This window comes from Dryas octopetala, chromosome 9, assembly GCF_963921425.1.
Source record: "Dryas octopetala chromosome 9, drDryOcto1.1, whole genome shotgun sequence".
NCBI classification, from domain to species: Eukaryota; Viridiplantae; Streptophyta; class Magnoliopsida; order Rosales; family Rosaceae; genus Dryas; species Dryas octopetala.
Window position 1 is genome coordinate 12,279,204 of NC_141374.1, and position 139,811 is coordinate 12,419,014.

At 36.0% G+C, this 139,811-nt stretch overlaps 16 protein-coding genes and 2 non-coding genes across 24 annotated transcripts in view; 7 read left to right on the forward strand and 11 right to left on the reverse strand.

Annotated features, from left to right (window-relative positions):
* Positions 1 to 133, reverse strand: part of LOC147274185 (cation/H(+) antiporter 18-like) — a 4,363-nt gene extending 4,230 nt beyond the window's left edge. Inside the window, exon 1 of the mRNA XM_086256671.1 lies at positions 1 to 133. This exon is cut by the window's left edge and continues 87 nt beyond it. The gene's annotated coding sequence lies outside the window, so the exon portion shown is untranslated.
* Positions 134 to 3,999: 3,866 nt separating this feature from the next.
* Positions 4,000 to 10,937, reverse strand: LOC147274186 (cation/H(+) antiporter 18-like). Of its 2 annotated transcripts, none has more exons than XM_086227506.1 (4): positions 10,295 to 10,937; positions 7,211 to 7,457; positions 5,930 to 6,931; positions 4,000 to 5,832 (listed from the first exon to the last, which is right to left on the reverse strand). In XM_086227506.1, exons 2-4 carry the CDS (start codon positions 7,409 to 7,411, stop codon positions 4,618 to 4,620), a joined length of 2,418 nt encoding a protein of 805 aa, XP_086083632.1. In that variant the 5' UTR covers positions 7,412 to 7,457; positions 10,295 to 10,937; the 3' UTR covers positions 4,000 to 4,617. The 2 variants fall into 2 exon arrangements, with proteins under 2 accessions (XP_086083632.1, XP_086083633.1); XM_086227507.1 differs by lacking the exon at positions 10,295 to 10,937 and adding an exon at positions 9,781 to 9,933.
* A 13,576-nt stretch (positions 10,938 to 24,513) lies between these two features.
* Positions 24,514 to 28,768, forward strand: LOC147274187 (uncharacterized protein At5g41620-like). Its single transcript, XM_086257191.1, has 3 exons — positions 24,514 to 25,019; positions 26,048 to 26,173; positions 26,783 to 28,768. The coding sequence occupies exons 1-3, from the start codon at positions 24,552 to 24,554 to the stop codon at positions 28,307 to 28,309; spliced, it is 2,121 nt and encodes a 706-aa protein (XP_086113317.1). The 5' UTR covers positions 24,514 to 24,551; the 3' UTR covers positions 28,310 to 28,768.
* A 299-nt stretch (positions 28,769 to 29,067) lies between these two features.
* LOC147274188 (uncharacterized) lies at positions 29,068 to 29,972 on the forward strand. The gene is made up of 2 exons (XM_086256865.1): positions 29,068 to 29,418; positions 29,687 to 29,972. Exons 1-2 carry the CDS (start codon positions 29,255 to 29,257, stop codon positions 29,970 to 29,972), a joined length of 450 nt encoding a protein of 149 aa, XP_086112991.1. The 5' UTR covers positions 29,068 to 29,254.
* On the reverse strand, positions 29,879 to 32,187 carry LOC147274189 (uncharacterized). The gene is made up of 7 exons (XM_086256864.1): positions 31,852 to 32,187; positions 31,445 to 31,614; positions 31,195 to 31,297; positions 30,781 to 30,897; positions 30,527 to 30,697; positions 30,232 to 30,355; positions 29,879 to 30,146 (listed from the first exon to the last, which is right to left on the reverse strand). Exons 1-7 carry the CDS (start codon positions 32,119 to 32,121, stop codon positions 30,010 to 30,012), a joined length of 1,092 nt encoding a protein of 363 aa, XP_086112990.1. The 5' UTR covers positions 32,122 to 32,187; the 3' UTR covers positions 29,879 to 30,009.
* Positions 32,188 to 48,553: 16,366 nt separating this feature from the next.
* LOC147274190 (BTB/POZ domain-containing protein POB1-like) lies at positions 48,554 to 52,156 on the reverse strand. The gene is made up of 6 exons (XM_086256796.1): positions 51,887 to 52,156; positions 50,994 to 51,143; positions 50,508 to 50,620; positions 50,360 to 50,423; positions 49,913 to 50,192; positions 48,554 to 49,571 (listed from the first exon to the last, which is right to left on the reverse strand). The coding sequence occupies exons 1-6, from the start codon at positions 52,143 to 52,145 to the stop codon at positions 48,758 to 48,760; spliced, it is 1,680 nt and encodes a 559-aa protein (XP_086112922.1). The 5' UTR covers positions 52,146 to 52,156; the 3' UTR covers positions 48,554 to 48,757.
* Positions 52,157 to 55,079: 2,923 nt separating this feature from the next.
* Positions 55,080 to 55,991, forward strand: LOC147274191 (transmembrane protein, putative (DUF1191)). The gene has a single exon (XM_086228313.1). The coding sequence runs from the start codon at positions 55,080 to 55,082 to the stop codon at positions 55,989 to 55,991; it is 912 nt and encodes a 303-aa protein (XP_086084439.1).
* Positions 55,992 to 57,903: 1,912 nt separating this feature from the next.
* LOC147274192 (6-phosphogluconate dehydrogenase, decarboxylating 3, chloroplastic) lies at positions 57,904 to 59,844 on the reverse strand. Its single transcript, XM_086227903.1, has one exon. It carries the CDS (start codon positions 59,560 to 59,562, stop codon positions 58,078 to 58,080), a length of 1,485 nt encoding a protein of 494 aa, XP_086084029.1. The 5' UTR covers positions 59,563 to 59,844; the 3' UTR covers positions 57,904 to 58,077.
* Positions 59,845 to 61,424: 1,580 nt separating this feature from the next.
* Positions 61,425 to 68,161, reverse strand: LOC147274193 (ABC transporter C family member 10-like). The gene is made up of 12 exons (XM_086256239.1): positions 68,091 to 68,161; positions 65,423 to 67,502; positions 65,008 to 65,328; positions 64,834 to 64,920; positions 64,058 to 64,645; positions 63,795 to 63,959; positions 63,282 to 63,576; positions 62,812 to 63,026; positions 62,419 to 62,724; positions 62,110 to 62,173; positions 61,801 to 62,040; positions 61,425 to 61,704 (listed from the first exon to the last, which is right to left on the reverse strand). Exons 2-12 carry the CDS (start codon positions 67,475 to 67,477, stop codon positions 61,583 to 61,585), a joined length of 4,458 nt encoding a protein of 1,485 aa, XP_086112365.1. The 5' UTR covers positions 67,478 to 67,502; positions 68,091 to 68,161; the 3' UTR covers positions 61,425 to 61,582.
* Positions 68,162 to 73,887: 5,726 nt separating this feature from the next.
* Positions 73,888 to 80,358, reverse strand: LOC147274194 (ABC transporter C family member 10-like). Its single transcript, XM_086228314.1, has 12 exons — positions 80,345 to 80,358; positions 77,926 to 80,014; positions 77,492 to 77,812; positions 77,326 to 77,412; positions 76,466 to 77,068; positions 76,202 to 76,366; positions 75,791 to 76,085; positions 75,417 to 75,631; positions 74,997 to 75,302; positions 74,417 to 74,480; positions 74,102 to 74,341; positions 73,888 to 74,012 (listed from the first exon to the last, which is right to left on the reverse strand). The coding sequence occupies exons 1-12, from the start codon at positions 80,356 to 80,358 to the stop codon at positions 73,888 to 73,890; spliced, it is 4,524 nt and encodes a 1,507-aa protein (XP_086084440.1).
* Positions 80,359 to 97,488: 17,130 nt separating this feature from the next.
* LOC147274195 (ABC transporter C family member 10-like) lies at positions 97,489 to 104,117 on the reverse strand. 3 transcript variants are annotated; one of them, XM_086257140.1, is made up of 12 exons: positions 104,002 to 104,117; positions 101,503 to 103,582; positions 101,078 to 101,398; positions 100,903 to 100,989; positions 100,569 to 100,751; positions 99,907 to 100,071; positions 99,520 to 99,814; positions 99,082 to 99,296; positions 98,677 to 98,982; positions 98,140 to 98,203; positions 97,825 to 98,064; positions 97,489 to 97,732 (listed from the first exon to the last, which is right to left on the reverse strand). In XM_086257140.1, the coding sequence occupies exons 2-12, from the start codon at positions 103,555 to 103,557 to the stop codon at positions 97,608 to 97,610; spliced, it is 4,056 nt and encodes a 1,351-aa protein (XP_086113266.1). In that variant the 5' UTR covers positions 103,558 to 103,582; positions 104,002 to 104,117; the 3' UTR covers positions 97,489 to 97,607. The 3 variants fall into 3 exon arrangements, 2 of the variants coding, with proteins under 2 accessions (XP_086113266.1, XP_086113265.1); XM_086257139.1 differs by having other exon boundaries at positions 100,164 to 100,751; XR_015124234.1 differs by lacking the exons at positions 97,489 to 97,732; positions 97,825 to 98,064; positions 98,140 to 98,203 and having other exon boundaries at positions 98,844 to 98,982; positions 99,082 to 99,231; positions 100,164 to 100,751.
* A 2,118-nt stretch (positions 104,118 to 106,235) lies between these two features.
* On the reverse strand, positions 106,236 to 111,259 carry LOC147274196 (Translation initiation factor 2, small GTP-binding protein). The gene is made up of 8 exons (XM_086256566.1): positions 111,149 to 111,259; positions 110,650 to 110,777; positions 110,017 to 110,143; positions 109,609 to 109,678; positions 109,111 to 109,441; positions 107,498 to 108,541; positions 107,131 to 107,280; positions 106,236 to 106,925 (listed from the first exon to the last, which is right to left on the reverse strand). Exons 2-8 carry the CDS (start codon positions 110,674 to 110,676, stop codon positions 106,491 to 106,493), a joined length of 2,184 nt encoding a protein of 727 aa, XP_086112692.1. The 5' UTR covers positions 110,677 to 110,777; positions 111,149 to 111,259; the 3' UTR covers positions 106,236 to 106,490.
* A 1,521-nt stretch (positions 111,260 to 112,780) lies between these two features.
* TUF (vacuolar ATP synthase subunit E1) lies at positions 112,781 to 115,197 on the reverse strand. The gene is made up of 6 exons (XM_086256567.1): positions 115,014 to 115,197; positions 114,738 to 114,838; positions 114,098 to 114,254; positions 113,516 to 113,712; positions 113,176 to 113,275; positions 112,781 to 112,986 (listed from the first exon to the last, which is right to left on the reverse strand). The coding sequence occupies exons 1-6, from the start codon at positions 115,113 to 115,115 to the stop codon at positions 112,951 to 112,953; spliced, it is 693 nt and encodes a 230-aa protein (XP_086112693.1). The 5' UTR covers positions 115,116 to 115,197; the 3' UTR covers positions 112,781 to 112,950.
* A 2,142-nt stretch (positions 115,198 to 117,339) lies between these two features.
* Positions 117,340 to 123,331, forward strand: LOC147274198 (hydroxyproline O-galactosyltransferase HPGT1-like). Its single transcript, XM_086256714.1, has 12 exons — positions 117,340 to 117,650; positions 117,778 to 117,841; positions 118,028 to 118,077; positions 118,163 to 118,356; positions 119,079 to 119,142; positions 119,222 to 119,294; positions 119,919 to 120,042; positions 120,627 to 120,714; positions 120,818 to 120,868; positions 121,972 to 122,043; positions 122,142 to 122,254; positions 122,834 to 123,331. The coding sequence occupies exons 1-12, from the start codon at positions 117,538 to 117,540 to the stop codon at positions 122,854 to 122,856; spliced, it is 1,029 nt and encodes a 342-aa protein (XP_086112840.1). The 5' UTR covers positions 117,340 to 117,537; the 3' UTR covers positions 122,857 to 123,331.
* A 2,485-nt stretch (positions 123,332 to 125,816) lies between these two features.
* Positions 125,817 to 129,677, forward strand: LOC147274199 (common plant regulatory factor 1-like). Of its 4 annotated transcripts, none has more exons than XM_086256045.1 (8): positions 125,817 to 126,103; positions 126,674 to 126,903; positions 127,125 to 127,176; positions 127,299 to 127,350; positions 127,616 to 127,818; positions 128,233 to 128,436; positions 128,654 to 128,683; positions 129,148 to 129,677. In XM_086256045.1, the coding sequence occupies exons 2-8, from the start codon at positions 126,791 to 126,793 to the stop codon at positions 129,361 to 129,363; spliced, it is 870 nt and encodes a 289-aa protein (XP_086112171.1). In that variant the 5' UTR covers positions 125,817 to 126,103; positions 126,674 to 126,790; the 3' UTR covers positions 129,364 to 129,677. The 4 variants fall into 4 exon arrangements, with proteins under 4 accessions (XP_086112171.1, XP_086112169.1, XP_086112170.1 ...); XM_086256043.1 differs by having other exon boundaries at positions 125,818 to 126,103; positions 126,695 to 126,903; XM_086256044.1 differs by having other exon boundaries at positions 125,818 to 126,103; positions 126,749 to 126,903.
* A 1,303-nt stretch (positions 129,678 to 130,980) lies between these two features.
* Positions 130,981 to 131,053, forward strand: TRNAF-GAA (transfer RNA phenylalanine (anticodon GAA)). The gene has a single exon. It is a non-coding gene; the product is annotated as a tRNA-Phe (tRNA).
* A 557-nt stretch (positions 131,054 to 131,610) lies between these two features.
* LOC147274201 (putative glucose-6-phosphate 1-epimerase) lies at positions 131,611 to 135,066 on the forward strand. The gene is made up of 8 exons (XM_086256042.1): positions 131,611 to 132,256; positions 132,463 to 132,537; positions 132,828 to 132,884; positions 132,969 to 133,129; positions 133,261 to 133,395; positions 133,809 to 133,911; positions 133,992 to 134,091; positions 134,648 to 135,066. Exons 1-8 carry the CDS (start codon positions 132,146 to 132,148, stop codon positions 134,815 to 134,817), a joined length of 912 nt encoding a protein of 303 aa, XP_086112168.1. The 5' UTR covers positions 131,611 to 132,145; the 3' UTR covers positions 134,818 to 135,066.
* A 498-nt stretch (positions 135,067 to 135,564) lies between these two features.
* Positions 135,565 to 135,636, reverse strand: TRNAM-CAU (transfer RNA methionine (anticodon CAU)). The gene has a single exon. It is a non-coding gene; the product is annotated as a tRNA-Met (tRNA).
* Positions 135,637 to 139,811: the final 4,175 nt, after the last annotated feature.

The following is a 139,811-nucleotide window of genomic DNA, read 5'->3' on the forward strand; positions in this document are numbered from 1 at the left end:
TGACAGCAGTGGCTGAGTTGTGACAGCAGCAAGAACCTGAGAAGCAAGTGAAGGGTGAGAGAGAGAGAGAGAGAGAGAGAGAGAGAGAGAGAGAGAGAGAGAGAGAAAAGACAGGTGGGGTTGACAAGATTTGGGTAACCTTTTGCTTTTCTTTTTTTTCTAAGATGTTGGATGGTTCGTAGCATTTGTTCGTGCTTAAAATATGACGAGAGCCATCGAGTACAGAGTTGAGTTGTCAAGTGGGCAATGGGAAATTTAGGGTGGCAAAGCAAATAAGGCAACGACTTTTTGCCACTTTTATTTTTTTCTTTAAGGGCTCGGAAAGAGAAAGAGAAACCTTGTATGACATTACATCTACACACCTACTTGGATTGGGAGGCTAGATCATGAGATCATGATCATGATCATGTGATGTGGTGCCTTCTACTGTTTTGGTTTCAGTTCTGGAATCTGGTGGTATATCTTCCACAGGTTTCTACTACTTTTGCTTGCAATGTTGGGTCCCATTTTATTAAAAAGTCAAACTAACTGACTTGTCCCTTTTTTGTCTTTTCCTTACATTTGTTTTTCTTGAGTCGATGTCATCTATGTGGGTGTTTGTGCCATCCGGATAGCCCCAAAAATTAAAATTTAAAATGGAAAAGAAAATGGACGTATGGTGTATTTATATAGTAAAAATAAAAATAGTTGTTAATATAAAAATAAATCAAAAGCAGGTGTGAAAAAGATAAAATGCAGGAATTGGAGTTTATCAGTTTATGGTTTGTGTATTACAAGCATGGCGTGTGTGCATGTATTTTGCCAATTTTATGGAAAATAGAATATATGTATATATGTAATATGTGCCACCAAGTTTTCTAAATTTGGGTTTTCAAATTCATGTGACAGTTGAAATGTTTTGTGTCATACGTAATACACACTTCATCCATTGTGTGATGATGGCTCATGTTTTTACTGAGATTAAAGATCTGTCATGCTAACATATTAAGAATAAACCAAATCTCCAAGGAAGCTTTGGATGCTAATGCAGGATATAAGAAGCCTTCTTAAGAAATTCAAATCTGGTGCAATTAATTGAACGGCCACAGCTGCATTAGTAATTTGAGATCATATTGTAAAGTTGGTAGCTCGGAACCAGAGTGTTAAATTTCGATTTTTTGGAGTGTCGAAATCGAAACTCATATTTGTTAAATTTTCAACATAATTTTGCCGAAATTGTCGAAATTATCAAAATTTCGCCGAAATCCTCAAAATTTCGGCAAAATTTTCGGTGGTGAATCTGGTTTTGGGTTTTTGGAGAACAATGGAGCGGTGGCAGGGGCGCAGGGGGAGATCGAGGGAGAAAGAGGGGTGGCGGCTAGCGGCGGCAGGGGGGAGAGAGAAGCGACTGCAGGGGGCGATGGCAGGGGGCGACGGCAGGGGAGGTGAGGGAGAAAGAGAGGAGGGTGGATTGTTGTCTGGTGATGGATTGGAGATGCACACACAGAGAGAGGGTGGGTTGTTGTCTGGATTGGAGATGCAGAGAGAGAGAGAGAGAGGATGAAGAAAGGAAAGGAAGAAAAACAGTGCAGTGGATGAGTGTTGCGCTGGAGCATCGGGGGAAAAGAAAAGAAAGGAAAAGAAGGAAAGAAAAAGAAGAAAAAAAAAAGGAAGGAAAGAAAGAAAAAGAAGAATAAAAAAAAAAGGAAGGAAAAAAAAATAAAAAGAAAAGGAAAAAAAATTAAAAGGTTTAGGGTTGATTGGGGTTTGGGGCTTTCGGGCAATTGTAAAGAAAAATAATAATTTGGGGTTTCGTTTGGCCGTTTTGGAGTTTCGTTTAATTATTTTTAAACCCTAAACTAGTAAACTCTAATATATTTTTATATAAAAAATAATTTAAAATACTCTAAAGGGCCTAAATCCTAATATCATATACCATATCCTAAACAATATAGAATATAGATTATAAAATATATAGAGTTTAGTGTACAGATTATAGAGTATAAATAATATACTAATTTCATATATTTACTACACTAATTTTATTTAACAGTATTTGTCTCCAGCGTACATTATATTCATCTTATATTACATGAAACCTACTATATAATTTGGTTTCTTCAATATTTTTTATCAATTTAGTAGATAATATGTTAAATAAACATATGGTAAAGTTTCATTCAAAATTTCCGTATTTTGATAACAATTTCCGTCATTTCCATCTAATTTTTGTCGAAATTTAAAAATCTTCGAAATTTCCGTCGAAATTTCCATCGAAATTTCCATCGAAATTTCCTCGAAATCCGAAATTTTATTCCTTGCTCGAAACAAACAATTTATATGCCAATTTACAATATTAATTAGGTCCGTGTTTAAGGTGCAAGGTGAACATGTTAAAGCTTTAGGCTTAATAGTCATTTTGTCCCCTCAACTAGAACATGAATGTTAAATTACCTGTAAACTAAAGGCTAAAGCATTGGTTAAATTACCCTCAAACTTTTAAAAATGGAGCAATGTGGCCCATTTTATCAATTTCTGAAAAAATTTTGGCATTCATCCTAAAATCAATTGACAATAGAGAAGTAGCCCAAAACCCATATAAGCTAATATGCAAGCCCTCACATTTTTTATGTGAATCTTTCTCTCAACACGCCCCCGCATATATAGCGTCACTCAAGCCTAATACTATTCATATTGGGTGACATGGGAACACGTGTGGCCATTTGGCACAACACGTGAAAAGGCTGCTCTGATACTATGAAGAAATCTAGGCATTCATTCTAAAACCAATTGACAATATAAAGAGTAGTCCAAGACCCTTATAAGCCAATTTGTAAGGATGGAATAGTCCAAGATCCTTATAAGCCAATATGCAAAGGCCTCACATTTTCGATGTGAAATCTTTCTCTCAATAATCCATATTTCAGTCAAAATATATGTCACGTGACATGCGCGTGAGGGTAAAATGAACAATTCATGCCTACTCTTAGGGTAAAATAGCTATTATACCTAAAACAATAAAAAATAAAATAGCTTTTTTTTTTTTATGTTAGGTATATAATAGTCATTTTACCCCAACATTGGGCATGAATTGTCTATTTACATTCACTCACATGGTACATAACTTATGTTTGGACATAAATATGGATGAAGTCTTAAGAATTTGATAGAATGGGCCATATTGGCTTATTTTTATAGTTTGAGGGGGTAAATTAACTAAATTTTTTATTTCGAGGGCAATTTGACACTAAGGTCATAATTGATAGGGTAAAATAACTATTAAACCAAAGCTTTATTGAGTTTGTTTCCTCTGTTTTCTCTCAATTTCAACCAACAGTCTCTAAGCATGCTGGTTAGCTATAAAAGTATTGTCCATTTCAGAGAACTTAGTCTAGTTCGAAGAGGAGCACCTTGTCTCTCTTCCATTCTAATTTTTATCTTTTAATTCGGGGAGGAGGGATTCAAATTTAAGACCTCCATAATCTTGGCTCTCTTCTTATTAAAAAATAAAAAAATAAAAAAAGCCCATTTGGATTTTATTCATAGTAGACTTTGAATTTTCTATGGAAGACCAAACTAAAATAAGTATAGTTGTCCATTTTTGGCAATGGAAGTCTAATCTCAACAACTCAATATTGAAGTATGAATTATTATTATAACAGGAATAGGAAAAGTAGTGATTTTATTAAATAACAGTGGGCATGCAATCCAGGTTTGTTTTATGCAATTGCATGTGGTCATGATTAAGTTGATTCCTTATGATGGGTGAAGCTTCACTCAAAGTGGTTGATTTAATTAACTCAATTGAAAAAAAAAAAAAAAAAAAAAGTGGTTTATTTAATTGATCGAAAATAATTAAGCACTTGAAACTTGAAAGTAATGTGGCAGATTCCTTTGTACCAAAAGCAGTAATGTAGCAGATTAAAGTGTAGGCCAAATATCTGAGTTTGCTTGTGAGTAAAGTGTAGGCCAAATGGCCAATCATTGGCATTCTAATATTATTCTAAACCCAAAGAGAGTCAACTCACAGCAGAGACAATTCTTATACTCTAATCTGCATAACATACTTTCTTGAACACATCCCAAAGGCTGCAACTTAATGCACAATCAATCCTTGTCCTAATTGAACACTTTGTGTGATGGGATATTGGCTAGTCCTTCTTTGGTTACAAGAATACCATTATGTGTTTATACCCTTTAAATGAAAATAACAACTAAAAAAACAGAAACAAACCAAACCAAACCAGCTGGTTTAATCGATCAAATCAGTTCCTTTGCTTACCCTTTACTTATCAACATGGTCATCAACCATTGTGTGTATGTACCATGCTAATGACTGCCGTGCAGGTTTCGAAAAAGAGGACATGCATTGTGCAGATTGTATGCATATCTTGTAATCAACTATTAGGTAGGTGCATCTTTTAGGTACTGATCTTGTTAAGAAATCGGTGACAATTGGTACTGATCAACCATTGTATATATGATCATTTAGAGATTCTTAAGTAAGAGATGTGGTGCAACTGATAACTTGTGACCTTACAGAAACAACAATCACAATGGAAGTAGGGATCTACAATCCAACTACTTAAATTTCTTCATCATCTGTACAATGAGTCCAAACCCACGGAACGCTGATCATCAGCTAAATTCTGAATCTTCCTCGGGCAACACAACTACCTTCGACAAAGAAGCTGAACTTGGTCGTGTCTGGCCATGATGTTGCTGCACTACCAAGACTGATGCTGAAGTTGTGAAATCCGGAGAAGTCAACAAGCTTCCAACAGGCCCCAGTTCAGGGCAGTCACTCTTCACATTCAAAGTAGCAGCTACTTGACCCTCAGGCCTTCGACCAACCAAAAACAGATTACACCGGCTAAGCTCACGAATCAAATCCGTAGTTTCTGCAGCATTCCTCACTACCCTCTCTTCGTATTTGATTGAGCTGGAATTGGAAATGTTCTGCTTCAATCCAGCAATCAACTTCTCATCCACTGGCCCTGCTGAAGCGTTGGAGCCATCGTTTATATCAACTCTGACTATCTCCCCCTGAAGCTCAGGGCTTGCTATGAAGTGAATGACAGTTAAATTGATTCCCGGATGCTCAGCCATTCGCATCCCATAAGCAAGAGCTTCACTGTCATCACCACCCCCAAAGAACAGGACACTTATGATTGAGGACACATTGCTGGCAGATATATGGGTGGTTCCACCAAGGGTTCGGTCCACCATGATCCCAACTGAGCATGGTGCATGCTCAAGAACCCTCCGGTTGACCCATCTGTATTCATTTCGAGTTGTCTCCAATGCCCCATCCAACCTCTGGTGCTTGTGAAACGGGAGAATTATCATTGCTGCCCTTTCCCTTTCGGCACTTTCGCAGATGTCCTCATGCAAGGTAGACATGGCAGAGATTGCTGTCATTGGACGGATAGACACTCGACTCAGCTGCTTAAAAGTTTCAAAAGCCACAACAATTTGATTACTATCTGACTGCTGCCCCTTATTCCAGAAGGGTAGTCCATTTCTTCGTGCCTTGTGAACCATCAGAATTGCAGAAGATCTCTCATCAAGCTCCATAAGGTGCATTGCATAGACACAAAGCCGTTCCTTCTTTTCAATCCCACGGGAAGCCTCAATGAGATTAATCATCGTGGGGATGTTCCTTGTACCGTGGAAACAGGCCAAAACTCGGAGCTGAGTATTTGGGTCTTGCCTCTCAATAGTTCTGTACTTGTAGTCAGATTTACTCATTCTTTTAGCTGGCTTGTATACTGCCATTACTAAAGGCGTCGTCATGAAGGTTGTGAAGATAGCCATGAGAACCATGATAGCAAATGTTTCATCATTCAAAACCTGCAATAACAGAAAGCACATTAAGTTATATGCATGTACAAATATTGGAGAGAAAGCCTTGAGAGTCCCATCAATAATGGAAAAAGATTAATTTTACCTTTCTGTCTTTACCAATGTTAAGGACAATGAGTTCCACCAACCCTTTAGTATTCATGAGGAACCCCAGAGCCAGAGCCTCACGAAAGGGCACTTTGCAGAGGAGGGAAACAACTATAGTGCCAATGATCTTCCCAAAACAGGCTGTTAGAATGACCAAAACTAGGAGGCCCCATGACTGAGCTCCACTAATTGTAGCTATATCGGTCTTCAGTCCACTTGAGACAAAGTACAGTGGGAGGAATAGACCAGACACAAGATCCTCAACTTTTTCTACAAGAGCGCTTGCAAATGGCCCTTCCTTTGGAACAAGAACTCCAAGCACGAATGCACCAAATAGAGCATGAATTCCAATAGTATCAGTGACAAACCCAGCTGCCAAAACTGCAACTAAAGTGGCACATACAAACAATTCGTCAACTGGTTCACCCTCAGGACAGCGCTGTGCCATCCATTTAAAGATAGGTCGAACAAGAAATGCACAGCATAGAACAAAACCACACCCACACAAGAAAACCCATAGTGCAACCAGAGGAGAACGGCCGGTTCCAGAGAGGGCAACGGCAAGAGCAAGAAAAATCCATGCAGCCACATCATTGACTGCTGCTGCTGACATGGCCATTCGGCCAACATCAGTGGTTAAAAGCTTGAGCTCAGCCAAAATACGGGCCAAAACAGGGAAGGCAGTTATAGAAAGAGCCACCCCCATGAAAACAAGAAATGGGGGTCCATCTACACCTTTAGAAATAGTTGCTTTGAGGACAAATGATGTACCAATTCCTAATACAAAAGGTAGGCTAATTCCTGCAATAGCTATGCAGAGAGCTTTCTTTCCAGTCCGGCGGATGGACTTGGGATCTAACTCCAATCCCACTAGGAATAGAAAGAAGAGCAGACCAAGATTAGCTATAGTATCTAACACTGTTAGACTTTTTGATGGAAAAATTGTATTCAGATAGCTTTTGTTGCGACCAAGAGCTGAAGGGCCAAGTAATATTCCTCCCTGCAGAAAAAGCAATATTAAGTTAAACTTTCTCCTATACATGAGGATGTGAACATATATTTTCCCACTTACAAGAAATATCAATGGAACCACATATTAAAGCAAGATCTATTTCCTTCTTTCTGGAAATGAGAGTAGCTATTGTTTAAATGGCATATATGCTTTTAATGCAAATGCCAACAAAAACACCTGTCTTTCAGACAACAGAAATTGCTACTGGGGATGACAGTTTTTTAAACATGAACACCTGTCTACGCAGATTGCATACTATTTACTTACAACAATCTCTGCAATGACACGAGGCTGTCGTAGAGGCCGGAAAAGATAAGCAAGAATGCGTGTAAGTGCAACCACAAGACATATCTGCAAGATGGCAAGAGGGAGCGCAAAATCAAGAGGATTATCACCCTGGAAGACCCCATTAGATGTTGCTTTCATGGGGGTTGGACATGAACTTGCAACTGTAGCATTTGTGGCCATTTTGCACCAATACAAAGGAAGCAACTAAAGATTCTGAATTGAATTCCTGCATAATGTGATACACATATATCAGCACAGTTAAAACTATAATAGGTTCCAGACTCAATAACACCCCAAAAAACAAAAATAAATGAAGGTACAGAATGAGAGAGAGTGCACTTCATGTGTATATGATTCATGGAAGAGTGTGCACATGGCATATCTTTTTCATTACAAAAAATCAGGAAATCCTTACCGTGAAATTTTCAAAATTCAAATTCATGACCATTGGTCCATTGATGCTTATTGACTATAGAATTCCAATAACTATGCTGACAACTCGGCTGTGCAATTTAAGACTTTATGTAATCAACTAAAAATATAATAAAACAAATCCAAAGCATGAACTATTGAACTAACTAGGATTAAGGATCACAATTAACTAACCCCATTGAAAAGGAATAGAATATTTATTTGGACACGTTGGACAATCAAGGATATATGGTGTGAAAGGTATTAGTCTCTCACATTCAGTAAAACCTACATATATGAATATGATGACAAATTGACACAATGAGTTAATTAACTTGAAGAACTTGTACATGAATATAGACTAAATTCCAAGTTCTAACCAATTGTGATATGTGCCATTGACCAAAAAAAATTGTAATATGTTGCACGTAAGAGAACTACAAATCTAGTCCGAAATGGTTAGCTTGAATGTGGGCCCATCACCAAACGCACTATATTGTTTTCCTATTGTTTCATGGCCACCCATAATGAACTAATTAAATTCTCCCTGTGCTTCTGGGAAAAAAGGATTACGTTTTTTAGTTGAGAAGAAAATTTAGAGATATTGTGAAACGTGTCTGTCTGACCCATATGTGTAAAAAGGTCAAAGACTCAAAACTGACCAACAAGACATCAGATATTTGATAGATATTTATTTCCACGTACTTCGGTCACCTATATTTTAAGGTCACCCACCTTTTTTTCTGATTTCGACAATATCAATGTATAATTGAAATTCTTTATTTTTTAGATAATTTATTAAAAATTATTTTTTTAAAAAATTAAATTAATTAAATATTATTTGATTATATAAATATTATTAATTAAATAAAAAAATTGATAATTTCTAATAAAAAATAATTTTTATTAACAACAGTTATAAAACCAAACAATTTTTTATTCAGTTAATCTTTTACAAAAATAATTTATAATAAGTAATTTAAAAAATAAACAATTTTGATCATATATCGATATTATTGAAATTGCGATTTTGGAGTGGGGTGTCCAATTTATTTATGTCAATTTGAGCTACACACATTCAAACAATATACGTTGAAATATTGGAAAAAAAATTATAAATATAGAATTTAGTATAGGAAATATTTAAAACCGAAAACACAGAATCATGAATCATGAAGTCATGAGTCATGACCACTCTACAAAATAGCATATAAAATATTCAAATGTGGGACCCAGATTGTAATGAGCATCTAAAATAAGTTCAATTCAATACAAATTATAGGATCTAGTACCTAGTAGCAACTCCCCCATTTGTTAGCTGAATTAAGAAAAAAAAATAATAACACACAAATAAAAATATATAAGAAGCTAGCTAGTAGCTACTACGTAAAGGCCTCCTATTTTGAACGCCTAAGATCTGACTGGCTTGACTCGCTTGAGGCTTCAAGGAAACCACCGCAACCGCAAGCTATGCTGAGACAGCATGTTAGGGGTTCCAAAAGACCATAATGCCCCTATGGCACACCGCACACATCAAATTTACACTCGTCTAGACTCTACCATTTATTATTTATCTGTAATAATGGGAGAAATTTTTCCATGTAAAAACGTTACCTTTTACAGAACTTGCCTAATACTCTGCACCGTTTTCCAAATAATGTTGGTTTCTCTCTGTAATCACCAAACAGTTGCCAAATTCATTGCCTTACTACTCTTTGAAGCATTTTAGTGAATACTAGTATTTCATATTAGAGCAGTTTTGCTCTCCTTAAAGAATTCATCTCTAATCTAAGATACTGTAACGTGTTTAAAAAGTTAACATAAGTTAATCTATAAATATTTTATTATTATTATTATTTTCCCAAAAAACCCAGTTCCCCTTTCTCTGTTTTTTTTTTCTTATTCTCCTTTCTCTCCATCCCCATGCTTCTCTCTCTCTCTCTCTCTTATCAGCCCAGCCGAACACCTGCAACCATGAGTTAACCCAGAACATCTAGAAGCCAACCATCCCAAGAAGAAAATGAACCAAAATATCTCACCAGCAAAGAGAGAAAGTAGAGAAAAACAAATCAATAGGAAAACAAAAAACTCAAATGGAAAAATATAGCTGCAAGCTAGACATAGAGATAAGAAGAGACCCGGATCAGAAAATTGAGAAGACCACCACGCGTCAAAAAAGAGCAAGGGATGCTACAAAATCCCAAGCCAACCTCAAGCCTTAACCCCTTTTGGACCAAAAAAGTCTTCAACCTAATAACAGATTTTAAATGGTGGAACTGTGGAAGTCATTGTTTATAGTTAAAAAAAAATTAAAAAAAAAAAAGAGAGAAAGTGGGGAACGGGTTTTGGGGAAAAAAAGAAAAAGAATAATATATAATAAAATATTTATGAGTTAAATCAATTTTAGATGAGAAATATTGATATATATGAATACATACATAATTATACACTCATAAATCATAATAAATTAACAAGTATTTCCTGACATACCCCACAAGAAAAGAAAAAGTTTATGAGTTATGGAAATCTAAGATCAAGTCATAGACTCATATGTACAGCGATTTACTTGGGATAAAAAAAATTATAAAAAAAAACAATAAAATAGTCATTCCAACAAGAAATGAAAACTAGCCTCCGGACATGTTTACTTACACTTTGTGATCTTGCACTCCTTTTTCTATTTCCCTTTGATTCTTGGCAACCAAACAGATATGAGCAAGAGAGGGATAGAGAAAAAAAAAAAAAAAAAACTGGGCCACCAGAAATTTTTCTGTAAATTCTGAGAAGATAAGACTGTTAATTTGTGGACAGGTAGCTAGACTATCACCCACATTTTCTCTTCATTTCTATCCAGAAAAGCATGGACTTTTCTGGGTAATTTGCTAGGTGTGTTCAAGAAAAGACCAGAAATGGAGGTGTTTGTGTGCTGAGAAAATTTGCAGAGATATTGTTTTTTTTTTTGGTCAAAGAAAATTTGCAGAGATTGGTCAAAAGAGGAAACCAACATTCAAAGCGTGATGGCAATTGGTTGGCAGGTACCCTCCTATTTATATAGAACCGCGAGGAGTTCTGTGTAGGCCTGGGCATCGGGCGGGTGGGTCGGCTTGGAGCCCAACCCATCTTCGACTAAACGGGTCGGTGAGAGTCGGCTCGGGTCTTTGTCGGGGACGGGTCGGAAGCAGTCGGAAACGGCTTGGCCGAGAAAGAGAAGGAGAAGACTGAGGAGAAGAGAGGAGAGAAGAGATAAGAGAGGAGAGAGAGGTTTCCTAAGTTCAAACCTCCTGCAACTCTCTCTCTCTCATCTGCAACTCTAGTTCTGTGGAGAACTTCGATTTTGCCATTGGTTTTTTAAATTATTGTTTAAGGGCCTTATGGTAAAACTGTAAAAGCCCAAAAACCCAGCAGTCTGATTTTTCTTTTTTGAAATAAAGATTCCAAGCAAACGGATTGCTTAGTGTGTATTAAAAATGTATAGAGAGAGCAGCGTAATTGCCACGACTCTCTCTCAAAATTACTATTTGCCTTAATGCTGAGAAAATCTTTGCTAACATATATTTCTAATGAAATTTCATAAGAATGATAGGATTTATTATTTTGTAAATATTAAATCATGATTATTAACAACAGTTTATTTGATGGCTTAATAGTTATTTTGTCCTCTCAAATATGGCCTGTGTTAAACTGTATCCCAAATTAAAAATTTGGTAAATTAAACAATAGAATTTTTAAAAATAATAGGTAAGCCCTTGGGTTAACCCAAGTGAAGCAACTTTGAATTTTTTGCCCTAACTTAATTTTGGTCACTCTAATTTTAGGATATTTATATTGAGCTATCATAATTCTTGGTATTTATTTGAGGTTATTATAATTTTTATCTAATTTATTTTGGTAAAGATTAGAATTTATTCCATGAGTTTTGGCATTTATTACAATTTATCGAGGTCAAATTGTCAAAGTGGGACGATAGTTGGAAAGTACTTGTTGATACGAATCCTACAAACTTTAGTAAGTCTGGATTGGGGTTCGGGAGGAAATGATGTGATTTTTTAAAGTTGGACAAGCATTTGAAATTATTTTGATTTTTCTGAAATTTAATTTGAGGAGTTCGAATTTTTGGAAAAATTATGAAATTTGAATAATCTTTTTTTTTAGGTTATACAAGAATAGTAGGTATTCAGTGAAACAAGTCCGTAAGATTTTTCAGAAAATTTGTATATAGATTGGTTGTGACTTAGGGGGGTCAATTTGGAAGGAAGTAAATGTGTTATGTTAAACTATGTTTTTTTTTTTTTTTTATGCCTATTCTTTTATGCTAGTTTGACTGAATGTATTTTTTGTACAACTAATCACACTTATGAAACCTATCATGTAATGTAATATTACTTATATTTATGAAATATCTTTTGGTTTAATTTTGAGTATGAGTATGCATTGGTATACTATAATTAAGTGTTGTATTGCATTGGTTTTCAATAAAAACCAATGTACCAAAGCATTATATACATTAAAATCAAATTGAAATATTATCTTACACAATGGTTATATGGTTAAAACCAGTTGTACTAAGTGTCGTCCTACAATGGTTTTCAACAGAAACCGTTGTACCAAAACATTATATACATCAAAATCAAATTGAAATTATTATTTTGCACAACGTTTATATGGTTAAAACCAGGGAGTAAAATTTCGTTTTTTAAGGGTATGGAAATTTTAACCCCATACCAAAATTATTTCAAAAAATTTCGAAAAATTTCGCCGAAATTTCGGCGAAATTTTCGATGTCGAGACCGGAGAGAGAGAGGGGAGGCAGAGATCGGAGGCAGAGACCGTCGCTGGAGAGGGAGCTGCAGATCGAGGCGCGCCGTCGTCGGGGGGAGAGAAAAGATTCGGGGAGGGAGAAGGAAGAAAGAGTTAGGAAGGGAGGAGGGAGAGGGAAGAGAGAGATTATAAAGGGAGGAGAAAAAATGGTGAAGGGAGAAGAAAAAAAAGAGGAAGGCTGAACTGGGAAGAAGACGAGGCGCAGGGGAAGAGGAAGACCACTGGGGGAAGAGGAGGAAAAGTAAAGAAAAAGAAGAGGAAGTCACGTGGGAAGAAGAGGAAAAGGAAAGAAAAAAAAGAAGAGAAAAGAAAGAAAAAAAGAAAAGAAAAGGAAAGAAAAAAAAAAGAGAAAAGAAAAAAAAAAGAAAAGGAAAGAAAAAAAAAAAAGAGAAATTTTTTTTTTTTTTTTTAAGGTAGATTGAGATTTGGAGTCTTTAGACAATTGAAAAGAAAAAAAAGGTTTGAGATTTTATTTGGGGTTTGATTTGGTCATTTTGGTGTTTCGTTTAGTTGTAAACATAAATTATGAAAAACAAATTTATCCCCTTATCATGAAGTTTCATTTCCTTAATATTTGGTTTTCCAATTACGATAATTTGTAAAATTAAAATTTTAGGTAAACCGTTGTCGCCGCTACTGCTATTGGATTAGTTCTATTTTAACCCAATTCGGCTTAATTTAACTATCGAAGACCATTTCCAAGTCCCTTTGAGTAAGCTTGCTACTTTCCGTTGCCACATTGGTGATTTATTCATGTAATTTTATTATGTAATTATTAATTAGTGAAGTATTTTTTTAACAGTATTGTCTCCGGCGCGCATTATATTCATCACATATCACATGAAATCTACTATATTATTTGATTTCTTCAATGTTTTTTATCAATGTAGTAGATAATATGTTAAATAAACATATGGTCAAGTTTCATTCAAAATTTCCATATTTTGATAGCAATTTTCGTCGTTTTTATCCAATTTTATCGAAATCGAAATTTTAATCGAAATTTCCGCGAAAATTTCCATCGAAATTTCCATCGAAAATTTCCTCGAAACCGAAATTTTACTCCTTGGTTAAAACCGTTGTTTAAAGTATCGTCCTACAATTGTTTTCAATAGAAACCGATGTACCAAAGCATTATATACATCAAAAGCAAATTGAAAATGTTATTTTACACAACGGTTATTATACATAAATCGTTGTCTTAATGACTATGTCATCTTGTGTTTATACTTAAAACAGTTGTAAAATACATGCATTAGGGTATAGAAATCGTTATCTCGCCTATTAGTACACATCGGTCTTTAAATAAAAATCGATGTCTAGATAAGTACGCAACAACGGTATCTCCTAAATCATTGGTTTTTGAGGGTGTATATACAACGGTTTTAAATTAAAACAATTATATTAATGTTTACAAGACAACAGATATTACCCGTTGTCTATTGGTACCCTAATAGACGTCGGTCGATTAGACGACGATATTTTGGCAACTTACACAACGGATAAAATCCGTTGTATATTACGTTTTTTGTAGTAGTGTATGTTGCAGAGACCGAAATCTTCATCAAAGAAACTGAGTACCAATGGTCCCTCCAATTAATTGAACTGGTTCATATCTCTGCAATTTCAGCTTTTTTTTTTCGTCAACCTCTACAATTTCAGCTAAAAGTTCCAAATCATAAACCAAAAAACATTTATTTCAAGTTTTTTTTTTCTTTAGTTTTTTTTTTTAACATTCTTCTGAGCCACTTAACATAAGTGGAACTAGAGTTTCAAAAAATACTTATATCAAGTGTTCTGCATCATTGAAACTTAGTTGCAGTTTCAAAAACTAAGCTAAACAAAAAAAATCAAAAACTCATATCAAATGTTCTACACTACTAAAACTGCAGTTTCAGAAACTGAACTAAATAAAAAAAATTAAGAACCTGCTACTAATAAGGAAGACATGCGGTTGGAGCTGACTTCCTTGATAACTCTCTGGGCGTTGTTATAGTGAGGAACTTGGCATGTTCTTTGGCTTTGGATGGTGGGACAGAATGAAACCAAGCCAACTGACTTAAATGTTACAATAAAATGACCTAATTGTTAAATATTATAAATATATATATTACATGTTATAAACAATAAGTAAAGTGTAGCTCAAATAATTAATTCTAATTTACCGGGGGTGTACACCATTATAAGAAAGTTTTACTTACCCTAATAATCGAACTAATTAAACATATCTTAAAGCAATATATGACCCCAAAAAGAAATAGCAAATGACTTTTTTTTTTTTCTCTTACCAAAAACAAGAGATGTCATCCTACACGTGCTTCGTCCACAACTTGTTGTGGACTCGCATTTCTCTCTTCAAGCTCCACGCAAAGTCAACCCCGCGATAAAAAATTGGTTCCCTACAGTTAAAAGTTAAAATTTGGTTTATGATATTGAGAGGTTGGTCATTGTATTTGTACTCTACTGCCAAAATGTACGTCTTTATAATTTTAAACACCAACTTATGTATTTACACAAACAAATATCAATTTTAAAAGTCAAAATTTGGTTTATGATGTTGAGACTTGAGAGGTCGGTCATTGTTTAAAATTTTCTCATATTTTCCCTACGCTTACTACGTCTTTATAACTTTAAACACCAACTTATGTATCGAATAATTCGTGTTTCATTTATTATAAGCAAATAAAATTCCTGGCAAAAAAAAAAAAAGCAAATAAAATTAACCTACATAAAAAAAGGCACCAATTGTGAACAGAAAAATCGTTTAAATTAGTATCCAAAATTCAAAAAAATTACATTTTTCCTTAAAGAAAAATAAATATTACATTTCCTTTGTACGTGTCACCGGGGGTGTTAGAGTTAATTAACATATTTGCATATCATGTTGTGCAAAATAAAAGAATAAAATTATTTTTGCTATGTATAATATTTATAGTGTTCACATGTAATCTACTCATATGAGTATTTTTCATATATGTGAAAGATGTAGTAGTAATGTGATTAGTAAATGTTCATATCGCAATACTCAAGCTAAAGACAATACTTTTTTATAATTATAGATATGTATCAGTAGAGGTGTTAAATGGGCAGGACCAGCCTGAGCACAACACGATTAAAATAGGCATGACATAAGTAAATGGGTTGGGCCGGACCAACATTTTTAGCCCATTAGGCACGGCACGGTACGACACGAGCCAAGCACGACACAAGTACGAGCACGAAATGAGCCCAAATTATGCACGACTCTTTAACCTTGTTTTTTTATTTTTTGAGAACTTTTCAACAAAAATATTTAATTTCCATGCAAAAAAATTGTTAATAGTTAAATTATAAAGAAGAAAAAATATCATAATATTAGTTTTCTCACCCTAAACAATAAAAAGAAAAAAAGACCCATAGGCCGACCCGTTTAAGACATAGCACAAGAACGAATGGTCCGTGGGCCGTGAGCCGTGCTGGGCCTAGGTCTTAACTATATAGGCCATGCTGAGCACGACACGAAAGCACGATGAGCTCAACTTAAAAGGGTCTGACCAGGCCGGCCCGTTTGACAGCTCTAGGTATTCATTTGGTGTTAGTTATAATTACATGATAATGCATGTAAACTATATATGTAACATACTTGTCTTAGGATATGTTATAACATAATTCTTTTTTATAGTACTTAGTTTATATTCATGTATATGTTTATTTGACATATTTGTGCCAAGTCTAATTAACTCCATAATCAGGGATCGATACAGAGTGTGAGGTTTGGATCAAGTTTTGTCCATGATGTATATCAAAAATTATAATATTAAAGTTATTAACTATTATCTTAATTCTTCTTTTTTTTTTTCCAAAAACTATTATCTTAATTCTTAAATACCAAGTGATGTGGTATATGACATATTGACATGTCAATTTTTTACTTGTTAAATAAATGAAGTCCGGAATAAACCTAAAAATTGATTAATGAAAAACTTAACACATCGGATGAGATTTATTAAGTTGGAGTAATAATTGATGGCTTAATACTACTCTACCAAATATATGAGATTTATTAGTTTTTAGTTTCATATTACATCAAAAACATAATTTTACATCAAAAACACTAATCCTAATCCATCCAAGATTAATAATCTTGTTTGATCAATCTTGTACGGCAGGCCAATTATATCTTATATTATTACTGTTTGCGGAAGATTAAAAAAAATTAGCCACTAATGGTATGTGATTGCGTCATCTAAGATCAAGTGGAATATATATTCTATTTAAAAAAACAAAGAGAATCAAGTGGAATATTCTAGTAATTTGTCTAAATCCCCAATCATTAAAAATATAACTATCTAACTTAATTATCCAGGTAGGCCGTAGGCCCTAGCTGATTCGCCTAGCTTCTGATTGGATACTGAGAAAAATAATTATAAATAAACTCCGACCAGGCGACCACCAATGATACATTTTTTTTTTGGGTCGAACACCAATGATACATTGATTCATCGTTTTGCACTCTCTAACCCTTTTTGTCTGTCTCCTTCAGAATAGATTTTGATTCCTTATTCTTATGATCTTATCTAATTAATCTTTTACCAATAACCTGTGAAAGTCGCTTCCGCATGTAAAAATATGATTTTTTATATCAAATAATTTTCACAATAGAGTTTATACTTTATATATATAACAACTATATATTGAAAATCACTGACGTACACGGCTGTAGGTAAACTGTTTCAACATTTTGATCCTCTTATAAATGATTTTACAAATAAATTGAATTTTAGAAGAAAGTCACATATCACCAGTACATAATTTTTTTTTTTAGATTCATGTACTTTTTGGATACCACACAGTTCACCATTTGGCTTTTGTTGACTAGCCCGGCTTAATTGATGTCGTCTGTACACCAGAGTGTGAGTCACTGTGACAAATTAATGTTAAAATTTGTTGGAGCATTGACTGGTTTGCAATTCGCATATCATTTTTGTTGTCTTTTTTTTTTTAATAAATAATTCAATTTGCATGTCATTAACTTAATAAACTTCAACATCATATGCGTGGTTGCATATTATCATATTATGTATTAAGCAACAAGATTAGTATGAGATGCTTGTTCATAGAGATTAGACTAGATTATCATCTCATTTTCTGATTACTTTTCTAATAAATGTGTGAGTCACCTATATGCATGAAGGGATCTACATTTATTAAAAATAAGATCAATAAATGTGATTTCAATTTCTGCGGTCTATATAGATCGATCGATGTAAAGAAGAGTAGAAAAAAAAAAAATAATAAAGATTTAATGGTAGGGGTTTATGTTGTGTGTGTGATCTATATTGCCATTAACCTCTGTCTAAGACTTAATATAGCTAGTTGAGCCTAGTTCTATCAAAATTAATGAAAAGAAATGTGAAAAATCATATATGGATATATATCTACATGGACCATTATTATCCAGTATATGACTTTCAAATACATGCCAACCATGCATGCATGTTGACACGTACACTAGCTGACCCGTTCGCTTAAACTTAAAGGTTTTGGTGCATTGGATCTGAAATTTGCTAATGACCTAATAATTTTTTGGTCAATAATGACCTACTCATTATTAGCGTAAAATTCGGGCAAAGAAAAACTGAATATTAGCTAAAAGAGCACCTCATGTGCATTCTCCCATGCGTATTTAACACAAAGTGTCTATAAAGATAGAAAACTTCTCTTATAAACATAAAAATTGTGAGTTATTAAATTACAAAACACTTGTTAAAATCTTACAATCAAATAACCCATATTTAATTCATATATTTATGTAAATTCGCTTCTCCCATAATTATAATTAATGTGTCTGACTAAAAAGAAATAAAATTTAGTGTTAGTCGCGGACACTCTTCAAAAACCTTAATATTGCTAGTATATATATGTAGAATGATGGAGGTCCATATCGTTGATGACTTGTATACACACATTTTCACATTTCACAAATTGAGAAGTGGTCAATACTGCTTAGCCGCATTTTTCAGGGCACTATGGCCTTATCTTAGGCCACGTACAACATGATCGTCTTTTAAAAAAAAAAAAACATGATTGTCGACTAATTACTCATAGGAAGGTTTAGCTAATTAATTAGTTTGACTTTGTAATTAAAGAAATGGAAAATGTAGTTAGCAAGTCTAGCTACTATGCATGTCTTATGCCAAAATAACAAATCTAGCTATTTTTTTATAAAAAAAAATTATAAGAAAGTGGATCAGGATATGAGAAATTAATTTTAATTTTTTTAAATGTTAACTAGTAACCCACACACGCATCAACAGGGACAGAACTATAAAGTTCGATCTACTTGAAAGGTTCCCAAGATTTCAAATCTGATAATAGAAAAGAGTTCAATATTTTAGAAGGTCAAAATACTTTAAGTAGGGGGCCAAAATATTTATTTTTTTCAATCGATCAGCATATGGATTGAGTTGGTTGAACTTGAAAAAATTATTAGGTGTACGTGAGGAAGAAATACTTTTATATGACTGTAACACTATTTACGGATAGGCATGCCGCATGCATGCTGAGTTGCTGACATAGTGTTATATATTAATCTACTCAAATTTATAATATTCTAAAAATTTATATGTGTTATTAATTTGAGTAAATTGATAACATCAAGTCAATATATTATATAGTGTTATGAGTACACACATAACTATTTCAGATTTGAGAAAGAAATTATAGATATTTAATAAATCTTTTACATAAATTTTTAAGTGAAATTTATAATTTTTTGTGACTTTTTTGTTAATTTATTTATTATTATTTTAGTTTGTAGTCAACTTTTATATATATATAAAAGACAATTGCAGATGATCGATGATCAAAGGTTTAACACGTGCGCTGCTTATCATGAAACACGATCTTGCCCATTTTCTTTGGTACGCAGGCATGATTGCACAAGAGAAATTTGTTAAGCTTTCTAAATTCTAATGATCATAGTTATTGGACTTCCACAAAGCAATATGCAAAGTGTTTGAAATTAAAGTAGTAATTAAAATTTTTGGCCAAAAAAAAAGTAGTAACTATACTAACTAGCTAGCTAAATTATGATTTATACCCTATATTTTTATTCACAATATTGAAGTATTGGAAATTATCATAAATTCGAATTCCTCCACCCAAGATAAGAAAAATTAAAATGGTAACCTTTTTTTTTCTTTTTCAATTTCTTATAGGAAACATAGATGCTACCTACCTACCTAGCTAGCTAGGTTACACAACTCATAAACAGTCAGAAGGTGGTGGTGTATACATATAACAATTTCTCGATGAAGAGTGACAACAATTGTGTGGTGTATCTAATACATACAATAATTACAATAATTTATCATGATGAAGAGCCACGACAATTTGAAGCTACGAAACTCCTAAAACAGTTATATTTATAATTAATTTATTGCAAGTTCATACATATTTAACAAGATGTCACATGCATATATATATATGAAACTGAGGTATTTCTAGCAAGTTCATAAAAATGAGTCATTAATTAGCAAGCTATTGCTGGAAAAAAAGTGTGCAATGCAGATAATATTGGGTGTTACATGCACCCTCCCTCCTATATGCATGGGTCGGTGTTCTAGGAATAATGGTTTGCCTTGGCCTCCTCCGGTGGTGGAGGAGGTCTGATGTATTTTATTTGGTTGTTTTGTTTTGGCCGGCTAGATGTTGCTTATGTCTAGTGCCAGATATATATATATATATATATATATACAAGAATGCTCTAAAACTAACTAGTTAGTAAGTTAATACAAATCTAATCACCATGTTGGGCCCACCACACAATGTAATCTCAAAATCCGAACCGTCTATTTTTTAGGCCCCACTTCAAAGATCATCCCTGTAAAAAATCTTCAAATTCGGAAATCATTTAGTCATTTGATTATAACAACAATTATTTATATGTTTTTATCGAAAACACTGATCGTCTATTTATTTGATCTCAATTAGATGACTAAATGATTTCCGATTTAGTTGATTTTTTGTAATGATGATCTTTGAAGTATGACCTAAATAATTGATGGTTCGCATTATAAAATTATTTATGTGGTGGTCCCAAAAGTATGATTAGTTTCGTATTAACTTACTAACTAGTTAGTTTTAGAACACTCCTCTATATATATATATATGATTAGTTAATTTGGACATGTGTGTATACTCATTTTATCTATAAAGCTTGTTTTTCTGATACGATAAAAAAAAAAGAACGCATACAATATATGTGTATAATTTATCTCTACAGTAGTAACTGCACTAATAAATCATGTTGTCTCTATAATCGATGATAGATATTAATGGACGGACAAGTACGAACTTTATGTATTTTTAGACCCAGATTGATCGGCTCTTGTCTACGTTTTTTATGGTAAGTTTTAGCTCTCTTGAGTTACCACCCTAAATATGAGAGTTCAAACAAAAATTTACACCCAAAGTAAATAATCCTGTCGAGAATGACTAAGAAAATTGACAAACTAAAGTTGTTGTTCAATCCCATCAGGTAAAATTGTGCAAAATTATAACCCAATGGGCATGATTATCTACATTGGGGTTAACCACTTAAGAGATCATTTTTATTTGTATGTCAATATATTTGTATGTATATATAAATTAAGCAACATTATCTTGTAAAATTTATAATTTTATATTATTAATTAGGTGAATTTATAATTGAATGTATAGTCTAAATTGATAATATGACAAGACGACAAGAAAACATTCTCGTAAGAATGTTCGAATGTTTGAGTATTATAGTAAACCAAGATAAATGTTGACATCCAACATGTGAAGATTGTTAATGTATATGTGAACATTAATTATTATTAATCTGTCTGAAGATGTGGGTTAAATTTCAATTAGCCAACTCTTTTCCATATATGCCTTGCTTTCTTTACTCTCATCATGCATAGTCTGATGATCAAAGTACGTAAAGTCGGAGAAAGAGCGTTGAAAGCATAAAATAATACTTATTCTAGTCATCTAGTGTGAACTGAAGACATTGAAGCCTTTAGCCTTGTTTGCCCGCGCTTAACACGGTGCATGTGGTGCACTTGGTGCCATCATTAAACACGGCTTAATCATCACTTTTGCAATAATACAATTATTGAAAAACTAGTCATGCCTATATATATACACACTAACACACACACAAGTGACAGAATGTACGTGGAAAATACTATACTATTTATGGATTTTCATGATGAGTGCTATAACAACAAAGGTGTTTCCTGCATTTAAATGCGCCATTACTGTTCTGCGCCAACACAGAAGGTGGGCACAGTCTTGAGACAGATGATCGTCATTAGTTTGTATAACCTGAAAATGGTAATTAATTGTGAAATCCGTCTCTTCGAATCAAATCGCTCCTATAGTCCTATTCCATAAGAGTCACATCTAGTGTAAATAAGCGCAGCTTTTTTGATTTTTTTAGAGAGAATAATTCTAGACATATCCTAGTCTTAATCCCAAGAACTAACTAGTCCAATTTTATTTATAGGAGTTTGGGTCTCTTTTCTTTTTTCTGGTTTTTGATAGGGAACAATAAAGACTTACATGTAACTTTAATTAAATGAAAATATTACATGATAAAGTACATATACAGTGTATTTTTATGATCATTATAGTTTATTTTTTAGATAATTATTTGCATATTATCTCTGTAAAAAATTAATTAAACTAGAAATCGTTTAGTTATATAATCGTTATCAAATAAACAAACAGTGAATCAAATTGTTACTAAAATCGTATGTTTATTTTATCATAGTTATATAATCAAATAATTTTAGATTTAGTTGATTTTTTGCAGAGATAATTTTTATAGTTAAATTTTAAAAAATAAACGATTTCGATCATAAATTTACACTATAGAATAAGAATAATAAAAAATAAAATTGATAAAGAAGGTAAATTGAGGAAAGTGAATAGCATTTTTTCGTACAATTATACATCAACTATCAAGTAAGGCCACTACAAGTCTACAACTCATCATAGAAAAAGAAAAATGATTTGGCGTTGTTCTTTTTGTTAGCTAAGTAAAGATGCATCGATAGAAGAAAAATGCAACGATTTGCGGCCCAAGACCAGAGTCCGGGACCAGCCCAAAAATTACGCAGAAACAACCAAAAGGGCTTCAGTTGATTGCGTTTTAGTGGACTAAGTGAGCTGAGCGATTCTAAAGCCCATAGTAACTGTATCATCCTCTTAAGCAAGATATTTTCTTAAAGTGCATCAAAATAAAATTTTATATGCAAATAGGTATATTTATTGAACTTATCTTTATTCATGTTAAACCTAAATAATTAAGTCAAGATTCAAGAATCATTTCAATGTAATTTGGAGGTATTAAAAATTGTGCCCGAATTTTATTTTATTTTTTTAAAATTTGCATGTAATAGATGTATAATATACACCTAATATGTAATGAGATGTTTGTGAGATACACTCGTTGCATCTCTAAGTTTTGTGTATGCAAATCAGCATCAAACTCGTGGACCCATTTCCATCATCATGTTATGTCGACGAGAATTAATTGAGTCCCCTTTGAATTTAAACTTGCTTGTAGAAGCCAGAATAAATAAGTAGAGAGAAAGCAGTCAAATCAAGCCTGAATTCGATCTAGTTCATAGGGTATGTAGGTGTACTTTAAAGCTAGTGAAACCTACTCCAACACGCCACGGAATGACATGGCATGCATGCATGACCATAATATTAATGTATGTACGCAACATATCTTGTCTCTGCATGCCACTCTGCACCATGAGAAATCGATTGGACCTTTTTTTACTGTTGATCTGCAGAATGTTCACACTTAATTTGCTGCAGATCGATGCTCTACAAGCTTGTGTTTTCAGACACAGAATGAAAAAGAAAAACAAAAAAAGATAGCAACAGTTATCAAGACCCATTTAACCAAAAAGAATGAGGGTCAGTAACTACTAGTGTAACCAAGTATAATATCACTGTATACCATGCATCCACGTTTAATGGTAAACGATTTTTATATTTACTAGGATAAAATCATAAAACTATAAAAGCGAATCCATTTGATATTTAGAAATAAAAAATGTGGTTATATGACCTGTATTGTTAACTTTTCAAAAATGTCCTCTGTTGGCCTATGAAGAGGAACCAACCATTAAGATGTGGAGGACTGGAGGGAGAGTCATATCCCAAAAAGAAAATATTTAAGTATTTTGTTAGCAAGAATTTGAGTTGTAAATCTTGTATAAATCATGCACAAAATTGGTATAAGCATTTTCTTTTGTCAAATCTAATTATTGCATATGTACTTTTCTCCTAAAATTATTTTAGTGTAATGTTGTTCTCATTCCTCCATAACCTCTTTTCCACTTTGTTATGAATATTTTGAAATATAGAATACTAATTTTAAAGAGCATGAGGACAAATTGAGATTTTATTATTTAGAGATAAGTCGACAACAACTCCTTTCACAAATCCGTACAATCAAAGCGGGTGTCTTCACTCTTCACTAAATGCTCAACAGCCTCAGGCACTCAGGCCCTCGATCAACAGGTTCTACAACCACTTTCAAGTTTCAATGAACTTTTTGGTCATGAGAGAACACAGATCTACTTGACTTTGGTGGAGGAGAAATACACATGGAAAATGCTAACATGCCCACGTCATATGTGACACAGACCCATTTTTTATAATTAAATCCAACAAATTCAGTTATTGTATAATTTAAATATATATTTTAAGTTATTAAATCTGGATGCATATATTATGGTGTATGCACACTAATCGCTCTTAGTAAACCCATAAAATTAACATAATAACAATACTAGGTTCCCTTCTCAAATTCTTTTTAGTATTTTCATTCAATTATATGAGTTAATTTTTTGTTTATTTAAAATGAAAAAAAAAATGACATGCTTATGTGACATGGGATTGAAGCTCCTTTATCAATAAATGGAGCCCAAGTATTGTTCATTTGTTCTTATCAAAATTCAAAAACCACACAGACATTCTGAACATTTTACAAACATCACTGTGTGCAGCTGTAGTTCCAAACCCAAAAAAGAGAATATTTTTATTACAAAGAAGAGAGATGAGAGAGAAAGGCCCATTGGGGAAAGCGAAGCCTAGAGAGAGAGAGATGAAAAGGGAAGGAGAAGAAAGTGGGGGAGGGGGAGCAGAAAAGGAGGAAAATTTGGGAGAAAAGTTGAGGAGAGTCGGCAAAAGCACAGGTGGCCCAACTACTCCAGTGGTGTCCTCATGGAGACCTTGCCCTTTTGGCCATGAACCCATCATTAAAGACCCTCACTTTACCATAACTACTACTTCCACTACCACCACCACCACCTCTGTCTCAGCTAGAAAACTAGCTGCTGCTCTTTGGGAGTTTCAGCACTACCTCCCCCTCTCAAATATGCACAGGGCTCCTCACAATAATGGTGGTGCTGCTGCTGCTGGTCCACCCCCTAGGCAGCGCCACCTCCACCACCACCTCAACAAGGACAAGGGTCTTGACCTCTCTAACTTTTTGGGTGATAATTGTCCCAGTTCTCCTGACCAGGTACACTTCTGAATTTTTTGTTTTTTTGGAGATTTTGGTGCTCTTTGATTGGCTTTTTGGGGTTGTGCAATTTTGTTCCTTTTTATCTGATTGGTTGTGAAAGTGGGTTTGTTTTTTTGTTCTGTATTTGTTTCTTGTTGAGTTGTTGTTATTTGTTTTACCCTATATTTTAAAGAGGCAAGATCATGTAAATGAATGTATTTATGTTGATGGGTACATCCTGTCTATTTTCTGCTCTTGTTAGTTTATGGATGTTTCTTTGAGATTTATGGAGCTTTCAGGGGTATGTGAGATATAGTTGGTTAATATTTATTCATCTTTTCTTCCTTTATTTATTCCCAAAGAGATGTAATTTCAAGCACTTGTTTACTTGCTCTAAGCTTAGTGCTTCAGTGGACTGTTATCATTTATAGATTAGTTCGTTTATATAGCATGAAATCTGCAAGAGGCTCCTTTTTTCCCTCACTCAGTCACCACCATTACTGGGTAGATGCTATATATTGTTGCTCTTTCTGTTTTCTGGGAACTCATTCTTATCAGTTATCACAAATTGCCAAGAAGCAAAGGGTTCCATTTTAAGTTGCATTGTTAAAATTTCCATTTTTGTTTGGTGGGGAACTCCTATATTTTAGGACCACATGGTTTTTGCTAACTCTCATGCCTTGTACTTCTAATTACTTCAACCCCTTGAATGTGTTCAAAACTACCATAGGACTTCTGGAGCTTTGATTGTGCCGCCTTTTCTTCTTTAATACTAAACACAATTAACTAGACGTTATATAAAGAAGTATGCACTTGGTAGACACTGCTGACAATGAGAATTGAGAGGTGTTTAGGGAGCTGTGAGCATTACATTTAAACTATATCTCTGCAAATGATCAACTAAATCCATTGAACACTGTGCATAGATATTATTGAGGCTGCAATACCTTCATGTGTGATCCATCTTCTGAAACAATGGGTTCTGGAGTTGCCTAGTTGGAAAATATCTCCTATGAAACTGATTTTTCTCTGATTACCTATGCCAGCCAGAAAGTGCAAGCAGTTTAAGGAGGCATATTGCTGCATCATTGATGCAGCATCATCGATCAATTGAAAGGAACAATCACTTCTTGCAGCCCGTATCTCCTGCAAGCTATGGTAGTTCCATGGAGGTAAGCATCAGTTTCCACTTAGTCAAATGCTTTTTTGTCCTTTATTTTAAAGGAGATATAAATTGAGAACACTAGCAAAAATGATTACAAAATGATTACTGCTACACAAGAAAAAGAAATGGTTTTTCTGGAAATGATACTGCTACAGAATTTCATTTGAGTAGAAATAAGGCAGAAATTTATTTGACTCATACAAACTGATAAGGCATGGGACCAAACGGACTAATTTGTGCCCTCAAATACTACATGGAAGACAATAGTTCTATTATTTTCCTGAAATTTTAAGAAATTGCATCCTAGTCTTGTGTTGGTCGAGAAACACAATATTATGTAAGCACAAGCTGTTATTATGGCTGATGGGCATTGTGTTATAGACTAATAGCCACTCACGATTATCATGAGCAAACCATAACACATGTATTTTCTATCAATCATTTGTCTATAAAGTTTGTACTATGATGGAACCCCTGATATCATGTGTGAAGCATGTGCTTTCTTATTAAGCTGCAGTCTTAGGCTCATTTACAAATTTTGTTGTCCACTGCCCCGTATAACAAATCTTTCCATGCTATCGAACCTTTTGCATAGTTTCATTGCCTTTCTTTTCAGGTAGCGCCTTATAACCCTGCAGTCACTCCTACCAGTTCTTTAGACTTTAAGGGGGGAAGGATTGGTGAATCACATTATAACCTTAAAACATCTACAGAACTGCTAAAAGTCTTGAACCGGATTTGGAGCTTGGAGGAACAGCATACATCCAATATAGCATTGATAAAAGCATTGAAATCAGAGTTGGATCATGCCCGTGTCAAGATCAAAGAGTTGCTTCGGATTAGGCAAGCTGATCGACGTGAGCTAGATGATTTGATGAAGCAAATTGCAGAAGATAAACTAGTTAGGAAGAGCAAAGAACAAGATCGAATCCATGCTGCAGTTCAGTCTATGAGGGATGAGCTAGAAGATGAGAGGAAGTTAAGAAAACGATCAGAAAGCCTGCACAGGAAGTTAGCGCGGGAGCTTTCTGAGGTGAAATCTTCTCATTCCAATTCTCTGAAAGAGCTTGAAAGAGAGAGAAAATCGAGAAAGTTGTTGGAAGGCCTATGCGATGAATTTGCCAAAGGAATAAAAGAATATGAACAAGAGGTGCATTCTTTGAAACAGAAATCTGACAAGGATTGGACTGGAAGATCTGATCGTGATCGATTGATTCTCCATGTATCTGAATCATGGCTGGATGAACGGATGCAAATGCAGCTAGAAGAAGCCAAGTGTGGTGTTCCAGAAAAGAACTCAATGGTGGACAAATTAAGCCTTGAAATTGAGACTTTCCTTCGAGCTAAACATACGAACACTCTTAAGAATACTGAAAATCTGTTGCCAAGGGATCGTAGGAATTCACTGGAATCTGTCCCTCTGAATGAGGTTGTGAGTGCGCCTCAAGACGTGGGTGACGAAGAAGATTCTTTAGGCAGTGATTCACATTGTTTTGAGCTTAATAAACCAAACAACAATGACTTCAAATTGCATGGGGATGAAGCTGTGGATAATCAAATTGATGAAAAAGTGAAATCAGACCCCTCAAAGAAAAAACCTGCTTCTTCTGAAAGGGTTAGAAGCCGAACTCCCTCCAGCTTGCAAGTTAAGTTTGAAGAACAGATGGCTTGGGCCATGTCATGTGGTGAAAATAAGAAGTCCCAGATAGACAATACAGAGCAGGGGATAACTGAAGAAGGGAAGGCAACTGAAATAAGCATATCCCAAAAATCCGAACATTGTGAAGCCACGGAAGATGAAACATATAAGAAAGGAAATAAACAAGATGAAACCCTTGGCTCGAATTACATGGCTGAAAGCCATATAAGAAGTCAACTTTTGATGTCAGATGGTGTGCATATACATTCTGAAAATAAATACAATGAGGCTTCCTGCAGTAATACCGGATGGAGGAATCAGCCAAGTCCGGTTAGACAGTGGATGGCAAAACTCACGTCCCCAGCTCATGACATATCCGAGTCATCTTCTAAGTTCCCTCCACGGGCAAAGGAGAACACCTTGAAGGCAAAGCTTCTTGAAGCAAGGTCGAAGGGAGTCAAGGGACAACGGTCACGGTCAAAGGCTTCCAAAGGCACCTCTTAACCTTCTTGGGACATGTTGGTTTTAACTCTCTGAAATGTTCCCATTAGGTTAAATGGGTATGCTGATCCTGCATCACCTGCTGGTTGGGATTTTCTTGTTGTGAATATTGCCATGGCACTCTCTGAATATGAAATATTCCCTAGAGTTTTCACTCTGGTAATTCTTAAAAAGAGAAGTCTGTATATGAGTGTAATGTTGCAATGTTACATAAGCCTACACAAACTATAAAGAGTTGGAGACCAACAACAATTTTGGGTTGTCATTTCTGGGTACATCTGAGGACTGAGGTTCCACTTATATTTGTTAAAATCCACATTTAAACTAGGTCTCTCCATCTTTTTTTGTCATTTTAAAGATATTGGGTTCACATTCACACTAGCTTTAATTCCATCATGATTCATGGCCAACTCCTATAAGGGGGTGCATACAATGGACAAGTGGGAGTCTAGTGTTGAATCAAAAAATATCATTTTCTTGTTTGTATAACGGGATTCAAGTGTTATTCATGGTTTGTGATATATTGATATGACATTGTATGTTAAATTGGCTAATTTTTGGTTTGATTAATTAACTATTGTTCATGAGATAAGCTCATAACAACTCCGACAAAGGGAAACTTGATGCCACTGACCAAATCGTTGGCTTTAAATTGGCTAAGTAGCTGACTATAGTTCATTCAGCTTTGCCAATCAATATGGTAAAATAATAAATATATAAGTCTGAATTAATTTCAAAAAATTAACAAACTAAAATAATGGTAAATTATTGAATTAAGATAAGATTGCATATGATTTAAAAATCTCATAACTATAAAATGTGTAGAAAATGAAACAAAGAATATTTATTATATCCCAAATGTTAATTTATCAGACCAAAAAAAAAAATTTATCAAAATAGCTTTGCTACTGGCAGCAGCCCAGCACAAACAACTAGAGAGAGATAGAAATGGCAGCGGCGTCGTTTAGGTGGATACTGCAGCTGCACAAGGACGTGCCAAAAGCTGCTCGGTTCTACTCAGAAGGCTTGGACTTCACCGTCGATGTCTGTACTCTTCGGTGGGCCGAGCTTCAGTCCGGCCCACTCAAACTGGCCCTCATGCAATCCCCCAAGTAATTCTCTTTATCCGAGACTGAATGCTCAATGCATATCATGTGTTTGATTATATGTCTACGAAAGCTGTTTACACAATTAAAAAGACCCACATTCTACTTTTCTGAGTAACACAAAACTTTTAAGGCATTGGTTATTGGGTTTGGTCCTATGAACATGGTGTCAATAAAAAAAGGATATGTTTTTTATTTCTTAATTTAGTAATAATTATTATTTGGGGTTTGCCTCTAATTGAAAATGCCAGATGCTAATCCAGTTTTTTTACAGTGACCATGTCATGCAGAAGGGACACTCTTCACTTATGTCTTTCACAGTGAGAGACATTAATCAAGCAATGACAAAACTAATGGCATTAGGAGCTGAACTAGATGGTCCTATCAAATATGAAATCCATGGGAAGGTGATGACTAAATTTCTAAGAACAGCTTTCATGCAACTTATATTTCTATTACTGCTATGGTGGATGCAAAGGTGTAACAATGTTGATTGTGACCAGGTTGCTGCCATGCGCTGTATTGATGGGCACATGTTAGGCCTCTGTGAACCAGCTTGATGGGCAACTAGATGAAGTGGGTTGCTTGGAGCTTTTGTTATGGCATCTTGAAATCTTCTGAACACATAGAGAAGATGTGAGAGATTTCTCCTTTTCTTGGGTTGCCTTCAATAATTGACAGTGTTTGTTCATCCATGTCTATCAGAGCTGTGCATAGTGTGTAAAGCGTTGGGCCTGGAAACACAACAAACAGTGTTACCGGGAAACATAGCAGACAGTTTTGTAGAGGGGAAAAGGTTTAGTTTATTTTCTAAATCACCTATCATGTAGATGGGGTATTTTGGGTCATCTGTATCTCCTAGAAGTGACAGGAAGTCTTTTTTTGATCTTTTGGGTAGCACAGCTGCTTTTCTTTGCCTTGTTTCTGAGTTCTCATCTTGTACCTTCACAGAAAACCCATGATTTTAACTTTGTAGAAATTGAAGATACCTATTTGTCTTATTGGAACTATCAGTTTGAAACTTTGTCTACTGCATTGCACCACCAATCCATGTAAATGAGATGAGATTCACACCATAGCTTCATGCAGTGTTCTTAAGACTAAATAACTTTACCTGATTAACCTGGAGATGGAGATACATGTTTGCATGGAAGAATGGTATCGCTCCAACCTCATAAACCGAAACCCGGTTTCTTGATGCAGTTTCTACATTCAAAATTCTACGTGTCCTTGTCTCGATCAGATTGTAACTATGTCCCACAGAAACTTGGGATGATTCAATTCTCTGAAGATGCAATTCATGCTATTAAAGCCATCAATAATCAACCAAACTCGGATATTTAAAAAACTGAGATTACAGGATCTTACACATAATGCATCATCAATGCTTGCTGCTTCAAGGAGGTCTCGTGAAATAAAATTCCGCCCAATGCCTCCAGCAACAATCTCATTTTCAGATGGGGGTACTGAATTCAGCGTAAAAGCCTGCAGGTTATGTATTGGAAAACTCTTATAACAAATTTGGTTTAACTGATGTTTGGAGCTATATCATTCCAACTCAATGACATGCAAGAATCTGATCAAATATTCTATCAGATTCAGCTTCATCCCCTAAATTGTTTCTGTCATTTGATTTATTTACTGTTAATTGGTGCGCTCCTTAACAGTTTAATTTTTGGGGTTTAGTGGTTGTTTAATATGGTATCAGAACTCTGGTTTTAGGGGGTTCTATATGCATACTTGATGGAGAATCATCAAGCACTGCATTGAAGAAAAAAATACCAGTCCATGACTGTTGAGCCCAAATGCACAGCTAGGGAGCTCTCCTGCATACGTATAAGCAATGAATGATAGTCCATTTGGTAGAGTTCCCTTTATCAAATAGCTGCAAAACAGTCATTAAAACGTGACTTGCTACAATTGATTTAAAAAATCTCATTAGTTTTTACTAATGTAATTAATTCCCTTTGTTTTTTTGGATGAATAGCTCTTCTGAGTTTATAAGAAATGAAATGCAAGCGAGCATACGTACGTGTGGCCAACCAGAGCAACATTTGCATCCTCATTGTGTGCCACAATTGCCATGGATTTACTAACAACAAGAACATCAGAGCAGTCATCCGGGGTATCATCTATATTGGGATTTATCACTGTCTTTGGAAGAAAAGCAAGAATCTCCTTCCTGAAGTTGATTAGTATTATCTGCACATAATTAAACAACTAGAATGTGACAAATGGAATGACATATTTATTACCCTTTATTGTTAGGCAACCACCAATCCCGAAAACTTAATTAAGCTACTAGAGAAGGGGGTTAAAAATGTAAATGAAGCTAATAAGTGGACTCTCATCCTGCAAGTAATAATTGAACCTCAAAAACTTAAGCTATCATCATTCATCACAAAAGTTAATAATGTAGATGAAGCTAACAATCGTTACATCAAGAACTGGGACGCCACTTCCTTCTGCAGTCCCTATCAGCTCATCCCAATATCTTGGGAACTTCCTCTGGTTATTATCAGTGAGGGATTGGATAAGTGGCTGTGACTCTGGGGTTTGAGCAAATGGGAGGAGTTGGTGTTGAAGAATGAGGTCTGTGGCCAACCTGCTCCTTATCTTGTTTGAGAACCTCTGGCCTATCAGGAAGCCCATTCTGTATGCATCTTCACAGGGCCCAACTTCATATATCTCCAACACTTTTGCTTCCATACTAGACCTCCCTACTTCAGCTTGACCCTATCTTCACAGGGCCTATGTGATGAATTCATGCAAGTCAAAACAAGGAAGGAGAAGGAGAACCTTATCTTCTTTTAAAGTTTTAAGCCCCCACGCATTATTTACATAATGTAGGTTAATTTTGTCTTAAACATGAAGTTAACTAGAATCTTTCTCCTTTTTTTTTTGGCATAAATTCAATTTAGACACGTAACTATATATGTCATTTCAACAGGGTGCACGAACTTTAAAATGTTTCAAATATACACCCGATCTACTATTTAAATTGATAAATGAACTTCCGTCCATTAATTCGTTGAGAGATCAGTTGAATGTCAACTTGGCTTTTTCTGACCGGGATTACTTGGCAACGTGGCACAATCTCAGCAAACATTTCTCGCCAAATGAGCGATACGGTGACACTTGTCCACCTAACCCCTGACACGGGCCCACAAACTCATCATCTCTTTCTCGCTCGTCGAACACAGGTGAGAGATTTATATTCGAATTTGGGGGAAAGCGTGATGTTTTTGAGAGTCTAAATGGTCAGGAGAGCGTTCGACGAGTGGAAAAAAGGTGATGGGTGTGTGCGCTCGTGTCAGGTGAACATATGTCGCTCATTTAGCGGGAATGGTGCGCTGAGTTGGCGTCACATCGCCAATTAATCCCCATCAGCAAAAGTCAAACTGACATTTAACTGATCTCTTAACAAATCGATGGACGGAAGTCCATTTTTCAATTTAAATAATAAATCAGGTGTATATTTGAAATATTTTAAAATTCATGGACCCCGTTGAAATGGCATATATAGTTATGTGTCTAAATTAAATTTATGTCTTTTTTTTTTCTCGTTTATAAGCCACAAACGACATCCCTGTTCCATGGTTTGATTTGTCTTATTTGTCGGTCTCTTAACCAATGTTTGAATACGACAATCAGAATTGTGGGTTCATAGTCGTTTATTGGTTTTGCAGTCCCATTGTTGTATACATCCGTTACAGATTTCTTGTAGTCTACCTCTTCCTTCAGTTAAAAATAACCTCAATTAGTTGAATCAATATTGGTCTTGTTCTGAGTTTTTGTCATAGCATTGAGAGAAAGGGTTGAATTTGGCTTTGTATGTTGGTAATCCATTGAGAATTGATCTTTAGCAAGAAGCATCACATGAAGGTCTTCTTCAAGTTCCAAAGGCTTTGATGTTGTTCTCGTATGTATATTGATTCATTGAAGTTCCAAATTAATGAAGGCATTGTATTCCAATGAAAATCCATTAATTTAGTTTACATGTGTACGTACATGAATGATTGTATATTTGTATTTATGTTCTTGGGAGCAAAGATCAAGAAAGCTATTGGAAAGCATGTTGGTCCATACATATATGTGGCTTTAATTTGATACCATGAAAGATATGAAAGAAAAACGTAAAGAACTAAAGGCAAGAGAATAATAGAGAGAACTGAATGAAGATTTCATTATGCTTGACTAATCAGAATACAATGAGAGGCTAGCTAGCTCTTGCTACCCATAATTAAAACACATCTAGCTCTTGATTAACTACATCCAGAGTCCAGACTATATATTAATTAATTCTAACAAGATCCTAATCAGCCTTGCTAGATTTGAAAACTAATGCTGACTAGATTTGATTCCATCCAAAGCTGCTGACTAAACTATTTGTTAAGATCTAATATTTGCAGACTAATCAAAGAAAAAACAAGTTAACAAAGCTATATATACACATAATACATGCATTCATTATATTGATTTTTGAGTTGCATGTGTGTATCTTTTCTAGCAAGTTTTATAATGAAATCTTGAGCTGGATGTGGTGTGTATTCATAGTCCTCATCAATCATCATACATATTTAACGGGGAAAAAATACATTTTTAGTCCATGTTTTTTATTTTGCAATCAATTTTAGTTATTGTGTTTTTAAAATTATTAATTTGGTCTTTGTGTTTATATTTGCAAGCAATTTTAGTCCACCACTAACAATTGTGGCGACGGATTTGTGGTGAATTTCACCTATTATGCCCAATAGAAAAAGAGAGAAAAAAAAAAACTGATGGGTTAGAGAGGAATGGAGGGAGGGTGAGGATGGTGGTGGTGTGTTGTTGTCGGTGGTGGAAGGGAATAGAGGAATGATTTTGTTAGTGGTCGACTAAATTGCTTGCAAACATAAACACATAGACCAAATTTATAATTTAAAAAACACAAAAATTAAAATTGATTACAAAGTAAAATACAAGAACTAAAAATTAATTTTTCCCTATATAATGGCCATCCATCCCATCATGTTCGTAACAAAGACAAAAGCATCAATCACTATCTCATTGTTTTCCAAAATGATTGCTTGCAAATCTTAAGAGATGCTGGGGCAAGAAATGGTGATTAAGAAATAAATCCAGTTCACCAACACTAAACCTTTCCAAATGGGTTGGAACATCCAGGACCCAGAGAATAAAGGAAGATTGTACTTTACAATACTTGGTATTAGTTAATTAAATAACTTAAGGCATATTATGCAAGATTAATTCGTCCACGCCAATTCCAACTATGAAGCACTAAATTGAATCCCTTTGGAGACAGTATATATCAGTGGGAAATGGACACGTGGAAAATTGCCCATAACTCGATCTATCAAATATTTACATACCAATGGTGACAAAAAACAATGTCACTCATGTTTGTTAAAGATGGTGCAATAATCAATCAAAGCACGAGAAAGAACCGTTGGATTTTGGAAAAGTGGGAAAGAGAGATACGGGTAAAGTTTGTATCCAAAACTGGTATACTGTTTGTATGCTTAGAGAGGTATGAAACTAAACACCATAAAAATATTAAAAAAAATATATAAAAAAATTAGCAGAAACAAAAACAAAAATGAAGACAAGTCTTGTACTTGTATAAATTAGCTTAGCTAGAAACCTCTGTGGACTGTGGTAGTGTACGTGGTTGGGACTTGGATGTGTATTTTCAATTCTGAGATTCGTTTTTGGGAAGGTGAGTATAATAAGGGCAGGTGAGGTATGCAGTTCCTGTCACTTCTTGGCATACCTAGTGCCAGGCCCTGCTGGTTTGCACTATTATGAAATTAAGACCCAACCTTTGGACTTTGAATTTGAAGTTCATATATTGGAAATTATCAAATTCACTTAGTTATAAGTTATAACTTATAAGTTATAAGACGGTAAAAATTAGCAAATATATGTGATTTTTGTACATTATGATTTAGTAATACATCAGAAATAATGGCAACAATAATCGCCACCGACCAATCATTGTGAGGGGAACGAGGGCTGATTATAGGACTAGTTAGTGTTGATCACGTGATTAGTTAATAATATTATTATAATTATTATGAGAAACATGTAGCCATGTAGGATTGTTAAGTAATTGGGTCTCTTTACTTTCTTCATTTGAGTATTTGGTGCTGTTACATGAATCAAATACTACCACATGCAGTAACATTACACTGCTACAAATCAAAGGTCAATCTCACATTCCAGACAGAGAGAACAGTAGCTAGTACTGTAAAATACGTATATTTACACCGACCTTAAAGGTTACAAATAAATATAGATACATATACAATACACAAAACCGCCAAGAATTAAATGGAACAATATTTAATTAAAACCATATAATTTCTGGTTCAATTTGGCTGAAACATTTACATATATATGCGAGGATGTTTTGGTAATTGAGCTAGCTAGCTAGCAGAGCCACATGTCCTGGGAACTTGTTGCTGTGGGAGAGCAAGAACCAAGAAGCTAATGTTGTGAAGCGTGTGACCGCCTGAGAAAGCTTGTAGGCGCGCTTCTTCAATTTCTCTAGCGTTGCCTTTAATATATATATGCTTTATTATCCCCTAACTGTACATGATTAGCAACTTGACAAAACCCTACTGCAAAACAATATATTCACAGATATTACTGGATATACACACTTCACACACACCTACCAAGCACCAAGCAAATTACTAAGTGCTGCTAGTATATCAATCAAATCAGACTTTTCAGCTTTTTGCATATATAGCTCAACCCTACTTGAAACTGCAGGCAATGATTATTGTATGCACAAAAGCTAAGCTAAGCAACAAGAGATATACAGATAGTAGATACATATGTGCCTAGCTAACTTAATTAATTTATATAAGACAGTAATTATATATATAGATATAGCTCCTTTGTAGAGGTTAGCCGACAAGATAAATATAAGAAAAAGTAAGCTAATCTAGATATGGCCGGCTAAGCTAAACATCCTTAATAATTAAGTGGATAAGTTCAAGGTCATCACCTGATTAGCCCAGCTTTAAAGTATAAGTAATATTGGTGCTCTACTACTCATCAGCTGAATATATCTTCCATGGAATATATAATCATATACAAATTAAAATATGGAACAGAAATAAATAAAATTTGGAAAATAAATAATTAAAGAAGAATATTTAATTGAGGGAGCTCCCTTCAGTCCAAGTACAGGAAGCTTAAGATCCAATTTGTCTCCCGCTTCATTCACACATTTACTGGGTGTCCTCTCCAAGCTATGAACCCAGTATTTGGATGAATGAGTCGGCAGCTAATTAAATCCTACTGCTACCCATGAGTGGACTGAAGAAAGCTCTCTTCACCACCTCACCACTACTACTACTTTTCATCATTAACGCACTTCAAATTATTAGCATGTACAAAATTAACATATAAAGAGGTACAAATTTACATATGCATATATGCTTCAATGCTTCCACAGATCTATGCAATTTTCACATGCGCTGAATAAAAGATCATCAAGATTGCCCATTTCCCATGATAACCCTAATTAGCTAGCTCTCACCCCACTACTACTCAACTCCATAGAGAGAGATAGACAGAGAGAGTGTGTGTGTGTGTGTGTTCCATAGTAAACAAGAGAAAGGAGAGAGTGTTCCATAGTAAACAAGAGAAATCAGTGAAGCTAGCTTCTACTGAGGGAGCTTCAAAGGGGCTGTTGGACTGAGGGAGCTTCTACTATGAGTAGTTGAGTAGAGTACTCTAGCTATGACTATGAGTGTGCCAACTCAACTCAGCTCGACTCAACCCAAGAAAGTCATGGATCTCCAAATGGAGGCAATGGCTTTATATAAGCTAAAAGAAAGGCTGATATCATGTACACCACACGTATTTTATTAATATTATATATTTAATTGGACATCTTGTATTTAAACAATTGATGAAAAGAAGTTATTCATATTCTTTCTTCCTTTCATGTTGCCATGTATAAACACTTCTACCAATCCCAGCTACCTTGCATCATGAAAAGCTCATCACTAGTTAATTACCTTTTGTATATGCCCTAGATTTTTTTATTTAATTCAATAATGTGCTGTATTCCTAACCTTATAACTAGGATGCCGTACGTACATTGCATTTTAATGAGTTGATTGAGTATTAATTAAACAAGCTAACTTGACAGCAAAGGTGCAAATAACCTTGTAAAAGTACTTGTTAGAAAACATGCATCAAATACAAATTGTCCCATAATAGATAAGTAACTATTATTTTAAAGTAAAATATTTCCTTAAATTATATTTGAAGGATTTTTAAATAAAATTCACATTTGAATGTGTTTAGTGGGCTTGTCTTCACCCTATATTTAATTTAAGTAATTAAGTTAAAAATAATATCAATATAACTGTAACATGATGCAAAAAGAGGTGGCCCCCAACAGTTCTTTTGTCCTTGTTTAGAAGAATAGTAGAGCATGTAGTTAATGTGGCACCTATTGATTTGATAGGGGAGCATATTTCTTAGCAATTGACAAAAGAGCTATTCAATTAGAGTGTCAAATTCAAAGGAAAAATTTATTTTTGAAATAGAAAGCAATTAGGTATAGAAATTAGAAAAAATATTTTATAAGCAACTTTTAGATCTTTTTAATTTATTTTTTCTTAAGAAGAAAAGGGTGTAACAGTGTCTTTAATTAAGGCTATTAAGCATCCGTAAACCTATGTTGTTTGTTTACAAAGAAAGTTGGTACATGGAGTGGACTGTCAAACTAAATATAGAAAAATATATATCTTGATTTATTAAATCCTAGCTAGGTAGCTAGAGATTCCACTAAAAACCTATATCTTGCTAGTTAGGGTTTCATGGATACCAAACCTAATTTGACAAAATCCTAGTAGCCTTTTTGTATGCTACATATATACTAATCTATATATCGATCCGTCCGACTTGGTGGCACACATATTATTGGTCTTTAGGGTTTTTGTTTTTTTTGGTAAGAACATAATAACATATGGTCTTTTAAGTCTTTACATGATAACTACAACTCTGCAACCCCTAACTGATTGACACGTATACTTTTGAGCATTGACGTTGACAGATTTCGATCATTCTTCTCCTCTCAAGATATAATTTAAAGAATTAATTATCTCCTACTACATTACTACACGACAACTTCTATATTTACCCCCAACTATACATATTGTTTAAACTTAACAATAAAGTACTTTTCGTATTTTGGGGGTCAGCTGTCCTTTACTAACCCACATTTTTTTTTTTGGCCACTCCTTTACTAACCCACATTAAATAACCATTTTTCCATTTTTTTATTTTTTTATAGAATATTTAATATTTATCTTTTTCTTTTCCAGTATAGTTTGTATGTTGTTTGACTCTGTTTTAGAGTCTCTGTATTTCCAAATCTCACAAATTCCAGATCTCTCTCTCTCTCTCTCTCTCTCTCTCTCTCTCTCTCTGTCTCTCTCTCTCTCTGTGTGCTTGATCAAAGCCTTCTAATGGATCTAGTCCGAGTTTGATCGAAGCCTTCTAGATCTGCTCTGACCACTCCGACTTCTCCTCGATTGGGGATGATCACAGCTTGTGGTACGTAGACTCCTACTTTGATTTCTTATCAGTAGAAGGTTCTTGATTAAGCTTAATTTCTGAAACTGCAATTTCTGGAACATTACAAGTGAACTGAAACTGCAGTTTATTGGAGTTGCAGTTACTAACTGCAGTTTCTGAAACTGCAGTTTATTTGAGTTGCAAGCTTGCAGTTGCAGTGTAAGTGAAACTGCAGTTTATTGGAGCTGCAGGCTTGCAGTTGCAGTTACTAACTGCAAGTGAAACTGTAGTTTCTGAAACTGCAAAGTGAACTGAAATTGCAGTTTGTGAACTGAAACTGCAGTTTTTTTGGAGTTGCAAGCTTGCAGTTGCAGAACGATGCTTGTGAGTGAAGATGAACAATTGTCGATTTGGTGAAGTTGAAGGAAGATATCGATTTGGCAAAGAAAAGAAGAAGATCAGTTTTGGGCTGTTTGTGTAGTTGGTTTGGTTGTGATGCGTTTCTTTTGGAAGGTGTCCGCATGTTACATTTTGGGCTGATAAATAGTGTATGCAAGTTAATAAAAATAGATTGAGTGGTTTTGGTTAATATTTTGCTTTATTAGTACCTTATAATTAATGGACTCTAATTTAAATTTATGTATATTATAAAATATTTGTACCATAAATCTTGGAGTGATCATATTTTACATCAAGCTGTGCATAATTAAATATACATTATACAAAATTATGTTCATATCAGTAATGTCACATCTTAATATTGCATCTATAGTTCTATACAAATTAATTGTATATATTTTTGAGTAGTCTTTCTCTATGTAGAATGTAGGTTATTTAATTAAATAATAAATGTATATATTTAGGGTTTTTTGGTTTTTAAGTTTATTTGAAAAATAAAGCTGATAACTCAGCCCATGTACTATAGTAAATTTTAATTTTGTCCACTTTAATGAAATATACGGAATCCACCGAGCGCTAATGCACTGTTCACCGAATGCTCGACAATTGTCACTATGTGATAATAATTATTTGTTATAAATTGTTTAACTTTCATTCTCTCATGATTTTAAGCAAAATTAGAGAGTTAAAACCTAAAATTTAACATCAAGAATAATTCTATACACTAAAATATATGATCTTATACTCTAACATGTTGACCCTTGTTAAAAATAAAATAAAAATCATAAAAATACCAGCATCCATTCTTTAGCTCTTACACATAACTTTTATATTCTTAAGCACTTAAAATTATATATATACAACTAAAATAAGCTCAAACCTATCAAGCAGACAAGTACATCCCAAATTGATATGGTTCACTATAGTGTAAATCATTTCATTTGCCGGCGAAAAGACATGTAGGGAACATGTTTGTCGTGGTAATTACTAATATCAATAATGGGTTTTGAATTATTATTAATTTTTTAAGGGTTTTTTGGATCAAGACCCCAGTATACAATCCGGCTCGATTGTAAAAAATCGTTATCAAGTCAGTCCTAGTGCAGGAACGACGCAGTGATTTCCATGGCCATCCATGGCCGGATGCTGAAGAGAGAGGTCGCAAGCGAGGAATAAGAGAAAGAGAGAAGAGAGAAAGAAAGAAAAGATCGAGAAAGTCACGGGGAGAGGAGAGAGAAATGAGAGAAAAGAGAAGAAAAACTTGGGAGAAGATAAAGTCACGTGGGAGAAGAGAGAAATGAGAGAAAAAAGAGTTTGTGCCACGTACACTCTTCGGTCGACTGTAGTTAGCATTCCTCAATTATTAATTGTTACTATTTAGTGGTGATAATTATTGTTATTAACTTATTATGATTTAGTAATTATTTAAATTATAAAAATATTTTATTAATTTTTACTATTTATCGGTGACAATCATTGTTATTGTGAGACCGTAATTATTTAAATTGCTAAAATACTATATTAATTGTTATTATTTGGTACTAGCAATCATTATTACAGTGAGACAGTAACTATTTAAATTATAAAAATACTCTATTAATTGTTACTGTTTAGCAATAGCAATAATTTACTATCGCATAGTGGCAATCATTACCGGCCGCATAGTCGGACAGTACACAGTGATAATTTACTTATTATTTTTTTTTTCAAATGAAAAAAAAATATAACATAGACTTTATTTGTACAAAATTAACCTATTTATCATTCTAACTTTTAGGTAAATTTTTTTTTGTACAAAAGGCTCTAAAATGAATTTTTTGGTAATTTACTATTTTTTTTAAAAGGAGAATTATTATTGAAAAGATTTACACTTTAGAGTATACACCTAAGTTAAAGTTCAGTAATTGTAAGGAAAAAATAGTCTGCACTATAAATTATTTTTAAACCAACCCTGAAAGAATTAGCAGAGGATTCACATACAAGGAACAAAGGATTCATCGTGAAAATAGCATTTCTGCTCCCAAAAAAAAATGTGTTCTTCTTTAAGCATTTGCCTATATACCACGTCATGTGGAAAGTCATTCGGGAGGTCTTGCTTAATGTGGAAGTTTGTACATTTTGTTGTGGCCTTGAAATTCTGCCCATGTATCCTTTTAATTTTATTTTTTGGTGAATCAATATTCAAATAACATATAGAAGATCTCTCCTTTTCAGATTTTAAAAAAAAAACTCTCTCTCTCTCTCTCTATATATATTTTAAAAAAAATATATAAAAAGACTTAAAATTCAGTCAATTTTAAGAATCTTTCTTAGATTAAGACCGATAGTGATAAAATAGAAAATACACTTCAAATCAGTGGAATACTTTATATGAATTAAAAATTTTTTTTTTATAAATTTAAAAAATTTTATTATAAATTAAAATAATTTTATTATAAATTAAAATAACTTCATAATGAATTAAAAAAAAATTTATAAATTTTAAAACATCCTCAATCTCTATCTAGAAATTATTTTTCTAAATAACCAAATTCTAATTATCTCTAAAATATATAATAAGCTCTCAAATTCTATTAATTACGACCTCCTTTCTATATGGAAGCCATAGTTTATATGCCAGTTTTTTATTTATTATTATTTGAGTTTATATGCCGGTTTGATGTGAATAAATACTAATTGGGAAATTTGACTAGTGAACCTAATAATGGAGTAACATGACAACATCTCATCAATACTTTTTTTTGCTAAGATCTTATCAATACTTTACTAGTTTACTTATTATTATTTTTTTTTTGGCCAAGGCTAGTTTACTTATTATTTATACATAAGAATAAGAGAGTTTAAGATCACGTACTCGAGGCAGGACAACGCTAATGAATTATGAGATTTGAGAGGACCTTTTCATATCATATGATTTATAATTATTAATTGGTAAGAGAATAATTATTGAACTTATGTCACTTCATGTACATATACTTTTCAGTATGCTTTTTTTTTTTTTTTTTAATATAAATACTTTTTATTATGCTTCAGGCAGTGAATCAAATTGTACGTTTAGGTCTAGCTCGTTTTTTATTTTACATAGTGACCTAAAAAATTTTACAACGTACACTATAAAGTTAAATTAGTTTTTTAATTTTGTCCTCAATAATGCTACACATACCACATTTTTATATCACAATTTCATATTATCATATATGACATTCATATATTGGACACTAAAAATTAAAAAATAAAACTTAAAAAAGAAAAAAGAAATACCCTTCCAGTAAAATAATGACACATTAAATATGATAAAAATGTAGAAAAAAAATATGAGACAATTAACATTATTAATTTTCTTATGTTGTATTTGACAAAGCATTTACCTTGGTTTTCTTATACCTCTTTATTGCCTAAATTGTATCTGCCATCTGACATAGAATATGTCCAATAATGTCCAGAATGATTGGCTTATTGCTTGCCACATAAGAAAATGTTGATTTCATAACGTAAACAAATATTACTTAAAAAAAAGTCAAGCCGATGGAGAACATAAATTAAAAATGTGCTTAATGTTATCAGTGTATAAATTGTAGAGTTTTAAAAGTTGTGATACAAAGTGAAAACAATTCAAATTGAAGGGTATAGATTGTAATTAACTAATTATATATTATACATATTTTTTCAAAGCCAAGATAATTATGAAGGAGAGGTGGTATGACTTATGAGGAACCACCCAAGAGCCAAGGGGAATATGATGGAAATGTGGAAATTAATAATTAAAATCAGGATAATGTTTAGGTATTTACATTTAAGTACTAATTTTTTTTAATAGACTTGATTATGGACTCATTTAATTTAATTGATATCGAGTATAAAATTGATACTCAAAGCATTTTCGTTAAAATAATTGTGATCACATCAGATTCTGATTTCTGAATTCTGAATTCTGAATTCTGAGTGGCACACACACAAGACACAACATTTGCTGAAATGGGTGTCTTATCAAACCAAAAAGGCTGCTACGAAATGAGGGAAGGGTACCACTACCACCTGCATTCATGCCTAGCTTCCCTCTTTCTTTCTTTCACCATTTCTTACTACCATTTCATTTCCATTCGTCCAATCACTACTTTCTCCACTCTTGTCCTCTGTCCATCCATCTTTCTTTCTATCAAATCCCCTTTATTGCTTACACCTAATAATTATATTTTATTTATTTACTTTTTTCTTAATCCAATCAATAATTGAATACATAGTGTTGGATTCCTTTTTTATTCTGGACTTTAGTTTGCTTCAACTGTGAAAAGCCGAGAAAGAGAGAGAATAGTGATCATACATTATCAACCGTTGGATCTTACCATGGATAATCTTTTGTAATGGATATGGCAACCATATATGGTACAAACTCCCAATATCATACATTTAGATTTAGCAGTGAAAAATTATGTCTTTTATCTCTCTTATCAGTTATTATGTAATTTTTCATAGAAAAGAGAGATAAATATTATACACCTGTAATAGGTAATTTTTTTTTTTATATATCACATGATTCACATGCAATGTTTGTATGATAGATTTTTTCATTGGTATAATCTTTTTGTGCAGCTAAATAATTTAACGCAAACAATTGAAACATTCAATTTAAAATTAAGTAGTAATAAATAAAGAGGTAAAAAATCCTTATAAACACTTAAGCAACACTCCACATCACAATACAATGCCCATAAATAAAGGAAGACAACCTTAGAAGACCAAGATTGTCAGATCAGAGTCCAAATAAAACCCTATATTTGCCATATCATAAAATTCCAAAAGTTATGTGCCTTATAAAACATACAATCTTTTCCTCAGCGGCCCTTGGCAAAATAGTGAAATGCCATAAAAAATAATTTTCTTTGTTGACGAAGAAAACCTTCATGCCCCGCCGTTTCATTGGATAAGAATCATATGATGTTTTAAAGTAAATCTCAAATACATAAAATTGCTCCCAAATATATCATACATGTTAAGTAAATCTGAATATACAAAAGCTTTTATAGTTAACCCTATGATTCATAGTCGTATCTCATAATGGTCTTCTAATTTTCACTACAAAGAAATTGAACATGCATTAGCGGCAAGACATTTTACACAAGATTAAAACGGAAATGAACTCTTGTCATGACTTTTGCGAAAAATGCTCTACCACTGGAGGCTTTGGAGCTAGGAGCATATGGGAGGGTCGAATTGAATATTGATAGGTGCTAAAACAAATATTGGATAGTGTTAGGTTCTCTTTTGTTTTCTAAATTTTCTATAACCATATAAATGATTAATCATTAATACTAGCTGTTAGATTAATTACACGAGGTGACTACATAAACACAAGAGAGATTATTGATTCTTAAACTTAATTTACTTCCAATATCACTTAGGTCAATGAACTTATTTTTTGAATTATATCTATGAACTTTCACTTTTGTATTACTTGAGTTCATTCCATAAATTTATCTATATGTTTTTGTTAATTTTAATCACGTATATCATATTAGAGAAATAAAAGAAATGTGAGTTACCATTTTTACATTTCAAAATGAGTTCACATAAATAACCAACAAAATGAATTAAATTGATAGGATGAACTTAAATGATATACGGATACAAAAAAATTATTGACTATAAAAATTTATAAAACAAGTTTGTTAATCAAAATAATACTAAAATAAAGTTCAAAAATCATTATTTAAATTTGCTTTAAACGCAAACACAAACTCCAGAACATTATATATATATATATATAGGCAATTGCATGAATATGCTGCAATTGCATGTGTTACTACTTACTAATTTAAATATTATACATGTTAACTCCAATTAAATATTATACATATATTTTTTTTTGTGAATTATTAATCTATACATATATAATGGATTTGGACATATGGGTTGTTCCATAATTCCATTCTATGCATGCGTAGCCTCCTCCACAGCTGTTTGTTTCTGTTTTTTTTTTTTTTTTTGTTATACCTGTGTGTCATGCAAATTTTTAATTAAATATATGATTGTTTTAGTGATATAATGGGGGTTGCCAGAATGATTCATGTTCATACCGGCCCGCTGTCTTCTCATGATCTGCACTAGCTACTTGTGCTTTGGGTTTCGCGGTTTGGATTGTTTTCTCTCTCTCGAAACTCGATTCTAGCTCTTTCTTGTGTTTGCTTCTCGTCTTATAACCTTCTCTCCAAACTCGATTCTATTTCGACCAAAAAAAGAAAAAAAGAAACTCGATTCTAGCTCTTTCGAGAATCATTATATAAAGTTACACAGGAATTCTCTATCCACACGTTTACATTTAATTTAAACGGAATCGTTTAAGAAATTTTTTTATGTCAATTTTATACAATTATAAAGACTTTAAAATTTTCGTAATTTATAATTTGAGAGGTCAAAATTTTAAAACTCAAAGTGAAGTGGGCTGTGGGCCACTATTATCTTAATCACAAAATTTATAGGTAACATAACATAACATGTGTCATATTAGAGCGAGTTAGGAAAAGAGTTGGGGGGGTCATGGCTACTTCAGGCCTAGCTGTGGCTCCGTCCCTGCACATAGGATCGTATCCGGGCAGGGCAAACCTTCAGTATGAGATTGACATAAAATTTTTTTTATAAGATATCGTTTTGGACCAAATGCAATGATTCAAATGCAAATGCGAGAATCACCCTGTAAAAATAATATAATGTAGGAGAGTTTATAATTTTAATAGTTAAAAAACATTTGGTATTGTATTAAAAACCCTGAATTTAAATTTTGATGGTATAAGTTATTGACAAGGAGGTCATTTAGAAATATGAACCTTCAACTTGAGTTTTTAGTTTGCAAGATATTTTTGTCAACTCAAGCTAGTACAAAATGTATAATTGATAATATAATAAGTAGTTGGATTAATATTTAAGGTTCGTTTGACACTGTTTTTAGAATTGGTAAAAGCGTTTAGATTAGTAAAATCACTTTTGATTGTATTTGGTATAAATAAATAAAAATGCTTATGAGTTATAAAAGTTTTTTTAAGTGATTTTTTGAAAAAGCATTTTCAAGTGCTTTTGCATGAAGTACTTGAAATTTTTATAAAAATTTGTATGTGCTTATAAACATAAGCACTTCTAGTAAAAACACTACTCATTATAAGCGCTTCTAAAAAACAGTGCCAAACGGAACTAGTCATGATAAATTCAATAATTCGAGCAAAAATGAATTAATACTAGACACACAAATCCAAAATTATGCAATCATGACACAATACAACTAGATTACCAACCCTAATATTATAGTACTATATATTCACATTAACTGTTAAAACCTTAGGAATGATCAATATGGAGATCAACTCTTTTTTTTTTTTTTGTTAAAGATAAAACAAAAGAAAAAGATCATCGGAGAAAAAGTAGCAATTGTAATAAGAAATAGTGGCTTGCCCTTAAGAAGTAAATGCCTGTTAGCTAGGGAAAGTGATATTCACGATGCCTTTTCCTCCTGAAAATGCATATTCATAAATTATAGCCAGACACAATACTCTTCAAAGCTTGGCTTTGTTGATATGACTGAACAGGCAGAGATATTCATGTGTAATGCTGAGATGCCTTCCTTGGCTTCTTACAATGCCTAAGCCAAAAATATATATAAATAAAAGTTTTGGTATTACGTACGCATGGTTTCAATTCCTCATGCCGGGGTCGGCAATAAAGCAAAGATTTTCCTAATATAAACAAGTTGATTCCGTTAATGTGTTTGCTACTTTGTAATTGTTTAACAACAAGTAAAGGAGACAGAATTTTAACTTTGAGCTGTTCAAAGCGCCCATATTCCATTAATTAAGCATAATACTAATCGATTTTAGTTAATGACGATTTAAGAAAGCAAAGATTCACTCGTTATTCACATGAACAAAGCCCAATTAAAGGTGTTAAGTACTCGCCTATTTAGCAATATTTAAGCTTGTCAACCTGTTACCTGTGTCACAATTAAACTTGTACTTAGAGACTTGGAGTGAGGAAGCAACAAGAACATAATCTTCTTCTTCTTTATTTTCTTTTAGAGGTTAAATCAGAATCAAGAATCTAATAATTCAATGAGTTATATTCCATTTTAAAAAACTTATGCTATAGTAATTACAAATTATATGTTTGTTTAATTTTGATGAGACTATATGATATATATAGTGGTTCTCATATTTAGATGTTAAATTACACTAAAGATTCAGGTATCGATCGATCAATTGACAGAAAAAATGTTTCTTTTCCGAACAATTAACATACTTATTTAAGATTTAACTTTAAAATTTTCCTATCATCAAAATTAGTTATATATATACACATAATTTTGAGCCAAAACTAAAAAATAAATAAAAACTTTAAATAAATAAGAAAAATCCTCCATATATTACTTGCAAGTACATGGATTATATACATTCCAATATTCCACCAAAATGTTAAAACAGCATATCCCAAATTCGGATGTTCGAACGAGGAACCAAACTTGCTGTTTGATTTGGCTTGTGCTTCAAGAAATAGTATCTGAAATTTACAATTTCATCATTCCGTGCTATTATGAGGTGGTGGACTCGTAAATAGCACATATGGCAAGGTTTACTTTACTGTGCCAAATAGCCCCACAAGTACAATACTGTTCAGTGATTGATTTGCCTAGTTATCTTTTCACCATAAAGTAAACGAAAAAGCAAAGAAAAGAAAGGTTACATCGTTTTTGATCGTTTGGTTTGTTTTGTTACTTTTGTATGCCTCCTAGTTCCTAGTTGGTGTACCTGTACAAGAAAGACTGAAGAATAATGACTCTGGATCCACTCCAAGCTCAAGGCCATTTTGTTATTGTCTTATTGGATTGGGCCGAGTTCAAATTTGGTCTAAAATGTCAACTATTTCAATTTTCAACCGAGTCATAGATTCCCATAGTTTTGTACATTACTAACCGGCCTGGTCCATCAAGATTTATACCAAACCCTAATAGGCCTAATGTTTTCATGAAAGGCCATCCTGTTTAATTCAAATGGATGGTTACCATCTTCTACTTTTGTTTTCTGGTTCAGTAAGTCACTCAATTAAGAGTCATCATAATGCAAGCACCAGGTCCGATTAGGCAGTCATGCACAGTACAAAACTTCTTAGATCCACACCACATAAAACAACTAAATGAAAAGATGGTTTAAACTTTAAAGAACAAAATACTAAATGAGAAAATACTTTTTCATTAAACACTACGTTTTTCATTTCTTTGGAACTTGGCAGTTAAACATATGAGATCAACTTGACCGGGGGATTATCTAAACAATGTACCTAAGCCTGCCAAACATCTAAAAATTACAAGGGGGTGTTAGACAAGGCTTTGAAAGCTCTTCCAAAAACTAGTCCTAAAAGGGACTCATTGCCTGATGGTCAGCTCAGCCCTAAGATGGAGGACACAGTTTATGAAATAGATGCTGTCATCCGCCATGAATGCCGTCCAGGGTATACCAAACAAGTTCCGATACCCAACAGCCTTCCCTCCGGTGAAAGTATAATTTCCTTTGTATTTACTCAAATACTCCTCCCCCGGCTTTGACCTTGCTGAGAACTCATAGTCAACTGTAAAACTAACTGATCCCTTCTCTTGCATCCCCAAAAACAGCCCAAAGCAATGAAAGGAGTTTTGTTGGTCCATGTTGCAATGGGCAGATAAGAAAAATCCCTGCCCACCAAGGTGAAAGGCCTGCGAGTACACCCGACCAGCTGGAAACAATCGTGCACACTCTTCGCGCTTTAGGTCAAGGTACACAATACACTGTTGACAGGGTAGTTCAAATTCCAACAGTTTGACTGGTCGGTACTTGTAAGACCGCTCCACAAAGCGGCGATGGGTGGAGTTAGCATCCTCTACAGCAAGGGAGTGTTGCCTGCATGGTGCCTCTGCTTTAAAAAACAAAGCCTCAAGCACTATCTTTGATGCCAGTGCAGGATCAAAGTCACTGCAGCTTAGAACCTTTCTAAGCTTTCGGCCGGACATATATGGAAAACGAATGAGACGAACAAGGCGTGAACCAAGGACTTTTCGTCGTTCTTCCAGTTTTGGGTAATGGGTCCGAGCCCACTTTAGCACAAAATCATAAATACCATCCTCTGAAGCCACCTGGAGATCATCACTAGACAGTACAGCCTCAATACCAGCTAGGGGCAAGTTCAACACTTCATCCTGGAACCTGATAAGAAATGTAGCAAATCAACAATTGTACTCTTGAATATGTAATTCAGGCCATAAATATCACAAATATATCAAATTAGCCCGACTCATTTAATCAAGAAAAATGGAGGAAATGAATGCTTTATAAGAATTCAGGCAATCTAAGTAAATGTTAATATTGGAAAACAGGAAAAACAAAGGTGTAAAGCCATGTTCTGAAAATAAAAATCCTCTGACAACTTGTTAAACAAAACAAGAGGAGCCTTCATAAATGGGTGAAAACAGAAAAGGATTAGGAGCACTTGAAAACTTCATTAAGAATCATTCAAAAGAGACTACAGTTGTGTGAAAGAAGCTCACTTGGTTATCTCTTTGTAGCGTGCAGCAAGGAACTGTTTTGCTGCATCTGTCAGTGGCTGAACTGCATCAGCCATCAAAACACTAGATGGAAGGTCCAAATAAAGCAAGGCTGACTCGCAAGTCATAGGCATACACCGCAATAACCTACTGCAATATCTCATGCATGAGGCAACCTCAAATTTGTCAGCAACCTTGAAGACATCCAACAAAGCAGGGGCTGTTTTCGTGGACAAAGTATTACTATACATAAAATTAAGAAGGTCCATGAGGGCTGCTTCTTCTGAAGTTGCATTCAAGAAAGAAAATACAGTACTAGTTAGAAAAGGTTAGACAAAATTAAAATATTTTCTTTGTTTGAAGAAATAGTAAAATTATAGGTTGCCAAATTGTTTACAAGGATAGATCAACAATATTAAATAGCTGATAATACAATTTGGGAGCTACTACCAGATGCATGAATTCTTAGAGTTACTTGTTGTTGCTCCGACTCTCTCATCCCATTCGAAAACAACTATACGAGACACAAAATGAGCAAGTGAGCGACTGGAGATAGACACTGAACAAAAGTAGCAATCACCAGGCCAGGATCCCTCACCTTATAAAAAAATAGACTCTTTACAGCCAAAATTGGAGAACTGATATGTATTGTTTTGACCTTATTTACTGTAGAACAGTCCATGCTCCAGGATGGGTCATTACTACACACAGCTTCATCACAAAAAAAAAAAAGAATTCTAGTGAATCGTCAGACCACAACCATACAATAATTTGATATTAAAATACGAAACACAATGGTGACCAAAAAATAAGACAAGCCACAGAAGTAATCCATATACAATGATGATACATAAATGTGTGTTATTTCACAGTTGACAAAGTATATTTGAATATGAAAACACAAAAGCAGTCTACTAGTGGTAATGAAAAAGCAAAAATTTGATATTCTCTGTATCTAAGGAGGGTATGCTTTCTGTAGAAACAATAAAATTCACACAATAGTTAGGCAGATTGGGGAGTTCATACGTCATGCTAGATTAAAAAAAAAAAAAAACTAACAATGAGAGAGACCAAAAGAATATACCTAAATTTATTCCAACACCTGACGCTGAAGGTGACTCCTCCATCATTGCCACAGCTTCCTCGTCTCGATTTTCAAATGCCACAGTATTCTCTGTATCTGGCACGTTACAGTTTAAGACCTGCACCTCACGGTGGACAAGAATGTCCTCAGCTAAGAGCAAAAAAGCAATTATACTCCAAATCAGTAACCCGCAAATTCACATGATTCTGAAAACAAAGTACGCATAAAGGTGTGCTAAGGCAAGAATATATGCCAACTACAAACTCAAAATTTTAAAGAAATGTGACAAGAAAAGAAACTACAAATAGAAAGAATCCTTGTTAAACAGAGACAACCATCAAAGTAAGTATTATACATCAACCAATAAGATATTGCAAAACCTACACGCTATCACATACCACTAATTCTTCAACAATATGACCTTCTTAGCTGAAATTGAACTTGTCAATAATCGTGTAACTACACAGTGATATAAATGTAGCTTTCTTTACCATACACTTGCTTACCCCACAAAGAAAACAAAAAACTAAAACTTCCTGCAAAAGTCTAGCTTTTTGAATTACAAAACTCCAAATTCACAAAACCTATCAGTTACAGCCTTACAGGGAGAAAAATAACAAGAAAATATAAAATTATGCCTTATATGGCTGTGCAGAAACTAAAAAATTCTTCCCATTTTCAAACCCCAAACTCTATCCACTTAGATTAAGCCAAATGTACATGCACCCACTGGAGGTATATCACTTCCACTCACAAAGCCATAAAGAAAACATTAGAGACCCAAACTTTCCTTCCAATTCCCTCATTTTCTCAGCAAACAAACAAAACCCAAATGCATCAGACCATCAACAACCAACCCAAAATTCAAAAAAACAAAAAGATCAAACATTTACCACTATCTTTCTTAATCTCCGCCCTTCGTCTCTTTCGATTACGCACCCAATCAGAGGTGCTGGAGCATGCGTCACCGTCCGATTTGGGTTCGGGCAAATCGGGTATGATTTCGATCCTCAAAACCCGATCGGAGAAATTGATGTCATTGAATGCAAAGGTGAAGTCTTGGTCGGAGCGCGATGGGCCCGACCCACCAGGGAATGAGTTCGAGTCCATGATCGTCCGCAAATGGAAGAGATCGACGTTCGCTTCCCTCATGTCCAAAACCCTTTTCCCAAATCGAAATAAACAAATAAAGAGAAAATAAACAAAATAAGAGAATGGGCTTTCTAAATTTTTTAGAAATGGAAAAAAATTAATAATATATTTATTATATTTTTATATCATCTTACGTGTCATTATTTTATTAATTTTAATTTTTTATTTAAATTTTTTAATATTCAATATATAAATACCATATAAATTGTCAAATAAAATTGTGGTATAAAAATATGAGATATCTATCACTACTTATGAAAAAAAGCTTCGGTTTGATTTTTAAGAATCCTATCGGTTCAAGAGCTCTCTCTCTAACTAGAAATCTTAACTGTTTGGCAAACCGTCACATTGTTTTTGTTTTGTGGCTTTAGAGTTTAATATACCCTTTCAAGTTGTACTAACAACTTTTTTTTTTTTTCAAATTAATACATTAATTAACAAAAACTTATAATATAACACAAAAGCTTTGTTCAAAAAAATATTAAATGTTATGCTAGACATAATTGACGTGGCATTTTTGGTGGGTGAGAAAAGAATTTATTTTAACGAATATGTCATATTGTAAGTTTTTATTAATTAATATATAAATTGAAAATATATTTTTTATTCGTGGATCAACTTAAAATTTCTCCTATAATTCATGAATGTATTAATTTGTATTTTAGCCTTGCTTTATTTATTCAACTATAAACTTTTGTGAATCTAATTTATTTATGACAAGTAAAATAGTGATTCATTATTCAAGATTAACATATTATTGTTACTAGGTCTGGTCGATGGCCTGCTAGGTGGTCTTTTGGGGTGACTCAATTTTTTTTTTTTTTCGGGCCACTGGGGTGACTCAACTTGTTCATACTGGAAACAAGGCAAGTTGTAGGGCTTGGGTTTTGAAACACAATTCCCAATCTATTTGATGATTTGGAATCCAATTTTAATGACAAAGTATTGAGCATTGGATTTCAAATCCAATACTAGATCAGTACCAGATATTAGATTATTAGGCTAAGAACATTTATTTCTCTTTGACTAAATAACATTGATGGTTAACTTTTTCCCGTTATATTCTTATAAGGATAAATTATCTTAAAGAACTTATTTTTATGTTTACAAACAAGGACATATCATGAGTTAGATGCCAAGTATTTGGATTTTAATAATAAAGCTACATTAATTAGGAAATCCCATAAAAATACTAAATACAATGCATAAAATAAACTAGATATAATGTTTGAATTTGAATTCAAGTATCTTTTTTTTTTTTTTTTTTTTTTTTTCATTTTATACAAATATTTATATATTTTATTCAAACAATTCACTATAAATAATAATGCTACACTTATCATATTTTTATACCACAATTTTATACTATCTTATATGACATTTATATATTGGACACTAAAAAAAAAAAAAAACCGTATTTAGTAAAATAATAACACATAAAATGGAATACAAATGTTGAAAAAAAAAAATGTAGGACAATTAGCATTATTACACTACCGAACATAAACTAAACCCTAAATCAAAAATCTCATATTCTACCTACACTAATGTTGAAATTTATGAAAACTTTATGGGAAATATAAGATTTAAAATGAGATTTGATCTTAAAATGAGAGATGCCAAACCATTGGATTCGAATCTAAAATCTACTCGTTCCGTATCCACTTCAATGCCACGTGAACTAATTTAGATCCTCTATTAATTCCTTATGTGTTAATTTCATACTAATTAATTAAACTGCTCCGTTTTACAATGTAAGTTCATAATCGGAACTGTTTATTTTTTAAATTACCCTTTAAAGATCATCTCTATAAAATATCAACCAAATTATAAATTTTTTGGTCATGTAACTATTATAAAATAAACATACGGTTTTGGAAACAGTTAAACTCACTATCTTTTTGTTTAATAGCAATTACATAACTAAACGATTTTTGATTTGATTGATTTTTTGAAGAGTTGATCTTTAAAGAGTGATTTAAAAAATGAACGGTTATGATCATGCGCCTACATTGTACACTGTAAAACGACGTAATTTAATTAATTAGTATGAGATTACTACACAAGGAATTAACAAAGAATCTAAATCCGAACTCTCTTAGACCTTTTTCTTTTCGAGTAATTTACACGTAAATAAAAGAACATTTTAAACACATAACACATGTTTCATTAATGGCTCAGAACTCTATAAAGTCAAATTACTAACACATTGCATACCAAAATAAAGTGTTTAGCATTTTTGCAGTCAAATGCATGACAAAACAAGATTCTTCTATACTTTTCGGCCGGTATCAATACGTAACGAATCTATTTATATTGTATCCGCACACACATCTTCGTACAATAAAATCCCGATACACTAGGGTTACAAAAACATCATTAACATAATCAATTACAGGGTCCAATTCATCATTCCATAGCTTATAAATTGCCCACCATTTTCATGACCTAAAAAATATTGCCACCATTTGGCAGAGTAATCAACGCTTCTATCACCCGCATTCTATTGTCTTTTTAATTTCCACATACAGTAATCCACAATCAATTCGTTGCAACATAAAGTATATTCAATGAATTGCATCTTCCTGTGGTAGGCTCTGTAACGCTGGTATCCAATCCAACTGACTTCAAATCCGGACTGGATCTCACTGTCCAAATTAGTCCACAGTCTAATAAAGTGCACTCTTCCGTTGTTGTTTAGTCTGACAAAAGTCAAGAAGCAAAGGTGTTCTAACTCCTTTCCTTCAAGGACCCACCTGGCATGCTGACCACCTTTGCAGAAACATATCATCTTACAACCACCAAACACTCACACACTTTCACAAAACACTTTCACCAAAAGGGCAAATTGCAATCCCCTTTACCATAATCCTTTTTCAAACTGCATTGTTTCGCAAATCTGACTTCTGGGTTATAGTCTTATTTGGACCCAAAATGAGTATAAACTTGATCTGGTTTTTCTTGATTACCTTTCTTTTCTCCTCATGTGTTTACACATTGAGCAACTCTACTACTGACTCTCTAGATGGGTTTACTAGAGATTTGGCCTTCAAGGCAATTGCAGAGCACCGGGCTCGTACCGGTGCTCTGTGCAGGGCTATTGTCCCTGCAAGTTTATCCGGTATCCATGTCTCTATCCTCAGGCTTCGAAGCAGGAGCTTGTGGAAGAGTGGTGCTGTGAATTTTAGCCGTTTTGGCATCCCATCAAGAACCAGGCCCATGCCTCATGTGAAAAGACTGGCTCTGGTCTATCAAGACTTGGGCAATTGGTCATCTCACTACTACAGTCTTCCAGGCTACTCATTGCTCACTTCTGTTGTCGGTTTTATGGTTTATGATGCATCAGATACAAGTTCCAAAAGCACCACAAGGCTCAGCCTCAACACAATGGGGAAGCCCATATTGATTCAATTTCACAATTTGACATTGGATCAAGGCATGAAATCCAAGGCAAGATGTGTAGCATTTGCTGCCAATGGGACAGTTTCCCTCACTGAAATGAGATCTCCTAGTGTGTGTTACACTGCAGATCAAGGCCATTTTTCAATTGTTGTTCCTTTGAAGAAGAAACAAAGCCTTATAAGCCTTATTATAAGGTATTTGTGGGTGATAGGATTGGTGCTTGGATTAATTGGGATTGTTTTGGTGGGTTATGTTGGGAAGGTAACTGCTACGCATTTGAAGGCAAAAAAGATTCAAGAAATGGAAAAACAAGCTGAGGAGGATTTGATGCTTGAAAATAGATGGGTTAGAGGTAGCAAATTGCCTTCTGCTGCAGTAATAAGAACAACACCATCCCTTGAGAATGGTTTTCCATGCCAAGATTCATCAGATCATTTCAGATGAAGTTACACATCAAGGTACGTACCTTTTGTTTTTTGCCAACACCAAAGTATTTGTTTGACCAAAAAATCTTGAATGGAATTGTAAATTTGTGAAGCATTAAGATTTAACTGCATCAAGTCTGCTTCACATTATTCTCATATGGTCATTAATAATCGGAGGAAGTTTGTTTCACATTATTTGTGTTTGTGTGTGGTTTTGCCTGTGATTGCACGTATTCAAAATTTAACTTGTAATTTTGCGTGCAAAGTGTGATTTTGCATGCGATTGCACATAACTAAAATTTAATTTAAAACATACGTATTTAATAAATGAGCCGTTGAAGTTTTCCTCGTTACCCAAATAATTAAATCTTGATTGATTGGAATTTTCATTTTTATTCAAAAGTACGTGTCACAAATTTTTTAAAAGTTAAAGGAATTGATTTTCCTCGCTACGATTCCTCGAGAATCGTGTTTGTCTGGCCAATCGATTGGCTTGTGTTAAATACCATAAATTATAGAAAACACAAAAAAAAAAAAAAAACAAAACAAAAAAGTGATGTATTGAACTCTTTCATGAGAAACATGATCAGTGAGTTTGAGATTCAAGGTAGGTAATGAACAATGTAATTTCATATTTGCCGTGAGTTTGACAAATTACTAGCTATTTGAGTACTCAGACAACAAATACCTTACTTACCTCCACGCGATTAATTAGAATTAGTTCTATGGTGAGGTTTAGATCAGCAAAACAGCAAGCTGTTTCATCATCTTCAATTTCAGCGAAACTAAAAAGTTTAGATAACAGTTGACCAAGATGAGAGAGCAGTGTGTTCCAAACTCGTAAAATACTTTCAGACTGAAAATTGAAAAGAAGCCAAGATGATGAGAGCAGAAGATTTCCTGAAATAACAGGATTGAAATGTCCACCATTGAAAACACCATTACAAAAACAAAATGAAAATCACCACTGTTCTACAGCGGCCTCAAGCCCGAAACGATGTTAGTTCACAGCTGAACACAAATTGTGAATTCACAATCGACCACAATGCAAAGGCAAGATCAGGTTCTGAGAGGGACTAGAATATGTTACTATGTTAGTCTAACCCAACCAAGTTTCTGTGACAAAAAGAGCAGATTTTCAACTAAGCATGCTTTGATGCCAACACCAAGCCTTTGTTCTCCGAGGAAAATGCTTGTTGAACAAAAACTACTTGTAGAACATAAAAACTACTTATTGAACTCCTTTACACTACATATATGCTAAAAAAATGCTTTAACATTGTTGAATTACTAAGATTAATTTCTTAATTCAATTCATTAAAGAGACAGAAGGGGAAGCAAACACACTATTGCCAATTTGCCATCCCGAAAAACCTAATGAGATGAGAGAAATAGTTAAGCTCTTACCACATAAATTACAAACTCAACTATCCACTAGTCATCAGTTCAAGCAGCAGATTACATATACACAAGAAAGTGACTACATGGAAGCCTAAAGAAGGCTTCTTTTTGGCCTATAAACATGAATTCTACCTGCCCTTCTTATTGTTAAACATCTAGTTCCATTTCTCAAACATGCAAGCCCCAAACATGACAAAATAAACAGAAACTTGCCTCCAAAAGAGAGAAAAAGAAGTCTTCCGATGACACTGTCCTAAAAATTTCTTTTCAGAATAGTTATGTGCCAAGATCAATTTTCCAATCATAACACAAAAGAACAATATGGGAACAATATGGTGACTACTCTGCAGAAAGGCAACCAGAACCCATATCTGGGCTATGCCAATAACCTCTTAAACTAATCACCAAATTCCCAGAACGCCTTTTCCCATTACATCTAACATGCCAAAGTATTTACAAAGGAACAGAGAGTAAACATTTCAAAATGCAGAAGGGAACAATGGAAATAAATCATAAGAAAGCAATTTAGCTCACCGAACTCAAAAAGGCATATGCACTTCTGATTAACAAGAGTAAGCAATGATCGCTATGCCTAAGCAAAGAAGCCTCAAAGAGACATAAAATTCCAATTCAACTATCAAAACAACCAACATTCAATCAACATCCAATCGAAATCAACAACTAACTAAGCTAGTAAAAACAGCTCAATTGAGAGCACCAACACCAGAATTACTCTTTTGAGCACGTTTTGTCCACTCAGTATGAAACGAGCCAGGGCGATCAACCCGCTCATAAGTATGAGCTCCAAACAAGTCCCTTTGAGCCTGAACAAGATTGGCAGGGAGCCTAGCCCGCCTGTACGTATCGAAGTAAGACAAACTCGCACACATCCCGGGAGTGCTAATCCCGGCCGACACAGCCAACCCCACAACTCTCCTCCACCCCGCCTGCCTTTGCACCATCTCTTTCGCAAAGTCAGGGTCCACAACCAAGTTGGCCAAATGTTGATTCCTCTGATAAGCATTCTTAATCCTATCCAAGAACACCGCCCTTATAATACACCCTCCTTTCCAAATCCTAGCCAACTCCCCCAAATTCAAATTCCAACCCTTCTCCACACTCTTGGCCCTCAACAAGTTCATCCCTTGAGCATAGCTACAAATCTTGGAGGCATACAAAGCCTGCCTCACATCATCAATCAACCTCTTCTTATCAACCCCACTCATCACATTCCCTATCTCCTCCTTAAACCCAGCTTGCCTCAAAGCCTCAGCAGCACTCTCCCTCTCCTCCTTCAACCCACTCAAGAACCGACAGTCCAACGATGCCGCGATGGTCGGCGCCGCCACGGACAGCTCCGCCGCCTGCTGTACGGTCCATTTCCCAGTCCCCTTCATCCCAGTCTTGTCCAAAAGCTTATCCACCAAAAACCCATCTCCCAAATCATCCTTAACCTTGAAAATATCAGCCGTAATCTCAATCAGAAAGCTTTCAAGCTCACCTCTATTCCACTCAGCAAAAATATCAGACAATTCGGAATTCGACAACCCACCAATGTTCTTCAACACATCATAGGCCTCCGAAATCAGCTGCATATCCCCATATTCGATTCCGTTGTGCACCATTTTCACGAAATTACCCGACCCGCCTTCGCCGATGTAGGTGACGCAGGGCCCGTCCTCGACCTGGGCCGCGACCTTGTGGAGAATATCCTGGACGTTCGTGTAAGCCTGGTGGGACCCACCGGGCATGAGGCTGGGCCCGAACCGCGCGCCCTCCTCGCCGCCGGAGACCCCCATGCCGAGATACAGAAGCCCTCTTCCGGAGACCTCTCCGATGCGGCGCTCAGTGTTCTCGTACCACTCATTGCCGCCGTCGATGATGGTATCTCCGGCCTCCATATGCTCCGATAGGGCTGCGATGGTCTGGTCCACCGGAGCACCCGCTTTGACGAGGATGATGACGGATCTGGGCCGTTGGATCGAGAGCACGAAGTCGCGGGGGTTGTACTGGCCGATTAGAGGGAGGTTGCCTTCGTTGTGGGCCCGGTCGACGGTCTCGTCGACTTTGGAGGTGGTGCGGTTGTAGACGGAGATCGGGAAGCCTTTTTCGGCAATGTTGAGGGCCAGGTTCTGGCCCATTACGGCGAGCCCAGCTAGGCCTATGCGGGATAGAGCTGAGGCCTCCATTGATATTATCGGAGAGAGAGAGAGAGGGGTTTGTGGGGAGGGAGAGAGAGAGAGAGAGAGAGAGAGAGAGAGAGAGAGAGAGAGATGGAGAGAAGATATATGGGGCGTTTTGGAGTGTTGTTGGCAAGTGGGAGTGACGGACTCGTCGAGGAGCTGAAGGGACAGTGACCTAAACCACCAACGAGAGGGTGCCGTAGGCGTCGATGACTACGAAGCGACTGAAACGCAGCGTTTTGACTTTGACAAACGAGCCTGCTAAGTGCTAGTAGTACTGTAGTAGTACACTAGTACCTGTGGTTGATAATCTGAGAGACTGAGAAGCCCATAGCGTTACTACTACTATCAATTTTACAAAGCTAGCACCTAGAACAGTTCTTTTCAAGTTTCTATCTTTTTGTTCATTTCTTCAAGGACTCCTTTGTAGAGTGTAGGGATTGGAATCATTGGATGATTATTCCATGTTTGACCAATTAAAATGAGGTGGATGTTGACTAGTCCAATGCTCTCTATTCCACATGCTAACTTGTCCTTTTTTTTGCCAAGGGGTAAGTTGGTCCAACCAAAGAGTTTTGATAGCTCGGAGAAATTAAATCATGTATATCAAAATTTGTGATTGAGAATTTGGTGTTAGGGTTTGGGTTCGGGTTCTAAGATTCGAGCTCGACATTAGGGGTCAACGGTCTAGTGGCCAGATCCTAGAGGCCAACAATTAGATCCGACGTCATATGCTCATGATCCAATTTTTGGGGTTTGGTTGGGACTGGAGTCCAAGGTTTGGGTTCCAAAGCTTGCAGTCCAAGCCTAGGATTTGGAGTTTGTTCTTGGGATTCAAAGTTCGAGCATGGTGCTCGAGGTTGAAATTTAGCGTCCAAGGTCTAGGGTCTATGGTTGAGAATGGGGTTAGGGTTCAAGTCCACGGTCCAAAATTTAGGGCTTGAGACTTAGGTTTTATGGTCTAGGGTTTATATTTGTGGTCCGATATCCAATGTGGAGAGTTCGAGTCCTAGGTCTAGAGTCCATGACTCCATGGTCAAGGGTTTAGGCCCGAGGCCTAGGTTTAAGGTTAGATTTTTTAGGACCGAAGTTCAAGGTTTTTAGTCTCATCCCACTCAAGATATCATTATAATCCGGCTTTTTTAATCTCATGTTAAGCTAAACATAAAAAAAAAAAACTAAAATACTAAAATGATCAAATGTGATCCAATCTAATATAATCCTGACTATTAATGTAACCCGATCATGCAAGCTAATGAGGCTAGATTTCAAGAACAAAAATAATACCACCCGACATAACTTCACCATTCACCAGAAATACATAAAAAAAAAAAATCAAAAGACAGTTCAGGATACAACTCAGAAGCTCTATTAGAAATGCAAACAAAAAAATTTATCTGTAAGAATTGGAATAGGACTAAGTTTCTGTGTTCAATTCATCTCTCAAGGAGGAAATTATATAGATACAAAGTGTTAAAACCAATGACAGACAGATGCTGCTCCAATCTCAGCTCCTTGATTCATACAAAGACGCATACAAGGATGCTACCTTTGTTAATTGTGAGATGGGAAAACACCTAGCATTTGAAACCTTAAAGTGGAAGTTATACCACCTCTACTGACAAAACAGTAAAGCTTTAGATACTTCCTTGAGTTTTCAGCATTCTTATGGTCAATATTATTGTTAGTATATTATTAGCTGCTTTTATAATCAAGGCATCAAACTGTTGAAGTTTTGTTGTTCATATTCTAAGGTTTCATTGTTTCATATATTGGTTCATAAAAATGACAATAAGCTTGAAGAAACTACATTTCCAGGGGAAAAAAGGCTTTTGGACTTTTTTTTTTTGTAGATCCAAATGCTGCAATAGCTCATTAAATTCTAACTCAGTGACATCTCAAGAATTTAAAGCCCGATGGCGCCAACCAGACAGAGCTGTACTACATAATCAAGAACGTACGTACACCAATACCTTCCTAAAGTTTCCTCAAAAAATTTTACACATAGAATACCTTAATTTCCCTATCAATCTTCTGAGTGGTTGCTGGCATTGTCAGCGCGAGACCAGTATTCTTTGACAAGCTTCCCAAATAGTGACCCCTCATTATTCATCAGCTTGATTGGCTCATCATACTCTACTAATCTCCCTGTCAATAAAAATTTGGCAAATTAACAACTAATTAACATCACCTGAATTAGACAACACAAAATTTGGTACAAGAGCATTGGGATATAATGCTTACCATCACTAATAGCAAGCACCTTAGTGCAGTCCATCACGGTTGGTATCCTATGGGCTACTGTTATTACAGTGCAGTCTGCAAATTCTGTTCTTATAGTTTTCTGGAGAATAGAGTCTGTTGTATTGTCCATTGATGCAGTGGCCTCATCAAGCACAAGTATCCGGCTCTTCTTCAATAAAGCACGTCCCAAACAAAAGAGTTGTCGCTGTCCCATGCTCCAGTTTGTTCCATCTTGTACAACTGCAATCCAGGTTGTTAGCTGTTGCTTTATTGACACTGAAACACACTCCTAAATACACAAGTTCTTACCTAAAGAATCCAGACCCTCTTCTTTTTCTTGGATGGCGTCTCGTAACTGACATTTCTCAAGGACCTTTGACACATTGATGGAAGATAATTTAAGTTAGAAAAAGAAAGTTATAGGTATGAATATATTTACTCATTAGCTTGTTCTGATAAAAACTTAATGTTGACACATCTTAAATGTTTTGCAAAGCTAATTATAGCTACACATATTGAGATTCAGTCAGTATAATATCATCTTACTAGTGATAAGGGACTCGAACGCTAAAATTCATCCTAATATTCACAACCATCACACATAAGCAAAAACTTTACCTCCCATATTTCATGATCAGTATGCTCTGATAAGGGGTCTAGATTGAATCTCACTGACCCACTAAACAGTGTTGGATCTTGTGGGATGATCCCAAAACGTGATCTTAAATCATGAAGCCCAATTTTACATATGTCATAGTCATCAACAATGACCTTTCCTTCTGTAGGCTCTACCAGACGAAACAAAACGCTGATAAGAGTTGTCTTTCCACTTCCAGTCCGGCCAACAATCCCAATTTTGTACCCTCCTTCAATTATGCAACTTATCCCGCGAAGAACTAGTGGAGCATTTGGCCTATATCTTACCTGCATAACGTCATTCAATATCATATACAAGTCCCATTGTTCGTAGAGTAATACTCTTTAGTATATCTTTATCATACTCATACTAACCTTTAAATCACAAATTTCCACTCTACCAACAGTAGGCCAATTGTGTGCAGGTCGGTTTTCTTTTATTACTTCAGGAGCTTCACTAGGAATATGCATGTATTGTTCTACCCTTTCTACAGAAATGATTGAATTTGCTAGCATGCACTGAAATTGGACAGAAATGACAAGGAATACATTCAATGAGAGACCATACGATAGTGTCATCCCAATAAATCCTGTCAAAAAGAAAGCAAAATGTTAGAGAATGTATCATATGGATGATAACAGTCTTCTTTCCACCTTCAAACATCAGTTATATGGCATAACATGCCAAAGAAAATCAATCTAGGATTTTTCTGATCCCTGATTATGTAAAACCCAAAATGGTTCAAGTAGGGGGAGGAACATGAAATGCAAATGATGCACCGCAGGTGACAAACTCAAATGTGAAAAGTCATGAGGAGCAATTGTAGAAGATAATGTTTACTAACCAGAGGAAGAAGCACCAAACTGAAATAAAGTAATGGCAAGTGCTGAGGCTGAGAGAACAATAGCGCATAGCAGTTCCAGACGTTCGATCAACCACTCATTTGCTGAAAAACTATTGAAGTCAGCGCTAGAATTTGCATCAATAAAGTCCAAGTTTTTTGAGAAGAATCGATCCTCCTCTCCGAAAGCTCTGATTGTCAGGGCTCCAGTAATAGATTCAGCAAGGTGGCTTGCAAGCACAGACTTAGTTGTGCCATTCATTCGCATTAACTCTTTTGCAGAAGCAAAGTAGTAATTCTGTATGAAGAAGAGAAAACCAAGTAGAAGATTTGTTTCTTAGTAAAGGAAAAAATGTAGGGAAATCATTAAAGTGAGACAACTTGTCTATGTGTGTATATGTTGTGATAAGAGAAAAGGCAGAGAAAATTGGGTTGTTCCCTTCCAATTAAAACTATTCTTTGGGGGTGGAGATGGGATCAAAGCACTAAACAAGCAGGTTGGTTTTAGTATAGTACCTGAAAGAGTACAGTAAGATAAATTGTGGGTATAATCAGAAACACCATTGGCCAAGTAAGAAAAGCCAATACTATAAATATGCTGTATGTGTTCAGAGTTCCCCCAACAGCAATTATCAACTTGAAAGGTACTTCAAGGTCGATGATATTCATATCAGTAGATACCTAAAAAAATAGTCAATGCAAATGTAAGTTTTATTAGGTTCCTGTAAAGCATGCAGATCATTTTAGTTATCCTTTTGAAACTCACAAGTCTTACTTACCCGACTAAGTATCCTTCCCACGGGTGTTGAGTCATAAAACAGCATTGGTGCTCGGAAAAGAGAGTTAAGTAGTGTAGAAAAAATGGATTTTGATGCCCCACATCCTAATTTGACTACAGAAAAAGATCGAAGGAGCAAAGAGAATGACATGATACACATGATCACAGAATAAACTACGAAGAGTTTGACTCTGGATACACTATAATCCTGAAGATTTAAAGCCAACCAATAAAATTGAATTAATTGCCCAACTATGAATAGCACATGGAAAAAAATTGCCAAGGAGAAGTGCAAATATCCTTTGTTCTGCTTCAAATACTGAACGTATGGCTTGAAACCAGTGTCTCCTATTTCTTTCTCTTCTTGCTTAATCAATTGATCGCCTGAAGATTCTTTTAGCTGTACCTCAGTGTTAACTTTCTCAATCTCCTCCCTGGACGATTTATGTTTTCTGGAAGAAGCGTATTCAACTTGCCTCTCAGAACCAGTAGTGTCATTGTGTGCATTGACAAGGTCTTGGAACTCTTGACAAGAAGCCAGCAACTCCTCATAAGGAGCTGCTCTTAAAATTTGCCCTGAAGACATCAACTGTCAAGAAAAAAATATGTTACATAAACTGATTGCTTAAAATATGAAAAATAGAATAGATTAAGAAAAATGATATCAGCAAACCATGTGAAAGGGTCCTAAACTAGAAGGGATTGCAGCTATTCTATCAAAGTCATATAACAAATGTTAAATAGAACAATGGGAAATTATCAGTGTTTATAAATTACCAAGATTGAATTAAAAGTTGGAAGGAAGTCGACTTGGTGTGTGACAAGCAAAACTGTCTTCTCTGACAGAGCACCCATGACATATTCCTGGCAAATTTTCATATTAGCTTTCACTGGAGATGAAAAAACTAAAAAAGACTTTTGTTACAAGTTTGAGAGGCAACTATGAATTACATTGAATAGGCTGGTAGCAGTATGGGCATCAACTGCACTGAATGGGTCATCCAAGAGGTAGACGTCAGCATTTTGATAGAGTGCACGTGCAAGTTGAATGCGCTGCTTCTGCCCACCACTTAGATTGACACCTCTTTCTCCTATCTGAGTGAGGTCGCGGAATGGAAGCATCTCAAGGTCTTTTGTTAGGGAACACTTCTCAAGCGTTTCGTGGTATCTAACATGATCCATGGCGGACCCAAACAGTATATTTTCTTGTATTGTACCTGTTTGGATCCATGCAGACTGAGAAACATATGCTATCTTCCCATACACTTGTACCTGTAAATTTAGGCATGCGCAGTCAGAAACATCACTATGGCATTCCAATATATAATAATTTAATAAATTGTATAGAAGTGAAATGATTACTCACAATGCCATTGATGTGTGGAACTTCTCCAAGAATTGCAGCTAAAAGGGTTGATTTACCTGAGCCAACCTCTCCGCAAATAGCTACCTTTTCTCCTGGCTTAACCACCAAATTAATGTTCCTTAATGTCGCCTTTGCAGCACTAGTATCCCATGAAATTTCAGAGGATTTAAAGAAAATGGAATGCTCAACATCTTTGCCACTGATCTCCTTCCTTGTATTCCTGTTCTCCAACTCTGGTGCATCAAGGAACTTCACAATCCGAGCTAATGAAACCTTTGCTTCAATAAATGCTCCAAAAACATCCGGGATCAGCCTAATTGGCTCCTGAACAATACGCAAAGTTGCTAGAAATGTGAAAACATTACTAGCAGACAGAGTATATCCAAGGAAGTAGCATGTCCAAAAAGTAACAGCTGCTACCAAAAGAGGAGATGACCAGAACAGAACATTATAATACCCCTTTTGTGACAATACGTGAGATATCCATTTGAGTTCTTCTGTTCTCAACCCTTCTATGACTTTCTTGAAATTTGTCTCCCAAGAATATAGCTTCAAGATCTTCATATTTGAGAGTGCTTCTGTAATGGCCTTCAGCCTCCTATTTTGTGCTACCATGAACTTTGTTTGGTACTCATGCTGCAACTTGGCCAATGGAGAGCTTGCCAAGACAGTCAATATGAGTACAATTAGAGCTGCAACAGTTGCCAGCCCCACCGAGAAGTAAACAATAAGTAATGACAGACACAGCTGAAGGGTAGTGGACCATATCTGATGAAACCAGTAAGGAAATTCACCAATTCTGTAAGCATCCACTGTTACATAATTCACTATCTCACCAGGAGAATGAGTCATCTTGGCAGAATTTGAGAGTCGTAGTTGCTTCTGATATATTGCTGCAGATATCAATGATCTTACTTGGAGCCCAATCAGTCTAACTTTGAAGTACCATTGCCTCTCTGACAGAGACTCCAAGATTTTAACGATGAAGAGACCAAGAGTTAGTGCATAACCCTCATATTTAAAAGCTGCATTGCCTTCAACAACCTTAATGAAGGCCATGAGAAACAGTGGGCCGCTGGTCAGTGCGAGAATCTTGACCAGTGCAAAGAACCCAGAAATCAAAATAGCTTTCCTCTGGCAGTAAAAAAGTATGGACAAAATAGAAGGGTTATCCGATGGACCTATTTCCTTCCTTTTGTTCAATTGCTCCATAAATATTAAGTACCATGTTCGTGCTCGATCAGCCTGTTGCAATTTTGGAATATCTTCATTCTCAAGAATCTTTTCTTTACCTCTCTTCATTAATGGATTCAACCACCAAAATGACATTCTACTAAATATCCCAGCTTTTGCAAAAGGAGTAACATTGTCATTTGAACTGATATCAGATTCCGCACCTTGCAAAGGTGTGTAGAAAGCATCATCATGGATTTCTGGATCGCTGTTTGCATAATTGCTTCCCTGAAATGCACTGAAGGGCAATAGAATTGATCCGGGGAAATAAAGAATGTTTAAGACAATCTTAACTGATACTGCCTCATCCAAAATAGCTTCCCAAATTGATGAACTGCTAATAAAAGCTGCAATCAAGAAGGCAAGAATTGAACAAAATTTTGTTATCATAATATGTGGAGAGTGTGGCTTCTTTAGACTTATGGTTAAACCCAGAAGCAACCACGTGAACCCTTGAGATAACAATACCAACCATCCATGTAGAGGTAAAACAGTCTGATCTGTATTTACTTTCTCAACGATTGTCCATATCCCGAAACCCAAGTAGGCCAAAGCCAAGACAGCATTAGAAGTGGCCGAGACAATTGACAATGCAGAGAAGGTGTGAGACTGTGATGGTGCTGTAATCTTCTTTGATGATATTTTATATATGCAGATGCATAACAAGATGAATAGGAGCAAGATATCAGCTGCAATGACAAAAATATTGTTGATACATGAATCTGGATTGAAAATGGCTATAAAGCCCAAACTGCATTCATTTCCAGACTCAGTTGAACACTCAGAACTACTGCAGAATAAGGCCCATAAACCCTCCCCCATGTTGTGCCTCAGTGATTTGGAAAGTCTGCACAATTACAAGGGAAAATAATTTGAAAGCAGAAAAAGGAACTGTATCTCAAATTCATAATTTTAAGCAGATCAATGGTAGTATAGTCAATATAAACTGAAATTTAACAAGGGGAAAATTTTTCTGTGCTTAAGATAGGACGCAGAAACATGAAATTGCAATTCATATTGTTCAAATAATTAGGCAACATTTCTAGATCCAATAAGCCAAGTTCTATTCTACTCAAAAGCATCTAGAAGTTGAAGTCACAACTTCTAGTGTTTTTCATGAGTTCATTTGTATGTTTACTTCCATTAGAATCTACAAGTATAAACAAACTGACCAACGACAAATTAATCATCGATCTCTTTTCTAAATCTGGGGATCTACTGAAATGTATCATGCTTTACATTAAAGTTTCTTACACGTGAAGCTATCATCATCATGTTAGAAAAAGAATACTATTCAAAAACCAAACATCAGCCAAAACCAACAGCATCAAAAACACATAATAATATAAGATTGCAGTCTTCTATACCACTCAAAAAAAAAAAAAAAAAAAAAACATGCATATCAGGACTTTGGAAGAAACCCAGAAAATCTTACTCAAGCTCAGTATCAAATCAGCCCTCCTGGTTTAACTTGCTCTTGAGGTCTCTCCTGCTTGTCATGCACAAAACCCGTCTCTAAAATACTATTTCTATTGTCACCAAAGGCACGTGGATGATCTTCAAGACCATGAACGAACAGGACAGCTTTGTCTTCCTCCTTTCAGTCCTTTTCAGTGAGGTATGCACATTACCCCCACCAATTCATAATTATACCCACAACTGTTTACAAATCTTGTCCTTTATTTAATTAATATTTGACCTCATCGATCTAGTTCATGTATTGAAGTGAGATACGGTAAATAATGAATAAAAGAACAAAACCCAGATGGGTATTGATATAAAACCAATTGACTAATGCAATTTGGTTGACTAATGCAATTTGGTTGATATATATACATGCATCATGCCATCATGCATGATACATGATACAATCATATATACAAGTTCAGCTTACTAAACGATAAAAATTAGGCAGCCCCTGTGGCCGTCTTTTCTTATATACGAATAATATATTTAGACTTTTCAGCATTCCATACTTTTCTAGCTAATCAAATCATCTACCAGAAGTATTGTGAATCTGTGATCAATTATATATGCATATATATAGATACAAGAAGAAGTTGACAAGTAAATGGAAATAATGAAGTAGCTCATTTTTCAATTAACTTTCAACGTGGAAAATGCATTTGGTCAGACATGGGTGCAATGACCCGAGATCTGGGAAACAAAATGGATCGAGATCTCATGTGCCCAAACGAACGATTAAAATACATCATTTTCTTAATGGTCTTTTTCTTTTTAATTTTTTTATTTGGCTAATGATAAAATATATTTGAGTATCCTATACGGCTATACGTGAGATTAATTAATTATTAATTTGACACCAGTTGGAAAATTCTGCAAAAGGTCTATCAAGGATCTAAAACAATTTTTCTATCCTGTCCCATCCAGTATGATCATGTGGTTGGTGTGGAGAATTAAGATAGGCAGTTGATCATTTTTTAATGAAATAAAAAACAGAAAAACAAATTAATGTTGAATATTCATCCTACAATTAATTTGATACCAACTAGTTATATATTATAGAATTAATTACTCTAGGATACATGACAAACATTTTATTTAATCTCTACTATACCTATTGTTCAAATTTAACAATAAGGTCACATTTGTAAGTTATGATATTAAAAAAATATGTTATTCTCTCTTTCTCTCTCTTTCTCTCTCTTTCTCTCGCGATCCACACTGCTCCACACCGAAGCTTCTTGCTCCGGCCTTCCCCCAACGAATGGCGACCACCGGTGTGCTCCCTACACCGGCGCCGACTCAACCCACCCTCCCCGCTGCTGGCTGGCCGCCAACTGCAGCAAATCGATGCAAGAAAGGGGAGTAATGCCGCCGGCTTCCTCTCTCTCTCTCTCTCTGTGCTTGATCGAAGCCTTCTAATGGATATGCTCCGAGCTTGATCGAAGCCTTCTAGATCTGCTTTGACCACTCCGACTTCTCTTCGATTGGGCATGATCACAGCTTGTGGTACGTAGACTCTTACTTTGATTTCTTATCTGTAGAAGGTTATTGATTTTTTTTTAAGCTCAATTTCTAAAACTGCAATTTATGGAACATTGCAAGTGAACTGCAACTGCAGTTTATTGGAGTTCAGTTACTAACTGCAGTTTCAGAAACTGCAGTTTATTTGAGTTGCAACTGCAGTTTCAGACACTGCAAATGAACTGAAACTGTAGTTTATTTGAGTTGCAAGCTTGCAGTTGCAGTGTAAGTGAAACTGCAGTTTATTGGAGCTGCAGGCTTGCAGTTGCAGTTGCAGTTACTAACTGCAAGTGAAATTGCAGTTTTTGAAACTGCAAAGTGAATTGAAACTGCAGTTTTTTTGGAGTTGCAGGCTTGCAGTTGCAGAACGATTCTTGTGAATAAAGATGAACAATTGTCGATTTGGTAAAGTTGAAGAAAGAGATCGATTTGGCCAAAAAGAAGAAGAAGATCAGTTTTGGGCTGTTTATGTAGTTGGTTTGGTTGGATGCATTTCTTTTGGAAGGTGTCCGCATGTTATATTTTGGGGGGCTGGTAGATAGTGTCCGCAAGTTAATAAAAATAGATTGAGTGGTTTTGGTTAATATTTTTATTTGTTAGTACCTTATAATTAATGGACTCTATATTATAACTATACTTCTTTGACTTTATTGGAGATATCCCAAATTTGAATCTTTATTCTTCCAAATTTAAAATTTAAAAACTAAGTAGAGAAAAACAAATGGTTAACGCGCCCCTCATGTAGAACCTCTTTTTATGTAGTCTTCTACATGAGAAAATGCTCCACCTTTAGAGTTACTTGAAAGTTTTTATATGCGGTTCTACTTGAAAGTTCTTATGTGTGATTTCTGTTAGAGCTAACTTACACTTGGTGACTCTAATACCATGTTGAATGTCCACATTCAAAAATGCAAAACATTACCTTACAATATATTAGGGGTGTGATTTGGATTGGAAAATCCGAATCCGACCGCCGATTTCAATCCGAAAATTTCCAATTTTGGAACGTCCGAATCAAATTCAAATTCTGAAAATTCTGAAAAAAATTGGATTGGAATGGGAATGTATCTGTAAATTCCGATCCGAAATTTTTCAAAGGCATTCTGATTCGATATTTTGAAATTATGCCAATTTATTCCGTATTTATATTAATATTATATCATTTATTGAGTTTTTTTTACTATATGTTTCATTAATTTATTATTTGTTTCAAACATACACATACATACATATTAAAAAAAAACTAATACTATTAATATAAACATAGGTCCATTGACTTTAGGTACCAAATTATAATATTTTTTCATTTTAACTACTAAAACATTTATGTCATTTCACTTTAGGTACTAAATTTCAGTTTAGGTACCAACTTTAAAAAACATGATTATATCGAACTGTGACTGTCTAACAGTCATAACTCTTTTATTGATTTATTGTTTTTTCAATATTTACAAGGCTTAAACTTTAATATTTAGTCTTTGGGTTATAGGACTTCATCCCCCAAACCTAAATCAAAAGTATGAAACCCTTAAAAATTTTGATTTTTTATAAATTTTAAATAGTCACAACTGTGACTGTTCGACAATTACAACTGTTCGACAGTCACAACTGTATAACAAACTGATTTGTGACCTAATCCAAAATGTTTTTCTCTAGGTTAGTACCTAAACTAAAAGAAATTAGTATCTTGCTGCTTTATTAAAAAACTATTGATATTTGGTATTAAATCCTAATTTTCTATATAAACATATGTATATTATAAATATATGTATATTATAATAACATAAATGCTAACAAAAGCACCCACATTTTTTGTACTTGTAATTACTAATTTTTGTTTTGTTTTTACTAATAATAAAAAGTAACATGAAAATTCTGATTTTTTATTTGAAAAATTTCAAATTTTTATCTGAAAGTTCTAAAAATGTGATATTCCGAGAAATTCAAAAATTCCTAATTGGAATGAAATGTTGAAATTCCGATTTTTTGGAATAGAAATTAGAATAGAAATTTCATTTCGCAATTTTTTGGATTGGAATTAAAACATCCTATTTCCGATCTCATCCGTCCGAAACACACCCCTACAATATATAATGTTTTGAACTTCTCTATTCATTATCAATTAATTTTATGTTGAATGCTTAAATTTTTACATATATATTTCAGGATAGACAATTCATGTGTTAGGCCCATCGGGTAAACATATTCCTACATAGCCACATAAGTTGTTTATATATATGGCCAAGTGGCGTCGGCCGTGTTTAGAGAATACTTCACATCATTGTTTATAAATCTTGGAAGTAAAATATATAATATCACGAGCCTCTTCATTTATTCTCAATTAATTTAAATCTCAATGCTCAAACTTTTATGAAAAGGTCTATTGTTGAGTATACTGCATGACTTGCTGAGAAGGCCATTTTTATACACCATAAAAGTAAACACATGCTTCAGCAAGACAGCAAATAACGGACGCCTAGACATCGGAGAATAACTTCCCTGTTACGGGAATGCCACGTCAGCTATCATAACCCAATAAAAATGAGATACTTGGTGTTAATATATTGTGTCACAACTCAATAAATTACTAATTTAATTAATTTTTGGGGTGTGACAGGTAAGATCTTCTCAAAACATCATAATCGTACATTAATGGCATATCTACTGCCAGGCCAATTGTGGTTGAGGAGAATAGGGACTTCAAGTTGTTCACTCCCCACATTAAGTTCTTCCGGTAAATTAAAAGAATTGTGTTTCTCTTTCTGTGGTCATTATTTTTAGGATCAATCATGCCCTTACAAACTTTATGCATATGTTCTTATAATACGAAATATTTTCTTCTCAAATAGTGGATAAGTGGAGCATGCTATGTCGTCGTCAAACTCTATTCATAAGTTTTGGTAAGTAAATTAATTAAAGTTTGATAACTCTTTTGCAAGTCTGTGAGTATTGTTTGTAGGCTAGGTTACTAGCTTTGCTTTTCCAAGTGGAAATGTTTAATATGTGTTTCAATATCTTTTCATCAATCTCATTTCTGTCATTTTGAAGAGACAAATGTGTGACATGGTTAAAACAATCATATACTCAAGTGACCGCTTATAAGTTATTGAGGGAGTTAAGATTCCAATTATGAAATTCAGAGACAAAAATTGTGAAATTCTTAGACAAATGTGCAACACAGGCTAACGTTCTAGCTTGTGTTTGTTTTTTAGAAAAATTCTGAACAAAATATTTTCATTTCATTTCCAATCTTTTTAAAGTGAAAAATATATTTGGCAATCAATGAATCATGATCATGGACAGTGGTTTCTTTCGGCCTGGCGCGCATGATTACAATGGGGGATGTTGCACAATAAAGGCTCAAATTAAAAATTGTTCAGTGCTCTTGAAAGCTCTGATTTTTTCTTGTAAAGGTTGTTGAAAGCGATTAAAAAACTTGGTTCTTCACTTTCCTAATAAAGAAGTCAGCAAAAATAATATACTAAAAGAACTTGACCTTTTCACTGGAGTTGTTGAACTTTAATACATCAGGCAGATTGAATTTGCAACTATAGCTAGGATTATGTATTAGGGGAGCTTAAGCTAATTTGGTACTCTTGTGGGGATCTTGAAGAATACATGCAAGAATTGATACATGAATTGTGCGCGGGTATAGAAACGGTGAATTTATAATACTTTTTTGGATGTGTGTAAGATTGAGAGGAAATAAAGACCTGCTATCAATATAGGTCCTGTATTGTAGAACAATCCATGCCAGAAATTATGATATCATGCCCAGTAGGCCAAAGTGTCCATGAAAAGTAAACTTCTGCTGCCACTGCCTTCTTTATTTCTGGTTGGATTCCTTTGGGGTACCTTCCCCAGTCAAAGAGGTGCATTTACCATATTCAAACCTTAAAGTGGAGATTTTCAAGTTAACCACCTCTATTGCCATTTGCCAAAGGCCCAAACAGTAAAGCTCTAAATGCTTCCTTTTGAGTTTTCAGAATCTTTATGTGTCAATATCATTGGTTACATTGTTAGTTGCTTTGAAATTTAGGCATCAAAGTTTTTAAGTTTTGTTGTTCATAATCTAAGGTTTCATTGTTTCATAGATTCATAAGAGTGACAATAGGCTCTAAGAAACTATATTTCCAGGAAAAAAAAGAGCTCCTGGACATTTTTATTCATAGCTTTAATTAGATGCTGCAATAGCTTATTGAATTCTAACTCAATGACATTTTAATGAATTTAATGGCGAATAATCAAGACTCTTCCGAGTGGATGCTGGCATTGGCAGCTCGAGACCAGTATTCCTTGACAAGCTGCCCAAAGAGTGACCCTTCATTATTCATCAGCTTCGTTGGCTCATCATACTCTACTAATTTCCCTGTCAATGTAAATTTGGCAAATCAACAACGAACATCACATGAATAAGACACAATTTTTGGTACAAGAGCTTTGGGATATAATGCTTACCATCACTAATAGCAAGCACCTTTGTGCAGTCCATTACTGTTGGTATTCTATGGGCCACTGTTATTACAGTGCAGTCTGCAAATTCTGTTCTTATAGTTTTCTGGAGAATAGAGTCTGTTGCATTGTCCATTGATGCAGTGGCTTCATCGAGCACTAGTATCCGGCTCCTCTTCAATAAAGCACGTCCCAAACAGAACAGCTGCCGCTGTCCCATGCTCCAATTTGTTCCATCTTGTACAACTGCAATCCAGGGTGTGTTAATTAGTTGCTGCTTTATTGACACTGAAAAGCACTCCTAGATATACCATTTCTTACCTAAAGAATCCAGGCCTTCTTCTTTTTCTTGAATGGCCTCTCGTAACTGACATTTCTCAAGAACCTTGAAAACATTGATGGAAATCATTCAAGTTGGAAAAAGAAAGTTAATTATAGAACATGAAGAATTTTTCTCTAGAGAGATAGACTGCACACTTAAAATTTGCGGATACTTGATATTTTATGTTTGAATCAAGTTATCCTATATGCTGTAAAGGTTATCAAGTCATTCTATATGCACGTCAAATACGGGAATCAGGTCTTCCTATACATATCTGCAAATTTAAAGTTTGCATTCATCTTCTCTAAAGGACTGAGAGTATGAATACATTACTTGGTGGCTTGTTCTGATGGAAAACTTTCATGATAAATACTTAAATGTTGACAGTTGACAGTTGACAGTTGACACAACACATCATTTTTAATTTTTAAATGGTTGTTTTGAAAAGCAGTAGCTATTGGTATTAAGATTCAGTCAGCGTAGTTCTATCATTCTACAAGTGATAAGGGACTTCAACACTACAATTCATCCTATTCCTCAATTTATATAAAAACCATCAGACATGAGCAAAAACCTTACCTCCCATATTTCATGATCAGAATACTCCGATAAGGGGTCTAGATTGAATCTCACTGTCCCACTGAATAGTGTTGGATCTTGAGGGATGATCCCAAACCGCGATCTTAGATCATGAAGCCCAATTGTACAAATGTCATAGCCGTCTACAATGACCTTTCCCTCTGTAGGCTCTACCAGACGAAACAAAACGCTGATAAGAGTTGTCTTTCCACTTCCAGTCCGGCCAACAATCCCAACTTTGTACCCTCCTTCAATTATGCAATTTATCCCGCGAAGAACTAGTGGAGCATTTGGCCTATATCTTACCTGCATATATAATGTCATTTCTATCATATACAAGTCCCATATATTGTTCTTACAGTTCCAAATTGTTAGACTAATAGTCATTAATTAGTATATCTGTTGTCATACTATGTGTACCTTCAAATCATGTATTTCCACTCTACCAAGGGTAGGCCAATTGTGTGCAGGTCGGTTGTCTTCAATTACTTCTGGAGCCTCACTGGGAATATGCATGTACTGTTCTACCCTTTCTACAGAAATCATTGAATTTGCTAGCGTGCACTGAAACTGGACAGAAATTACAAGGAATACGTTCAATGAGATACCATATGATAGTGTCATCCCAATAAATCCTGTCAAAAGATTAAGCAAAATGTTAGAAGATGTACCAAATGTTTCAAGTAGGGGAAGGAAGGACACATGAAATGTATATGATATGATGGTGACAAAATGAATATTGTAAAGTTGTGAGGACCGGAACAATGGGATGGCGGCAGCTAATGTTTACTAACCAGAGGAAGAAGCCTCAAACTGAGTCAAAGTAATGGCAAGTGCTGTGGCTGAGAGAACAATGGCGCAAAGAAATTCTAGACGTTCGATCAACCACTCAATTGCTGAAAAACTATGGAAGTCAGCGCTAGCATTTTCATCAATAAAGTCCAAGTTTTTTGAGAAGAATCGGTCCTCCTCTCCAAAAGCTCTGATTGTCAGGGCTCCAGCAATAGATTCGGCAAGGTGGCTTGCAAGTGCAGACTTAGTTGTGCCATTCATTCGCATCAACTCTTTTGCAGAAGCAAGGTAGTAGTTCTATTTGTAGAAATTAAAGAAAATCAAATATAGAATTTGTTGGAATTCAAAGAACTAAACAAGAAGGTTGGTTTTAGAGTAGTACTTTTTTTGGTGAGATTAGAGTAGTACTTTACCTGAAAGAGTACAGTAACATAAATTGTAGGTACAATCAGAAACACAAGTGGCCAAGTAAGAAAAACCAATACGAAAAATATGCTGTATGTGTTCATAGTTCCCCCAATAGCAATCATCAACTTGAAAGCTACTTCAAGGTCGATGATATTCATATCAGTTGATACCTAAACAAAATACACAATTTTATCAAATGTAAGTTTTGTAAATTAATTAAGCAGACAATATTTCATCAACTCTCAAGTAAGTCTTACATATGTACTTACCCGACTAAGTATCCTTCCCACAGGTGTTGAGTCATAAAACAGCATCGGTGCTCGAAAAAGAGAGTTGAGCAGTGTAGAAAAAATAGATTTGGATGCCCCAACTCCTAAACTGACTACAACAAAAGAGCGAAGAAGCAAAGCGAATGACATGATACACGTGACCACTGAATAAACTGTGAAGAGTTTGACTCTTGATACGCTAGAATCCTGAAGGTTCAAAGCTAACCAATAAAACTGAAGTAATTGCCCAATTATGAATATCAAGTGAAAAAAAATGGTCAGGGAGTAGAGCAAAAATCCATTGCCCTGCTTCAAATACTGAATGTATGGCTTGAAACCAGTGTCTCCTATTTCTTTCTCTTCTTGCTTAATCAATTGATCTCCATTTGAAGATTCTTTTAGCTCTGCCTTTGCCTCAGTTTTAACTTTCTCATGAATCTCCTCCTTGAACGATTTGTGTTTTCTGGTAGCAGCATATTCAACTTGGCTCTCAGAATGTGTAGTAGTGTCCTTGTGTGCATTGACAAGGTCTTGGAACTCTTGACAAGAAGCCAGCAACTCTTCATAAGGAGCTGCTCTTAAAATCTTCCCTGAAGACATCAACTGTGCATGGACAGAGAAAAAGAAGACATTAATCAAATGTTCATATTGGGTGACGTGAGAGCATGTGTGGCCGTTAGGCCTGTCACATATATAACCTAATCTAATACCATGAAGAAAATTAGAACATCTAACCCAAATTCAATTGGTAATGGGTGGAGATGCCCAACACCTTATAAGCCACTATCCAAGGTTATCTTTTTCCAGATCTTCTCTCAACAAAATAAAACAAAGGAAAATTAGCATTGTTTATAAATTACCAAGACTGAATTAAAAGTTGGAAGGAAGTCAACTTGGTGAGTCACAAGCAAAACAGTCTTCTCCGACAAAGCTCCCATGACATATTCCTGGCAAGCATAATTTCATATTAGCTGCTATTTCAAGTACAAACAACTAAAATATGCAAAGTAGGAAACTAGGAATTACATTGAATAGGCTGGTAGCAGTATGGGCATCAACTGCACTGAATGGGTCATCCAAGAGGTAGACATCAGCATTTTGATAGAGTGCACGCGCAAGTTGAATGCGTTGCTTCTGCCCACCACTTAGATTGACACCTCTTTCTCCTATCTGAGTGAGATCGCGGAATGGAAGCATCTCAAGGTCCTTTACTAAGGAACATTTCTCCAGCGTTTCGTGGTATCTAAAATCATCCATGGCAGACCCGAAAAGAATATTTTCTTGTATAGTACCTGTTTGGATCCATGCAGACTGAGAAACATATGCTATCTTCCCATACACTTGAACCTGTAAATATAATTAGGTAGTCAGAACACAAGCTTTAATTAATAATGCTTTCCCATCCATAAATATAATGACTCAATAAAAATTGTTTAGGATCGAATGAAATCATTACTTACAATGCCATTGATGTGTGGAACTTCTCCAAGAATTGCAGCTAAAAGGGTTGATTTGCCTGAGCCAACCTCTCCACAAATAGCTACTTTTTCTCCTGGCTTCACCACCAAATTAATGTTCCTCAATGTTGCCTTTGTAGCAGCATTACTATCCCATGAAATTTCAGAGGATCTAAAGAAAATGGAATATTGCTGAACAACGTCTTTGCCTCTCCTCTCTTTCCTTGTATGCCTGTTCTCCAACTCGGGTGCATCAAGGAACTTCACAATCCGAGCTAATGAAATCTTTGCTTCAATAAATGCTGCAAAAACATCTGGGATAAGCTTAATTGGCTCCTGAACATTACGCAAAGTCGCTAGAAATGTGAAAACATTGCCAGCTGAGAGTGTATATCCAAGGAAGTAGCATGTCCAAAAAGTAGCAGCCGCTACAAAAACAGGAGTTGACCAGTACATACAATTATAATACCCCCTTTGTGACAATACTAAAGATATCCATCCAAGTTCTTCTCTTCTTAACCCTTCTATGACTTTCTTGAATCTTGTCTCCCAAGAATATAGCTTCAAGATCTTCATATTTGAAAGCCCTTCTGCAATGGCCTTCAGCCGCCTATTTTGCGCTACCATGAACTTTGTTTGATACTCATGCTGCAACTTGGCCAATGGAGAGCTTGCCACCACAGTCAATATGAGTATAGATAGGGTTGCAACAGTTGCCAGCCCCACAGAGAAGTAAACAATAACTAATGAAAGACACAGCTGAAGGCTCGTGGACCATATTCTATGAAACCAGAATGGAAATTCACCAAGTTTGTTAGCATCCACTGTTACATAGTTCACTATCTCACCAGGAGAATGTGTCATCTTGGCAGAATTTGAGAGTCGTAGTTGCTTCTGATATATTGCTGCAGATATTAATGATCTTACTTGGAGCCCAATCAGCCTAGTTCTGAAGAACCATTGCCTCTCGGACAGTGACTCCAAGATTTTCACGACCAAGAGACCAAGAGTCAGAGCATAACCCTCATATTTAAAAGCTGCATTGCCTTCAACAACCTTAATGAAGGCCATGAGAAACAGTGGGCCGCTGGTCAGTGCGAGAATCTTGACCAGTGCAAAGAACCCAGAAATCAAAATAGCTTTCCTCTGGCAGTAAAAAAGTAAGGACAAAATAGAAGGGTTATCCGATGGACCTATTTCCTTCCTTTTGTTCAATTGCTCCATAAATATTAAGTACCATGTTCGTGCTCGATCAGCCTGTTGCAATTTTGGAATATCTTCATTCTCAAGAATCTTTTCTTTACCTCTCTTCATTAATGGATTCAACCACCAAAATGACATTCTACTAAATATCCCAGCTTTTGCAAAAGGAGTAACATTGTCATTTGAACTGATATCAGATTCCGCACCTTGCAAAGGTGTGTAGAAAGCATCATCATGGATTTCTGGATCACTGTTTGCATAATTGCTTCCCTGAAATGCACTGAAGAGCAATAGAATTGATCCGGGGAAATAAAGAATGTTTAAGACAATCTTAACTGATACTGCCTCATCCAAAATAACTTCCCAAATTGATGAACTGCTAATAAAAGCTGCAATCAAGAAGGCAAGAATTGAACAAAATTTTGTTATCATAATATGTGGAGAGTGTGGCTTCTTTAGACTTATGGTTAAACCCAGAAGCAACCACGTGAACCCCTGAGATAACAATACCAACCATCCATGTAGAGGTAAAACAGTCTGATCTGTATTTACTTTCTCAACGATTGTCCATATCCCGAAACCCAAGTAGGCCAAAGCCAAGACAGCATTAGAAGTGGCCGAGACAATTGACAATGCAGAGAAGGTGTGAGACTGTGATGGTGCTGTAATCTTCTTTGATGATATTTTATATATGCAGATGCATAACAAGATGAATAGGAGCAAGATATCAGCTGCAATGACAACAATATTGTTGATACATGAATCTGGATTGAAAATGGCTAAAAAGCCCAAACTGCATTTATTTCCAGACTCAGTTGAACACTCAGAACTACTGCAGAATAAGGCCCATAAACCCTCCCCCATGTTGTGCCTCAGTGATTTGGAAAGTCTGCACAATTACAAGGGAAAATAATTTGAAAGCAGAAAAAGGAACTGTATCTCAAATTCATAATTTTAAGCAGATCAATGGTAGTATAGTCAATATAAACTGAAATTTAACAAGGGGAAAATTTTGCTGTGCTTAAGATAGGACGCAGAAACATGAAATTGCAATTCATATTGTTCAAATAATTAGGCAACATTTCTAGATCCAATAAGCCAAGTTCTATTCTACTCAAAAAGCATCTAGAAGTTGAAGTCACAACTTCTAGTGTTTTTCATGAGTTCATTTGTATGTTTACTTCCATTAGAATCTACAAGTATAAACAAACTGACCAACGACAAATTAATCATCTCTTTTCTAAATCTGGGGATCTACTGAAAGGTATCATGCTTTACATTAAAGTTTCTTACACGTGACATGCTTTGTGGCTTTGGAGACTATCAGACCAAGAAGACCATATATACAGTACAAATATGAACTGATATATACTTACAAACGTAACTTTATATATTTCTATGAAGTAAGAACCTTCCTCTTCACACATTAATTTAAAGAAAGATTGTCTGAAAGGTCGGTGCAAATGAAGCTATCATGCATCATCAAGTTAGAAAAAGAATACTATTCAAAAACCAAACATCAGCCAAAACCACCAGCATCAAAAACACATAATAATATAAGATTGCAGTCTTCTATACGACTCAAAAAAAAAAAAACATGCATATCAGGACTTGGAAGAAACCCAGAAAATCTTACTCAAGCTCAGTAGCAAATCAGCCCGGCCTCCTGGTCTAACTTGCTCTTGAGGTCTCTCCTGCTTGTCATGCACAAAACCCGTCTCTAAAATACTATTTCTATTGTCACCAAAGGCACGTGCATGATCCTCAAGACCATGAACGAACAGGACAGCTTAGTCTTCCTCCTTTCAGTCCTTTTCAGCGAGGTATGCACATTACCCCCACCAATTTATAATTATACCCACAACTGTTTACGAATCTTGTCCTTTATTTAATTAATATTTGACCTCATCGATCTAGTCCGTGTACTGAAGTGAGATACAGTAAATAAAGAATAAAAGAACAAAACCCAGATGGGTATTGATATAAAAGTTAGTACTTAGTAGCAGGACTAAAATTTCGGATTTTAAGAATTTTAAATTTCGACCAAAATTAAATGGAAATGACGAAAATTGCTATTAAAATATGAAAATTTTGAATGAAACTTTATTATATGTTTATTTAACATATTATTTATTATATTGATAAAAAACATTAAAGAAACCAAATTATCTAGTAAGTTTTATGTGATATAAAATGAATATAATGCGCGCTGGAGGTAAATACTGTTAAAAAATAGTTCACTAATTAATAATTATATAAATAATACCTCAATTTTATTTATACTACAATATTATAATTAAAAGATAAACATATTGATTAATTAATTGAAAGAGCTTAATAATTACAATTAAAAGAGTGATTAAACATATTGATTAACTTAGTTAAAAAAATAATATAAGATAAATATATTGATTAATTAATTGAAGGAGCTTAATAATTGTAATTAAAAGAGTGATTAAATTGTGTAATTGTTGATGCCCAAAAATGGTAGAGCAGTCAACGTCGAGTCGAACCACGTAGGCCCGTTGACCCACCACTGAGCGGATGACACGTCGAAGTGGGGCAGGAACGGGTAGCTGGGTCCGACTGGTGTGTAATGAGAGAGTATGATATCTAAAGCACCCTGCGCAAGTACACAAAAGTGAGCGGGAAGGGCACCGGTGTGGTGCCGGCCAAAGCTCCTCCGACGCTCAAGTCAGTGTTCAGAGAGATCTGAGAGCAGAGTGAGTGAATAGTATAATAATGATTTCAGTTGTCCTTTTGTGACAAGAAGGTACCTCTTTTATAGTACCTTTGGAAGAGTGTCAACCAATCCGGTGACGACACGTGTCCTTTGTGGTGACTTGCACTGTAGGAGCGCCACGTGGCACCGGTCTCGAGGATCCGAGTGAGTTGACACGGGCCGGGGGCCCGGGAGGTTTGAGCTTGGGAGGCCGGAGCCTAAGAGGCCGGAGCCCAGGGAGCCGGAGCCCATGAGGCCGGAGCCTAGTAGATCATGGGCTAGGAGCCCAGGAAGGGCTTAGTCTTTTGGGGTCTAGGCCCAAACAGCATGGTGTTAGGCCTTGTGTGACTTGTCGTTATGCCGAGATGATTAGTCATACGAACAGAAGTCCCCCAAGTTTCCGAGCAAAAGATACTTCTTGATTGGGAACTTTGTACACAAAAGAGTCCGAGCAGAACGACAAGTAACCACACACTTGTTCCTGCTTAAGCTATTGTCTAGAAGTCCCCCAAGTTCCTTAGCAAGAAAAGCTGTACTGCAGGAAAGCTTGGGGGTTACATATGAAAGATCCCTTTGTTTTTGTTTTTTTTTTTGTTTTTTGTTTTTTTTGTTTTATGTTAGGAGAGAGAGAGTTACCTCTTTTTTTTATTTTTTTTTTTGAAGTACCGAATATAGGCTGCCCCCCTCTTATTTTTTTTAGATAGCCAACAGGGGTGCTGGAAAAGGGGCAGTGCAGAAAAAGGGTGCTCGGGTCGGACGAGCAGGAGAGGTCGGGTCTGGCTGACCGGCGGCGCGGAGCGGAGGAGCAGGAGAGGCCTGGTCCGCTCTGGTCGGCGGCGCGAAGCAGAGAAGCTCGGATCGAGGGGGTCGGAGCTGTGGTGTGCGCGGGGTGGTCTGCTCGTCGGGCTCGGGTCGGAGAGAGGGGGTCGGGTCGGCGAAGGAGCAAGGTGGCCTGGGTTCTTGCTCGGGCCGGTGGAAGGGCTCGGGCCGGAGTGTTTGAGCGCGAATCGGGTTGAAGGGCCGGATTTGGGAGGGTGAGCTCGGGTCGGACTGAAGGGCTCGGGCCGGAGGGTACTCGGGGCGGAGGCGTGCGGCAGAGGCGCTGCTCGGGGCGGTTGTGTGCAGCCGCGTTGTGCAGGGGGCTCGAGTGGAGATTGTGCGGATCCGGGCAGTCCGAGCAGTAGTGCGTGCTCGGGTCGGATCTTGTGAGTGCTTGCACGGCTCGGGTGTGTCTGGAGGGGCGGCTGCTCTGCCTTGGCGCGATGGTGATGGGCTCGGGCCGGACCTGAACACGGGCTCGGGTGGAGGTGCTCGGCTTGGTTTGCTGCTCGGGGTAGTGGCTGGTCAGCGCGGGCAGCAGCACCAGGGGGGCTGTTTTGTGCCCGGATTGGTGGTGTACGCGGGGGCGCGTGGGGCTGCTCGGGTGCTTGGACTACGCGGGGGCCGCAGCGCAAAAACCACAGCTTGGTTTTGAGCTGTTCGAAGCACTAGAGGTAAAAAATGTTTGGAATCCTGTCAAGCTTTGTGTTTGTGAAAATTGTTGTTTGCCTTGGAAAATTGAGAAATGTGAGCAACTGTGGTCGTCCAGCCTGAGGCGGACCTTGGAATTCTGTTTGTGAATTTTGTGGATGATGTGAGTAGGGGCAGGTAGAGGTGCAGGTGGATATGAACCTTGCTGAGCACTGGGTAGGCCACACGCCTGCATTTTGGACTTTGTAATTTATTGGGTATTGTTGTGTTTTTGGCCAGGTACATAGGAAACAAGATTAGTGGGTCGGAACCCGTCTGAGCTGTTGAGGCCGCGGAAGACTGGTAAGGCATGGGTTATCATGGCTCTTCCCCTTGAATTGATTTTTTGAATATTGGCTTTGATAAATGGTTGGTGGCTGAGCATGTGAAAAGTGATAGGGTGAATGTTGTAAATTTGGGGGTGGAAGAGCACATATGAGGGGTGGGAAACCAGTAGCGATCTTGATATGTCCATGGTGTTGTCTTGGTATTCCGAGTACTTCCCATCTTGATTTTTGTTGTTTTTTTTTTTTTTTTTTTTTTGATGGGCAGGTGTACGGGGCGGAAGCCTGGGCTCGGGCCGGGGCTGGTGGTGCACTGGGCGGAAGCTCGGAGAGCGCTGGCGTCAGCAGCGCGGAATCCTGGGTGGGTGCGCGGCGCGGAAGCCTGGGTGGTGAGCAGGGCGGAAGCCTGGGTTCGAGCCGGGGCAGGAAGCCTAATCAATGCATTGCAGGCCGAGCTACTGCAGGCCAGGAAGGAGGCAGACCAGGCTAGGCAAGAGTTGGAGCAGTGCGAGGAGAAGCTGAGCCAAGCCAAGCAGGTGGTCTGCTAGGGGCTGACAGTAATGATGGGCATGTCAACGTCCCAGAGGGAGGTACCCAGGGGAGAGAGCCCGAGGATGGAGCATCCACAGGTGGGAAGCATGACATGGGAGAGGATCCCAAATAAATGTTTTGAAGCAAACAAGGCCCGGGGGCAGGGGTGGGCGGACCATCGCCCTATTTTTGTTTGGATTATATGGTCGGGTCGGATGTAGCCCGTGCCAAATTACAAACTCTTTCGATTATTCCCTTTGTACTTTATGATATTTGGATGATTTGGAGGGTGTCCAACCCGTTTATGGGGTAGGATGCCCTTCCCTTTAATACATGGTATTGTGGGATTTTCTCGAATGCATGGTACTTAGTTTCCCTTGAATGCATGATATTGATTTTTCTCTGAATGCATGGTACTTAGTTTCCCTTGAATGCATGAGATTGATTTTCCCTTGAATGCATAGTACTTAAGTTCCCTTGAATGCATGTGCCATAGCCGCGCCCTGAATGCATGGTACTTAGCTTCCCTTGAATGCATGGGCGGATATGGGCAGGGTCGGATGTCTGATGGCCCGGGGGTCCATACAGCCAATTAAGACTTTGAATAAAAATGAAGAAAAAAGTGTCCGTGGTAAGACTTCCGTGAATGCATGGTACTTAGTTTCCCTTGAATGCATTTGCCATAGCCGCGCCCTGAATGCATGGTACTTGGCTTCCCTTGAATGCATGGGGCGGATATGGGTAGGGTCGGATGTCTGATGGCCCGGGGGTCCATACAGCCAATTAACACTTTGAATAAAAATGAAGAAAAATCTGTCCGTGGTAGGACTCTCATTTATGAAAGCGATAACATAGATGAAATTGAAAAAAGTCCCCGGGGGGTACAACATGTGTCTACTTGTAAAAGTAGCGGAGGTGCTCGGCGCGCCAAGGGCGGCCGAGTTCCTTGCCGGTTGTGGCGCGGAGCCTGTATGTGCCTGGACGGACGACCTCAATGGTTTTGTAGGGCGTCTGGGGTAGGGCAGGTGTTGGAGACACAAACAGCCATAGAGGGCTTGACCTCTTTCTTCTTCTTGACTGAAGTTATATAGCAGGACCTGGCTGACACTTGATTGCCTTTGACTACCCCCGTTCCACATGGGGTCGGGAACTTGATCAAAAGTAAGTGAGTGGAGATCATAACCCTCAATTGGTTAAGGGCCGGTCGTCCCAGGATGACGTTATAAGCTGTGGGGCAGTCGACCACCAAAAACTGAGTAGTTGTGGTAGCGGACGAAGGATACCTCCCGAGGGTGAGGGGAAGGTAGATCCCACCAAGAGGGGTGACCATGTCGCCCGAAAAGCTGAGCAAAGGAGCGATCGACCGGTCAAGCCTCTCCTGGTCGATTCCAAGAGCGGTGAAGGCTGGGGCGAAGAGGATGTTGACGGAGCTACCACAGTCGATAAGGATCCGAGCCACATCAAAATTAGCTATGGTGGCTTCGATGACCAAGGGGTCATCGTGTGGGAAGATCAAATCACGTTCCTCTTCCTCAGCAAAGGAAATGGGCGACCACCCGAGCTTAGGAGTCTTTTTGCTACGGTGGAAGTCTACAGCCATAACGCCGGAGCATGGTTGAGCACTTCGGGCGTATTCCTTCCTAGCTCTGTTGGAGTTGCCAGCGAGGGTCGGGCCCCCACAGATGGTATTGACCCGCCCCCGGCGTTGTCCGTCGGTCTTGGCCTTCTCGGTGGCCTCCTTGTCTATAAAACCATCCAACTTTCCTTCCTGTACCAAAGTTTCTATTGCCTCCTTAAAAGCTCTGCATGCCTCGGTGTCATGGCCATGGTCGTCATGGTAAAGGCAAAAGAAATTCTTGTTAGCCCGGTATCGTGTTTGTGGTGGGCGGGGTGGGAGCTTAGGAAGTATGTCCTTGATCTGGGGATACAACTCTGTATAAGTAACAGTGAGAATTGTATAGACTTTGAACCTGGAGGCATAGGATGTCTGATAGGTTTCCTCCCTTCGTTGTCCTCCACCTCTACCATCACCAAATTGTTTCTTGGTGAACTTATTGAACTCTTTCCCGGACCCCCCATGCTGGTTACCCGAGTAGGGCTTGGGCTGGGGTGGCACTATGATGGCCTGGTCGGTACTTGGGCGATCCATGGTAGGCGGCTTCTTCCCATATGTTTTGAATTCGGCCGTGGCATAGGCAATGGCCTCGTGCATGAGTTCCTTGTAGGTGCGCGGATTGCGGCGGTTGATTTCAAACAGGAAGTCCCTCTCTAGGAGACCACCCTTGAAAGCAGCGAAGGCTACCTTCTCATCACAATCGCGACACCGAGATCGTTCTAGCTGAAATCGAGTGATGTATTCCCGGAGGGATTCCCTGCTGCCCTGTCAGACTCGAGTCAGGTCATCCGTGGTGTAGATTCTATCGGTCTGGATGATATATTGGCCTAGGAAGAGCTCTCGGAGCTCGTTGAAGCAATCAACCGAGCTCGGAGGAAGTTGGTAGAACCAGTCCCTTGCACTGCCAGAGAGGGTGGAAGGGAAGATTCGACACTTCGTAATGTCATCAGCACCTTTAGATTCCAGAGCGGATCTGAAACTCATGAGGTGGTCATATGGGTCTTCCTTCCCTGTGTATGGAGTGATTTTGGGAGGTCGGACGTCGCCAACCGGAGGAGTGGATAGGATGCGAGCTGTGAAAGGTCCAGGCAGCTCCCTTGTGTCTAAAGATGGGTGCCCACCACGACTTCCCTCCTCCACTCTCCTCAGGCGTTCGCTGATGTCCATGAGGAGTTGTTGGAGTTGGTCTGGTGGAAGGGATCCGCTGTTACTGGAGTCAGCGACTTGCTCACTTGTGAAAGTGTCATCTTCTGCGCGGCGCCCAGCCGAGAAAACCTGCTCTTCTCCCCGTCGTTGCTTGGGACGAGGAGCCTGCTCTTCCTCCAAGTCATGGGGACGCGGATTGGATTCGTCCCGGTTTGTCCGCTGCTCTTCTCGCCGAGAGCGGTTGTCATCGAGCAGATGACGACAGTCTCGATAAATGTGGAACTCCTCAGAGAGGGTAGGATGCTCGCCAGATCGAGCCCGGCTGACCGGGTGGATAAGTCTCTTTTGGAAACCTGGGGGCGGATGGCTACCTTGCCCTACATCCAATTGGCGGGGAACATTTTGGTCCCTTCGGGGGGGATCCCTCATCTCACCACTCCGGAGAGTGGTGTGTTCGTCCCTGTCATGGGGGTTCCTCCTCTCACCACTCCGGGGAGTGGTATGTCCTTCCCTGTCGCGAAGGAGTCGCTCATAAAGCTGCATTGCACCTTTTTGGAGGTCGAGCTGCTCCTGGGTTCGTTGGAGCTGAGCCTCCAATCGCTGGATGTACTCCTCCTGATCAGATTCGGCAGTCTTCTTACCTCGCTTGTCAACCAGCGGGGTGTTGTCGACTTGATCGAGGATAGGACCTCCGTCAGACATTGTGAGGGTCGGTAGCTCGGAAGCTAGGGAGCTCGGAAGCTAGGGAGCTCGGAAGCTCGGGAGCTCGGAAGCTCGGAAGGTTGGAAGCTCGGAAGCTCGGAAGCTAGGAAGCTCGGAAGCTCGGAAGCTTGGAAGCTAGGAAGCTCGGAAGCCCGGGAGCTCGGAAGCTCAGAAGGTTTTTGCACCTCAACTGAGGGTAGAGAATTCAATGGGGAAAAGTTGTAACGTTCCCACAGACGGCGCCAAACTGTTGATGCCCAAAAATGGTAGAGCAGTCAACGTCGAGTCGAACCACGTAGGCCCGTTGACCCACCACTGAGCGGATGACACGTCGAAGTGGGGCAGGAACGGGTAGCTGGGTCCGACTGGTGTGTAATGAGAGAGTATGATATCCAAAGCACCCTGCGCAAGTACACAAAAGTGAGCGGGAAGGGCACCGGTGTGGTGCCGGCCAAAGCTCCTCCGACGCTCAAGTCAGTGTTCAGAGAGATCTGAGAGCAGAGTGAGTGAATAGTATAATAATGATTTCAGTTGTCCTTTTGTGACAAGAAGGTACCTCTTTTATAGTACCTTTGGAAGAGTGTCAACCAATCCGGTGACGACACGTGTCCTTTGTGGTGACTTGCACTGTAGGAGCGCCACGTGGCACCGGTCTCGAGGATCCGAGTGAGTTGACACGGGCCGGGGGCCCGGGAGGTTTGAGCTTGGGAGGCCGGAGCCTAAGAGGCCGGAGCCCAGGGGGCCGGAGCCCATGAGGCCGGAGCCTAGTAGATCATGGGCTAGGAGCCCAGGAAGGGCTTAGTCTTTTGGGGTCTAGGCCCAAACAGCATGGTGTTAGGCCTTGTGTGACTTGTCGTTATGCCGAGATGATTAGTCATACGAACAGTAATTAAAACAATAAAAAGCATTGATTGTTTTGGTAATATACTAATGTGTACAACTGTACAAAGAAAAGATAAATGAAGATGATAAGAATTACTAAATATGGAAAATAGTCCAAAGCCACTGCCACCTAGACTAATCTGGGCGACCCACTCTGCCTACCTCTCTTACCCTATCTTCTCCAAACATACATTTTCATTTCTCTTTCAGACCCACCCAGCCCAACTCTGCTACTCTTTCTCGCAAACTATTCAATCTATTTGTATAGAAAGTTAGAAACCTCCCCAGAAGCTAAAAATTCTCAAACCCACTTGAATTCTCAAACCCCTTTCTTTCTTTCCTTCTCTGACACGTACAAACAAAACAAAACACAGAGACATTAACTGGCTCTCAAAGATTTCTCAGCACCAGCACCAGCGGCAGCGACGCCGCCTGAGGCGGTCACTTTGGACTCAGACTTCGTCGTCATACTCGCGGCGCGGCTCTGCGCCGTCATATGCGTGGTGGGTCTTCTAGTCGTGGCGCGCTGCGGGTTTGCAGTGAGCAAAATTTTGTTGAATTTCAATAATTTTCGATAATTTCGGCGAAATTTAGAACATTTCGGTGAAATTCTCCCGAAAAATTGATGGATGTGTGATAAAATTTCGTTACCCTCAAAAATCAAAATTTAACTCCTTTAATAAAACCAATTGACTAATGCAATTTGGATGATATATATATATATATATATAAATGCATCATGCATCATGCATGATACATGATACAATCATATATACAAGTTCAGCTTACTAAACGATAAAAATTAGGCAGTCCCTGTGGCCCTGTCTTTTCATTTATTCGAATAATATATTTAGACTTTTCAGCTATACTTTTCTAGCTAATCAAATCATCTACCAGAAGTATTGTGAATTATAAATATAGATACAAGAAGAAGTTGCCAAGTAAATGGAAAATAATGAAGTAGCTCAAAGCTGAACTTTCAACTTTCAACGTGGAAAATGCATTTGGTCGGACATGGGTGCAATGACCCGCGGTTGCAAGTGTTCTCATTGGAAACAAAATGGATCGAGATCTCATGCCCAAACGAACGATTAAAATTTAAAATACATCATATTCATAATGGTCTTTTTTTTATTTTTTTATTTGGCTAATGATAAAATATATTTGAGTACACTATACGTGAGATTAATTATTTGACACCAGTTGGAAAATTGTGCAAATCTAAAACCATTTTTCTATCCTGTCCCATCCAGTATGATCATGTGGTTGGTGTGGAGAATCAAGATCGGCAGTTGATAATTTTTAAAAGAAATAAAAAAACAGAAAAACGAATATTGAATATTCATCCTACAATTTGATACCAACTAGCTATTTATGTAATAATATTTCTCTTCATTTTTTAGAGAGGTTTTAAATTTAAATCTCTCATCTCAAAATAAAAAATTTAAGGTATTAAGTATAGAGAAACATATGGTTAACGCACCTACTCATGTGAAACCTCTTTTTTATGTGGTTGTATACATGATTTGGAGTGACTTTAAAGTTTTCATGTGTGTGGTTCTAGTTAGGGCTAGCTTACGTTTGGTGAGTCTAATACCATGTTGAATGTCCACATTCAAAAATGCAAATTTTACTTTACAGTATATATTATTTTGAATCTTTTTATTTATTGTCAATTTAATTTTGAGTTGAATATTCAAATTTCTACATATATATAGTTCAGGATAGACAATCCATGTGTTAGTCTCATCGGCTATACGTGTTCCCACATAGCCACATAAGTTGTTTATGTATTTGGCCAAGTAACACTACATATAAGGGGCGTATTAAGAGAATACCTCACATCAAGTTTATACATCTTGTGGTATAATGTCATGAGATTCTTCATTTATTCTCAATGCTCAAACTTTTACGGAAAGGTCTACCGTTGAGTAACTAACAATGGCAATAGAATATAGACTAACTGTATGCTGCATGACTTGTTGAGAAGGGCATTTTTATACACCTAAATTCTTACACCATAAAAGTAAGCACACACTTCAGCAAGACAGCAAATAATGGACACCAAGACAAAACATTGTAATGATAAATTAACGCCATATCTACTGCCAGGCTATTGTGGCTGAGGAGAATCGATCGGGACTTCAAGTTGTTCACGCCCCACATTAAATTCTTCCTGTAAATTAACAGAATTGTTTTTCTCTTTTTGTGGTCATTATTTTGAGGATCAATCATGCCCTTACAAACTTTATGCATATGTTCTAATACGAAATATTTTCTTCTCAAATAGTGAAGCATGCTATGTCGTCAAACTCTATGCATAAGTTTTGGTAAGTAAATTAAAGTTTGATAACTCTTTTGCAAGTGTGAGTATTGTTTGTAGGTTACTAGCTTTGCTTTTCCAAGTGGAAATGTTCAATATGTGTTTCAATCTTTTTATCAATCTTATTTCTGTCATTTTGAAGAATTTAATAGATAAATGTGTGACATGTTTAAAACGATCATATACTCATGTGACCACTTATAAGTTATTGAGGGAGTTAAGATTCCAAATATGAAATTCAGAGACGTACAAATGTGCAAATGGGCTAAAGTCATGTGACATTAGTGAAATTTCTCCATCTTGTGTTTGTTTTTAAAACAATTCTGAACTTTTATTTTCATTTCATTTCCAAGCTTTTTAAAGTGAAAAATATATTTGTCAATCAATCATGATCATGGTGGTCTTTTTATTTATATTTTTGGCTGCTAAGGACATGATCACAGTACGTGGTTTCTTTCAGCCTGATATGATTACAGGAGGGGTGTTGTGTAAGAACTGAAACATAAATTATATAGCATACACAAATCAACAGATACAAGTATAACTCGACATCAATATGATTCTACTGAAAAGCATATAACCGTAATATATAATTAACTATTAACCTGATAAAGACATACTGCTAGCAAATTAAATACCTCAAGTCAAGATGCTCAAGTCTTCTAGCCATCACAGCAATGAATTAACCTCTCACACAATGTGACAGAGCTTATTGATTCTAAGTGTTAGCTGTGTGACCAAGGATTTGTGCTTATATAGAGTACTCATAGATTCCTAGTTCCTCCCATCAAGGACTCCAGAATCCAATCCTAATAGGACTCTATATAGACTTTGCTGGATCATTTCTTTATAACATAAGGTCTTTAGGTAACTAAGTCTTCCTAGTCCAACTCAGATAAGTAATCTATTTAAGATGAACTTGCTGATTTATGTCTTATTAATAAACCTATTACTTGTATCTTAAGTATTAGTATAATATTGACTCCGAATAGAACAATGTATTAATCCATTTAATTCTTACATGTTGCACAATAAGGCTCAAATTAAAAATTGTTCAGTGCTCTTGAAAGCTCTGATTTTTCTTCTAATGTTACTTGAAAGCGATTAAAAAACTTCGTTCCTCACTTTCCTAATAAAGAAGTCACCAAAAATAATATACTAAAAGAGCTTGACCATTTCATTAGAGTTGTTGAACTTTAAAATTCATCAGGCAGATTGAAATTGAACTATAGCTTGGATATATATTTTCGGATTGAGCCTAAGCAAATTTAGTACTCTTGTTGGGGTCTTTAAGAATACATACAAGAAGAGTCGTTCTAGCGTAGAGAGTATGTATTGATACACGAACGGACCTCTAGAAAAAAATTTGAAAAATCGGACAATTTCGGGTACCTTAATTTGGGGCCGATTATCTGGATTTGTAAAGATCCGATTTGGGTGATCTTTATATGGTTGTAAAGAGAAAATACATATCTTTAAACTCAGTATAATTTTTTTGAATTTGGTGGAGTTTTGATGGGTCCAACGTCGGGCCAAAATTGAAATAAAAACTGAAAAAAAACATAGTTCTTAATTGACACAAAATGAAAATATGTATCCTTTATTAACACAAAGTAAAATTAATATCCTGAAATGAAACAACTATCAAAGTATATGTCATGTTTATAAATTTTTCTCAACAATAAATCAAGATCTCCTGCTAAAAATAATTAAAATACATCATAATTAATAAATAAATAAATATATTTATATATATGAGTGTACTATATGTGAGCTCTTATTTTTTGGCCAGACACTATATGTGAGCTTAATTATATTATATGAGGGTAGTTGGAAAAATGTGCAAAATCTACAAAGGATCTACAACATTTCTATCCTGTTCGATCAAGTATAGACCATGTGGTTGGTGTAGACTGTGGATAATTAATACGTGGGCAGAGCCTTAGCGACAAAAAAAAAAAACATTTGGGCAGCGGTCAATAATATCTTAAAGAGCCTTAGCGACAAAAAAAAAACCATTTGGTCAGCGGTCAATAATATCTTAAAGAAGTAAAGAACTATATCATCCTATATATGGGCAAAGGAAGACGGATTTAAACATGCACCTTGTTGCCGTATAGGATGACACATTTCTAGTATAGGGTGCATATAAAATTGTCGTATATAGGATTTCATATGGATTATATGTGGATGGCTTGTATGTAGATATGAGAATTCATATTTATAACAATAGAAAAAGAATTCGGATTCTCTATTCATCTTTTTAGTGTTGATATTATGTTTATGTTTACAATTATGTCGTGTTAGACTTTCATTTAGTTATATTTCTAATATAAATCCTAAACGTTAAATCTTAAATCTCAAAACAATATAATTTTAAATATAAATACGAGATCATCAATTAGCTATTAATTTAGTGATATTTTCTTTCTTTTCGATAAAAAAAATAGGATATTTTACCCTAATGACACTCCAACTAATTTCCTTACTCAAAAGAATAACATGCTGCATTATTACGTTCTAAGACCAAAATTACCACCAACTGTTTCTGCAGTTACAACATTATAGCTGCATTATATATCTACATTCTAATACGTAGATACGAAATATGTACGTTCTAATACGAAATATGTTCTTCTCAAATAGTGAAGCATGCTATGTCGTCAAACTCTATGCATAAGTTTTGGTAAGTAAATTAAAGTTTGATAACTCTTTTGCAAGTGTGTGAGTATTGTTTGTAGGTTACTAGCTTTGATTTTCCAAGTGGAAATGTTCAATATGTGTTTCAATATCTTTTTATCAATCTTATTTCTGTCATTTTGAAGAATTTAATAGATAAATGTGTGACATGTTTAAAACGATCATATACTCATGTGACCACTTATAAGTTATTGAGGGAGTTAAGATTCCAATTATGAAATTCAGAGACAAATGTGCAAATGGGCTAAAGTCATATATTTTTGGATTGAGCCTGTTCACTCGTTTTTAGCCAAGGTTGGCCAAAAGCAACACTTTGGTCCGTTTTTGTGTAAGTGCGGGGCGTGCCACCGTCAAGCCAAGTTTTGGCTCAATCAGAATGTGATAGTGATTGGGTTGAGTAACTGCGCCTAAATTGATTCTTATCAAGCGATTGATCGGCCAAGCTAGGAACCACTCTTGGCCTAGGTTCTTTTCTAGCCTCGGGGACAAGGCTCTTAAAGGCCTAGTCGGAATCGGAATCCGACCCACTAGTTGGCCTCCTTAAAATTACGTGATCGAACTCGTGCACAAAGTGGTGCAAGTGCCCAAGCAAAACAAAGAAACTATGGATAACAAAAATATAATGAAACTCAATATGATCTTGACCAACCAAGTTAACTTCAAGATTCAAAGAAACAATAAAAATAGCAGGCATTAGATTGAGGGTGAATGAAAGAAAAATTGCATTAAAGTTGAAATCAAGACAAGCAAAGTTGCATGAAAAGTAAAGAACAAAACTAAATCGATACCACAAGCCTTTGGGAAAGATGATGGCAGAGCTACAAACCTAGTGAACTAGAACTATTGAGAACCTAAAAGTGCCTTGAACGGTAGCAACTAAGTAAAATCGAAAGCAAAGGAACTTTGAGAGATTCTTGAAAGCTTGAGAAATTTGTGAGTTGATTGCTGTGTGTTGAATGTCCCTTTCTCTCTTCTGAATGCGTCTATATATAAGGGTTAGGATAGCAATGGGCCATTACTTGGCCCGGAATTCCCCCTAGACTCCTTGTACAGATGAGATTTGAACTCTCATGAAATTAGGATTCGACCGGATTCTTCTTTGATATCCACGTGATCTTGAGTATTGATGGTCGATGAGAATCCTTTCCAAATTTGAACTCTTCACTTGGACGGAATTCTAGCTTAAGTAGAACTTCTTGGTGGATGAGAAATCCTTACGTGACTTGGGCAGAGCCATTATTGGCTAAGAAATTTCATCAAGAAGCTTTCGGGCTCGATCAAACTCTTTGAGGTTTTAAGCTTAATAAAAATTCGGCCCAAATATTGAGACCCAAACTTAATTAAAAAATTAAAATAAAATGAAACGACTCAGCCTCAATAACTAGGCTGGAACTACCTCTTTTTATTTTTATACTCAATAATAAAACTGCCCAGCCCATTTTTATCTTCAATTGGACCGATTTCGTTATTTCAAATACATAACCCGGCCTCAAACTAGGCCGAAATTATTTCTCTTTGCTTGAAATTATACATGGCCTAGCAAACTGCATTTAGTTGGGCCAACTCATCTTATAAAAACATGAGAAAGAGATGACCCGGCCTCTCAATAGGCCGGAATTACTCTCTTATTTGATACGACATAATGGATTGAGTCACTCAATAAAATATTTTGGCCTTTCACCCACACAAGTCGAGCCACTTTCATGATCCCTCGCCAAAATCCGGCCTCTTCTAGGCCTTTGAAGCTACTTCACAAAATATTTTCGCCCAGCCTCTTGTAGGCATTTTCTCTCGGCCTCCTATAGTGGGCGAACAACACTTTTGAAACCAAGGGCGAGGTAGCCCGGGTAGATTTTAATTGATCACTTTCATCATGCTCACAAGGTTGGGTGATCAACATAGTTGATATTTGGGCGAAATAATCAAGAAAAGAGATTGGGTGATCAAATCATAAAAAATAGGGAAATAAAGTTACCCGGGCTATGTAGAAGGTATTTGGGTGTGAAAAATGATAGAGTAATTGGATGGATGGAAATAATGGGAAAAAAGCAATCCAGGCTAATCATAGGATATTTTGTGGGTAGAAGTAGCCTGGATAGCCTAGAAGAAATTTTAGTAGAAAAGGAGAGGAGAGAGGCTGGACAAAATAGGGAGAAGGAGGCCGGACAAAACAAGAAGAATGAGGCTGGACAAAACAAGAAGAATGAGGCTGGACAGAATATTTAGAGGCTTTGGGTGGCCAACTTCCATGTCTCTTTTTCAAAAATAGTTTGGGCCCACTTAAAAATAAAACCACTTTTTGGTCTTTAAAAATATGTATTTGGCTAGGCATATATAAATATACATATATTTATTTTTAAGCCAAATATCTAATAAAATAATATATATATATGTATATACATATATATTAGGCCATGCCACTTAGTGTAGGTTTTCAATTGCATGTATATATATATACATATATATATACCCATACACTTGTGCAATTAACGCCACTTACTGCCATCTCTTTCAATTGCATGTGTATACTAGCTAATATATATATGGCCAACTAGACATGTATGATATCTACTTTACTTTGTATATATATATATATATATATTAGTACAAAAGGCCACACCACTTTTACTGCCATCTTTCTTTTGCATTGTACATACACATATATATATGTATATATATATATGTGCATTCAACACACACGGGTAGCCTTTTCCAATTGGCTTTGGCACTTACTTGGTTAACCATTCCTCCCTCTCTCCTCAATTCATGAAGTACCATGTACTGCAGCCATTCTTTCCTTTACTTCACGCAGGTATTACTGCAGCCCCCATTTCTTCAATGATCTCTCTATATCAAATCAACAACAAAGCTCATCTCTCCACTAAAGCCACTTGATTAACCAAATATATATATATATATTATTTGCTGGCCTTGGATATATTGAGACAAACTCAGCCATAAAAACTCATCATATTATCTCATTTATGCCAAGCAAACCAACCACCTACATGTTCTTTATGCAGCAGCCCATGCTTTAGTCATTTTTGCTCACATCCCCCTAGCAACACAATCATGCTAGAAACATATTTTCTCTATTGAAACTTGTGATTTTGGTACCCCATAGCAGCCCCTTTGAGCTTTCTTAGTTCAAAGACAACAACGCCCGCCAAGTGTTTGATTTTATTCCTCATCTAGGCCTCCTTGCCGAAAACTCAATTAAAAGATGTAGGCCGGCTTCTCTATTTTACCCATTCTCTTTTCCGATCGTCTTGCCATGGTAAATGCCAATTTATGGCCCAAACAGAGCCTAAGCAAATTTAGTACTCTTGTTCTGGCATAGAGAGCATGTATTGATACACGAATTCTGTGTGGATAAAGAAACGGTGAATTTATAATACTTTTTTGGATATGTGTAAGATTGGGCGGAAATAAAGACCTGGTATCAATATAGGTCCTGTACTGTATACAATCCTTGCCAGAAATTATGATATCATTCCCAGTAGGCCAAAGTGTCCATGAAAAGTACACTCCCCCATACGTTCCTCCTATAATTTTCCTTCCTTTCTGCTGCCTCTTTCCCTTCTTTTCACCTTATCTTCTGCTACTTTTCTTGTGTGACACCCAAAAGCTAGCTTCTATCACTGTCTTCTTTATTTCTGGTTGGATTCCTTTGGGGGTACCTTCCCCAGTCAAAGAGGTGCATTTACCATATTCAAACCTTAAAGTGGAGATTTTCAAGTTAACCACCTCTATTGCCATTTGCCAAAGGCCCAAACAGTAAAGCTCTAAATGCTTCCTTTTGAGTTTTCAGAATCTTTATGTGTCAATATCATTGGTTACATTGTTAGTTGCTTTGAAATTTAGGCATCAAAGTTTTAAAGTTTTGTTGTTCATAATATAAGGTTTCATTGTTTCATAGATTCATAAGAGTGACAATAGGCTCTAAGAAACTATATTTCCAGGAAAAAAAGAGCTCCTGGACATTTTTATTCATAGCTTTAATTAGATGCTGCAATAGCTTATTGAATTCTAACTCAATGACATTTTAATGAATTTAATGGCGGATAATCAAGACTCTTCCGAGTGGATGCTGACATTGGCAGCTCGAGACCAGTATTCCTTGACAAGCTGCCCAAAGAGTGACCCTTCATTATTCATCAGCTTCATTGGCTCATCATACTCTACTAATTTCCCTGTCAATGTAAATTTGGAAAATCAACAACTAACATTACATGAATAAGACAACACAATTTTGGGTACAAGAGCTTTGGGATATAATGCATACCATCACTAATACCAAGCACCTTTGTGCAGTCCATTACTGTTGGTATTCTATGGGCCACTGTTATCACAGTGCAGTCTGCAAATTCTGTTCTTATAGTTTTCTGGAGAATAGAGTCTGTTGCATTGTCCATTGATGCAGTGGCTTCATCGAGCACTAGTATCCGGCTCCTCTTCAATAAAGCACGTCCCAAACAGAACAGCTGCCGCTGTCCCATGCTCCAATTTGTTCCATCTTGTACAACTGAAATCCAGGGTGTGTTAATTAGTTGCTGCTTTATTGACACTGAAAAGCACTCCTAGATATACCATTTCTTACCTAAAGAATCCAGGCCTTCTTCTTTTTCTTGAATGGCCTCTCGTAACTGACATTTCTCAAGAACCTTGAAAACATTGATGGAAGATAATTCAAGTTAGAAAAAGAAAGTTATAGAGTATGCAGAATTTTTCTCAAGAGAGATAGACTGCAAACTTAAAATTTGTGGATACTTGATATTTTATGTTTGAATCAAGTTATCCTATACGCTGTAAAAGTTATCAAGTCATTCTATATGCACGTCATATACAGAAAATTTAAAGTTTGCATTCATCTTCTCTAAAGGACTGAGAGTATGAATACATTACTTGGTGGCTTGTTCTGATGGAAAACTTTCATGATAAATACTTAAATGTTGACAGTTGACACAACACATCAATTTTAATTTTTAAAGGGTTGTTTTGAAAAGCAGTAGCTATTGGTATTAAGATTCAGTCAGCATCGTTCTATCATTCTACAAGTGATAAGGGACTTCAACACTACAATTCATCCTAATCCTCAATATATATAAAAACCATCAGACATGAGCAAAAACCTAACCTCCCATATTTCATGATCAGAATACTCTGATAAGGGGTCTAGATTGAATCTCACTGTCCCACTGAATAGTGTTGGATCTTGAGGGATGATCCCAAACCGTGATCTTAGATCATGAAGCCCAATTGTACAAATGTCATAGCCGTCTACAATGACCTTTCCCTCTGTAGGCTCTACCAGACGAAACAAAACGCTGATAAGAGTTGTCTTTCCACTTCCAGTCCGTCCAACAATCCCTACTTTGTACCCTCCTTCAATTATGCAATTTATCCCACGGAGAACTAGTGGAGCATTTGGCCTATATCTTACCTGCATAATGTCATTCAATATTGGATTAGAGTCTCATTGCTCTTAAAAATTCCAAATTGTTAGAATAATACTCTTTAGTATATCTTCTGTTATACTAACCTTCAAATCATATATTTCCACTTTACCAACAGTAGGCCAATTATGTGCAGGTCGGTTGTCTTCAATTACTTCTGAAGCCTCACTGGGAATATGCATGTACTGTTCTACCCTTTCTACGGAAATCATTGAATTTGCTAGCATGCACTGAAACTGAACAGAAATTACGAGGAATACGTTCAATGAGAGACCATATGATAGTGTCATCCCAATAAATCCTATCAAAAGATCAAGCAAAATGTTAGAAGATGTACCATATAGATGGTTAAAGTCATCCCAATAATCTAGGATCTTTCTGATCCCTGATTATGTGAAATGAAACCCCAAATGGTTCAAGTAGGAGCAGAGCACATGAAATGCATATGATGCACCACAGGTGACAAACTGAATTGTGTAAAGTTATGAGGAGCAATTGGATGGCAGCACCTAATGTTTACTAACCAGAGGATGAAGAATCAAAATTAGTCAAAGTAATGGCAAGTGCTGTGGCTGAGAGAACAATAGCGCATAGAAATTCCAGGCGTTCGATCAACCACTCATTTGCTGAGAAACTATTGAAGTCAGCACTAGCATTTGCATCAATGAAGTCCAAGTTTTTTGAGAAGAATCGTTCCTCCTCTCCGAAAGCTCTGATTGTCAGGGCTCCATTAATAGATTCAGCAAGGTGGCTTGCAAGCGCAGACTTAGTTGTGCCATTCATTCGCATTAACTCTTTTGCAGAAGCCAAGTAGTAATTCTGTATGAAGAAAAGAACATCAAATAGAGAATTTGTTTGGGGGGGAAGTGGGGTTCAAAGAACTGAAGAAGGGTTTTAGAGTAGTACATTACCTGAAAGAGTATAGTAATATAAATCGTGGGTACAATCAGAAACACAAGTGGCCAAGTAAGAACAACCAATACTATAAATATGCTGTATGTGTTCATAGTTCCCCCACAAGCAATTATCAACTTGAAAGCTATTTCAAGGTCGATGATATTCATATCAGTAGATACCTAAAAAGAATAGCCAATCCAAATGTAAGTTCCATTAGGGTAATCTAAAGCAGATCATTTAAGTTATGTTTTTGAAACTCTTCAAGTCTTACCCGACTAAGTATCCTTCCCACAGGTGTTGAGTCATAAAACAGCATCGGTGCTCGAAAAAGAGAGTTCAGTAGTGTAGAAAAAATAGATTTGGATGCCCCAAATCCTAAATTGACAATAACAAAAGAGCGAAGAAGCAATGAGAACGACATGATACACATGACCACAGAATAAACACCGAAGAGTTTGACTCTGGATACACTATAATCCTGAAGATTTGAAGCCAACCAATAAAATTGAATTAATTGCCCAACTATGTATATCAAGTGCAAAAAAATTGCCAAGGAGAAGAGCCAAAAGCCCTTGCCCTGCTTCAAATACTGAATGTATGGTTTGAAACCAGTGTCTCCTGTTTCTCTCTCTTCTAGCTTAATTAATTGATCTCCTGAAGATTCTTTTAGCTGTACCTCAGTTTTAATTTTCACAATTTCCTCTGTGGGCGATTTATGTTTTCTGGTAGAAGCATTTTCAACTTGCCTCTCAGAACCAGTAGTGTCATTGTGTGCATTGACAAGGTCTTGGAACTCTTGACAAGAAGCCAGCAACTCTTCATAAGGAGCTGCTCTTAAAATTTTCCCTGAAGACATCAACTGTGAAGAAAAAAAAAAAAACTATATTACATGATATCAGCAAACCATGTGAAAGGGTCCTAAAAGTAAAAGGGATTACAGCAATTCTATCAAAATCATATATAAAATGTTAAATAGAACACTGAAGAAATTAGCATTGTTTGTAAATTACCAAGATTGAATTAAAAGCTGGAAGGAAGTCGACTTGGTGAGTCACAAGCAAAACAGTCTTCTCTAACAGAGCTCCCATGACATATTCCTGGCAAACTTTCATTTTAACTTTCACTGGATACTGGATAGGAAAAAATAGACTATTGTTACAAGTTTGAGAGGCAACTATGAATTACATTGAATAGGCTGGTAGCAGTATGGGCATCAACTGCACTGAATGGGTCATCCAAGAGGTAGACGTCAGCATTTTGATAGAGTGCACGTGCAAGTTGAATGCGCTGCTTCTGCCCACCACTTAGATTGACACCTCTTTCTCCTATCTGAGTGAGATCACGGAATGGAAGCATCTCAAGGTCCTTCACTAGGGAACACTTTTCAAGTGTTTCATGGTATCTAACACGATCCATGGCAGACCCAAACAGTATATTTTCTTGTATAGTACCTGTTTGGATCCATGCAGACTGAGAAACATATGCTATCTTCCCATACACTTGAACCTGTAAATATAATTAGGTAGTCAGAACACCTTTAATTAATAATGCTTTCCCATCCATAAATATAATAATTCAATAAATTGTTAAGGAGTGAAATGATTACTTACAATGCCATTGATGTGTGGAACTTCTCCAAGAATTGCAGCTAAAAGGGTTGATTTACCTGACCCAACTTCTCCACAAACAGCTACCTTTTCTCCTGGCTTAACCACCAAATTAATGTTCCTTAATGTAGCCTTTGAAGCATTCGTATCCCATGAAATTTCAGAGGAATTAAAGAAAATGGAAGGCTCTTCCTCTTTGCCACTGCTCTGTTTCCTTATATGGCTGTTCTCCAACTCTGGTGCATCAAGGAACTTCACAATCCGAGCTAATGAAACCTTTGCTTCAATAAATGCTCCAAAAACATCCGGGATCAGCCTAATTGGCTCCTGAACAATACGCAAAGTTGCTAGAAATGTGAAAACATTACTAGCAGACAGAGTATATCCAAGGAAGTAGCATGTCCAAAAAGTAACAGCTGCTACCAAAAGAGGAGATGACCAGAACAGAACATTATAATACCCCTTTTGTGACAATACGTGAGATATCCATTTGAGTTCTTCTGTTCTCAACCCTTCTATGACTTTTTTGAAATTTGTCTCCCAAGAATAAAGCTTCAAGATCTTCATATTTGAAAGCGCTTCTGTAATGGTCTTGAGCCTCCTATTTTGTGCTACCATAAATTTTGTTAGATACTCATGCTGCAACTTGGCCAATGGAGAGCTTGCCAGCACAGTCAATATGAGTACAATTAGAGCTGCAACAGTTGCCAGCCCCACACAGTAGTAAACAATAACTAATGAAAGACACAGCTGAAGGGTAGTGGACCATATCTGATGAAACCAGTAAGGAAATTCACCAATTCTGTAAGCATCCACTGTTACATAATTCACTATCTCACCAGGAGAATGAGTCGTATTGGAAGAATTCGAGAGCCGTAGTTGCTTCTGATATATTGTAGCAGATAACAATGATCTTACTTGGAGCCCGATCAGTCTAGTTCTGAAGTACCATTGCCTCTCTGACAGTGACTCCAAGATTTTCACGATGAAGAGACCAAGAGTCAGTGCATAACCCTCATATTTAAAAGCTGCATTTCCATTAACAACCTTCATGAAGGCCATGAGAAACAGTGGACCACTAGTCAATGAAAGAATCTTGATCAGTGCAAAGAACCCAGAAATCAAAATAGCTTTTCTCTGGCAGTAAAAAAGTATGGACAAAATAGAAGGGTTATCAGATGAACCTATTTCCTTCCTTTTGTTCAATTGCTCCATAAATATTAAGTACCATGTTCGTGCTCGATCAGCCTGTTGCAATTTTGGAATATCTTCATTCTCAAGAATCTTTTCTTTACCTCTCTTCATTAATGGATTCAACCACCAAAATGACATTCTACTAAATATCCCAGCTTTTGCAAAAGGAGTAACATTGTCATTTGAACTGATATCAGATTCCGCACCTTGCAAAGGTGTGTAGAAAGCATCATCATGGATTTCTGGATCACTTTTTGCATAATTGCTTCCTTGAAATGCACTGAAGAGCAATAGAACTGATCCGGGGAAATAAAGAATGTTCAAGACAATCTTAACTGATACTGCCTCATCCAAAATAGCTTCCCAAATTGATGAACTGCTAATAAATGATGCAATCAAGAAGGCAAGAATTGAACAAAATTTTGTTATCATAATATGTGGAGAGTGTGGCTTCTTCAGGCTTATGGTTAAACCCAGAAGCAACCATGTGAACCCTTGAAATAACAACACTAGCCATCCATGCAGAGGTAAAACATTCTGATCAGTTTTTACTTTCTCGATGACCTCCCATATCGCAAACCCCAAATAGGCCAAAGCCAAACCAGCATTAAAACTGGCCGAGACAATTGACACAGCAGAGAAGGTGTGAGACTGTGATGGTGCTATAATCTTCTTTGATGATATTCTATATATGAAGGTACATAACAAGATGACTAGAAGAAAGATATCAACTGCAATGACAAAAATATTGTTGATACATGAATCTGGATTGAAAATGGCTAAAAAGCCCGAACTGCATTCATTTCCAGACTCAGTTGAACACTCAGAACTACTGCAGAATAAGGCCCAGAAACCCTCCCCCATGTTGTGCCCAAGTGATTTGGAAAGTCTGCACAATTAACAGAAAAATCCAACATTAAAGGATGAAAAAGCAGAGTCACTATGAACACACTTGGCTGCCTTAAGTAAGGTATCCCCTTGGTAACTTCTCTACCACCTCTAACTTCAAATTTCGATGGTCTAAAGAACCTCTTATAGATAGCTAAGAACTTAAAAACAAAGAACTGAAGTATCTTACTTAAAAACATGATTATATAGCTAAGAACCTTCCTCTTCACAGATTTAAAGAAAGATTTTCTGAAAATTGGGTGCAGATGAAATGAAGCTATCATCAAGTTGGAAAGGATACCATTCAAAAACCAAAACCAATTAACAGAAGAAAAAACAAATAATAATATAGATTGCAGTGTTTTATATCACTCAAGAAACATGCATATCAGGACTTTGGAATAATAAAAAAAATCGTACTTTAAGCTCACTAGCAGATCACAGCCCTCCTGCTCTAACTTGCTCTTGAGGTCTCGGGCTTGTCATGCAGAAAACCCGTCTTTAAGAAACCATTCGTCAACGGTACGTGGATGAACTATAACCCACCAACTCACAACTCACATCGATCTGCACTTTTATAAATCTTGTTATTTATAAATATTTGACACCATCTAGCACAGCACCCAAAAAAGAAAAGGTGACATAGAGAAAGTAGATGACTTGTATTCTTATAGAACGAATTAACTGATGCAATTTGGACTGATATAAATGCATCGTGTTCTTGCACGATACAATCACATAGACAACTGCAGCTCACAAAACGATAAAAAATTATGCAGTCCCTTTCTCCACAAGCAACCGTCTGCGGCCCTGTATTTTCATATCAAAATAATAATAATAATGAGAGAGCTTTAAGTAATGATATTCTTACTTTAAGAAAAATTAGAACATCATTTTTGCCTACTATCCCATAATGAAGTTTAATGTTTGAAACCGTCTATTTTTTAGATGGTTGAGGTCCTCTAAACTATGCAGACACATAAATAAACTAGCTAAAACAGTTTTTTATTTGACTGATTTTTTACAAGAGTGATCTATGATGCCTTAAAATATGGACAGTTTCAATTATTGAATTATTGTTTAAAAAAGAATGTTACTACTTTTTGTAAAATCAGGACATTCTTAGTTGAAGCTTTCTCTAATAATAATAATGTTTTTAACTTTTCAGCCTCCCACTTAATCATTTACCCAAACAATTGCTAATTATATATGCAGGCAGAAGTTGCCAAGTGATTGGAAATTTGGAATAAATGAAGCAGCTCAGCTTCACGTTTTATTTGCTAAGTGAATGAAAATCTCAAAACGTATATTCAGGATCTACAATCATTTTCTATTCTAGTCATCTGTATGGACCGTATGGTTGGCGGGGAGAAAAGGGCAGTTGATGACAATTTTTAAGCAAAACAAAAAGGAAGAAAACAAATCCAGACAACATAAATATCTGTTTTATGGCAATAGAAAAGTACCATCGAGTAGCTTATGGCAATACAATATAGATAAAGGGGGAGGATTCACGGTATCTTATTTTTGACACAAATTTTTAATGGAGTCTACTTTATATAGGATTTTAACAATTTAAATTGTCTATCTTTTAGGTCTTCATTAAAAAATTATACTTACAAAAAATTAGGTAAAATCGGAAACAATTTACTTATAAAGATTAAGTGGTCAACAAAATAAATACTTGAAATGTTTACCATTTAATCTTTGTAGGTAAATAGTTTTCAATTTACCTAAATTTTTGCAAAGATGATCTCTTAATGGATACCTACAAAAGAGACGGTTCGGATTGTTAAACTCCTATATGGAGTAGGCACCGGTGAAAACTTGTGTCAAAAATATCTATATTTTTGTGCTAAGAACACGTCCTATTTGGAGCTCTTCAATGAAAAATAGATTTGGTGATCAAATAATGATAATAGCGGGTTCTTTTTTTTCAATTTTTGTTGCTAAGAACATGATTAAAAAGCTAGGTCCCAACTCCCAGTCACTGCAAATACCATATTAAAAGCAGAAGTGTTGTGCAATTTGCTCTGAAAACTAAAACCAATATTCTGTAATTTGCGATGAGAACAAGCATATGAGACCATGCTTGTAAAGTATATTGTTACTTGAGTATGTCCTGGCCGATACAGTGGAGGTCCCAGTACAGCTTTTTTTTTTTTTTTGGGCAAAGGAGGTCCCAATACAGCTAACAGACCAAATACAGCTACCATTCTTTTCTACCCTTCTCCTGAAATTTTGGCTCGATTCCTTTGGGGTATTTTCCCCAAGTCAAAGAGGTGCTGCTCTGTCAGAGTAGTACGTTGACATCATGTTACCAGCTAACTCGTTAGAACACATGGCCGATTTGTTTTCATCTACTTTTAACAGAGTATAAGCACTGCACTGACACTGACAGAGTTGTTAAACGATGTTTATCTACTTTACAGAGTGTTGCTGAGTTTGTAAAACACATGGCCGATTTGATTGTCTGCTAATTGTGATGAGAGTATCAGGGCCTGAGTTGGATTCAAGATCAAATGATCTGAAAGAAAAGATAAGTCACTGAATTGCATGTGATAGATCTTATAAAAAGGGCAACAAAAACAATCTTCTCTTTAGTCTTAAGCAGATAAGAAGCATGAATATGAGGTAGAAAGTACATAAATTCCTTGCTTTCCCCAAAATATTTGTTGCATTAATCAGCAGTTCCTCAATGTTACAACAGAACATTTCGTATGATATCCTAAATGAATGAATCTACTATGATCTCCTAAAATTGACATGCTTACAGAATTAATTTAAGCTGCTCAAGAACATAGTTGGATGAGTCAATAAACCCCACATCAATCCGGCTTTTGACTGAGATGCAGGGGCAAATAATCAAAATTCTTTCATAATTTAGCATATTCCTTATAAAGAAACAATCAGCACTCTATTCGAACAGCACCGCTCTCGGACGAAATGAATTTGGGCTTCCGTATAACTTGCTCCAAGCACTGGACCATGTCTCCAATCCGGAAATCTTGGCAATTATGGATCACCAGTCCACACTCATTCCCCTTCTTCACTGTGTCCACATCCTGTTTCTCCCGCTTGAGCGATTCACAGGATCCTTCAAATACAACTTCCCCACTCCTAAGAAGCCTTAGGGTTGCTGATTTGGTGACGAAACCATCAATAACCCGGCATCCAGCAATCTTCACGTCAGGTCCCTTGGTCTTGCTCCTTCCTTTGAGCTCAAAAATACTTAGCACCTCAGCTTCCCCTGCAACTTTGGTCTCACAAGTTCCAGGGGCCTTGTCTACTATAAAATTGCCAATGTCCTCCAGAAGCCGATAAATCACACGATGCAGCATTATCTAAGCCATTCAAACCCCCAAAAAATAATTAAATCTTCCAAGTTCTATATACTAAGGTAAACCAAATTTAAACTTCACTACCTGTGCCTAAGAATATATACAGAATAGATATTCATATCCTATGATGGTTAGAAAAAGTGCATCTCTTGAGACAGGTAAAATACTCACAAAATGATTGATACAAAGAGAAAACAAAGGTTAGTACCTTTATATTGGCTCGAGTTGCAGCCAAACTGATAGAACTGGGTGGACTCTTTATATTAAATCCAATTATACATGCACCACAGGCTTGTGCCAAGTCCACATCAGACTGAGATATAGGCCCAACACCAACATGCACTACATTCACAAAGACCTGGAAAAAAATTGGAGAATTATCAAGAACAAAGAGTGATAAGATAATTCAGTAAGGGAGAGGTTTTAAAAAGTGGAAAGATGAAAAAGGTGATTACTGCTCATAACATTGCATGGAAAACCAACAAAACATCACTAACCAAAGCAACATGTGATTATTTGAACATTATTGGCAACTATTCAGTCAGGTACATGGCCATTCTAATCTTATGGTATACCTGAGGACTATTTAAACTCCCTAATGCATCTGTAACAGCTTGGACGGTACCCTGCACATCTGCTTTTACTATTATCGGCAATTCAACCCGCTTGGGCACCTCTTCTGACAGCTCTGGTTCTGGAGCTTCTGCCCTCCCCTCACTAATCTTCCTAAGTCTATCTTTCTCGAATTTACTTTTCCTCCCTGCACTGAGCATTCTAGCTCGCTCCTCGGATTCCACAACAATGATATCATCTCCAGCCCTCGGAAGTCCCTTCAGCCCTTCAATCTCAATTGGCATTGCCGGTCTTGCCTGCTCTGTCAACTTCCCCAACATGTCCCTAATAGCCCTTATTCTGCCCCACTCTGAGCCCACAACCACATACTGCCCACTAACTAAAGTCCCTGCTTTCACTATTGCAGTAACTAATGGACCCTTTCCCCTATCAAGTCTTGCCTCCACCACATAAGCTTGAGCAGGCCCATCAATGCGAGCTTTCAGATCCATCATCTCAGCCTGGAGAAGCAATGCCTCCTCCAATTTATCTAATCCCGCCTTCTTCACTGCTGAAACCTGAACGACCTGAACATCTCCACCCATATCCTCCAGCAGCAAGCCCTCAGAAGCAAGTTGAAGTGTTACTTTTTCTGGGTTAGCAGCTGGTTTATCACATTTATTAATTGCAACAACAATTGGCACATTAGCTGCCTTTGCATGGGCCATGGCTTCAAGAGTTTGAGGCATCACCCCATCATCAGCAGCTACAACTAGCACAACTATATCTGTAACAGCAGCCCCTCTTGCTCGCATTGCACTAAATGCTGCATGACCAGGGGTGTCAAGAAATGTAATTGATGCTCCTGTAGTCATGCCAACAACAAAAGCACCTAGATGCTGAGTAATTCCTCCAGCCTCCTTGGCAGCCACAGATGTTTGGCGTAGAGCATCTAAAAGTGAAGTTTTCCCATGGTCAACGTGACCCATGACGGTTACAACTGGAGGCCGTGGTAGCATTTCTGTACCTTGATTGGAGTGCAGCCTCCTAACATTGATCCCAACTTCCTACAAAATTAATTCACAAGTTACTAAAGTTTTTAAAGAATCCCGAATGCAGAATATCATACTGAATACACTTGCCATTGAAGGGAAAAAATGCTAAAGAAAGAGCAGCAAAAAAGTTCATAACTAGTATCTCAGAACTAAGACAAGTAAATTATACTTGTATTTCTTTTCATCAAGCAGAAATATGCTATATGAATATAATGCTCAACTATGGGTACCGTCACATGGCCTGATTGGTGTCATGTAAGAGTAGAAGACATCTTTCCCAAGAATGATTTGAAGAATAACACATAACCATTTATTTGAAACTGTACCCCAACCACTGAGAAGAGCAGAATGACTTTGGAAGCAAACTTTCTCCATTTAAGCAGATTTCAAGCTTGGAGATTTTCCAAACACATTTAAATGTTGAATCCAATTCCAAGCATGTGTACAGTGTACAATATGTTATTGGTGAGAATAACAATCGTTAAAAGAGTAAAATAAAATAATCACTGAGAATTCAGACAAAAAAAATAATAATCACTAAGAATAGGATATATTATTTCAGTGCTTAAAAGGTGAAATACCATTGCAATCAGCTCGGCAATGTCGATGCTGAGAGGATCAAACTCCGAGTCAACCTTTTCCCCAACATTTGTAAGAATACCTTGCAGAGTGGATATTGACTCACCAGTACGCTTGGCAAGCTCAACAACGGTCATGCCTTCAAAAATCTCAATTGTCTTATCTAGCATAGTTTTGGAAGTTCTTTGTAGTTTAGGAGGCACATATGGAGCTTCAACAGGAGGCTGGGTCTTATTGTCCCTCTTTACAAACTTCTCTTTCTTGGGAGTTTTTAAACCAAATGCCTCATCATTTCCTTTTCTGGCAAACAGTTCTGGGCTTGCATGATAACATCTAAGGAATAAAGTTTTCACCACAAATGTCGAAATAAGCATATGTACCTCTTAAACTGAAACGAAAATAAAAAATAAAAAAAAAATCTCTAACAAACACTACTACAGTAGATAAGCCTAACTCCTAAGGAAAACATGTGACCAAAAAAAACAGAAAGATAAACTTACCGTATCAGGGACTCTTTTCTCAAAACTTCACAATAATCAAACCTCCGTGATATAAATTTAAATGAGGGGGCTGCAGCACAAACAAAAATTAAGATATGAGCAAAACTCAACATGATATCCTACATGTAACGTGTAAACAAAACACCCATATTTTAGGAGTTACTTTGCTTCTAAAATGAAACGTGGAACTATCATCTAGTACAATTATGTGGTAAAAATAATAGAAACAAGTCATACAAGCCAAGGTAATTACAAAAATGAGCTCGATTCAATATCAGGTCTTTTTGTAGGTAAATTGGATTGCAAAGGTAACTACAGAAATAAAAAGGATTAAAAATCAATCTGTTGAGATAAATTGCACTGCAAAATGTCACATAAGAAGGTTTTCCTTGTGCAACCTCAGTTTACCTGGTGTGCATCTGACAGAAGCAGAAATTGATTTTACTATATCCTCAACAGTAGATACAGAAGTCAAGCCCACAGCATGTCTTCGTAGACTTGAAGTTAAATCTGTAGTTAGACTGGCACATATACCCTGCAAAAAGAAATTCAGGTGAAACGTTCTAGATGCCAATGGTATATATTAAAAAAGAATTCAGCCAAAACTAAAGATCACTCTCATCATTACAAGCTTCCATTCACAATTATCCAACTACTACATTTTTAGTGTTTCTCTTCTTTTTTTTCTTTTTTTTCTGAGTGGCTGTCCTAGGCATTGCCAATAGGATGAATATAAACTTTTCTCAAATCAAGACGCCAAAGAATATGTGACAAAATAACAAGATTTCAATGCTAGACCAAGAATATGTGACAATATTATATCATTATAAGACAATCCAAAGCAGTTACTCTGCTCTTTGCACACCGGGTCAAGCAAAATAGAGGCATTTTCAGGAAGAGGGGAGTGTGAAGCATTAGTTGTGAGACTGGTATCCCCTTAGTTATTATATGTCATATTAAAGAAGAAACAAATTTTCCCAAAATATATGAAAGTGATATTTGTGTACATTTGTGTCTGTTCAGAGATGCATGAAAACTTACCCTTTTGCCAACCTCTCTCCACGCCATTCATAAGTATTTCAGAGTTTCAAACTCTGCACAGTTGGACAAAGACAACCCCAGAAAACAATGCGTTCGCCACAGTGATTATCCCTCTGAGGCTCTGATTGCTAAGAAAATAACAAAACTTAACGTTCTTAAGAACTAGCAGGTACAAAAGTATTCAGAATAAGCCATAATAGGCTAAACATAAGAAACCCAGATTGGCCATCCACCAATTCACCTCAAATTTATAATGAAATTGAAAAAAGTTAAAAAAAAAAACTTCCATAAAAATACAATCTTTCTCTAAGAATAACCGACCCAGACGAAAATGAATGAGTTTATTTCAAAAATCGAATCAAATCCAACAAATAAACATAAAAACAGTGAGAAAATTATTAGAATCTCACATAAAACGGTGGAAGATAAATTTCAATGAAACATAGAACAGAGTCAAATAAAGCAATACAAAGTTGGAGTTTACAAAGCTTGTACTTACTGTTTTATAAGACAACTAACTAGGGTTCACTTTCTGAACAACGAGCAGTTCCGGTCGGTGAACCTTCTTCGCTCGCGTTGCCTGTTGTCCCTTGTAAGTTGCAACGAGAGATCAAAGAGTGGGAGAGAGTGAGAGAGAGAGAGAGAGAGAGAGAGAGAGAGAGAGAAGAGGATTGTCAATTGGACCAAGTTAGCCTCAGCCCCAATTTTTCGGCCCACAAATTTTTGATTGGGCTGATTTCGGTAGATATTTAAGACCCAAATTATTTTCGGACTGCACCCACCAGAAAAAGAAACTCACACCCCAACCCTATTTCCCCACTTAAAAAAATAAAAAACATATTTCTCCACCCACTTTTTACAAAATAATTGATATTATTCTCGTATGGTATATTTAAAAGAAGAATAATCTTATTCTAAAAAAAAAAAAGAATAATTTATATTTTTAACGAAAGAAAACGGATGATTTTCTTCTTAAAAAAATTTGAATGGGATGCCATGGGTTTTTATGTTCATTTGCATATTTTGTTATATGTAATTTGCTGTTGATATTAAACTTGTATTTGGTTTGCTTTGTTAGCAGAAAAATCAAATAAGGTTTGCTCAAATGATCAATCCGTAGCTCACTAATATAACTGGGGTGAGTTTTTCAATGGACTTTGTTTATGCATGAATGTAAAGCCATTCAACAAAAGTCCTACTTGAATATTCCACGGAATTTCACATTCAAAACACCTCCCTAAATTGAGTTTGGTGTCCTTTCAATTTGACTCAACTGACCCGTAGGGAGGGTTGGAGAGAAATTGAAATTGATTGTTTTTGAGATTTTTGTTATCAAAATACTTTATAGTAAGAATTTGTATGCTAGACAAATACTTCTTGAACTTTTGGAAACGACGGACAAATACTTAAAACTTTTGAAAAATGACGGATTTACTATTTAACGGTAGAATTTACATTTGTGAATTGCCTTAGGATATATATGAATTTCAATTATAGATGAAGTTTTTGTTTTTCGATAATTGGCAAATTTTGGGTTATCATAATTTTGTTCTCCCCTCCCCCCCCCCCCCCCCCCCTCCCCCTCCCCATAACAATTTTACCAAAAATAAGCAAAAGTGCTTTTAAAGATTCCATATGATAAAAGAGAAAACTAAACAGTGTTGTTAGATAATATAAGGTGACTTGCAGAATTTACAGTAATGACTTCACATCAGGCCATGGTTATGAACAAAATTAGCTCAACATTACACGTCTAAGAATTAAGAGACATAAAGTTTGTTTTTAGTAAAATTGTTTAGTGGAAAATGAGTGAGACGTTTATTTTTAAGATGAAACGAGGTGAAGTTGTCATTTAGCAAGTAAATTATAATGGCCCATGTGCTGATGATGAGGACGACGACAAGAATACAAGCAACATTAAACAACATCCTCTGAAAGTGAATATATAAAATGATTTGCACACAAACAGATGTGGCTCACATGTTCCCTCATCCTACCAGTAGTTATAAAAATTTGTGATTTCATCATTCCATTGAAACCAACATATAGCAGTAATACTCTACCTGGAAACTTTTATTAATATCATCATTACTAACAAGAATGAGAACACATTGTCATGCCCCAGAAGATATGAACACCAAAGCAAATAACAGCTGAACTATTTTAACAAATATAAAGTTATTCAGAGAACAAGAAATCAGAAATACACAAACAAATGGACAAAAGATCCTCTGGTCAATGACCAGTTTAAAATTTTGGGGCCTTATAATTTAGGGTAAAAGAACAATACAATTCATCCCATTATGCAGCAACCTGAGCAAAGAGCCTTCTGCGGATCTGCAATTAGAATAAGAAAAGCTCAGTTGAAGCATGGTCCCAGAGAGTAAAGGGCATAATAAGCAATCTAGAGCTATGTCACATTATCATTATGAAGTCATGTCAAATGGCATGGCATAAAAACAAAATCAATAGTATTGGCAAAAGATGAAATCTGAACATAGAAGTCAAAACTTGTAGGGTAAATACCTCTGGAAGTTTTTTACGGAATACAACATCCAAACGTGCATCAAGGGTGTTCTCGCACACAATCTTCCCATCTCGAGAAGCCAAGACCACACCTCCAGAACTGAACAATCAAAAATTATCATCAGCAAGTTGTAAACTGTTTGAGAAGCTAAATATTAGCAAGCCAGATCAAATCCTATCCTAATTGAAAGATGCTTCTAAAAAAATTGTGTGTGTGTTGGGGGGGGAGGGAAGCTAGAAGGCCCATAACTCTGTACAAAACTCAAGTAGACCACTTTATGAATTCCCAAACTGCCTGATATTAGGGTTTGAATCTGAATATAAAGTTAAGGAAGCATACCAGGAAGAAGCATGGGCATTATGATGCGTAGGAGCAGGTGGAAGATAGACATCATGGTCCAGTAGAATCTCTGGTGTATGAACATTTGCTTTGTCAGCATATTCCTGTGCTGCTGATTCCAGAACAGACTCCACCAGATGTATGTCGTCTTTTCGACAACGCAACAAAACAGCAGGCTCTTTCAGCCTGAGTAAATTCTGCAACACAAAATATAATTTTCAGTAAACCAATGATAGTCTATAATTTATCCATGAAAGTGTGCAAAAAGATACTAAATTAGAAATCATTCAGGATTAACGAAAGAATCACATGAACTCATTTGTTATAAACAGAAACAGCAGACTGTTCTAACAATGGGCTCAATGAAGGATTTCAAATCATCACCGTGAATAATACTTAAAGCTCATGCCATTGTCACCAAAAGAGAGTCATGTAGGTTCAAAATTTCAAATGTATTTTGAGATCAAACTATTAGCATGTGTATTATTTATCTAACAAGTCACAATCTCATTTTTTGTTGATAATTTAGCACATAAAAACTGGTGGGGTTAGTCATGTCAACTAAATAACAAGTTAACAGACCTGAACGATAAGATCTTTCAGAAGCTTTTTATATCCATGGTGCTCTTGGCTCACATTCAGAAGCTCCTTAGATGCTGCCTCCTTCATGGAGTTAACCACATCATCCTGAGCTTGAAGAACTTTAATACGAGAAGCATTGAGCTGCATGGAGTACTCACTGCAATAAACCGATAAAACAAACTGTTACTTAACCGACAAATGCACCCTTTACACAAGCCAAGAAAAAAACAAGCAAAAGCTTCCCAACCGTGCAGAAATAGAGAACTAGCTTTTATGGGCTTCAAACAAACTGGTTTTCAAATCCCATTAGGCATATACAACAATCATATAATTTATGGGATAAATCCAAATTCACACATCTGACTCGTAACAACTAATTTCCCCGATTTTCCTCCGAATCAATAAAATTAACAGAAGCGGTCTTCACTAATTCCCAACTTGCCAAATGGGATGTTCACCACCGTATTCCACACCACACAGTGACTATTTTCGAATCCGAATTCAACCTAACACTAACTGATATTCAAAACCATACAACTGATGCTCTATACACATATTCCTAGCAGCATAATCAATGATTCGCTTCACCGATCAAAACATAAAACAATCAGAAAGTCTAAGAAGGTTTAAGCAATTATACATCTTCTTACGGACTTCGACTTGCTTCTCTTTCTTCTCATACTCTTGCCTGATCTTCTTCTTCTCAGCCTCAACCAGCTGCAACTTCTCAATGTTGAATTCCTACACAAACACCCAAGTAAACACTCGTAATTACTCAAAAACGCATTATACATACAGAGAATCGATTACTTCTGAATGAACAAAAATGGATCAAATTAACATGAAATTTAGGGTTAAAAAAAGAAGTAAGAATTGGGAAAACAGAAGCGAACTGTGAGAGAATTGGGGGACATACTTCTTCGGCAGAGACGGAGATCTCGTTGGCCTTTTCCTCAGCTTCTTGGCGAATGAACCTCACCATCTGCTGGATCTGCTTGGAGACATCTGCATCGTTCATTTTCGCTGATCTTGGAATCGAATCGGAGAAGATCGGTGACTCTCTGTCGCAGAGCAAGTGACTGTGAGTCTTTTCCCGGTCGTAAATGAGAAACCGTATTAGCCCAAGAGAGCAACAGCTTTTATATATATCGTCGATACGAGCAAGTGATTTTTTATTTTACTTTTTACACTTTTTCACATTTGGCGCTATATTTCATGTTTATTGCGCATTTGCCCTACAATTAGAAAGGGCGAATTTTAACTCCATAAAATAACACAACTCGAATTTAGACAAAATTAGCAAGTTAGTTTGTGTCAAAATTTGTATACTAAAAGTGAAAAAAAGAACAAATAGTGTCAATCATAAATTTGTGATAGATGATGTATGAATGGAGAGAAAAATTTTTATTTTGTTTTATTTTGGATTAATTACACTTTGCACCCTCTAAATTTAGGTCATACTTTTTACTTTGACCTTTAAAACTCTATAATATACACTCTAGATTTATATATGTCTTTCAATTTATGTCATACGTTAGTTTGATGGTTTTTTTTAAGCATTATTTGCTTACGTAAAAGTTATGAGACTCAAGTTTTCTTTTGTGACAAGTAACTAGCGTTCACTCTAGTTTATATTAGAGCGTATGTCATGAGATGCATAAATAATTTGGATAGAAAAAGGTATTTCATATTACGAAAAATGTCCTTAACAAAAATCAAGGTGAAAACCAGAAGAAAGTGTGTGAACACCATAGTTTTCACATAAGTAAATAATGCTTCAAAAAACAATAAAACAGAATTAAATTAAAGGAGAAAAATATTAGAACACATATTTAACTTAGAAAATATATCATAGAGTTTTGAAGATTATAGTGTAGTGAAAAACGGCCAAACTAAAATGATGCAATGAAAATGCTCAACTAAGAGATCGGTCATGTATCTAAGTACTAGATTTACTTATAGGTTTATTAGTTTCAACCCTTGTGTTAAAATTAAGGGATCAATATATTGTCCCTGGATGAGGATCCTCTGTCATACTGTTTTGTACCAGGCCATACCAGGCTTTTAATATCAGCCATTAAAAAAAATTATGTGGTTGAGATTACACCATATTTTTTAGGTCTAATTGTTTTAATTTTAACCTTTTTTTTTTTCTCTTTTAATAGAAAAATGAAATTTTTTTAGGCAAACCCATCCCCATCCCCATCCCAGACCCCCACCCCTCTCCTCTTTCCGGCGACCTCCCCCGTTGACGACTTCCTTATCCACCTCTGGCAACCACAAATTGACTCTCTCCTCAGAAACCCATTGAAAAAGCCAACCATTATCACAAACATGAAAAATCCTAAACTCATAAGAAATCATGATGGGATTTGCTGCGTTTGACATCTTAAAGGTCTGCATGTGCTTTTTTTTTTTTTTTTTCTGTGGGTCCATTTCGAGTGTACATGAACACTTCACTTTGTGGGTTTCTTTTATCTTATTGAATAAATGTTATTTTTGTGTTTTTATATTGATTCTTCTGTTTCATTTTCGAGATTTTAATGGGTGAGAGAGGAAAGGAATGGGTGGCTGCCGGCAATGGAGGAGGGAGTCGGTGACGGGGAGGCTGCCGTAAAGAGTAGAGAGGGGTAGGGTATAGGGGCTGCTTCGGGGTGGAGGGCTAGGATAGGGTTGCATCAAATCCTTTTTAAGATGTTCTTTATTGGTTTAAAGGAATAAACATTTTTCTGTTAAAAAAAGAAATAAATTTGGACTTTAAAAATACGGTGTAATCCCAACCATACAATTTTTTTAATGGTTGAGATTGAAAGCCTGGTATGGCCTGGTACCAAACAATCTGGCAGAGGATCCTCATCCATGGTCCCTTACACTAGGACTAGGATGCAAAGCAAACCTTTTGGCATCTTAAAAAAAGTGTAATTAACCCTTTTGTCTTTTTCTGTAATCATAATTGAGGTGCGGCCAAATTATTAAAACTGTTTAATGAGATTCAAATAAAAAAAATTGTTTGATCGGAGGAGTGTGCTAAGTTAATTTTGGAGCGCACATTGCATCTCTCTTCCAATTCAAGAAACGACAAAAAGTGATTCTCATCACGTGGGAATGTGGGATCAGTTTGTTTTTTTTTTTTTTGACGGAGGCTGTAAAAATGTAAATTCCCAAAAACATGGAATATTGCAAAAATCCCGTTACTTTGGAGCGAATAGTAATCAGTTACGTCGTCTTCTTCATCCATCCACCTTTCTTCTTCTTCTTCTTCTTCTTCTTCTTCAACCAGCTAGTTTCAAACTCTGAATCACAGCTCGATCGAGCTCTCAAAACCCTCCCAGATCTGACTGATCAGTTCCCAAAAATCCATTCAAATTCGCTTAGCATTTCCCAAGCTGGACCTCTGTGTGTCTCGCTCTCTGTCTCTTCGTTTAGTTAGACCCAAAAACATGCATAGCCGGGCATCGCAGAGCCGGCTATATGGTTCGTCTTTTCGCTCTCGAATTTCAGTTCTCCTGCTCGCCATGCTCGCCACCATGGCCGCAATCTACGTCGCCGGACGGTGAGTTTTTCGAATTTTCAATTTTGTTTTCGCACCTGTAATTGGGGCTATTCTGAATTTGGACTTTTTGATTTTCGGCGAAAAACTTTGATTTGATGAATGTTTGATAAGGATGTGGTATTGACAGTCTGTGGCAGGATGCTGCAGAAAGGGTTTATTTGATTCAGGAGCTTGATAGAAGAAATGGTCAGGTATTTTTATCATTTGGGTTTTGTTTGTTTTGTTTTTCGTCTAAGTTTTACCTTTCAATTTCAGTCCAAATGCCTCACCCAGTATTAATATGTATTGCTTTAGTTTGTTGCTTTTATCATTCTTTAAAAAGTTAACGTAGAATAAGTTATTAACTAGGCAGAAAATCGTCCATTTTCATTTTTCAGGGTCATTCTGCCATTTCTGTTGACGACACGCTTAAAATTATAGCTTGCAGGTAAATAGACCCCATTCTGTAAAAGGGTTCATATTTGACAATTTGTGATATTGGGCTTACTGTGATGAATGATTTTATTTGCTAGGGAGCAGCAGAAGAAGTTGTCCAACCTTGAGATGGAACTGGCTGCAGCAAAACAAGAAGGTTTCGTTCCAAAGAGCTTGTCGAAAGATGAGGGAGATCATTCTAAGAAGAAGCTTCTAGCTGTTATAGGAATTATTACAACATTTGGGCGCAAGAAAAATAGGGATGCAATTCGTAAGGCGTGGATGTCTACTGGTAAATTTTTTGCAAATTATAAAGTTTGTCTCTTTTGTCCTCTGTACAATTTATGTGATACGATGATCCATGTTAATGTTACATAGACTCCAACAACTGTCTGACCCAATTGAACTGAACAGTAAACTTATGAGTCAATGACTATAGGAGGAATGAGTAAAATAAAGGAAAGGAACCATGGAAGTTATTTTTCATTTCTGTAGTTGGCATGGGCTTGTGGAATTGCATGGTATGTGGATTTCCACCATCATAAAGCCACCGAATGTGACTAGAGAGTTTCCATGGCTATCATCACTGTTTCATTACATTAAGAGTTCATGATATGGTGCATTCTTACAAAGGGAGATTTATAGAAATATGAAAGCCATTGGAATGTTGTCTGGTTAGCGCACACAATTTAAGAGGTTGTAAGATGGTGCCTACATGGGCTTGTAGTCCGCTATTCTGTTACAGGTTTTGTGAATTATAGTGTATCCATTTTGTTAAATTTGGCTTTTCGTTGACTCTGTTATGATGTTTTCCTGTTTAAGATTGCCATAAGAATGATTAGTTGCATTGCTAACATGTGGTTGCTTAATCTAGATAAAGACTGATAATCAATTTTGATTTTACATAATGGAAACATTTTGTGTTGATGTGACTGATGAAAATTTTTCTATTGTTACTTTATACTTGTTTCCCATGTGGCCATGTTGATTAATCTGAATATACAATATTTGCAGGTGCAGCGTTAAAAAAATTGGAAGATGAAAAGGGCATCATTGTGCGATTTGTAACTGGAAGAAGGTCTGTATATCCATGATTTAGAATGATGACAAGGAATTGTCTACAATTCTCTGTTCAGTTAAGTATGTATATCTTGCAGCCCAAATCGTGGAGACAGTTTGGACAGGCAAATCGACAGCGAAAATAGGCAGACCAATGACTTCATTGTTCTTGTATGTTCAACCATTTGATGATCTGGTTTTAACAATATTTGGTGTGATTCTTAGGTTAAATAAAATTTCATGTTGTCGACATCTGAACTTCTATTGAATACTACATATGTGGATATATTTGGATTCATTAAGAAACTTAAAATCCTGTGAAAATTACAAGATGCTTTTAGCAATAGTAGAAGTTTGTATGTGGAGTAGAGACTAATGAACTAACCTACCCTTGGTTGGCATCCTAATTAATAGCTGGTTCCTTGTTTATATGTGAATGTTGTATGTGTATCTTTAGTTTTGTATGGCTATCAGAGTATGTGCTGTTGATTATTGACTTGTTCCATTTTCTAAGTTGTAACCAATTTGTAATTATGATTTAGCCAATGTAGTCTCAAATTGTAGTTTGAGGAAAAATAAGCTCACTGCATGTTCCTGATTGCTATTTATTGTATCATGCACATGGTCCTTAGCCAAAATTTGTGCACATCCCTCATAGTTGATTCACGTATCATATGTGTGCTAGCTGAAATAGGGAGTTAGCCAATATGCTCAGATTAATGCCAGATATATTCATATAGAAGGAGCAAATGATGTCATATCAAATTTCGTTTTCATTCCCTTTTTGCTTTACAGGATGATCAAGTGGAGGCATATGAGCAGCGTCCAAAAAAGATGAAATCATTCTTTATTCATGCTGTAGAGAACTGGGATGCTGAGTTTTATCTGAAGGTCAATGATGATGTTTTTGTCAATATTGGTATGTAGTCCTAATATAATTATTTTTTGTAATGAAGAAGATAGTGTATCGTCAAGATACTTTATGTTGTACTTGTACCTACATAACATTATTCTGATCTGGAAGAAAAATGAATACATATTCACATGATTATTAATTAATTTTCTTTCCTTTTTTTTTTCTCCCATTGCAAATTCATGTAACTAATTGGATAATACTGGTATAAGAAAGGAGATGTTCTTTTCTGGTTTAAAACAAACCCGTGTTTACTATCTGAGAAAATGAGAGAAACTTTCAGATGCAAATTTCTAGGATAGGTATTTGGTTATGTAGTCCTGACCTCAAGAAAGTCTTCATTTTCTGTCTCAGAACACAATCTCAATTTAGAGATATGACCTTTTGGCATTGTTTTACTGGTACAATTTTGCTTCAAAAATCTGTAATTGTTTGTCTTACTTCAGAATAGCCTACGTGTAGACACTGCAGGTATAATTGATAAGTTGTGGTTGAAGCAATAACATGAGATTAGCATACCAGAAAATATGATTAGCCTAAACAGATTATCTGAACTGCATGCTAATCATTGACGTTGCCTTCTGATTCAGATGTCCTGGGAGCAACGCTGGCTGCTTATTTGGATAAGCCTCGTGTCTATATTGGGTGCATGAAATCAGATGAAGTTTTCTCTGAACCGTGAGTGCAGAAGACATGCTTTATTTGATGAAAACTTTTAAAATTATGAGAAATTTAAGATCAAATTCATATAAAAAAAATTTGTATTGTCTTAATTATACAGGACACACAAGTGGTATGAACCAGACTGGTGGAAATTTGGCGACGGAAAATCGTAAGCAATAAACACTTTTATTTTTAAGCTTGAATAGAAGATAGATTTCTGGATATGGTTGGTCTATCTCTCTCTCCCTCTCTCTCTGCAATGTAGAAATTTAGGCAAAATGATTTTACATAATGGTGTTAAAGATGGTTGTTAGAAAAAGAGTGGGGATAGGGTGGAGCTTGGTTTGTAGAATATGAGTAGAAGAATGGTGGGAGGGCCAAGTGAATTTGTGATCATTAATATTTTGTTTGGTAGGATGTATCTCTGAAATAATGGTTGTTAGTTACGTGAGTAGAATGCTCTTTTAGGTTTTTCATGACTGTCAGTGTAGCCTGCCAAGATATTATCCTAAAAAACGAAAAAGCTTGGTTACTAGTTGATGCGCTTCCTCTACAATGTCTTGGTGGTTTCGTCATAAAGAAAAATGCCATGCAATGTTCTTTGTAATATTGGATTGGCTCACCAAAATTTTATGTCCAGTTGCAGTCAGATAAATGGATTGAAACTCAAAAAAGACAGATTCATCGCTGTTAAGTTGATATAAATTGTTAATCTCTACAGCATCTTAGTTTTTGGGGGAAATTATAGAAAGGAGTTGACGATGTAGTTTCCCCAAAATTATGACAATTTTAGATCATGCATCTTTCAGTTGACTAAGTATTAGAACTAGTCTTGTAAATTTGAGCATTTAGGTAATTAGGTTGGCAGTGTTCTTTCCTCAAACTGGATCTTCATCGTAAAAAGCAAGGATATTTTTTCCCTCAAAGAATGATCTTTTACTTTTGAAGTTGATAGGCAAGAATTGAACTTTTCAGATCTATTTTATTATGTATATATGTAGCACAATTCCCACATAGAGAATAACTAAAAAAAACATTGCTTCTAAGGAATCAACTAATGAACTGATTTTTAAATTACAGTGTCATTTCCCTGATATATTTCCTGTATATAAAAGATTCTCACCTCAACAGTTATGGTCGGTGGTAGGTTGTAGTCTTCAAATACCTTGAAGCAATTCACAATGTATTAGCATTCGTAGATGCTACATCAATTCCCAAGTTTTGATATGCATTTTCCATTTGGCTGAAAATTATATGTCTTGTCTGATGCAGATACTTTAGACATGCTTCTGGTGAAATGTATGCCATTTCTAGAGCATTAGCTCAGTTTATATCAATAAACAGGTACCTCTGCCCCCTTCTCTTTTTGTATTTGATAATATTATGTAGAATGCAGAACAAGCATGGCAGGATTTAGTTATAGCCTTCTGTTGGTTTTGCAGGTCAATTCTTCGTACATATGCTCACGATGATGTTAGTGCTGGATCTTGGTTCATTGGGCTTGATGTGGAGCACATTGATGAACGGAAGTTTTGCTGCTCCTCCTGGTTTCCAGGTCTGGTTGTCTCTCTTCTAACACATATAAGTGCAATGGATTTTTTATTTTTTTTAAATATGAACATAATGAAGATGGGGGGCGGGGGACCGGGGGTTTCCTGCCTGAGGGATTGTCAAAATATAAAATTAATGAAATGAAGACCTTAAAGATAGACAAAAGTCCTGGATTCTTACACAAGTAATGAACTGCTGACTCTTCCTGAAGATATTTGATGTTCTCTTGAAAGTGTATTGGATAATTACTATTACCTCAATCCTATTCAAGTTTTGTCTATCACCAAAACTGCCCCAGATGATTTCCTGAAACTTGAAATCATGACTGATGAATATAATACAAGGGCAAGGAAATGATACTGCAATTTACTTTCTTCTAATCCTTTTATGGAAAACTTGAAATTGGGAAAAAAAAAATTAACTGAGGATGTTCCTAAAAGTTTTTTTTTTTTGGCCGGGGAGGATGTTCCTAAAAGTTAGATAAGAACAAAACGATTAAAAATAGTAGTTTATTCCAAAGCGATTTTCTTTTTTGTTACATTAGAAGGGATCAATTAATACATATATGCACCTTTCGTTTCAGGAGCAATATGTACAGCTGTGTGATCTAACTTGCCTCACAAGTCACAACTACCGATGCAACCAGTATTGAAGGATTTTTTATGACGATTCATCAACAGCATTGCCTTCGATGCCTATGCTGGTGGATGAATTCATGCAGTACAGGAGGATTTTTTTTTTTTTGCTGAAAGTCGATTGAAGCGGCCTTAAAAGAATGAATATTGAATTAAGAGGTTATGTGAGAATTGATTTCTAGGTGCTGCTGGTGAGAATTCTCTCAGAAGCTCCCGATGCTGACAGCATACTTTTTGTCCTCAAAGATACTGAAAGGCATGAGGACTCTTCCTTCTTATGTATGATTTATAATCCCCTTGTCGTACCACATCATCATTCTTAAATTTTACTAATTCTACTAATTTTACTAATTTTTCATCCCAACCTATGGAATGATTGAAGAGAATTGCATTTCTTGTGGTTGTTGGTATGGTGACATACAAACTTGAAACTCAGGGTGGAGGATTGGGAACATTTCTGGTGGGACAACATGCCCACTATGCCAAATTGCTAAGTGTAAGGGTTGAGAATTTTTCACATGCCATGTTAACATGATTTGAACTTAATACCAAGTTAATGAATTGAGGTTGATCATCACTTAATATAAACCCGGAAGCACGACACGTTACCACATAATAAATGGGGATTAGCATTGGGCGCAAATAATACAATATTGACACAATGTTAAAATGGTATTGTGTGAAGAATACTACTATTTCTTGATATAGTATTGTATGAATAATTATAGATTTTTCTTAAAAAGAAAAAATTGCTAGACTAACTGGATTTTCTCCTTAACGAGGGTGTAAATAAGTTTAGTTCTAAAAAAGAGGATGCTACAGGCTCACAGTTGTATTAGTATTTGGCCATTTGGGTCTTTTATAAGTCAATAGTAAGGCCTTCCACTATGGTAAGACTCATTTTTTGTGACCCAAAACCCATTTTGGGTCACAAATAATGTTGTGATTCAATTCTCACTGTAATGGTACTGTGACCTAATTTTGGGTAACAGTATTTTATACATATTTAAAATATAACTAATATTAATTAAGTGATGTTTAATTTATAATTTAAAATTCAAATTATAATAAAAATTATTTTATTGGTCTTATTTTAATGAGATCTTTAAAATAAGATTAATATTGAATATATTTAGAATAAGAAAACTCTATAGGTATGTCATCACTAGGGTTTCATCTTTAGCTACCTCTCAAGCATTTCCTCTAGGAGCCATGACAAAGAAAAAAAAAATTTGTGTAAATTTGGTAAACAAAGGTTGTAGTTTATGATGAAAAACTATGAGTGTTGTATAATATATATAGACCCATTTGAGAATATAGCTGTTGGAGGGTTTGGGGAATTTTATTAATTTTTTAGCAATTTTTCGATTATTATTTTAATTTTAAATGATTTATTAATTATTTGTTTTTTTTTTTAAAAGCTTGGGCGATTTGGACCGTTGATTATCAACGGTTCATTAATCTAGGCCCTTTAATTTCAAATCGGCCACTTAAAAAAAATGACATGGCAGCCTTAGATCACCAACATCCATTTAATCTGGACTGTTGGTGATCACCCATCACTGTGGCACGTGTCACATCAAAAGCAAGTGGCTGACAACTATTGCAGGCGGGGCCCACCAAATTTTTGACTGTAGCACACTCTCTCTCCTCACGTGGGTGGGCCACTTTTGCAATTGGGTCACAGCCATTTTAGCTCACACTGAGACTCAGATTTGGGTTACTCCCTCTTTTGGGTCACATTTTCCGACCCATAGTGCTTGGGTGTGAGCCATTTGTGACCCAAAATGAGTTTTGGGTCACATTTTCAAGTGGCATAGTTGAAGACCTAAGTTAACGTGACGAATTAGCACATAGCATTGGTGGTACGATTACTCCAATCAAGATTTCTTTATTATTTTATGATTAAATTGTAAAGAGATGACTCATTACTATTAGGAGCATAATGACATGATCCAATCACCAAGCTAGTGTTAAATGAAAGGAAATTGACATTAATACATTCAAATACAAAAAAAAAAAAAAACTGAGTGCTTTAAATTACAGGCTTTACAGCTCAAAATAGAAAAAATTATGTCGTCCAGCAAGACCAGCACAAAGTAGGCATTAGGCATTAAGAAGATTTAAATGTTAAACATGATCAGAGATTCACTTAGGATAGGATATCATCAAGTTACAATCCTATAACAAGAAGGTATATATAGTAGCCTTCAACTTCAAGTAAAAGGATTGTTTAGGTGTGTGCCTATTGATTGCTTAGGTTTCTCTTCCTCAATTTTTATTTTTTATTTTGTTATTCTTAGGAAAAGTTTAGAATCGGTTTTGGTTGTGGTTTTGATTGTTGATCCGTGCTTGGTATCTTTGTGTTTGGTGTTGTTTGGGGTTTAGAAAAATTCTATTTTGATCAATTTCAATGATTATTTTAGTTTTAATGATCGTTTTCATATGATACAACTATTTTATTCAAGATTTTTTTCTAACTTATTATCCCTAAATTCTAAGAAGATATAACTCATTAGTTATTACTATTAATTAGGAGCCTAATGACATGATCCGATCTCCAGTTGTCACTTTAAGCAATCATATATTCATATGGTAAAAACTAAAATCAAAGGAAATTGACATTAATACATTGAAATACGAAAACTAAATTGACAAGACTATAAATTGACATTAACACATTAAAATACTAAAAACAAATAGTCAATTAAAATCTGGATACAATGAGGACCATGTGATTTTAGTACGAAAAACGGTTTGTGGAGCCCACTGACCGGTACATTCAGAAACGAAGGTCGCGTGTAGAGGACCATCAGCTAATTTCTAGCGTACAAATTTACCCAAACAAAACAAGCGCACAGGCTTTTTTACTAGACTCCTATGCGGCGAATCTCTGTGCAACACGTGTATGGCTGAGAACAACCGTGCCACATCGATCATCTGAGCCAATCACGTTATCCCAGTTCACAATCTGACCGCCAAGCGCCACGCGCCGCGCGGGTGACGTTTCGCCCTCTCATCTCTCTCTCTCTCTACATTGTCTTCTTCACCAGCTTTTTCTCGTCCAGCTGAAAATCCCCTCTGATTCCCTAGAAAATTGCAAGCGAGGGAAGTAAAGGCGGGAAAATTGAAGAGCTAGGGTTAGGGTCTGTTGTTTGGCTCCTTCAAAATTATTGTTTTGATTTGAGTTGCTCTTCTAGAGATTTCGGAAGATTCAGGTACGTTGAATCTGTTCTTATGTTTTTGTTAGAATTTCTAGATATTTTATGACTCAGAACCTAAAAATGGAAACTTTCTGGATCTTCGAATTCACAAATGCAGAAAAGGGAAAACTTTTACTTTAAAACTAATTGTAGAAGATGACAATTATTTTAATTGGTAATTTTTTGAAAAAAAAAAATTAGTGTCTTTAATTGTAAATTCTGTGTAGATTTGGGGTTGGTAGGGGTTCAGAGAAAGCAAACACAGGGTTTGATAAATTGAGAATCCTGGTGTCAGTATTATTAATTTTATTTAATCAACAATTAAAGCTGATACTAATGGGCTTGCTGCGATGATGAATTACTGAGATAAAAAAAGGTAAGTTCTGTATGAGTGCATATGCCCATGAAATTGTTGATAATGAAGCTTCTATGTTTTACAAGTTTATCATTCGCCACGTATTAACTTGTTAAATGGGTTTATGAAATATTGTCATGAAAGCAAATGAAAGAAAAAGGATGGGTATTGATTATTCTTTAAGAATATATTTGTTTACGTATTTACGTTTAAATATAAAAAATCAGCAGTTTTTCATTCTGCATATGCAGCTGTGAAGAGTAATTGGTTACCTTGACACTAAGCTAGTGAGCTGCGTGTGACAGTTTCTTCAAGCACAGGAAACGCTTTCTAAGACATTGGACAATATGGACCAAGATGTAATAAAGAAGTTGAAGGGATTGGATGGGCTTGCAGTTCCAGTTGGATGTGACCATCCCAAGGGTGATGATAGGCACCTAGTCGTTGAGGCATCAAAGAGGTATGTGGAGAAGTTATTATTTTCCTCTTTGCCCCTAAAAATCTTTATTTTCTTGTCATTCTTTTTTTTTTTTTTTTTTTTTTTCTTTTTTTCATGTTGGAGGCTAACCTTTAAACAGCACACAATTTGAGATTATGCACCATTTGGCAGTTTACAGTGAGTTCTACGATATTGTCACTAAATGTGAGCAACCTAAATTTTGATCTTATAATCATGTGCAGTTTGGAACAAAACGTTGACGGTTTGACAGGCGGAACTGATGGAAGCACTGAAGTAAGAGTTTCCTTTTGTTATGTCCAATATTTGATGGATTCCCCATTTTTTTTCCTCTTTGTGTTTGATGATTAGATGATATTTATCATGAAGTTAAAGTAATCATGGATTTCATTTATTAGGCAGACCACCACACTCAGGGGAACAATGGGTCTGAGAGCATGCCATCTGCTGGTATGCTTAAGTATTTCCCCTTAGTTTATACTTTTGCATTTGAAGTGTTGGAATTTCTTAATCAGAATTTCTGAGTTTCATTTTGGGAGGGGAGAAAATTTTGTTGCCTGTTTTTATTTCCCATCCCTCTTCTGCCGATGTTGTATAGAAAAAGGGATGTTTTATTATGGTCTTGGATTTACTTGAATGAAGGACTGGGAATTATGCGGCCTTAACCAATCACTCATGCTGACTGATCTGTTTTTCTTAATTATCTGGGTGACAGAGAATGATGTGAAAGTCCATATTCAGGTCTGTCCCAAAACTGAAGGGGAAACGAATGAGAATACCACTAATGTTTCTATTACTGCACCAACTTCTAGTTTTGTGGGCGTATCTGTTGGTTCCCCATATCAGAAAATGGGAATTGGCACAATTGTTGTTGCTCCTTCTGCTCGTGCAGGGTCGCCTTTTGATGCAATGGTTCTGGTATGCAAATGTTCAATTTTTGTTGTTGGTACTACTTACTTATTTGCAAGCTTATGCCTATTAACTTCAATTTGTATTGAAGTCAGATAAGTGTTTAAAAGAATTGCGGCCTTTGATACCTTTCTATTTGTTTGTTTTGAACAACACTCAGTTACTGGTTTGAATTGAAACCATGGGGTTGATGAAAGATTGTGGATTTGGAATTTCCTCAAATTTTGTGAGCCAGAGTTAGCTGTGAAGCACAGCCCATCTTAAGACTCTGCAGGGCAGTTATTTGTTGAAACATTGTTATATTCTCAACTTTTGAGTAATTATCGAGTTTGCACAGATCTTTGGATGCAACAAATTCTAAGATAACTCTTAGAAGTAGTCTGTCATATTCAGACCATTCATTATGCATGTTGATTCCCTCAGGATGAAAGGCAGTTGAAACAAGAGAGAAGGAAACAGGCTAACAGAGAATCTGCAAGGAGATCTAGGTTGAGGAAGCAGGCTGAATATGAGGAACTGGTGAGGACATGTGAATCCTTAAACACAGAGAATATGGCCCTTAAATCTGAACTAGATGTATTGAAAGGGGATTCAAAGGAATTGAGGCTTGCAAATGCCGCACTAAGGGTATTTCCTTGTAGACTTTGTTTCTTTTCCAATGCTTGAGCCTTTGATCTGTTCTCAATAATTTTTCATATGTGTTTGCAGTTGACAATTTTTCTTTTTTTCATGATATTCATTGTTAGTTTTGTTTTTTTTTTTTTCCCCTTGATGCATGGATTCAAGGTTAATAATAAAACCACCATTGCGAAAGAACCAATTTTCTAGGGCCTTTTCTCTGCAGAATTTGGAGTCTCTCAGGATGCCGATACAGGTGAAATGAGTAGCATTTTCCAAGTCCATGTGGGTCACAGGGGTGGGCTATAGGTTTATTGAAGCCTTTGGATATGCATATGCACCACCAAGACCCAACTAGTGAAACTCTATTTTGTTCAACAAATGATAGGCATTTGAACAACCATGTTCGTATGGTGATCTTTATTTCTTATACCTTATCGTATATGTAGAGTAACCAAGCTGTCTCCATATTTAATAATCATGCATAATTGCTTTTGGTTGCCAAAAAATTTAACCAAGCGTAGGCAGGGTTGTGGTGTTGGTATGAATTTTGTTCAGATATGTTTTAGCACTTGCTACCGAGTTAAGTTGAACAAGGAAAATCTAGTATAGCTGATTTGGTCCATCCTAGCTTGTTTAAATCTAAGCTGTATTTACATTCATTTGTACCTTGATCTCACATGAGTTGTGTCTTGATCTCACATGAGTTGTGTCTTGTAGGAGACACTGAAAAATGCACAGGTAGTGCAGCAAGGAGGAATCGCTTCAATTAAGATTGAAGTTGATTTGACCCTGCCAAATGGTACTGAGAATATACTTGGCAATTTGGGTTCTGTAAGCAGAAATGCTCAACTGGATCGTGAGGCACATGAAAGTTCTATGTCTGAAACCAAGCTTTATCAACTCTCTAGGACTGATGCTGTTGCTGCTAGATGATCAGGAAGCTGGTGTTATCTGCTGTCACATGACACTTGGCTTAACTTTTTGGTTTTCACAATGGACCAAAAACCTAATTAACGTAACTTTTGGGGGCAGAAAACAGGAAATTCATAGCTGAAGAGGGACAAATAGCAGTTGCTCAATTTGTTTTTCCTTTTGTATTCAACTCTGTTTGTGCGATTAACTTTAGGATAGGCTAAAAGAGTTCTCTCTGAATATGAACATTCCAAAGGATAGGTAGGTTCCGAAGTAAGTGATGTGTAATTGCAGACTTCCTGGTTTTATGAAATTATCAGTTATTTGGGTAGGCATTTGCAAGCCTTTTAGCATATTGTGTGCTGTTGCAAAATGTAAGTTTGATTTGTTTTCTTGCTAGATTGGTAGAAAGGTTCATTCAAGTATGATTTTGATCCTTGGTTCCTTGTACTAGAAATTTGATCCTGGTCCCTGAAATAGTGATTTCAAAACACTACTAATGAGAGTCAGAAGCTAATTTCAATATGAGAGAACATAACTTTAAAGGAGGCTTTTGAATTCTTAAACCTGAGGCTACAATTGTTCAATATGGTAGGTGAAAACTGAAGTCAAAAAACCAACTTGAAACAATGCCACCAAAGCGCATCCAAAAGGCCTTTTAGAGGGAATTTCAGAGGTACTTCATTGCACGGTTTGCACCTAAGTCCTCCACTCCTCCAAACCATCAGTGACAGCACTTGACACCCAAATTTTTTACTTGGTCCACCCATTATGATGTAATTGCAAAATTTTCAACCCAAAGCACTTTAATTTCTCCATTCTAGTGCCTGCCAATTCAAAGCTTTTGACCATAAATATCATTCTTATTTCTGAATAGTGAGTCAAAAGTGAGGAAGAAAAAATTGTCCGACCATTGCTTAAGAGTTTGGACTACGTCCACCACTGAAACAGTCATTAAATTTTTTGATTTGACCTGTTTCTGGGCTTCTTCTTTGTGGGATCCAGTTGATTTCTTTGAAGTATTTTTTCTTTCAACGTCTTCAATCTTCATGTATATGATATCAGCATGTATACATCAAAAGGTGCTCTCTCGCTCTCTCTCTATGGAATATCTTTTGCTTTACATCAATATGCTATTTGATTTGGCAAAGATGAGACTCACCAATCCCATCCCATGGATAATATTCTTTATTCAATTTCAACCGTCAAGAAGATAAAGGTTGCTTCAAGTATATATTTATCATTAATTTCCCGTTCTTCATTGGTCCATGTTTGATAATGTGATCCTTTCCATGATGGTTGAACTCAAATTATGAAAGTTTATGGAATGACTTCGCTTACTTTAATAAAATATTAGCATCGCTCGTAGTTACGTAATAAGATTTACGTGAATTTTATTATAACATAAAGTAATAAAATCGACGTGTTGAAAAGTTGTTCTAAATTAAGAACTTAAAATTTGAAAGCCAAAACATGGAAGCTGAAATCTTTAGCGCAATGCATGCTTGTCCTTCAATGGTTTCAAAGTCCTCGGAGTTTTTTTTTTTAATTTCCTTCCTTTTATTCATTTTTTTTTTCAGATATGAAGGGTAACTTTCGTTTTGGGTATATTGAAAAACTGATGTCAAAATTTCAATTGCGGGGATAGCTCAGTTGGGAGAGCGTCAGACTGAAGATCTGAAGGTCACGTGTTCGATCCACGTTCACCGCATTATAGCTATCAATCTTTTATTTACCAAACTAGGGGGAGCACTAAGAACAAGTAATCTTTTAAGGGCAAACCTTCAAATAACACATTTTCCTTTGTTTTCCCTTTTAAAATGGGTAGTTAATTCTGTTAATGAAGGTCGCATGTTCAGACTTGAATATATCACGTGTGGAAACCAGCACAGACTTTTTTTATTCTTTCATGGCTGGCTGGTTGCAATGTCTTATACGTACATCTATATAATACAATAGTATATTTTTTGTTTTCTTTTTAATACTTACATGCAAGTGGTACTATTTTATTACTAGTCATGAATCATGATCAGTGACCCTCCTAGTCCTAGAGATATGCCTAATTAATTAAGGACTATGATTTCTTGTATATCTGATCACCCTTTCAATCTTTTACTTTATCAATACAACAAGGTCGCACTCAAAATATAGATTCATCTTTCTCCGTAAAGGTCTTGTCGACTTCATTTCATGCTATGTCATTGAGTTCAATTTTTCCTTCTCTTTGTTGGACAAAACTGTTTCCCATCATAAATGTTTTTGTTTTTGTAGGCTTGTAGGCTTTTACGACTGTTTGTCTGTTTGGTCCAAGTTTGAATCTTAGACGTTTTTGTTCATATGGGAAACTGTTGTTGTGGTTACCAACTTACCACTTGTGCTTTTATCCTGATATTTCTTTTACAGAAGTTGGATCTGTTCAAAAAGTAAGAGTTGGGTTTTTATTAAGAGGGAATATAGATTTCTTGATAAGTCTGTATTTATTGGTGGGATTGAGAAGATCCTGTAATATACTGTGACAAGTATTGGTGTTGAAGAAAGATTAAGGTACGTAGTTGAATTGGTAGTTGGGACTTTGGTTTCAGCTCACGGGAATATTGGGTTTGTCACAGAAAGGTCCATGGAAAGTTCAGATTCTCAACTGCTTGATTGAATGACCAACTGACCTTTCTTTCTATTGCTCTGAAGCTGTTTTTTCAGTGCTGGGGAAGTCATTTCCAGCCTTCCAGGTCTTGTTTTGGGTTGAGAGAGAGAGATTCATCTGTCTTCTTATTTATTCTATTGATGTCCTTACTGTGTTCTTGGAATGGAGCAATCTGGAGCAGCCTGTGATCAGAGAGCAGGAGTTGAAGTTAAAAAGGACAAGAATGGAATTGATCAAATTCTCCTTCAGAACCCTCGAGGAGCTTCCGCTCGGGTTAGATTCTGTTACCTTTATATTTCCATTGTTTAATGGATGTCTTCCAAGCCATCAGGCATGGTTATGCACACTTAATTGATTAAGAAAAATGCCATTCATTCATGACTTTGGTGCTCACACGCACATATCATGCCAATCTGAGTGGCATAGAATTTACTTGTAGCTTACATGCATTTTAATATTATTATGTGAATTCAATCCAGGTTAGTTTGCAGGGAGGCCAGGTTCTGTCCTGGAGGACTGAACGTGGAGAAGAATTGTTATTCATTAGTAATAAGGTAAAGTTCTTCATATTGCAGAACTACTCTGCAGACTGCAGTAGATAAAAGTTTTACCAGTAACAACTCCTATATGATCATACAGATCACGAACAAATGGGAAATTTGTAAATTACTTTCCCTTCTCTCAACTTTGTTTTCTTTTGTCTGTTTTGAATTTTTTGCTGATATTTTCCTGATCTAATCTGGTCTAATTTAGGACTACTTAGATTAATTATTGTGACAATATTGTTGTTGCAACCCCATAGATCAATTCTCCAAGCTCACCTCTTTCTGTTTCATCTACACAGGCAATCTTTAAGCCACCAAAAGTAGTGAGAGGAGGAATTCCAATATGTTTCCCACAGGTATCTATATCCGTACATATGCAGATTATAATGTACCAGGCCTGGTTAATTCTGGCTGATGGGTTTGCTCCAATATGTACTTAGTTTGGAAATGGATCATCGGAGCAAAATGGGTTTGCAGGGAATAAGATTTGGGTCATTGACAACAATCCTCCACCTCTACATCCCAATGATTCTAATGGCAAAGCCTGCATCGACTTGCTACTTAAACCATTGGAAGAAGATATGAAAAATTGGCCACATAGGTATGAGCTTGAATCATGAAATGTATCATAGTATGCAACTGACACAATCGAAGTCTTATCATAGCTTGCCTTATGAACTTCCATCGAAATATTCGTTCTTTCTGAGATAGTGATTTGAATCATGTTTTCAGTTTCGAGCTTCGCCTTAGGGTCTCACTGGCAGCAGAAGGGCATCTAACCCTGATAACACGCATCAGGAACATCAATTGCAAGCCTTTCAGTTTCTCATTTGCGTATCATACATATTTCTCCATTTCTGATATCAGGTACAGATCGTTCAGAGTTGAAAATGGGATTGGTTATTCTTAATTTCGATAAGCATCATCTAGGGAAGCCAGCAACATCTATAGCATTCCATTAGCAGAAAGAAAAAAGAGAAATTTGAATTATGATGAGAACTTTATAGGTCACATCATGATCACTCATCTGTCCAATACATAAATATTCATTACTTCGCTTTATGATATCAATGTCAAGTGCATCAAAAACAAAATCTTTGCAGATCACATCATGATCACCATCAGTTCAATTAGAAAGGAGCAAGTGGTATCATATTTTTGGTTAATTTTAGAATAAATGACTACAATAGTTCTGTTCACCATGTATACCAATAAATAGTGCTAGTAGAATGATTTTAGTTCGAACAAAGTTATGAGCATTAAATAACCTTAAATGACAGTGAAGTAAGGATTGAGGGCCTGGAGACTCTTGACTACCTAGACAATCTATGTCAAAGAGAGCGCTTTACAGAACAAGGTGATGCCTTAACATTTGAATCTGAGGTAATCATATTTTCCAAAACCATCTCAACTTGTTAATGGAGCCAAATGCTCCAGCTTATGAAGTGTTCAATTTTGGGCAGGTGGACCGGGTTTATCTTAGTTCTTCAGGTGCGATAGCTGTCTTTGATCATGAGAAAAAGAGGACGTTCATCATACGAAAGGAGGGACTTCCAGATGTTGGTAAGACTCATGCTATTCAACTAAGTTTCATGAAATGTTATCAGTAACATATTGGCTTCCCTAGAATCGCAACACTTCTCATACTCTTAATCATCATCGGTACTTAGGAGCTTAAGGAGCCATTAGAAAAATGAATGAAACCCCTCTACTTGAATGAATTGATGGCAAGATCAATTTAGCAAGCCAGGGCAATGTGAGTGATTTTTTACAAGTCAAATTAGGCAGTTAGGAATTTGGAACTTATGGAGACCAGTAGGCTTAGAGGATCAGGTTATTAAGCCATAGAAAGTTTCTGCCTGAGATTATTTTTCATCCTTCTTCCATGTACAATGTTAGCACATCAGGTTGAGCCATTTGTCCTTAAGAGTTAAGACTTAAGTTATAGTGTCCTTTTCTTCATATACACAAGATACTAAGTTGGCATGCACCTAGTAGTCACTTCTGTAATTTCATCTATCGATTCTATCCTAAGGTCAATGGTAAATGAAATATACATAGACACCCTTTTTGTTAACTGTCAAATAATTTTTTGTTCTTGAACTTTACGTGTACTTAGTTGTTTGGAATCCATGGGAGAAGAAATCCAAATCCATGGTAGATCTCGGAGACGACGAGTATAAACAGATGCTTTGTGTTGATGGAGCAGCAATTGAAAAGCCAATCAGCTTGAAGCCTGGTGAGGAATGGACCGGCCGATTGGAGCTCTCTGTTCTCCCTTCATGTTAATGCATTGACCCTCTTGATCCTGACATGAAGGCATACAAAGAAAACTACTTGAAGTATTAGTGGCAAAGTTTGACTGTATTTGCAATACAATAAGAGCATGATCACCTTTAATTTGGGGGTGTTTCATTATAGATTTTCCTTCAAAGCAAGTGGAGATATCGTTTTAGTTTCTCTCCATTGTAGCTATAATCTTAAATGAACATGGATTACCTTTTGCCTATGGAAATTGTACATTGACTGCAGAGCCAGTAATAAGAGTGATAAATCATGTTGTTACTTTCTCTCTTTCCTGGCACACACATTTCTTTTCCACCTTTATTTATTTAAGCTAGAGATTCATTCTTTTGCTCTGATTATACCAAGAAATGGAAAGCCAGAACATAAGACAGGATTTTCTGGCCAAAAGAATAAAATAAAATAAAAAAAGAACGAATTTGATGATTGAAAAAATATGTACAAGGAAAAACTATTAGAAAGTAATGGTGAACATTTTAGGGGCTAAATGATTTTCCTTTTGACTAGTCATAGTGCTCTTGAAAAAGGGTTATAGAATTATTCTTTTTTGGCCACACATGGTGGGTTATAGGACAACATCAAATACTCCTTTTCTGAATTCTGGATTCAACTTTCAAATGTCAAGATGATGAACCTGTCCACCATCCTTGACTGGCCAAAGACAAATGCAGAGCTGCAAAGTATTAGAATGCTGGTCTGACAAAAAAAAATACATAGAAAGCAACAAAACCATATCAGAGCCAGGTTTCGATCCTGGGACCTGTGGGTTATGGGCCCACCACGCTTCCGCTGCGCCACTCTGATTTGTTGATTATATCTTATTTTCTAAGAAATAAAACGAGAGTAGGATTAGAATCAGACTTTCTTTGTCAGTTTTTGCTTGCATGTTGGCCTTTCATGCTGATGGGCTGGGCCAGCCCTTATCTATTTGCGTTTGGGCTAAAAAACAAAAAACCTCTACTCGTAAGTGTCATGTAACTCATTAGAGTTGGTCCTTCAGTTTTTGTGAAGGCTAATTGATCCCAAAGAGCAGTCATGGTTCTATGTCTTAACATTGTAAATTTTAATTTATTAACTAATTTAGTACAAAATAATTTATCATACCACATAGTCATGCCCAAAAACTTTATTATTTTATTTGATATGTAGTGTTTTTTTTATAATAATTAAAAAGAACAAAACTATGTATGCAAAGCAGAGAATAAAAGAAACAAGGCATTTGTTATACGGTGATTCCCGCAGCCACACCCAGGTCATCTACATTCTACATTTAGTTCGAACAATATCGTATATGGAAATCTTTTATTTCAATCGTATATAAGAAGCTTTTCATGCATAAATAATTCTAATATAAGATCATGTTTGGATAAAATTTGTGTATAAGATTGACATAAATAATTTTTATATAGGATATTGTCTAATCAGATGTGGATACGAGAATCTCGGATCTGTCAAATATAAAGGAAAACCAACTAAAACTAAACTAAACTAAACTATCCTTAATGAAATAAAAGAATGCCCAACATAAATAGCAACAATGATGACTGAATGACATTATTTAGTTACCAGTGTTACTGCTAGTCTCGTTTTTCTTACCGAAATATTTGAGTACTTATTGACCTTTCCAAGACATATAATTATTCCAGTTTTGTCATCTAAGCCAATTGCTTGAAGTTCAGTTTTTGAGGTCAATTCATTACTATTTATGCTTTTAATTATTCTAGTATTCCCTATCCAAAGTATATGAAGCCAATTGTGGCAAATCAAAATACTAAACATGTATTAGACAGCTGCATATGATCTGTGTTTGCATGCTCCCCTGCCATGCATTGCTTTTCCTTTCACCTCAAATTCAACAAGCAATTCCAACACTACAAGAAGAATGCAACCCAAATCAAAGCATACAGGAGGAAGACTCTAAGTTGATTCATGCAAGCTTCCAATTGCAACATGCCCTTCAATTTTCTTTAATAATTTGGGTGCTAGCTAGTAGCTCCTTAGTCCTTATAAAAGGGCTTGCAAATAAATGGGAGGTTGTTGACACTTGTCATAATCTGGGAGGTTCATCCCCTGGGGACCCACACTAGCTAGCAACCTCCATACTAGCTTTAAAATAGAACCATAAAGCATTCTCTAGAATCTCCACCAACCAGCATGGACAACAAATGGCCATAATATTTAGAACATATTTGTGATGAGAAAAAGAGATGGTAGTTCATAGTTGGTTGAAGTATAGAGACATTAAGACAGAGTGGGTGTTACTAAAAAAAAATAATAAGAAAAATAAAAAGAGGAAGAAGACAGATTTGGGGTAAAAATAAAAACAGAAAGAACATAAACAGAAAAAGAAAAGCTAGGTGACAGATATTTTCAGCATTAGAATCATTATCAAAAGTACTATTATCTATCTTTGCACATGATTGTTCCTAATTTGTCAATTATAAATATGTTTTTAAACTAATTGATATATTTTATAGCTATATTGAATAAAGTTCATATGATGCTTTGTGTTTAACTTTCTATATGCATCATCATTACTATTATTCCAACTAATATCAACTTTGAGAACAAGAAAAGAAAATATGAGGAAGAAGACAAATGAATAACTACAAGAAAAACCAGATTGCACAGCAGAGAGGGAGAGAGAAAGGGGGAAGAGCTCAATGCTTTTCCAATCAATTTTGCTTCTTTTATTTAATTTTTTATTTTGGTTTTTGATTAATTTTGCTTCTTTAATTAAAAAAAAAATAAACATTGGACAATGGTGTCGTTGGTCCATATATTTTTAATAGGTATATAATGTACTATAATAATCATGGCATGGGACCTATGCTTACAGTCTACACTCTACAGCCTACAGGTGCTGAGCCTGAGATAAAGTGCTTGCCTTACCTAATGGAGTAATGGAAGCTAGCTGGTTCAATACAAGCTTATTGACTTCATTGACTTTTCATTTTTTAACACCCAATTTTAAAGCCGGGAACTCTCTTAATCCAACGCATTTTACAAAAAACAAATATTGACTCGCTACTATTTGAGTAAAACTTCTATTAAGGGGTGTATGCATTTATTGTTTATATTTTTCTTATCATGTGACATAAGATAAGAATTAAGAACAATAGACACATGAGATATATCAACTTTGATAACTAAGTTTTTTTTCCTATTATTCTCGTACCATTCTTCTTCTTATCTCACACAGACTAAAATGTGCAGCAAGATACTAATTTTTTTAATTTAGGTACTAACCTAGAGTAAAACATTTTGAATTAGGTCACAAATTAATTTGTTATACAATTATGACTGTCGAATAGTTACAGTTGTAATTGTCAAACAGTCACAGTTGTGACTATTTAAAATTTATAAAAAATTAAAAATTTTAAGGGTTTCATACTTTTGATTTAGGTTTGGGAAATGAAGTCATATAATCCAAAAACTAAACATTAAAGTTTAAGCCTTGCAAATATTGAAAAAACAACAAATCAATAAAAAAAGTTATGACTGTTAGACAATCACAGTTCGATATAACCATGTTTTTTAAAGTTGGTACCTAAACTAAAATTTAGTACATAAAGTGAAATGACATAAATTTTTTAGTAGTTGAAATGAAAAAATATTATAATTTGGTACCTAAAGTCAATGAACCTTTATATCAAATACACTAAATTTTATATTAACCTTCAATTATCCATTGATGAAACACATAATATATGTGATCACATATGCTACATCAATTGGAATAGTAGTAGTTTTGTATCTCTAGTATTACTTGATTTTTATACAGTCATCTCAAGATGAATGCTGGTTACTTTTTCTTTCTATCTTCTCTCTTTTTATACACATTTTACAACGTAGTCTCATAATTAAAATTGTTCATTTTTTATATCTTTATTTAAAGATTGTTGTTGCAAAAAATTTGTCTGTTATCAAATAAATAAACAGGTAATCTAATTGTTATCAAAGTCTTCTATTTATTTATAACAATTATGTAATTAAACGATTTTTGCGTTGATTGTTTACATGTATTATCTTTAATAGGTAATCTAACAAGAGTGCTAATTTGGATCTCAAATACACATCCCAGTGTCTCAAAGATTCAGAACAATAAATAAAATATTGACACATACACTATCATATTATTTTGGATCATAATTTGAAATCCTTAGCATTATTCATCTAAAAAATGAATAATTCTAATTATGACACTACATTGTAAAATAGATAGGAGAAGCAAAAAAAGGTAGAAATGAAAAAGCTAATATTTCTCTTATTTCAATATTTATCACATTTTTTATTGATTACTAGGTTATCTTTTAGGGAAGATATGAGATTAGGAACTATCATCTTTTGGACCACAAAAGAAGTTGACAGTTTTTGGATAAAAAATAGAGAAAGTTACTTCTAGAATCTTACCATGCTATATGAGTAAATGTTAATACTTTAAAATTGGTCAACAACATTTCTTTTAATAAGAGTGATATCAATTGTAGACTTTATAGTAGATTACAAAACGTTTTATAGCGTATCTTACAAAGTAATGTGGCAAACATATGTTGTAACTTGTAAGCCACTGACCACACCACATGCTACAATAACTACATGTATCAAATATATGAGTAATACTATAATTACTAATTGGATATCAAATTTAGAATACTCAATGATGTAGAGAACTTTTTTTATAAATATGAGAAAATATGTATATGACGAAGATAAAACATTGAATTGCAAGATTTTAAATCCCATTTACAATGAGATAATTAACTTGAATAGGATAGTGTGGTTAACAACTCATAGACATAATCACATAATATTCTATTTAATTTACATGGATTAAAAAATGAAAATAATGAATTGGTAATTTGGTATCACTTATCACTTATCTTTGGTCAGATTAAAAAAGAATGGAAAGAGAAGTCAATGAGACATCGTCATTCAATCGGACGGCTTACACACACCTGTTCAAAATCCTGGAGCTC

What these genes read in the sequence shown, in the direction of transcription:
- LOC147274186 (XM_086227506.1), bottom strand. Translation starts at nt 7,411, where the DNA reads ATGGCCACAAATGCTACAGTTGCAAGTTCATGTCCAACCCCCATGAAA. An exon ending in GTGTCATTGCAGAGATTGTT is followed by an intron (nt 6,932 to 7,210) that starts GTAAGTAAATAG and finishes CTTTTTCTGCAG; the next exon opens with GGAGGAATATTACTTGGCCC. An exon ending in ACATTGGTAAAGACAGAAAG is followed by an intron (nt 5,833 to 5,929) that starts GTAAAATTAATC and finishes CTGTTATTGCAG; the next exon opens with GTTTTGAATGATGAAACATT.
- LOC147274187 (XM_086257191.1), top strand. Translation starts at nt 24,552, where the DNA reads ATGAGAGAGAAAGGCCCATTGGGGAAAGCGAAGCCTAGAGAGAGAGAG. An exon ending in GTCCCAGTTCTCCTGACCAG is followed by an intron (nt 25,020 to 26,047) that starts GTACACTTCTGA and finishes TACCTATGCCAG; the next exon opens with CCAGAAAGTGCAAGCAGTTT. An exon ending in GCTATGGTAGTTCCATGGAG is followed by an intron (nt 26,174 to 26,782) that starts GTAAGCATCAGT and finishes CTTTCTTTTCAG; the next exon opens with GTAGCGCCTTATAACCCTGC.
- LOC147274188 (XM_086256865.1), top strand. Translation starts at nt 29,255, where the DNA reads ATGGCAGCGGCGTCGTTTAGGTGGATACTGCAGCTGCACAAGGACGTG. An exon ending in GCCCTCATGCAATCCCCCAA is followed by an intron (nt 29,419 to 29,686) that starts GTAATTCTCTTT and finishes GTTTTTTTACAG; the next exon opens with TGACCATGTCATGCAGAAGG.
- LOC147274189 (XM_086256864.1), bottom strand. Translation starts at nt 32,121, where the DNA reads ATGGAAGCAAAAGTGTTGGAGATATATGAAGTTGGGCCCTGTGAAGAT. An exon ending in GTGGCGTCCCAGTTCTTGAT is followed by an intron (nt 31,615 to 31,851) that starts GTAACGATTGTT and finishes AATTATGTGCAG; the next exon opens with ATAATACTAATCAACTTCAG. An exon ending in GTTGCTCTGGTTGGCCACAC is followed by an intron (nt 31,298 to 31,444) that starts GTACGTATGCTC and finishes ACTGTTTTGCAG; the next exon opens with CTATTTGATAAAGGGAACTC.
- LOC147274190 (XM_086256796.1), bottom strand. Translation starts at nt 52,145, where the DNA reads ATGAGGGAAGCGAACGTCGATCTCTTCCATTTGCGGACGATCATGGAC. An exon ending in GGAGATTAAGAAAGATAGTG is followed by an intron (nt 51,144 to 51,886) that starts GTAAATGTTTGA and finishes TTTTGCTCTTAG; the next exon opens with CTGAGGACATTCTTGTCCAC. An exon ending in TCTAAGAATTCATGCATCTG is followed by an intron (nt 50,193 to 50,359) that starts GTAGTAGCTCCC and finishes ATGCAACTTCAG; the next exon opens with AAGAAGCAGCCCTCATGGAC.
- LOC147274191 (XM_086228313.1), top strand. Translation starts at nt 55,080, where the DNA reads ATGAGTATAAACTTGATCTGGTTTTTCTTGATTACCTTTCTTTTCTCC.
- LOC147274192 (XM_086227903.1), bottom strand. Translation starts at nt 59,562, where the DNA reads ATGGAGGCCTCAGCTCTATCCCGCATAGGCCTAGCTGGGCTCGCCGTA.
- LOC147274193 (XM_086256239.1), bottom strand. Translation starts at nt 67,477, where the DNA reads ATGGGGGAGGGTTTATGGGCCTTATTCTGCAGTAGTTCTGAGTGTTCA. An exon ending in CTGCTACCAGCCTATTCAAT is followed by an intron (nt 64,921 to 65,007) that starts GTAATTCATAGT and finishes AAAATTTGCCAG; the next exon opens with GAATATGTCATGGGTGCTCT. An exon ending in CAACTTTTAATTCAATCTTG is followed by an intron (nt 64,646 to 64,833) that starts GTAATTTATAAA and finishes TTTTCTTGACAG; the next exon opens with TTGATGTCTTCAGGGCAAAT.
- LOC147274194 (XM_086228314.1), bottom strand. An exon ending in CTGCTACCAGCCTATTCAAT is followed by an intron (nt 77,413 to 77,491) that starts GTAATTCCTAGT and finishes TATGCTTGCCAG; the next exon opens with GAATATGTCATGGGAGCTTT. An exon ending in AGAAGGCCTGGATTCTTTAG is followed by an intron (nt 74,342 to 74,416) that starts GTAAGAAATGGT and finishes CCTGGATTGCAG; the next exon opens with TTGTACAAGATGGAACAAAT.
- LOC147274195 (XM_086257139.1), bottom strand. Translation starts at nt 103,557, where the DNA reads ATGGGGGAGGGTTTCTGGGCCTTATTCTGCAGTAGTTCTGAGTGTTCA. An exon ending in TTTTGATTCTTCATCCTCTG is followed by an intron (nt 99,297 to 99,519) that starts GTTAGTAAACAT and finishes ATCTTTTGATAG; the next exon opens with GATTTATTGGGATGACACTA. An exon ending in CTGATCATGAAATATGGGAG is followed by an intron (nt 98,204 to 98,676) that starts GTTAGGTTTTTG and finishes AATGTTTTCAAG; the next exon opens with GTTCTTGAGAAATGTCAGTT.
- LOC147274196 (XM_086256566.1), bottom strand. Translation starts at nt 110,676, where the DNA reads ATGGCGTGGAGAGAGGTTGGCAAAAGG. An exon ending in GGAGTTTAAATAGTCCTCAG is followed by an intron (nt 107,281 to 107,497) that starts GTATACCATAAG and finishes ATTTTTTTCCAG; the next exon opens with GTCTTTGTGAATGTAGTGCA. An exon ending in CAACTCGAGCCAATATAAAG is followed by an intron (nt 106,926 to 107,130) that starts GTACTAACCTTT and finishes TGAATGGCTTAG; the next exon opens with ATAATGCTGCATCGTGTGAT.
- TUF (XM_086256567.1), bottom strand. Translation starts at nt 115,115, where the DNA reads ATGAACGATGCAGATGTCTCCAAGCAGATCCAGCAGATGGTGAGGTTC. An exon ending in TCTCCGTCTCTGCCGAAGAA is followed by an intron (nt 114,839 to 115,013) that starts GTATGTCCCCCA and finishes GTGTTTGTGTAG; the next exon opens with GAATTCAACATTGAGAAGTT. An exon ending in TCCGTAAAAAACTTCCAGAG is followed by an intron (nt 112,987 to 113,175) that starts GTATTTACCCTA and finishes TTCTAATTGCAG; the next exon opens with ATCCGCAGAAGGCTCTTTGC.
- LOC147274198 (XM_086256714.1), top strand. Translation starts at nt 117,538, where the DNA reads ATGCATAGCCGGGCATCGCAGAGCCGGCTATATGGTTCGTCTTTTCGC. An exon ending in GCAATCTACGTCGCCGGACG is followed by an intron (nt 117,651 to 117,777) that starts GTGAGTTTTTCG and finishes TGGTATTGACAG; the next exon opens with TCTGTGGCAGGATGCTGCAG. An exon ending in CTTAAAATTATAGCTTGCAG is followed by an intron (nt 118,078 to 118,162) that starts GTAAATAGACCC and finishes TTTATTTGCTAG; the next exon opens with GGAGCAGCAGAAGAAGTTGT.
- LOC147274199 (XM_086256045.1), top strand. Translation starts at nt 126,791, where the DNA reads ATGGACCAAGATGTAATAAAGAAGTTGAAGGGATTGGATGGGCTTGCA. An exon ending in GTCGTTGAGGCATCAAAGAG is followed by an intron (nt 126,904 to 127,124) that starts GTATGTGGAGAA and finishes AATCATGTGCAG; the next exon opens with TTTGGAACAAAACGTTGACG. An exon ending in TTGCAAATGCCGCACTAAGG is followed by an intron (nt 128,437 to 128,653) that starts GTATTTCCTTGT and finishes TTTTCTCTGCAG; the next exon opens with AATTTGGAGTCTCTCAGGAT.
- LOC147274201 (XM_086256042.1), top strand. Translation starts at nt 132,146, where the DNA reads ATGGAGCAATCTGGAGCAGCCTGTGATCAGAGAGCAGGAGTTGAAGTT. An exon ending in CTCGAGGAGCTTCCGCTCGG is followed by an intron (nt 132,257 to 132,462) that starts GTTAGATTCTGT and finishes AATTCAATCCAG; the next exon opens with GTTAGTTTGCAGGGAGGCCA. An exon ending in ATGAAAAATTGGCCACATAG is followed by an intron (nt 133,130 to 133,260) that starts GTATGAGCTTGA and finishes TCATGTTTTCAG; the next exon opens with TTTCGAGCTTCGCCTTAGGG.